At 50.6% G+C, this 135,541-nt stretch overlaps 9 protein-coding genes and 1 non-coding gene across 32 annotated transcripts in view; 3 read left to right on the top strand and 7 right to left on the bottom strand.

The window, feature by feature from the left end:
- Polr2h (RNA polymerase II, I and III subunit H) overlaps positions 1–4,886 on the bottom strand; it is a 5,554-nt gene extending 668 nt beyond the window's left edge. Inside the window, exons 1-4 of one of the 2 annotated variants that reach the window (XM_036203956.1) lie at positions 3,636–4,886; positions 2,608–2,691; positions 2,431–2,524; positions 950–1,033 (exon numbers count right to left, since the gene is read on the bottom strand). In XM_036203956.1, coding sequence (XP_036059849.1) covers positions 950–1,033; positions 2,431–2,524; positions 2,608–2,691; positions 3,636–3,708 — 335 coding nt within the window. In that variant the 5' untranslated portion in view covers positions 3,709–4,886. Of the gene's footprint in view, positions 1–949; positions 1,034–2,430; positions 2,525–2,607; positions 2,692–2,822; positions 3,054–3,635 lie in introns of those variants that run through there. The other variant, XM_036203957.1, reaches the window with a different exon arrangement.
- A 424-nt stretch (positions 4,887–5,310) lies between these two features.
- On the top strand, positions 5,311–18,752 carry Clcn2 (chloride voltage-gated channel 2). Of its 2 annotated transcripts, XM_036203951.1 has the most exons (24): positions 5,313–5,752; positions 7,869–8,025; positions 8,178–8,309; positions 8,626–8,754; positions 8,842–8,975; positions 9,080–9,157; positions 9,235–9,313; positions 9,424–9,549; positions 9,638–9,722; positions 9,809–9,910; positions 10,871–10,955; positions 11,118–11,273; positions 11,592–11,661; positions 11,896–12,006; positions 12,273–12,486; positions 12,793–12,926; positions 13,158–13,330; positions 13,423–13,537; positions 13,690–13,763; positions 13,937–13,996; positions 14,115–14,153; positions 14,284–14,388; positions 18,028–18,114; positions 18,216–18,752. In XM_036203951.1, exons 1-24 carry the CDS (start codon positions 5,672–5,674, stop codon positions 18,408–18,410), a joined length of 2,721 nt encoding a protein of 906 aa, XP_036059844.1. In that variant the 5' UTR covers positions 5,313–5,671; the 3' UTR covers positions 18,411–18,752. The 2 variants fall into 2 exon arrangements, with proteins under 2 accessions (XP_036059846.1, XP_036059844.1); XM_036203953.1 differs by lacking the exon at positions 13,937–13,996 and having other exon boundaries at positions 5,311–5,752.
- A 443-nt stretch (positions 18,753–19,195) lies between these two features.
- On the bottom strand, positions 19,196–27,208 carry Fam131a (family with sequence similarity 131 member A). 2 transcript variants are annotated; one of them, XM_036203955.1, is made up of 6 exons: positions 27,151–27,208; positions 26,113–26,255; positions 22,587–22,680; positions 21,772–21,954; positions 21,513–21,629; positions 19,196–20,222 (listed from the first exon to the last, which is right to left on the bottom strand). In XM_036203955.1, the coding sequence occupies exons 3-6, from the start codon at positions 22,654–22,656 to the stop codon at positions 19,750–19,752; spliced, it is 843 nt and encodes a 280-aa protein (XP_036059848.1). In that variant the 5' UTR covers positions 22,657–22,680; positions 26,113–26,255; positions 27,151–27,208; the 3' UTR covers positions 19,196–19,749. The 2 variants fall into 2 exon arrangements, with proteins under 2 accessions (XP_036059848.1, XP_036059847.1); XM_036203954.1 differs by lacking the exon at positions 27,151–27,208 and adding an exon at positions 26,796–27,079.
- A 1,764-nt stretch (positions 27,209–28,972) lies between these two features.
- On the bottom strand, positions 28,973–48,254 carry Eif4g1 (eukaryotic translation initiation factor 4 gamma 1). 7 transcript variants are annotated; one of them, XM_036203384.1, is made up of 34 exons: positions 48,106–48,244; positions 47,322–47,378; positions 47,016–47,109; positions 46,663–46,749; positions 46,270–46,290; positions 45,541–45,717; positions 45,218–45,317; positions 42,912–43,024; positions 42,017–42,109; positions 41,759–41,828; positions 40,666–41,475; positions 40,008–40,096; positions 39,727–39,913; positions 39,486–39,619; positions 39,224–39,382; positions 38,902–39,090; positions 38,518–38,715; positions 38,009–38,155; positions 37,273–37,509; positions 37,021–37,125; positions 36,777–36,936; positions 36,436–36,536; positions 35,891–35,993; positions 35,520–35,622; positions 35,094–35,320; positions 34,842–34,960; positions 34,558–34,730; positions 34,155–34,280; positions 33,946–34,027; positions 32,421–32,519; positions 32,184–32,318; positions 32,009–32,090; positions 31,760–31,900; positions 28,973–29,602 (listed from the first exon to the last, which is right to left on the bottom strand). In XM_036203384.1, the coding sequence occupies exons 3-34, from the start codon at positions 47,073–47,075 to the stop codon at positions 29,418–29,420; spliced, it is 4,812 nt and encodes a 1,603-aa protein (XP_036059277.1). In that variant the 5' UTR covers positions 47,076–47,109; positions 47,322–47,378; positions 48,106–48,244; the 3' UTR covers positions 28,973–29,417. The 7 variants fall into 7 exon arrangements, with proteins under 7 accessions (XP_036059277.1, XP_036059280.1, XP_036059284.1 ...); XM_036203387.1 differs by having other exon boundaries at positions 38,902–39,087; XM_036203391.1 differs by having other exon boundaries at positions 45,218–45,287.
- LOC118594384 lies at positions 36,638–36,712 on the bottom strand. Its single transcript, XR_004946372.1, has one exon. It is a non-coding gene; the product is annotated as a small nucleolar RNA SNORD66 (small nucleolar RNA).
- Positions 48,255–54,766: 6,512 nt separating the features above from the next.
- On the bottom strand, positions 54,767–65,066 carry Psmd2 (proteasome 26S subunit, non-ATPase 2). The gene is made up of 21 exons (XM_036203699.1): positions 64,848–65,066; positions 64,396–64,452; positions 63,921–64,085; positions 63,029–63,150; positions 62,658–62,882; positions 62,231–62,389; positions 61,937–62,081; positions 61,706–61,766; positions 61,160–61,306; positions 60,929–61,035; positions 60,158–60,285; positions 59,830–59,917; positions 58,349–58,511; positions 58,136–58,237; positions 57,816–57,961; positions 57,501–57,584; positions 56,204–56,372; positions 56,029–56,123; positions 55,788–55,914; positions 55,269–55,387; positions 54,767–55,107 (listed from the first exon to the last, which is right to left on the bottom strand). Exons 1-21 carry the CDS (start codon positions 64,980–64,982, stop codon positions 54,925–54,927), a joined length of 2,727 nt encoding a protein of 908 aa, XP_036059592.1. The 5' UTR covers positions 64,983–65,066; the 3' UTR covers positions 54,767–54,924.
- A 7,219-nt stretch (positions 65,067–72,285) lies between these two features.
- On the bottom strand, positions 72,286–106,658 carry LOC118593700 (endothelin-converting enzyme 2). Of its 6 annotated transcripts, none has more exons than XM_036203158.1 (20): positions 106,375–106,603; positions 101,249–101,532; positions 87,581–87,658; positions 87,102–87,237; positions 86,703–86,918; positions 85,651–85,775; positions 85,403–85,549; positions 85,188–85,253; positions 80,855–81,043; positions 79,762–79,904; positions 79,283–79,397; positions 77,964–78,074; positions 75,984–76,082; positions 75,807–75,884; positions 74,788–74,891; positions 74,507–74,617; positions 74,317–74,384; positions 73,962–74,152; positions 73,778–73,873; positions 72,286–73,158 (listed from the first exon to the last, which is right to left on the bottom strand). In XM_036203158.1, exons 1-20 carry the CDS (start codon positions 106,568–106,570, stop codon positions 72,982–72,984), a joined length of 2,730 nt encoding a protein of 909 aa, XP_036059051.1. In that variant the 5' UTR covers positions 106,571–106,603; the 3' UTR covers positions 72,286–72,981. The 6 variants fall into 6 exon arrangements, with proteins under 6 accessions (XP_036059051.1, XP_036059048.1, XP_036059049.1 ...); XM_036203155.1 differs by lacking the exons at positions 101,249–101,532; positions 106,375–106,603 and adding exons at positions 89,195–89,325; positions 91,545–91,873; XM_036203156.1 differs by lacking the exons at positions 101,249–101,532; positions 106,375–106,603 and adding an exon at positions 88,454–88,564.
- Positions 97,673–99,928, top strand: Camk2n2 (calcium/calmodulin dependent protein kinase II inhibitor 2). The gene is made up of 2 exons (XM_036203161.1): positions 97,673–98,118; positions 98,904–99,928. The coding sequence occupies exons 1-2, from the start codon at positions 97,950–97,952 to the stop codon at positions 98,972–98,974; spliced, it is 240 nt and encodes a 79-aa protein (XP_036059054.1). The 5' UTR covers positions 97,673–97,949; the 3' UTR covers positions 98,975–99,928.
- Positions 106,659–107,373: 715 nt separating the features above from the next.
- Positions 107,374–112,588, top strand: Alg3 (ALG3 alpha-1,3- mannosyltransferase). 2 transcript variants are annotated; one of them, XM_036203159.1, is made up of 9 exons: positions 107,374–107,603; positions 109,459–109,558; positions 109,655–109,802; positions 109,893–110,053; positions 110,501–110,621; positions 111,139–111,344; positions 111,485–111,561; positions 112,073–112,217; positions 112,345–112,588. In XM_036203159.1, the coding sequence occupies exons 1-9, from the start codon at positions 107,408–107,410 to the stop codon at positions 112,505–112,507; spliced, it is 1,317 nt and encodes a 438-aa protein (XP_036059052.1). In that variant the 5' UTR covers positions 107,374–107,407; the 3' UTR covers positions 112,508–112,588. The 2 variants fall into 2 exon arrangements, with proteins under 2 accessions (XP_036059052.1, XP_036059053.1); XM_036203160.1 differs by having other exon boundaries at positions 107,383–107,566.
- Positions 112,589–112,682: 94 nt separating this feature from the next.
- Vwa5b2 (von Willebrand factor A domain containing 5B2) lies at positions 112,683–130,233 on the bottom strand. Of its 8 annotated transcripts, XM_036203145.1 has the most exons (23): positions 129,915–130,233; positions 129,575–129,703; positions 129,307–129,395; positions 128,693–128,924; positions 128,330–128,478; positions 128,080–128,250; positions 125,388–125,619; positions 125,076–125,233; positions 124,132–124,263; positions 123,636–123,760; positions 123,126–123,281; positions 122,147–122,257; positions 121,859–122,067; positions 121,665–121,776; positions 121,042–121,227; positions 116,994–117,165; positions 116,597–116,910; positions 116,074–116,263; positions 115,624–115,977; positions 114,043–114,180; positions 113,886–113,966; positions 113,592–113,797; positions 112,683–113,506 (listed from the first exon to the last, which is right to left on the bottom strand). In XM_036203145.1, exons 5-23 carry the CDS (start codon positions 128,466–128,468, stop codon positions 112,958–112,960), a joined length of 3,735 nt encoding a protein of 1,244 aa, XP_036059038.1. In that variant the 5' UTR covers positions 128,469–128,478; positions 128,693–128,924; positions 129,307–129,395; positions 129,575–129,703; positions 129,915–130,233; the 3' UTR covers positions 112,683–112,957. The 8 variants fall into 8 exon arrangements, with proteins under 8 accessions (XP_036059038.1, XP_036059039.1, XP_036059037.1 ...); XM_036203146.1 differs by lacking the exon at positions 129,575–129,703; XM_036203144.1 differs by lacking the exons at positions 129,575–129,703; positions 129,915–130,233 and having other exon boundaries at positions 129,307–129,489.
- Between the last annotated feature and the right edge of the window lie 5,308 nt (positions 130,234–135,541).

Here is a 135,541-nt window from a genome sequence, read left to right as displayed (position 1 = left end):
AAGGTGTCCAATGCCCCTTTTTGACCTCGGTGGTCTCATGCCTGCACATGGTACACATACAAACACCCAGGTGCATGCACACACGTGCATGCACATACACACACACACACACACACACACACACACACACACACACAAATAAACAAATACTTTTTTGAAAATACTAAGGAATCAGGAGGGTAGCACATGCCTTTAATCCCATCAGCAAGAGGCAGTAAGGTAGAGATCCCTGAGTTCAACACCAGTCTGGGTCTACATACTAAGTTTCTATGTAGTCCAGGCTACATAGAGAGAGAGGGAGAGTTTTCAACTAACAAGGGGAAACATGTTAAACAAAAAAAGAAGAAAACATTGTAAAGGAACTTAAAGGGAAAGTAAACAAAGAAAAAAATAAACTAGACCACTCAAACTCTTGCTTGTTTTTATTTTCTCAAAACAAGATCTCACTATGCAGCCCTGGCTGTCCTGGATCTCACTCTGCAGACCAGATTAACCTGATCACAGAGATCCACCTGCCTCTGCCTCCCAAGTCCCAGGACTAAAGGGGTGCACCACCATACCAGCTCTTCAAACTGTATGTAAAAAACGTTCTCCTGGGTGACTTCTGTTCTTTTTCACATTACTTCTCTGCTTCGAGTCTCTAACAACCATATTGTTTTAACAGAACTTTAAATTTCTCTCTCTCTCTCTCTCTCTATCTATCTATATATGTAGAGCTGAGGATCGAACCCAGGGTCTTGCGCTTGCTAGGCGAGTGCTCTACCACTGAGCTAAATCCCTAACCTCCAGAACTTAAATTTAAAAAAAAAAAAAGACAAATTCTTCTGCCTAGGTATGGAATACAGAAAAAAAAAAAAAAAAAAAAAAAAAAATGGACCCAAGGCAGAAGTAGAAGCATGGCCCAGTTTCAGAACAGGGAGGGGAGGGTTTCCCAGACAATGCTACTTACAGACGAGTGGCTGCTTCCGTTGAGGTCTCATCCCCCTCGATTCTGTACACTTTCCCATACATTACATACTCAAACTGGTCAGCCCTACAAACAATAGGCAAAGTTATTCTTCACAGTGACCAATAGCATAAGAGACCTTTAAAAACAGAAGCCAAAATCAGGCAGTGGTAGTGACCGCCTTTAAGCCCAGGAGGCAGAGCCAGGTGGATCTCTGTGAGTTCAAAGCCAGCCTGGGCTACAGAGCGAGTTTCAGAACAGAGAAACCTTGTCTCGAAAAATTAAAAAAAAAGGAAAAACAGAAACCGGGCCGGGCAGTGGTGGCGCACACTTTTAAGCCCAGCAACTCAGGAGGCAGAGGAAGATGGATCTCTATGAGTTTGGGGCCAGCCTGGTCTACAGAGCGAGATTCAGGACAGCCAGGGCTACACAAAGAAATCCTGTCTCAAAAAACCAAAAATGGGGCTGGAGAGATGGCTCAGAGGTTAAGAACACTGGCTGTTCTTCCAGAGGTCCTGAGTTCAATTCCCAGCAACCACATGGTGACTCACAACCATCTGTAATGAGATCTGGCTCCCTCTTCTGGCCTGCAGGGGTACATGCAAACAGAACACTGTATACATAATAAATAAACCAATCTTTTAAAAAAAAAAAAGCAAAAAGATAAAAATTAAAATAATAATTAAAATGGAAACTGATAACAAGAAATGCCATAGAAGCGAGACCTTATTTGGCTCTCACATCAATTCAATGAGCAAGACCATCTGTATTTTATTGATGAAGAAATGGAGGCTGAAAGTAGTGGAGCTGAGAAGTGAAAATTCAGTATGGCTGTCCTAACTGGCTCTGTAGACCAGGCTGGCCTCAAACTCACAGAGCTCCTGCCTCTGTCTCCCAATGGCTGGGATTAAGTGTGTGCACCACAGGCCGGCTACTCCATAGTCCTTCTGTCACACGAAGCTCCCTCCCAAAAATCTAGATTACTATGGAATCATTTTCTCAGCCTTAAAAAGGCTCCAACTGCAGGGGGTGGTGGCATACACCTTTAATTCCAACACTGAGGAGGCAGAGGAGGTAGATGTCCTCTGTGAGTTCCAGGCCAGCGTGTGGTCTACATAGTCCAAGCCAACCAGGACTACAAAGTGAGTCCCTGTCTCCACTAAATAAATAACTGCAGCTCACAAGCTCACACTGCTCTTAGTAAGTAATAAGGCTGACTGCTTGGAATTTTTTTCAAATTTTTTAGAGACACGGTCTCTTGGAGTCTAGATTGGCGTTAGACTTATATGAAGCCAAAGATGTTCTTGAACCCCTGATCCTCCTGCCTCATCTCCCAAGTCCTGGAATTACAGACACAAAGCATCGCACCCAGTTCCTGTTGTCTGAATTCTAAGTGCAACCATGTCTTTTCCTAGAATTACAGAGAGGTCTTTCTGTATACTACTTATCTATTCGGTCCCTCCTTTCCTACTCTACTGCCTCACCTGGAAGGCCTGTCATCTGTGGGATTGTATTCACCGTCATCCAAGGTACCATCTTCATACAAAGTGCTAGCTATGACCAATCGGAACTTGTCACCTGAAAAGACCATCAATATCAAGAGTGAAGGAGCAGAAGCTAAAGACCTAGAACCTCTTTTATTGCCTGTGCTTGACACTTACCTAAGTCTACGGGGTAAATCTGAATGTTTACGTCCAAGATGAGGTCCATCTTGAAAGATTCACTCTCACAGTGCAGCCGAGATACTGGGAAAGAGTGGCAGACATAATTACAGAGGCCACTTTGTGAGTCAAATGCAAGAGAACAAACCACCCAACAGGTCCGCACCCACCAGCCTTGCTCTGCACCACCAAAGCAAAAGTGCAAAGTTGAAAACCTCAGAAGGTGACAGGATCCCAAGAAAGAAGCAAAACTCCTCCGGCAGCAACCCGGCTCTAAGCATGCCTAGATGGTTTGGACTAAACTTCACTCTGAACAAGACAGTTACTTGTCCAGAGATTCCTTCTTCCTGGTAGGCACTCTGCCGAGGGAATCTGCCGGGTGTGTTGAGAACTGACACCTGTCTTTAAAAAAAAATAATAATAATGCTGGGCAGCGGTGGCGCACGCCCCTAATCCCAGCACTCGGGAGGCAGAGGCAGGTGGATCTCTGGGAGTTCGAGGCCAGCCTGGTCTCCAAAGCGAGTTCCAGGACAGCCAGAGCGACACAGAGAGACTCAGAGAGGGGGCAGGGGACGGACTGTCGCCAGGCAAAGTGACACCAAGAAGAAACAACTTCCGGATCACTGGGAAAATACATCAAGCGATCGGCTGAATTGAGAAAAGAAGACTTCGAAAAGAGCTGACAATTCCACAAAACCACGGGTTCGGAAGACAGGCAGGTAACTCGCTGCACAGCCCGAAGTAACAAAACAGGTAAGGCCCCCTCTGCCTGCTCCCAGAACAGTTAAGTGGGAGAGGCGCGCGGCACAGCACCTAATACTCCACAGGGAGCTGGAAAAGTGCCCAGGGGTTTCCGGCAGCAAAGCCTCGGGCCACCCAGGCACAAGACACCGCAGATATAATGGGAAAAGCTGTCTCAAGTTTCATTATGAAAAAAGCTGTTTCCTGAGGGAGGTACCGAGAGGGTGGGACGGGCCACTTGGGTGGGCATGGTGGCCTCTTCCTTCAGCCCTCCCCCTACACCTTACCTCGGTCAAATTTCTTGCCTTCTGGGTCAATGTCTTTCACGTCAAAAATATCCTCGAACAGGATGCCCGCCATCGTAAGGGGCACGAGAGCTGCAGAGGTGCGGAGCGCGCGGCCGCCACGGGGAATTCGCGCACCCCCTCACGTGGAGGAGAGACGGCAGGGCGGAGCACCGCCCCCAAAGCGGCCACCGGGCAGAGGGCGCATGCGCACAGGCTGCACTCACGCAGCCACTTCCGCTGCCTCCCCCTCGGGGCTTCTTAACTTCCGCCGGGAAAGGCCACCTCGGAGCAGCTCGGGCCTTGTGGGCGAGTCCCCAAGCGCAGTGACTCCGCCCAAGGCGGGGACAGACTAAAGCCCCACCCCCGGCGGGTACCGCGCTGCGCCCAGCTCTACGGCGCCCTCTCCAGACCCCGGATCCCGACGCTCGGGAAAGCTTGGGGGCCTAACCCAGCCAGGAACCTTGATCCTTGGCCCAGAGAAGCCCGGCCCTCGCCCTTCCCTGCGGTCCGCGTGCCGGCCGAGGGCACAGTCCGTGCCGCAGGCGGGTGGAGGAGAACCCCGCCCGCAGAGCGCCCGCCCAGCGGGACGTAGTGCCCAGCCCCTCGGACCTCGGATTGCCACCAAGGTCCCCCACGCTGGTCCGAGCTGGCTCGGACTAGCTAGACGTCACCCGAGCCGGGTCCGTCCGGTTTGGGAATTTGCCATGATGTCACTCTCAGGGAGAGGAAAGCCCGCATTGTGCTCTCCCCGGGGCTTCACCTCCTCGGCACTCCCGTCTTCCCTTGGCCCGGCTTAGCACTAACCTCACACTCTGATCCCCTGCAACACTGCCAATTGAACTTGGTACTGCCTGTCACCCCACTATACTACCCTCTTCTGGACACTGATCTAGTGCGCCTTCACCCAACATCAGCCTTTCTCTGGGAGGCGACAGCTCGTAGTGCCCTCTTTCTAGGTGCTACCTCCTTTCATTGTAGCCCCGGTACTGGGCACCGTACCCTCCCCCCTTGAGCACCCTGTTTCCTGAATGAGTCTTCGTCCTGGTACTACTGTTCTACACAGATTTCTGGACACCGTCCTCTCCAGTGGCACCAACCTAACACTGACCATCTCTTTTGTGCCCACGCCACACTGTTCTCATCCCTCCCAGGACCCTGAAAGACAGTGTGGAGCCCCAGCAAGCCGCTCCCTCGAGACGTCAGCAGCTACTCAAGCTCCCCCTCTAAGCGATGCCTGGGAGGAGCGACCTCTGCTCCCCCACACCCGCCTCCCAGGAACGGCCTCCCCCGCGCCAATAGCTCCCTTCCCTCGGGCCTCACCCCTTCCCGTCCCCTCCCACCTCCACCTCCGCCCCCTCTCTCCAGGCCTAGCAATGCCAGGTGCACCTTCCCGGGGGAACCCAGAGGAAAAGAAGGAGAAAGGGAGGCGATAAGGAAGAAGGCTCTCAGGAGGGATCTTCGCAGATCCATCTGGGCCGCCTGCAAGCGCGAAGCACAGGCTGCCCCAGTCGGGTCTGGCCTGGAGAGCCCGAATTGGCCTTTTCAGCAGCCCCCTGCCCCAGCCCTAGAGTCACTCCATCCTCAGCCCCTCCCGCACGACGCTGCTGCGGCCCAGGAGCCCGGCCCCTCCACGTGCCAGCGGACCCGCCCCCGCCCGGCCCCCAGCACCCTCTCCGGGCTGGGTCAGCCTCCCGCCTCCCGGGCGGAGGGGTGCGAGACCGCATTGCAAGCGCCCCCTGCCGCCTCTCCGGAGACCAGGAGGCGGCTCCCGTGCAGACCCCAGCCGGACCCGGACGCCCCTGCAGATGGGCCAGGGCGGAGCAGCTAGCAGGGCACCGCCCTCGGCCCGCCCGCCGAGGAGGGCACGCTAGCGGGAGGCTGTGCCTGCGGCGCGCGCCCGGGGACCCGTCGCACTCTGCGCTCGGCCGCCGGGGCTGAGGGGACGGGACGGGTGAGGGCGCGGGCTCAGCGGGCCGGGAGCTGAGTCAAGGCCAGAGGCCGAGAAGCCAAGGGAAGCAAGAGGACAGTGCGCCGAGATGGCGGCCTCGGCGGCTGCAGCGGCGGCGGCGGCGGGGGAAGGGATGGAGCCTCGGGCGCTGCAGTATGAGCAGACCCTGGTAAGTGAAACCTAAGGGGTGCGCTATGGCACCACTGCTGCAGGTTGCCCTAGGAAGTGTGAGGACAGGCGGCCTACCATAGCCCGGCCTCAGCCTTCCTCAGCTGTGGAAACTGAGGTTCGGGACCCGACAGGCTGTAGGTTCAGGTTCGGAGTGTTGGAAACCTGCTTGCTGGTTTCTGGCTGAGGCTGGTGGCCTGCAGAGGACAATGACACCAGGTGCTTGGCCCAGGTGTCCTTCCCCTTACTCGCTTCACACACGTTTTTGTTTTTCCCAGTTACCACTCGAGCCCAAAGTTACAGCACCCCAGTACCCTTTCTAAGTACCATCCATACCTCTGAACTTTGTCCACACGCCTGTCCACATTCAACACCCTCCCTGCGTCCCTACTATGGCATGGCCCTAAGCTGGGCACAAAGACTGTTGTAGGCAAGTGATCAGATCAAACCCACCCCTGCCTTTAAAGGCTCAAAGTCCAGCGTTGACAAGAACCCCTCAGTTGAACTTTTGGGAAAGGTGGCTTCTCACCTGAAGCTTTAGGGTTGACGCAGGAAGTAGGAATGGGCGTGAGAAATGGAACCTTTGTTCGGGCTGGATCTAGGCAGGTACCCCACCACCAGCACCCACGCCCATGGAGTGTCCCTTGACCTCGTAAGAAGCAGGGGTCCTGAGCTTTGAGATGATTCATAGCCACCACTATGGGGAAGACATTCACCTTCATGTCACTAGGGTGGGGGGCCCAAGGCCTGCAGGAAGAAACGGGCCCTCTGGCTCCTTTTTATCAGCTTAGGCTGGAATTTGCCCAGGAAGGTGGCAGGGAGGAACCTCTTTTAGAGAGGACTGTAACTGAGTCAGGGAGGTGCCCAATTACCAGAGACTGTCTGAAACAGGATAACTGGGAGAGGTGGTAGCTTAAGTAGCTTGACGCTCGCTCATGGAGGCAAGCCCTTTTGTTGGTGATGGTCAGGGAGAGGGACATTTGGCCATGGGAGCCAGGCACTTAACCTCTGAAATGGCATCTCTTTTGCACCAGCCGCCGCCGCCGCTTCTCCCTGTGTCTCTGAAGTGAGTTCTCAGGGTCAAGCTTTCCGGGCTCTGGCCTCTCCCACTTCCCTCCTACCCTTTTGTCTTGCCCTCACCTCCTCCCACCTGCTCCAGTCTCTTCCGCCTCCCAGCTCCCGCTCTTCTTTCCTATGTATTCCCTCTCCCCTCTGCTTCTCCCTGCCCTCTGTCTCACTCTGTGTCTCTATCATCCCTCCCCCCCCCACCACCACAAACCCCAACCCCAACAGGAGCCCTTTGTGTCCTGAAGCTGGGCGGGTGGCAGCCAGAATCTACTCCTCCCCACCCCCCAACACACGCCCAGCTTGGCAGGTCCAGCCATAACTCTGTCCCTTCCCATCAGCCTCGTGTCCACAGTCACAGCCTTGCCATCCACAGCCTCTGCTGTCTCCCAGGGTCTGTCACTTGTCCCAAGTGCAGTTCCAGAGGAGGACTGAAACCACCCAGCACTGCCTTACACACCCAAAGAGGCTTTCCACTTTCAGCTGACGGGTTCACTGGGGTTTGGGAGTGGAGAATGAGGGCAAGGGATTAGGGTGGGTGGGAAGGGTGCCGCTGAGTTGGTCACAGGCCAACGGCCCAGCGGGAACGTGATAAGGATTGGGGCTGGGACCTCCTAGGCCCAGCTCGGCTGCCCTCAGCTCCACCAGCCTCTTATTGTTGCTCATACATACGCCCTTGACCATCCCTTGTTCTCTGACCTTCCCGCCTCCCACTTTCTCACTGTGCCTTAGGTTTTTCCATCTTTCCCTGCTCTGGACCCTTCCTCTCCTCCCCAGTGCCCTCACCCCTGGCTCGATAGAAGAGGGGACTGATTATTCTACCACCCCCAGAGTTGTGTCCCTGTACCTTGCCTGTCCCCATCACTCTGGCCAAGACAGCCCCCGCAGTCTACAATGTACATTGTTCCCACACTCCGAGCTGAGTGAAAACTGGATTCAAGATGGGGTACACAGTGTGGGAGCTGAGCAAAGGGGAGTCAAAACCCAGGAACCCTCCCCATACCCCCACTTCAGCCACACATGCTAATGCCGCATTTTGTCTATCGCTCCAGATGTATGGCCGGTACACTCAGGAACTTGGGGCCTTTGCCAAAGAGGAAGCTGCTCGGATTCGCCTGGGAGGGCCTGAGCCCTGGAAGGGGTCCCCTTCTGCCCGGGCTCCCCCAGAGCTCCTGGAATATGGACAGAGCCGATGTGCCAGATGCCGCAGTGAGATCTGGATAGGGGGCAGGGACCTGGCTGTTCTATCCTGGGGAAGGCAAAGACCGTTAGAGCTGCTCGTGGGGGGTGGGGAGAGACAGAGAAGAGTAGGATCACTCTGGTACCAGTTTCTCTATGGATCTTCCCTTCCCTGCTTCCAGTTTGTTCTGTACGCTGCCACAAGTTCCTAGTGTCCCGGGTTGGTGAAGACTGGATCTTCCTGGTCCTGTTGGGGCTCCTCATGGCATTGGTCAGTTGGGCCATGGACTATGCCATCGCTGTCTGTCTACAGGGTGAGGGTCAAGGCTGGGAACAGCCAACCTGTTTCCTCCATGCCACAGTTGTTTAAGTAACTTGGCTACTGGCCACTTTGTCTGGCCAGGCTGACTGCCCATCTCCAGGCATAGTGCCTGCTACTCGCATAGACCACACCTTCCTGCCTGCCCTCCGTCTTATCTATGATGGGCTTTGTCCCAGTGAATGCCTCCTAGGGCCTCCCCATCTCTCTGTGCCCCAGCTCTGTGCCCTTGTCCTATCAGTGTGTCCCAGTGTCAGGCAAGGTGTGGATATGTGTACTGGAAGTCCACCAAGCATGTCCTGTGCCCACAGCTCAGCAGTGGATGTCCCGGGGCTTAAACACCAACATCTTACTCCAGTACCTGGCTTGGGTTACCTACCCCGTCGTCCTCATCACTTTCTCTGCTGGATTCACCCAGATCCTGGCCCCCCAGGCTGTCGGTAGGATAGGGTGGCTTGGGAGGAGGGGCGGCCAAGCTTCCTGAATGAGGCCCATCAGACAGCTTTCCTGGACATGTCCGTCCGCAGGGTCTGGCATCCCCGAGATGAAAACCATCCTTCGCGGAGTGGTACTAAAAGAATACCTCACCCTCAAGACCTTTGTAGCCAAGGTCATTGGGCTAACCTGTGCCCTGGGCAGTGGGATGCCCCTGGGCAAAGAGGTAATCGCAGGTCGGGGAGTGAAGGAGTCCCTCCCATTGGAAGAAAAGGTCAGGCCAAGGTGCGGAAGGCCCCATCCCGACTCACAACCCACCCCTACCTCCAGGGACCCTTCGTGCACATCGCCAGCATGTGTGCTGCCCTTCTTAGCAAGTTCCTCTCCCTCTTTGGGGGTATCTACGAGGTAAGAGGAGAACCCTAAGATCTGGGGGACAGGGGCTGCTGAGCCCCAACTGACACCGTGTCCCCAACCCTTGCCAGAATGAATCCCGGAACACGGAGATGCTGGCCGCCGCATGCGCAGTAGGAGTGGGCTGCTGCTTTGCAGCACCCATCGGAGGTAGGCACGGCTCCGCTCAGCATAGCATAGCCCCACAGTGGGCCCCTCCCCCTCGGCCCCTCTTCGCCTGGGAGTAAGTCCACAGGCCGATGTCCTCTGCCCCCTTGCAGGGGTCCTATTCAGCATTGAGGTCACCTCCACCTTCTTCGCTGTTAGGAACTACTGGCGGGGCTTCTTTGCGGCCACCTTCAGCGCCTTCATCTTTCGGGTCTTGGCAGTCTGGAACCGTGATGAAGGTGGGGATGTTGGTGGCAGCGAGGGCATCTGGGGTAGTTCAAGTGCGACACAAGTTTACCTGCCACCGCCTCTGCTTCTTCCCCTCAGAAACCATCACTGCTCTCTTCAAAACTCGGTTCCGACTCGACTTCCCCTTTGACCTGCAGGAGCTGCCAGCCTTTGCTGTCATTGGGTCAGGAGCTTCCGGGAGGGGGTGGGGCTGGAGGGGGTCTCCACCAGAAGACCTCCCCTCTACCTTGGTGCTTCTTTCTTCTCCAGTATTGCCAGTGGCTTCGGGGGAGCCCTGTTTGTCTACCTGAACCGGAAGATCGTCCAGGTGATGCGGAAGCAAAAGACCATCAACCGCTTCCTCATGAGGAAGTACGTTGGCCACAGACTCTTTTCCAGGCTGTTCTGGGCTGTCTAAGGGAGAGAGGGGGCCACTGAGGGTTTGAAGTAGAGGCCCAGTCAAAATGAGACAAGAGCCAGGCGCAGGGCCACACACCTATCTATACAATCCGGGCACTCCAGAGGCTGAGGCAGGATTGTGGCAAGTTCTGAGCCAGCCATGGCTCCAGTGTAACGCTGGGTCTGTCAGATGAAAAGGTAAAAGACAGCTACGCTAGGGAAATCCGCTGGTGTTTCCAGGCTGATGCTGACTTGCACACATGGGAACCACCTGGGATCTGTTACTTTTGAATCGAAGTCAGTGGCAGAAGCACTTGGGATAAAAGACCAAGGTTTGCTTGGGTTTTCAGGCCTGGTCCAGGTAGCAGACCGTGTTTGTACCTCAGTTTACCCCATGGCCAGCGTGGATGGCTATTTTTTTGATCTCAGAACTGAGAATGGGAAGGCACGTGGGACAGAAGTGCTTTCTGCAGAACTCCTTCCACGCTACCATCGCTGTTTTTTTGAGACAAAGTCTCACTCTGTGGCCCAGGCTGGCCTTGAACTCTGTGTGCCGGGCTCACACTGCTCTCACTTAAGTCACAGTGGCAGAGGCTTCTTTAAATCTTCACACTACTAGCCCCTCAGCTGGGCTTTTGAGAGCCGAGGCGGTCACAGCTCAGACTCGTCCAAGAAAGGGCTAGAGATGGGTTTGCTGTTGCTGCACGCTCAGAGAAGGACCCTGTACTCAGTTCTTAGAATAATCCCAGTCCACCGTCACCCTTGGAGCTGCGGCGTCAAACGCAGTAAGAAGGGCCTGCTCTCAGGCTCTGTGCCTTGATATATAAGCCCTGCTCTGATGTTAGCCCCGAGGTATGTAAGGGCGCCTGGCCTGTGATCAGCCCCTGGGAGGTATGTCCCTTTTATCTGATGATGTCAAACGTCTGCCTCTAGACGGCTGCTCTTCCCGGCACTAGTGACTCTGCTCATCTCCACTCTGACCTTCCCCCCTGGCTTTGGACAGTTCATGGCTGGACAGGTAGCCCTATCCCAGAAATGTGACCCCCACCCCACATACCCAGATGCATTCCTTTCCAAAGCCAAGAGTCCCAGCATGCCCAGGATGCCTTGTACCCGTGGACCCCTACGGGCCTCTTCCTGGGGTCCTGTGCCCCAGCCTACAGCGTTCTCTTCACTCCAGCTCTCACAGAAAGAAACCCTAGTCACGCTGTTTGACAACCGGACATGGGTCCGCCAGGGCCTGGTAGAGGATCTAGAACTCCCGAGCACATCGCAGGCCTGGAGCCCACCACGTGCCAATGTCTTCCTCACTCTGGTTATCTTCATTCTCATGAAGGTGAGACTCCCACCACGGCTAGAATCCACCAATGTCTACCCAGGCCACTAGGTGCAGGGGCTATCCCAAGCACTTACCGTGTATTCAGAACATTATGAGAAAGGTACCCTTACCCCTGTCTTAAAGATGGGAGTCAAAACACGAAGTAACTGCCAAAGCAGTTAGTTGGGTGAGAGGATTTGAACCCGAGCCTTCTGGTTCCAGAGTCCTGTCTTTTCCCTTCACCTCTGGGGATTCTGGGTTAGCTGGGAAGATTGTGCCTGGTAGATGGGCAAGGCCTTCCCTGAGGCCTCTGGTTTGAACCCATCCTGCCTACAGTTCTGGATGTCTGCACTGGCCACCACCATCCCAGTGCCCTGTGGGGCCTTCATGCCTGTCTTTGTCATTGGTGAGTCTGCAGCTGCCTGCCTTCCAGCCTGCACCCTTCATAGCCCCTGTCTGTTCCTTGTGGATCCCTTCTCTGCCAGGAGTGTGTGTTGACCCAGCTCTAGCCCAAACCCCCCACTCCCATGGGATCGCCCCCTATACTAAATCGCCCACTGGCCCCTCCCCCACCCTCTGACCCTCTCTCTTCCTAGTGTTCCCCCACTACCTCTTTCTCTTCCTAAAACCCTCCCTGAAGGAGCAGCATTTGGGCGGCTGGTGGGTGAGAGCATGGCCGCCTGGTTCCCAGACGGGATCCACACAGATAGCAGTGTCTACCGGATTGTACCTGGAGGCTATGCCGTGGTTGGTGAGCACCCAGTTCGGTTTGCCTTGTGGTGCTGGGGAGCAGACCCAGGGGATTGCACAGCTGTGCACGTATTTCCAGTCCAGCAGTGCCTCAAGTCTGCCTCTGCATTGGAAGACCCCTGGCCCAGGCAGACTCTGAGGCTCTGGTGCCCCCTGCTGGCAGGGCCGTAGGCCCAAGCACTCTATGGGGCCACCCTGAGGGACTCTAAGCAACCCTTGCCCTGGGGAAGGGAAAGTCTCCTGGGGACTGAGCATGGCTGTCCCCAGGGGCAGCCGCACTTGCCGGAGCAGTGACACACACGGTATCCACGGCTGTGATCGTCTTCGAGCTCACGGGCCAGATCGCCCACATTCTGCCTGTCATGATCGCGGTCATCCTGGCTAACGCTGTCGCCCAGAGTCTGCAGCCCTCCCTCTATGACAGCATCATCCGCATCAAGAAGCTGCCCTACCTGCCTGAGCTGGGCTGGGGCCGCCACCAGTATGAAGGGCCCAGTGCAAAGAGGGTGGGAGTTAGGGGTAGGCCTCCCGGGACCCTTCCCCCCCTCCAGCAAGATCCCAAACTAGTAAGGCTGAGATCCCAGCTGTTGTGCTCTGGGTCAGAGATGCCCTCACCTGGGAGATCTGTAGCTGGCCTGTACTGACCCAAAGGGAGGGTGGAGAACAGCCTGGGCCCTCCACTCCTGTCCCCTGTGGTTCTCCAGCCTTCCTCATGACTCGGGGATGGTGGTACTCTGGGCCAGTCTTCCATGCTGAGCGCACACTGAATGCCTGACTCTATCCCCAGGCAGTACCGGGTGCGAGTAGAGGACATCATGGTACGGGATGTGCCCTATGTAGCTCTCAGCTGCACCTTCCGAGACCTGCGCTTGGCACTGCACAGGACCAAGGGCCGGGTGTTGGCTCTAGTGGAGTCCCCTGGTGAGGCCAAGAGGGGTCCCAGGTGTTACGAGCGTCTCCTAGGGCCTCAGCTCAGGAAGAGATAGGGAGCCCAGAACCAGTCTCCTTGTTCTGTATCAGTCAAGACTCAGGCAGGGTTTTCCTTTAGATGTGCCGTGTGTGTCCGGGGCCCCAGCTTGGGTTTGGGAAGAAGGTCGAAAGTAGGAGCTAGCTCCCTCTCCACCCCTGAGCCTCCGCCCTTGTTCTGCCCAGAGTCCATGATCCTGCTGGGCTCCATCGAACGCTCACAGGTAGTAGCATTACTGGGGGCCCAGCTGAGCCCAGCACGCCGAAGGCAGCACATGCAAAAGCTAAGAAAATCCCAAACGTCTCCACCATCAGATCAGGAGAGCCCCCCCAGTTCGGAGACGTCCGTCCGCTTCCAGGTAAAGGAAAATGTTCCACGACCACACAGATTTTGAAGTGTCATATCGGGAGGTTCTGAAGCACACCCCCGGCCCCTTCCTGTTCTGTGCAGGTGAACACAGAGGACTCAGCCTTCTCTGGATCCCATGGGCAGACCCACAAGCCCCTGAAGCCTGCTTTAAAGAGAGGGCCCAGCAACAGCACAAGCCTCCAGGAAAGTACTGCAGGTGAGCCATTTCTATCCCACCTCAGACAAAGCCTGAGCCCACCATGCATGGATGGGGCTGCCCCGGGGGATAGGGTGGAGCTGGAAAGGCCTCCCCCTTGCCTTCTGCACCTTCCCCCTAACCAACTTGCCCCTGCTGGCTTTGGAACACAGGCAACATGGAGTCAGCAGGCATTGCCCTCAGAAGCCTCTTCTGTGGCAGCCCGCCTCTGGAGGCTGCTTCAGAAGTGAGTAGGCCGGACACCCCCTCCTGCCTGCCCAGCCCCCTTCTGACTCTCCCACTCTGCCTGCCTCTGCCCTCCTGTCAGCTCTGCCCCTGCAGTGTGCCCTTCTTCCTGGCTTCTGTCTCGCCCGTCACACCCCCTCTCCCCATAACCTCTCTGCTTTGGCTCTGACAAAGTTGGAAAAGTCAGAATCCTGTGACAAGCGCAAGCTGAAGCGTGTCCGAATCTCCCTGGCGGTACGTGTGCCCCTCTCCCTGCAGCGCAGGAGCATCAGGCAGGGAGGGCCGGGGTCCAGGTGGGACAAACCTCCCAGAACCAGGGCTACATCCACCTCCCTTCCTGCCTTCCTCTTAGAGTGACTCGGACCTGGAAGGCGAGATGAGTCCCGAGGAGGTAAGGTGGCGGTAGACGAGATGATTTCCTTCCTGGGTGTGTTGTCGTCCTGGCTCAAGGATCACAGGGAGGAAAAAGGGCTGAGAGGAGCGTCAGACTCCCTCTCCCTGATCCTCAGTCTCGCCGTCAGATCTTAGAGTGGGAAGAAGAGCAACTAGATGAACCTGTCAACTTCAGCGACTGCAAAATCGACCCTGCGCCCTTCCAGCTGGTAGAGCGGACCTCTCTGCACAAGGTAGGGCAGGGTAGGTCTGGACCAGTGTGATAGTATGCAAGGGAGGCATGAGAGACTTGATGCCGTCCTTTAAAACATCCTGCTTTAGGCCATGAGCGCCTGGGAGCCAGGACTCCTCAGCCCTGTCCTGCTCCTTGGTGGAGCCAGGCATCATTTTTCCTCTGCTCAGACTTACCCCAGGGAATTCTGGACCAAAGCAGCAACAAAGACACAGTTTGAACTGGGTGGAAGCCAGGAGGCCAGGCCAGGGTCAGAGCTAGGCAGGAGGTTGGCAGAACCCAGCAAGGCTGACACACACCCACGCTGGAAAAAAAAGGGGTGGGGGGGTGGTGAGAAACAGGCCAGATAAGAAAATCTAATAAACAGACTAACAAACAGTTGAGAAGGGTGAGGCCACTTCAGGGAAGAGATAAACAAACATGAGAGACGTCGGTAGGGGGCTTGGAATGTCAGACCCCGAGAGTCTGACTTCAGGCATGTCAAAGGAAAACTGGTGGAGCAGACTCAGAAAGGCTGTTCCTCCACAAAGGGGGCAGGAGCAGGACGAGTAAGTACAGGTGGATGGAGGTAGGCAGGGGCTCCCAAGAGTGGGGTAGCTGGCACCACTGGGTTCCTGAAAGCTGCCCTGTAAAGGCAGGGAATGCAGGCTTCCCAGCCAAAGCCAAGGGGTATTTTTTTAACAGACTTTTTGTGTGTGTGTGACCTGAGGATTGAACCCAGGGCCTTGCGCTTGCTAGGCAAACACTCTACCACTGAGCTAAATCCCCAACCCCTTAACAGACTTAATGTGTAAGCCTCCATTGGCAGGTACAGGCCAAAGTGACAGGTGTGGGTCAGTGGTCCCCAGCTTGGGTGGCTAGCTTAGATACAGACTGTTGCTAAAAAGTCAGCATAGCACGTACAAGCAGAGCCCATGATGGGAAGGAGAGGAGACAAAAGAAAGACAGTACAGCAAAAAATAAAGGAACTTAGACCCTTTTAAATAAAGGCCTTAGATCAAGATGGGGGAACTGCGGTACTGTGGCGAAGGAAAAGGAGATCGGCCAGACCAGACTACAAGCTGCCTTTCTTCCCCAGGCACCAGCCATCTCCTTTTTCCTTTAGTGAGACAGGATCTCACATAGCCCAAGTAGGCCTCGAACGCTTGACAATCTTCCCGCCTTGGTGTCTCTGGAGATTTCAGGCACATGCCATCATACCCAGCTGTGACACCCTTGTTTCTGTCATCCATAATTTTGATGATAAGAACACTGGCATGCCTTGACTGCTTGCTGTGTGCTGGGCACCATGCTAAGATCTTCACACACGCGTAATTGAATTCTCACTCTAGCCCGTGGGAAGTAGCCGAGCTGGCCCCGACCAGAAACAGTCTAACCCAAAAGCCTGCCTTAACTAAGTGATTCGGTGAGAAAATCCATTGTCTGCATCAGTTTAGCAGAGTCAGGCCCAGGGCACAGATCTGGCCCTGCTCTCAGAATTCAGAAGGCCACGCTGTCCTTTCCTTGTCAGTGCAATTCACTGTTCCCAGGCCTAAGAAATTTGGGCCCTCCAAAGGGCTCCCTGGTGTCCAATTAAATTAAAATGAAAAAGAACAAAGTAGGTGTTTGTTACAAACTTAAACTGTCACAGGAGGGGGAAGAAGCCGCTGAAGAACCACTAACAAAAGTACAAAGAACTGGAGTGATAACATACAAGATTAGAATTCTAGAGATTAGAGTCTAAATTAGAATCTACTTATTAAGAGAGCAGGAAGCAGTAACCCACTTAGGTTCTGGAGGGGGACTTTCAGAGGGTCAGAATCCATGAGACTAGTTAGGAACCCCTCGGTGGCAGCTAGCTACAGTGGATAGAGAGGAAGCCAGAGTGCCAGGATGACGGCAAGACTGGCTAACCCAAATCCTCTCCCTGCTGCTTACAAGCTCACTCGGCTGTAGAAGTTAAGCAAGTTAGTTAGCCTGTCTGGGTTTCCTTACCTATGTAGAGGTGGCATAAACTGAGTATGGTGGTGTATGCTGGCACTCAGGAGGTAGAGGATCAGATAGTCGTCTAGGAACTATATAGCAAGTTCAGTCATCCTGAGATATGTGAGACCTTACTTCAAAACAGAAAAGTTGGCCAGGCAGTGGTAGCACATGCCATTAACCCTAGCATTTGGGAGGCAAAGGCAGGCGGATCTCTGTGAGTTCGAGGCCAGCCTGGTCTGTGGGGTGAGTTCCTGGACAGCCAGAGCTGTTATACAGAGAAACCCTGTCTTGAAAAACAAACAAACAAAATCAAGACATGTAAAGCCTGGAAACGAGGTGCAGCAGAATGGCAGGCTGGCGTGGGCCATTCTAGGGGGTCCTGGGTGACGCTCAAGTTTTAAAAAAAGCCATAGAATGCAGATCCCCGCCGGTGAGCGGGGAGGCAGGAAGCAGGGAAGCTCATTCTGCTGCTGCCTCAGCGCTGGTGAGGACCACCGTGAGGCATGACTAGGGAGGATGGCACAGACGTAGAGCAGTCAGCCTGGCGGCGGCTGCCAGACACACATTGTTCACAGACCTACAGAAGCACATTGGCTGCTTGGTCATCACTGTGGTTGGGAAGAAGGTATAAGAGAACTGTTTAACAGGGTCCTTGGAGAAGGTGAGCTGGATTATATGACCAGAGGCTAAGATTACAGTAACATACCTTATAGGAACAGACCTTCTCCCAAGGATCCTGGTAAGGCTAAATTAAGGCTAATCTGTAGCATGTAGGGTTTAAGTTATATAACAAGAGATTGCTAACTGTAGGTTTTGAAGAAACATGACTTCTTCAAAAAATGAGTTGCTTTTTTTTCTTTTTCTTTTTTCGGTTTTTCAAGACAGCATCTCTCTGTGCAGCCCTGGCTGTCCTGGAACTGGCTCTGTAGACCAGGCTGGCCTTGAACTAAGGTGTGCGCCACCAAAAAACTGAATTTCTAAGATGGGTGTGGTACCACACACCTATAATCCAGTACTTAGGAGGCTGGGGCAAGAGCAGACTATGAGTTCAAGGCCAGCCTGGGCTAAACTAGTGAGACCTTCCAAAAGAAGCAAAACTGAACTTAATAGTGGAGCCACAGCTTGGTGGGGTAGGAGACCTCCCCAGCATGGATGGTAGAGCTCTGGCTTTGATCCCCAGAACCAGCAAACACGGAGACCATTGCTTCTTTATAAGTATGTTCATATTCCAGATGGAGGAAATGGGGAAAATTCCTAAGCCCCTTCCCATAAGTTAGTGTGAGAAAACATTTAAGACAAGACATGAGGTGCTGAGGAAGCCGTTAGTGCTGCGCATCTTGGTTCACCTGTTATGTCAAGAGGTTCACAAGTCCACCCAGAACAGCAGATAACAAATTCCAGGAAATGCTGCCAGCTCTTTGCAAGACAGCAAATGGAAAATGCTGATAATGTGAAGGTGGTCACATCTGATCGCTGGGGAAGAAACAACACAAGCAGCCTCGAGGCTTTGGGTTCTGAGCTTTGGGATGCAGGACCTTCTCATGGCACCTCCCTCCGTCAGTGCCTCCCACAGTTCTATTCCACACACCCCCATTTTGACCTGGACCCCTTTGCCTGTGCTTCCGAGCTGCCCCTTTGAATGTCAAGTTCGGTGTTTCCTCTCCCTGCTCTGCAGACCCACACCATATTCTCACTGCTGGGAGTGGACCATGCTTACGTCACCAGCATCGGCAGACTCATTGGAATCGTGACCCTAAAGGAGGTGAGATGACAGAGCCAAGGCCACTTCCACATGGCTCCCCCAGGGGAGGTGCCGGAGGGGTCTGAGGAGGGAGCAGATGCCCGACTCTCTTACCTTTCCAGCTCCGGAAGGCTATTGAGGGCTCTGTCACAGCACAGGGTGTAAAAGTCAGGCCACCCCTTGCCAGTTTCCGGGACAGCGCCACCAGCAGCAGCGACACAGAGACCACTGAAGTACATGTGCTCTGGGGGCCGAGATCCCGCCACGGCCTCCCACGTGAGGGCAGTCCCTCTGATAGTGATGACAAGTGCCAGTGAACCCCTCACTGGATGGCCCATATTCCTTCTGCAAGCAGCAGCAACCAGAAGCTGGAACTCAAGTCCACTCTAGCTGTGGGCTGCCAGCTCCTCCGTCCTCCAGCGGGCCTACCTGGAATGTAACTCAACCTGCCTGCTGGAGGATCAGCAGTGCCCTCCCTGGTAGGATGAGGTACGGTCATGTGGCCCTTGCCCACTCTTTGAGAAAAGGGCAGAACTAAAAATGGGTTTATACTGGAACTTCCAATGACAAGATGTATATAGAAATTTACAAAGATTTTTATATTAATTTAATAAACAATAGAATAAAGTAAACACCTAATTAGCCACTCATGTATAGAACACTTGTGCTATTGGCTCATGTTTTCATCTTGGATCCTCTTACCTGCCCAAGCGTATGAGACTCATGCCCGAGGGCTCCACTGCCTGACCAGCAACACCTGCCTGTGACACCCCCTAACACTGGCTACAGCCTTCCATTCCCCCAAGAAGAGCACTGCCTTCTTTCCCAAGGACAGCTACCCCGTCATGACTGTCCATTCGTTGGCACAAACCTTCCTGCTGCCCAGGTGGCCCCCTTGTGGTCCTCTCTGAGAGAACATGGCACTCCTTTTTCCAGTTCCGCCCTACTGAGGACTCTGTAGGCGCCCACACGGACCCTGCCATGCTGGGAAAGGGCCAGGGCTGAGGGGACGGAGGGGCAGGGAAGGGGGAGAGGGCACACCCTTTCATCATTCCAGTGCCTCCCAGAGAAGATCGGCTCAAAGAACAGACCAGAAACCCCCTGTCTTTAGGAAAAAAAGGTTTAGAGACTGGAGAGGAAGCACAGCAGCGCCCAGCTGGGCAAGGGGACCCTTCGGGGATGGCTCCATCTGTAGACTCCAGGAGGGCAGGAGCCAGCCCCATGGGTGCAGGTGGTTCAGTCAAACGTGTGGACTCAGTGAACAGAGAAGCAGAAGAGAAGGGCCCAAGGGAGGGTGGAGGTGGTGGCCAGGCTTCCTCCATCCCCACCCTCCCAGCCCAGCCACACGACCCCCTCAGGTTCACGTCCCAGGAGGAAATGTGACGTTTTGGATTCAAGAAACATGAACGTCACTGTCTGCCACAACTGTAGCCATGCCCCAGGGGTCCCGGGCAATCCCCGGCAAACCCCAAGAGTGGAAGCAGTACATGCGCCCTTAAACCTGGCCCCTGCCTCCTCTCCAAACACTTTCATGCAAAACACACAATGGAGAAGTGAGCGCTCCCAGAAGCCCTTGGAGCTCCAGAGCTTGTGGCCGCAGAGGCTCTGCCCCAGGCAGCAGCCAGGGGAAACATGCCACCACTGGGCATGTCTGAGTCACTGGTCCTCAGCCTCCACCTCATCCTCATCTAAGGATGTGACCCCAGAGGAGGCCACGTCAGAGACTTGCTGCTGCTGCTGCCTTTCCCAGCTGCCTACAGGCAGTGGGCAGAGCAGCCGGCAGTCCTTGCAAGAATCCTCCTCCTCGGCAGGGGAAAGGCAGGACTCCGTGAGTGATGAATTGTAAAGCGAGTCCTGGGCCTCCAATGGACCCAGGCTGCGGAAGGCACTTTCCCGGCTGGGGGGCAGTCTGGCAAGGAGCAGCTCTTCACCCAACATCTGGGAGGTCATCCTGGCCGGGGAGCCCAGCAACCCATCCTCCAGGCTGCACAGACTGGAGCACAGGGTGTCTGGGGACACGGTCTGGGAACAGTCGCTCTCTGGCTCCACAGAGCCCTGGCGCACTGGCCGGGAGAATCGACGACCTGTGAGGAGGTCCTGGAGGTGGGGCCCCAGAGACCCAGTCAAGTCTGTGAAGGGAAGAAAAAAGAAAAAGAAAACACAGCTTTGCCAACCTCATTTCAGTCGGAAGTCACATGGCCACAGACTTCCCACCCCCTCCCCCACCATCATAGCTGTGGGGGCAGGGGTCAACAGGAGTGTCCATAGGAACTGGATAACCCGAACAAGCCTGAATTTTTGATGCCTTCGTTCCTTTCATGGTGGATTAGAAATTCTAATATTTACTTTATAGTGTTAGAACAAGAGTTTGAGACAGAGGAGATAAATGCAGGCCTGCTGTGTGATCACACAGGTTGCTCAAAACAGTGAAGCTTGCTGAATTGCCTGGTTCTGCTCCCTAAGTAGGGCATCCAAAGCATGGGACTGTGCCCACCAGAAAAAGCTATGCACTTTTAAAAATTTGCTCAAAGATTCCACACACACTTTCAAAGTTAGCCTGGGCTACATACTAAAGTAGCCTGAGGCCCTTGCTCAAAAACAAAATTTTAAAAAAGACAAAAAAAAAAAAAAAAAGAATCAGAAAATACTTGTGGAGTTCCACCTTGGCCTTAAGCATTCAAATCAGTCCCCTCTGGACCACAGTGCTTTAAATGCAGGTTTTGGCCTTGAAAACCTTGTTAATTATCTAGAGGAGCAGGAACTAATAGGTGATCTTCAAAGACAAAGGGTTGGGGTTGCAGGTAGGGGTCCTGTGAAGCCAGACACCAGAGCTGCAGGGAAAGCTAGCCACAGAGTCCCAGATCGAAGAAGAAAGGAGGACTGCACAGCCCCCAGGGTTGCAAGCACTGGCCCAAAGCAAGACCCACAGGCTAGAACACAAAGATGCTGAGCTGAAGCCAGAATCCTGCCGACCAGGCCCAGCATGCCTTCCTGTTTGCTTGGGATCACTGCCCTGGGAGGTGCTGGGTACTGTACTCATCTGTCCTGCCACGGCCAACCAAAGCCACCTCAAAGAGGTAAAGGCAAGGGTACCACAGATCCTTCTGGAAACATGACTGTACTAGGGGGGCGGGAAGAGGCCCCAGGTTCTCTGGGCTTCTTTATTCTGAGAACTATAGGGCTCACTACACATAGGGAGAGAAGAAAGATGGTTCAGCCTGTAGAAAAGAGCTGTTCCATTTCCAAACTGCTAGTTTCCCAGTGACCTTTGGCCTTGGAGTGTCAAGGTCAGCCTAGGCAGTCTATTTCCTCCTCCTATCTGGAAGGCAAATGGTGCCTCTGGGAGGCTTAGAGTGAGTCACCACACCTACCAGGCATGCCCACCCCAAGTGGAAGCAGCAGTACAAAGTGGTCCTCACCTGAGTCAGTTCCCCCAGTGAAGTCTTCATCATAAGAGTCGTCGGTGGAATCATCCCCATCCACCGAAGACCATGCTCGGAGCTTAGCCTCTGCAATAGCGAACTGCTCGGCCACTCCTGTCAGAGAGACACAGCATTCACTGGCACAGGAGCTGAGCTAAGACAGGAGATGTCCCTGAGGGAAAACTCCAGCCCCCATGCCAGATCCAGTGAGCTCAGAGGCAGCAGCCCTGTGACTAATTCCTTCGCCGCTACCCACCTGCTGCAAAGCGAGCTTCTTGTTCACCCTCGCTGAGGTCTGAATAGGAGGAAAAGGCGGATTCCAAAGCTGCAGGGGAGTCGCTGGGCTTGCTCCAGCCCTTCCATTCGATCAGGTGAGCCACACGGCCCTGGGCCATGGCTGTGGGCTTAGTCACGTGGTCCTTCACCACCTGGGAAATCCCTGGAGGTGGGACGGAGAAGTTGGGTTAAGGGGGAGGACTAGGGAATAGCTGCAGGGAAGTAGGTGAAGAGTGTTAGAATGTCTCTCCTTTGGGCAGGAAGAAGGGCTGGGATTGGTTGGGGGTTTTCCTTTAATAATCTATTTCTATTTTGTGTGCATTGGTGTTTTGCCTGCATGTATGTCTGTGTGAGGGTGTTGGACCCTAGAGTTATAGACAGTTGTGAGCTGCCATATGAGTGCTGGGAATTGAACCCAGGTCCTCTAGAAGAACAGTCAGTGCTCTTAACCACTGAGCCATCTCTCCAGCACCAAAGAATCTCTCTCTCTCTCTCTCTTTCTCTCTCTCTCTCTCTCTCTCTCTCTCTCTCTCTCTCTCTCTCCTTTTTTTTTTGGGGGGGGTTCTTTGAGACAGGGTTTCTTTGTGTAGTCCTGGCTGTCCTAGAACTCACTCTGTAGACCAGGCTGGCCTCAAGATCTGCCTGCCTCTGCATCCCCAGTGCTGGGATTAAAGGCATGCACCACCACTGCCTGGCTGGGCTAGGATTGATTTGCAAATTCCCACAGGAATCAGTCCCACAAGACATGAGGAAAGAAAGACAAAGTGGGCAGAAGAACGGAAGTGGGGTGCATACCATGCAGGGAAGATCTGGCCAGCGCAGCAATCTCCTGGATGGTTAGGGCTCTCCGGGACTTGGGCAGCATGGCGACTGTGTCTCCAACATTCACCTTGAATAACACCATCAGAAGGTAAGTGCCCCTCAGACAGAAATGACCTTCTTCCCAACATGCTCCTCCCTATCACAAGGTATCAGCGGGAGCTGGGAGCTGGAAGAATGCCAGGACGACAACACACAGGCCCTAGTGGCTACTGGCATGCAGAAAAGGCTAAGAAGCTGGAGTCTATGAACTGTCCTCCTAGGGAGCAAGGGAGACTCAGGCCCAAGGGACAGAACTGCAGCTGAGCCTCCAGTTCCCCAGCTCCCAGCAGGGGAGGAGACAGCTGAAGAAGTGAAGATCTGTGGAACAGAACCTCTGAAGACAGAGAAAGGTTGGGCGGTGGTGCTGGCGGTGGTGGTGGTGCTGGTGGTGGTGCTGGTGGTGGTGCTGGTGGTGGTGCTGGTGGTGGTGGTGCTGGTGGTGCTGGTGGTGGTGCACGCCTTTAATCCCAGCACTCAGGAGGCAGAGACAGGCGGAACTGAGTTCAAGGCCAGCCTGGCCTACAGAGGGAGTTCCAGGACAGTCAGGGCTACCCAGAGAAACTCTGTCTAGAAGAAAACAAATCAAGACAGGAAAGGAAAGGAGACAGAGACAGCTAAGGTAAAGACTCAAGCTTCTCCCTCTACTGTCATTAGATACATGTCCCAGCTCTTTCTAGGCTGCCTATCAGAACCACACGTTCAGCATAACCAAAGCTAAACCATTCTCTCCCTCACATGTGGCTTTCCAACTTCCTTTTTATCAACCACCGTTCTCCATTTCACTGGGGTCCCTACCTCAGAATTACCATCCACTCTCCCCCTAAGCTTTGCCTGTGTGTATCTGATCTTAAAACCTAGTGAGGGGCTAGGATGTAGCTCAGTTGGCACAACGCTTGCCTATCATTCAGGAAGCATTGTGTTTGGTCTCTTGCAGCTGTGGTACATAATGCCAGCACCTGGGAGTTGAAGGCAGGAGGATCAGGAGATTAAGGTCAACCTCGGCTACCTAGCAAGTCAAGGCCAGCCTGAGCTACATAAGACCAAATAAATAAATAAATAAATAAATAAATAAATAAATAAATAAATCCAAACAACTACCACCCCCATAACAGATAATCCTTATTGATGATGCCTCCAAGCCTTCCCCGACCCCGTTTCCTGTCTGTCTGTTCTGTCCCCACTGCCACTGCCCTTAAAACCTCTGTGCCCCTCCCCAGGTTGGCACAGGTCATTGATCCCTAACCATCCAAGCTACTTTTTTAGCCTAGAAGTTTGTGGATATGATCTTTCATGCTTCAGCACTTCCCATAAGCTGGCTTTCCCAACTTCCCAATTTTAACTGAAACGTCACCCCTCAGAGGAGCCTTCCTAGATCCTCTGTCCTCTCACTGGACTCTCCAGTTAATCACTATTTTCTATCATTGCACCATTAATGGAGCCAGCTTGCCAGGTGTAAATATGGCTCCCTCTGTTGGTCTTTATCTCTTTAAAGAATTCTGTCTGTTATGGTTACTGCTCCAACCCAGGGTTTAAACAGTGCCTGGTAATAAGTAAACATATGGCCTGAATGAACAAGACAAGATATATATATATATAGTGTGTGTGTGTGTGTGTGTGTGTAAAATGTGTGTTACAGCTTCCCAAAAATACAATGAATCAAAATGTCATTTCAAATTTTGTACAATGATGCATATACATGAAATGTCATAATGAAAACCATTATTTTGTATGCTCACTAAAATTTAATCTTAAAAAATTGGTTTTTGCCCGGGCAGTGGTGGCGCACGCCTTTAATCCCAGCACTCAGGAGGCAGAGCCAGGTGGATCTCTATGAGTTCAAGGCCAGCCTGGTCTACAAATCGAGTTCCAGAAAGGTGCAAAACTACACAGAGAAACCCTATCTTGGGGGAAAAAAAAATTGTTTTTTTTTTTGGCGTGTATGTGTGTGTATTTGGTTTTTCGAGACAGGGTTTCTTTGTATAGTTTTGGAGCCTGTCTTGGAACTCATTCTGTAGCCCAGGCTGGCCTCAAACTCAGAGATCTGCCTGCCTCTGCCTCCTGAGTGCTGGGGTTAAAGGCCTGCGCCTCCACCGCCCAGCGGGGAAAAAAACTTTTTAGAGAGATGGAGAAAAGGCTCAGTGGTTAAGAGCATTTGCTGCTCTTACAAAGGACCCAAGTTTGGTTCCCAGCTCCCACATCAGGTGGCTCACAACCTCCTGCTGGTAATCCAGCTCCAGGAGATCCAACACCTCTGGGCTCCATGGGCAAACCCACAAACAGATGCATACACTTAATTAATTTTTTTTTTTTTTTTTTTTTTTTTTTTTAGCTGAGGATTGAACCCAGGGCCTTGTGCTTGCTAGGCAAGTGCTCTACCACTGAGCTAAATCCCCAATCCTTAAATTTAAATTTTTTAAAAAAGAAATCATATCGTCTTTCCTAGGCTCTCCCTCTGTTGTTCGGGCTCTTAAGGACTCCATAAGGAGCGCTGTGCCAGTCCCTGGCCCTCCTTGAAGTCATTTCTGCCCAGTGCTATCCAGCTCCCCCACCTTGCCTGTCAACAAGCAGCCTGCCTGCCTCCAGGGAAGGAACCAGCTTTTTAGGCCAAGAGGGCCATCCTTGCCTCATGAAATGTAACAACTGTCACTTCGTAATAGACTTACTCCTTTCGTTTGCCTCTCCACCCCTCGGGCATGCGTGCCGCTCTGCTCCATACTGCCTTGTGTCACTCCCGAGGGAGCAGGAGAAGGTAGGGTCAGAGTTCTCATCCATCTGGGCTCCTAACTCCATCCTGTACCTGACTTAATGCTCCTTGACAAGCCCCAGCAAATGTTTTCCTTGGCTGAACATAATTGATGCACACACCCCCTTCCCAGCATTACCTAATTCTCCTCCATCATGGTTGGTTCCACCTGGCACAAGAGGCCTCCACCTGCCCCTTGACCTCAGGCCCATCAGTCCGTCCCTCTCCTTCAGTACCTGGCTGACAGGGCCTCCAGATTGGCGCCGATAGCCTCTGGCCAGGCCTGTGGGAAGGAGAACCTGCCGGGTGTTTCCTGGCTCGCTCTCCCTCCCTCCCCTCGCTTCCCCTAGCCGCTGCCATCCATGAAGGGGCGACGCTCCGCGCAGCTGCGGCCCTGGCCCAGAGAAAAGGTGTATATCTCCGTGGCAACCCATCACCATGCAACAGGGTCTCCCGGGATACGGCCTGGGATGCGCTGACGTCAGCACCGAAGGCGCTAGCAAGCCAGCCTGCTGGCAGCAAGCCGAGCTGAGCAGACCGGCGCGGGGGCGGCCTGCCGGATAGCGCCTCCGCTTGCAGGAAAAAGAGTCCGAAGCAGGATGGTGAGGCAGGAACAGGGAGGGGTTACACGAACCCTAAATGTGAACACCCCCCCCCCAACACACACACACACGCGCACACACACACACACAAACATGCACAGAAAAGGCCCAGCACCTCTGGCAAGTCCTGGCTGTCTACAGAAGAAGGACGCGGGGACCGGCTCCAGCCTCGGAGAGTCCGAGCAGATCCCAAAGAAGACAGAGAAAGACCACGAGGGAGTTCGATCCACTCCACAGCCCAGGCAGGGTCCGAAGCCACTGAAGAGTAGGAGGAAAAGGGGTTCGTCTGGATCCCTACTTCTACCAAGATTCCCATTTTCATCATGTTGCCATGTCATTTTTTTATTACCCTTCCCCCATCTCTCAGACAATCTGAGACCACCACGTACTCTCCCGTACCCTGAAACCCCCATCCTACATTTCTGCCCTTTTGTGGCATCTTCCTCTACAAATATTTTGCCATCAAAACGTAAGGTGAAGCCCAAAGGTGGGTAAATTCTGCCTTCCCCAGTTTCTCAGCCCTTGGAAAGTACATGAAAGTCTTCCACTAATACTGCCGCCATCTCCCGCTTTCCCTCTCCTCCCTCTCCAATCTCAACTGGTCTAGGACTCTATTCTTTTCCAGCAAACCCATGGTTGTTTTTTAAGTTTTCGCCCTTCTAAGTCATTCCCTAATAGCCCCAGCCTGGGTCTGGTTCCAGTATCTACACCACAGTGATTTTCCTCTCGGTATCTGGTGTGCCTTCCTCCTCAGCTTCCCATCACCTCCCAGATCACATCCATGGTCTCTGGTCTCACCTCTGCGACTTGTCTGACAAGTCCATCTTCCTCCAGGCCCTTCACGCTGCCACAGAAACATTTTGCCCAGCACAGAAATCATAGGCATGCTGGCTGTGTCGATGCAGAGAACCCAAAGCTCGAACTGCTTCAGGCTCAGCTCCCAGTTCTATTCTTGTTTTGGCTCCGGATGCTGAGCTAGTCCCCTCCCCACTTGGAACTTGTGCCTAGTCACATAAGGAGAACACTCCTCCTGTCTCATAGCTTTGAGGAAGTGGGAGTGCCAGGGGCCTAGCCAAGTTCTCTGGGGCTTATGGAGCTGCAGCTCAGTCCTTAGCTTACACAGTGCCAACTGGCCATGTACAGAACAACTAACCTTTTAGCTGGAGCAGCCGGCTCTGTCCCTGAGCCTCAGCCAGGTGGTGGTCCCCAGAAATGCTACCAACCAGAAAGAAGACAGGTTACTGGCTATCCTTGCCCCCCCCCCCCCCTCCCCGCTGGTACCTCGGGACTCTCAAGGCTAGCGCTAGGTCAGCCAAAGTCTTTCCTAACTACAGAAAGGGCTGGCTTTCTGAACTCCAAGCAGACCAGGGAAATTACAGCACCCTGCTGCTTCTCAAATTCATAACCCATGAGGTTAATCCGGGGACTACAAGTCCCAGAATTCATCAAGGGAAGTAAAAATCTCAGCCAGAATTTAGTTGTAGAACACCTCAAATATCAACCACACTGCTGTTTTATGTGACTGACCACCTGCTTGGAAAGCCTAGGACCCATTCCAAATCCATTCCTTGACATAGAAGCAAGGTAAGCTGGCAGACCTCAGATGGCCAAAGCTAAGGCAGTGTGCCCCCACGTGTCTACAGGGAGACTAAGGCCTGAGCAGGGGTCAGTTTCTTTAGGAAGACCTGGTGGCCTGTCTGGACTTTTTCCCCCAGAGTAAGGGTGATTTGGGGTGGGGTGGGGTGTTATTGGAATAAAATGTCTGTGAGCATGAGAGACTTATCAGTTTGCTCACAGATGCTCCACATGGGGCTTCAGTCCCTTTAATCAACCAGCTGGTTCTGAAGCCGGGAGCAAGTGTTAGGCAAAAACTCCGTGGTAGGGTCCTTGGCCAGTTTTTCCAGGCTGACTCCTGAGGATGACAGCATCCAGCTGGGAGAGGCAGGATCACAGCAAAGGGTCCCTCCTAAGACAGCGAGATGAGAAGTAGGTGTAGGCAGAAAGGAGTATGTAGATACAAAAGGCTAGTTGCCAGGAGCCAGGAAGGTGGAGGCCGCAGGTTGCCAAGCGGATCCCAGGCTGTGCCCCTGCAGCCACCCTCAGCAGCAGGAACACAGACAGAAGGCGAGTATACCACGGAAAAACCCAGCGGAAGGCAGGCCACAGAAACAAGCCAGAGTGGATTAGATTAGCCCCCTCCCGGTTCGCTCATCTGGCCCGACCCGCCTCCCTGGCGCAGGCTCCTCCCTCTCCTTATACCAGCCCCCTCCTCACCGCCCCTACCACCCACGGCCCCACCGGGCAGCTGTGTAGCCCGACTCCCTATCCATGCTCCGGCCTCCGCCTCTTACCCTGACCGGCCGAGCGCCGAGAGCCAATACAGCCCATGGCAGGGAACCCAGGCACGCTAGCCCGCGCTTGGGACCCGGGCCATCGCCTTGCAGAGGGTCGGGCCGCGGTCACCACCGGGGAGGGGACAGCCTGAGAAAAGGGGAGGGGGTGGGAGCAGCGCGTCTGCTGCCGCTCCCGGGAGAGGGGAACAGGGCCGGTGACGTAAGCGCGGGGCCGTGCCCACCCAGAGCAGGCGGGGCAAGTCTACGTCACAGCCACTCAGTAACAGCCTAGGTCTTCAAACAGCCTGCACCTCCAGTCCACTGCGGAGCCACTGAAGACAGAAGCCGCGCGGTCATTTTACACAGGACAGCCCTTTAGTGGCTTCTATAGCTTTAAGGGTCTTAAACCCCAGGGCCTGCCTGGATCAGTCTGATAGGAGCAAAAAGTCCTAAGTACCCTACTGCACTAATATCCCACACGTCCAGAGAGCCCAACCCTCCAGAAAGCCAATTCCCTCTGGGTTTGCCCAAAAATCACAGCTAATGAGAGGCATGTATCAACATGGCTAGTGTCAAGTCTAGAAAGGAAGATGTCCACCCATCCACACTCCTTCAATGGAGGCCAGTAAAGAGGCAGTGAACTTAATTGAATTCATGTTTAATAATTACAGGCACCGTGCCCCCCCCTTCCCCCTGCCCAGGCAGCAGCAGGGGTGGTGCAGGGGCTGGGGCATATGCCCCCAGCAGCGAGGACGGCAGTCCCAAGAGTGATTTCAGAAAATAAAAAAGGACCCTAGAGGCAGGCGGTAGTGCCCCTCCCCCCGCAAAGACACACCAAATTTCAAGACTTTATATATATCTCTGTGCCCCGGGGGGAGGAGAGGGACACTTGGCAGCATCCTGGAGGGGGGGCCCCAGGCAGCCCCAAGCCATCCTGCCTCATCAGCCACTTTATTAGCTCAGACACATCGCACTACAGGCACCCACTGCCACTGCCGCCGCTGCCGCCGCCCCCCTGCAGTCCAGGCGGCTGGCTGGCTGGGCCATCCACGTGTCCATGGCTCCAAGTCCCCGGCCCCACCCGCCATCAGTTGTGATCAGACTCCTCCTCCTCAGCCTCACGAAGCCAATTGAAGAAGGCTGTGACAGATTTGAGGGCCACACCCTTGCCCTGCTGCTCAGCAGGGTCTTTGCTGCTCTCCCAGCTGTAGAAAGCGTCTTCCTTCACCACGTCCTCATCATACAGAGCATCAAAGAACATCCGAAGCAGGTCTGCAAGCCACAAGGACATCAATTAGGTGACTAGTCTGTACTAGAAATCCCTCATAAGAGACTCTGTAAACCTAAAGCCCTGACCTACCATCCTGGTATTCAGAGTGTCTTTGACAGAATGCTATCTCATGACATAGGAGAGAGACTACCAGCCTAAGAATGAGTTACTTGGCCATTAGCAATCCTTAGAAACAGGCATGTAACACCAAATATTTGGGAGGCTGAGGCAGAAAGATAAGGATCAAAAGTTCGGGGCCAGTTCTGGTAGCTTAGCAAAACTGTCCGAAAAAAAGAGAAAAAACTAGGCCAAGCGTGGCGGCACACACCTCCAATTCCAGCACTCGGGAGGCAGAGGCAAGCAGGTTGTTCCAGGCCAGCCTGGGCTACACAGTGAGACTATGAAGGGGAAAGAAGAATCAATTGTCCACTTTGGGGCTAACATCAAATGTAGAGTCAAAGGAGAGAAAGGAAAGGAAAGTTGTTAACACTGTGGTCCACAACTGTAACCCCATTACTTGGAATACAGTTCCAATGTTAAGGCAAGCTTAAACTACTTAACTAGTTTGAGGTCAGCCCAGACTACTTAAGATTGGATCCCAGACATCCGAGTTCACCCTGAGTCCAGCAATGGAGAACCAGGCACGGATCCTGACAAACACACTTGAACCCTCTCTGGCTTCTAGAGCGCTACACTCTTAGGCAGAGTTCCTCAGGTCCTGTCTGTCCCACTCGGCACCAACTACAGCAGCTGAATGAAGCCCAAGGACCTAGGCCTAGTTGTAAGGTGAAATCAGTAACGGCTCACCAAAGGGAAGTTCAAGGCACGACATACCTCTGGGCACCCCACCTGTGTGGGGGCACAACTCACCCCCGACTTACCCCACATGTGTCCTCTAACCCCCCCCCCCAGAGTGAGGACCCTATATAACTGCTTATCTACCTTGCCCTACACATTTAAGCCCACATTTATCCAATTTAAACATAAAAGCTATCTTTCAATTACCCTACAGTTAAACAAGATTTTTATATCGTTTTCTTCCTGTCTTAGCCAACTATCTCAATTTTTCCATTTCAGAATTTGACCCCTACTCTACCAAATACTGTATTTTACTAAGAAGATCTCAATGTTTTAATCCAAAGTCTTTCTTATTCCTCTTTCTGTAACATGTTGGAGAAGGTGAGAGGCCCAGCAGGACCTTTCCCAGCAAGAAGCCTGTCTTCCCCACTGTAAAATGGAAGTAAACAGCTAATTAATAACATTTTAAAGGTAGTTATGCTTCAAGTGCTGTTTTGGATTTTGTTTTGGTGTCTGTAGCCCTGGCTGTCTTGAACTCAAGAGATCTACCGTCCTGTCTCCAGAGTGTCACCAAGACCAGCTAGGGGTTAGAGTGGAGATTCTCTGAAACGGTCTAATCAGCATAGGTGGGCACCTGGTGTGAGGATCCCAGGGTGTGGGCACCATGCTCAACGCAAAATCTTTGTTTATAATCCCACAAAAGCCTCATTCCACCCAAAGCAAAGCCCCTGCCACTACTTACATGGCCTAAGAAGCTGCCCCCGGCCGGCCCCGTCCACTTCTCTACTTCCCTCTCCTGACTACTGTAATCTTCCTTCACAGCAGCTCTTTTCATGTCTTCATTCCAACTCAGGGCCTGCCTTGCTTGCTCTGTCAGTCAACCAATTCCTACCCATCACCTCTCAGACTGTCACTGACTCCAGGCCGGCACAGAGCTGTGCTCTCTTTCTGTTACCTACAGACCTGAGCATACCCATGTGCTGAATTTGTAAACCTCAGTCTTCCAGTATGGAAAAAGGAGATAAACCCACAACGGTTATGATAAGAAAGAAGGCAAGGCAGGCCAAGCATTTCAGCCTGTGCCACACATGCCCCGTCTGAAAGGCACTGCTGCTCATCACCTCTGTGTTGCTGTCACCTACTGGCCAAGCACAAAGCCGGCAGGAAGTCAACCCTCAAGGCTTAGATTAGCCCATTCCACTGTAGTCAAGACAACATGCACTGAGCAGGTAAGGCACTGATCAAGCCGTCAGGGCATTATGTTCTTCACCCATCTTTCCTGGGTTGAGTACCTTCCAGGACCACCCTCTTGTATCTGGCAGGCAGTCCCTCTGGCCCACCCCCCCTGCAGCCTGGCTTACTGGCAGGCTGCTCTAAGGTCACTACGAGGGCCTGGAGGGCGTAGAGTGCTTGCAGCTCCTTCTGCTCATCACTCAAGTACTTCTGTAGCAGTCTCGCTCGCACTTTCAACACTGAGACATCCACTCGGAGGGGGTTCTCAACTACGGGAGAAGACAGGGACACACGGAATGCAGACTCCACCTGGCTTAGCCAGCCCCAGAGGGCCAAGACCAAACCCCTCTCCTCCATTTGTCTCCCTGGCTGCTTACAGATAATTGCAGAATAACAGACCGTTGTCATGAGGGCTCGAACTAACGTACTGGATGCTATCTGCTGCTCACTCAGGTTGGCCTGTGCAGAGGAACAACGGCCCTTAAGTTATAAAGTACTCCTCTAAGTACCCACTCGTGTAACCTCCCCACCCCCACCGTGGGAGGGAGGCACCTCTATCCAGTCCGACACCCGCTGGTTGCTGCTGCCCTCCTTGAACAGCTTCTCCAGCTGCCTTCGCAGCTCATCGAAGGCAAGCGCCCTCTGGCCAGGAGCTTCAGACTCTTCTCCCAAGGTATACTCCACCTTCTAGAAGCAAATGAGCCACACACAGCCAAGGTCAAGACTACAGTGTCAAAAGCTGAGATCAGCCAGCACCAAATGCAGAGTAACAAAACTCAAGTCTCAAACCTGTTCAGCCACAAATGAGCCAACGTCTTGGCCTTCTGCTAGAAACTCCCTCCAGCTCAGCCCAGCCTCTCGCCACAGCATCCCCACCTTTTTGGGACCCTGGAAAACAAAAGACCAATTCAGCATCTCATTATCTCTCTACCCATGGCTTCTAGCTCTCAGGACTCAATAGTTCTGCAACAGTCATCTAAGTGTACCACATAGATACCACCCTTCCATGTCTAAATCAAACGAACATCCCAAGCAAGGGAACTCACCCACCACCACAGTGGTGTGACATTAGGAGAGGTCAAAGCCTCCAGGAAAAACATCAATTAGCATTTGTAGGACTCTACATCTGTAGCATATGTATTTCACCTACATTTCTTTTCCAAAGCAGCTTTGTTGAGATTTGTTTTTGTTTTTTCTTTTTGTTGTTTATACTTATTATTGTTTGGCAGGCCTGGGAAGATGGCTCCACAGTCACACTTGTGTGGGTCCCAGCACCCACACGGTGGTTTCACAACTACCCATAAGGCAGTTCCAGGGGAGCTGACATACTCTTCTCACTCAATTCTGCAGGTACACGGCATACACGTGATCATGCACACACATACAGTAAGAAAACAAAAAACTCGCTGGGCGGTGGTGGCGCATGCCTTTAATCCCAGCACTCGGGAGGCAGAGCCAGGCGGATCTCTGTGAGTTCGAGGCCAGCCTGGGCTACCAAGTGAGTTCCAGGAAAGGCGCAAAGCTACGCAGGAAAACCCTGTCTCAAAAAAAATCAAAACAAAACAAAAAACCCTCATACACACAAAACAAAAAGAAATAAATCTAAGATTTTTAAAATGTACTTCTCCCTCTTAACCACTAAGCTCTTTCATTATCCCAAGTAAACAAATGTCAGCTTTAAAAAAAGATAACTGCCAGGTGGAGGTAGCACACCAGAACAGCCATGGGTACAAGAGAAACCTTGTCTCAAAGACAACAATAAACCAAAGAGAGAACAGATACGCCAATTGGTTTCCTAAGTTCAGAAAGTCTTAGCAGCAACAACACCCCTAGCACCCTCACACAAAGTCCCCTTGAGTCCCTTTCAATCTTGTCTTCTCTCTCCAAGTTCTAGAAACCCAAACTACACACCCCAACTTCTTACCACCACGGGCACCACTCCCAACCTGCTTTTCAAGGCTTTATATTCTAGTCACTTCCATTAACTTTTGATATATCTCACTCAAGATGCTGAAGCTGCCATCTCTTGCTTTCTCTGTACCAAGCTGGAGTTCATACTGTTTAATCACTGTAACCCCAGGGGCACAGTACTTCGTGAATGGTAAAAGAAACACTGATCAAATGAATAATAAATGAATTAACCACAGGCCTAGGGTCTTTGCCAATCTTCCTTCAGCCCAGGCAGAAGTCATGACAGAAACTACTTTACCAATGGCTATCAATGGACCAAGAAGCTCTCCATGGTCACCAGAGGCAGCCAAAGCCACCTGAGTCCCTGAATATATATACATCCCCTCCGAAAGGCCAAACTCACCATGCTCTTGCATAAGAGACCCAGGATCTCCAGCAACAAAGAAGTAGCTTTGCCCATGGGTCTCAGAGGCTTCGTAATTTCCCTGGAAGAGAAATCCGTCTCAATGGCCTCCACAGCCTCAGTATTACTCCATCCCTTGGCAGACACAGGTGTCCCACTTGTCTCACTCCGTTACCTCTTGCATCCAGAGTGAGACAGGGAGGACTTACCTGAAGAGCTCTCCCATGGGCACCCCATCTTCCTGGAGAATGGGTGTTATCAGTTCTGCCAGGTAAAGCCACACATGAGGGATGTCAATTTCCATGTCCTCAGCCAATTCTAGTGTTTCATACAGCCTGAAAAGGGAAGAAGTCAGGGCATTTGGGGAGATGGACTACATTAACCTGCCTTCCAGGGAAATATAGCATAACTAAGAATCAAATATGGAAGCCCTACAGAAACATTTTCCAGACATGAGACCATCTCAAGTGAAAGCTACCTTCACCCCTCACAAAAGCTAACTGGAATGGTTGGCCTACACACTTAATGCAAAGTTCCAGGAATTCCACAGGAGAGAAGGAAGTGGTGTGGGTATGTGGACATACATGGAAGGCCCACAGAAATTCATCATACCCTTGATAGTACTGGGCAGTAGAGAGGTGCCCTGCGCAGAGCAGCTGGTGCAGCAGTCGCCCCATATGCTCACGAGCAATGGTGCTCCGCTCCAGCGTGGACTCAATGCCATGCCGCACAAAGATGAAGAGCAAGGAGGGTGAAGCCAGCTCCTGGACACACTGAACTGCCTCCTTAGGGGGGCAAAGCATACAAGGGAGAAAACCATCATTGCCTGGCCAAGTGGCATAGCTCCTCCCCTCCCCTCCCTTCCCAGCAATCACTAGTCCTTTCCCAGTGCCAACCTTCATGTCATTGAGATGGAGATATTCCTCAATGATGGCCTTAGATTTCTTCTCCACCTCATCCTCAGAGAGTGCGGCCTTTGGAGGGCTCACTGGAGGTAGAGTGGCTTCCCGCTTCACTACGGGAGAAGAACATTTCAGTTACTCATCGTGACAGTCTAGAGCGCCCAAAGGAAATTGGGGAGCACTCAGTCCCACATTGGCTAGTAGCCTTCTCCTCCATTCCTCTGCCAGCCTTCCCTTCCTTCTCACCAGGATCCCGGCCGCGATCTTCTGTGAGGCTAGCTGCCTTGCGCAGTCCCTCGGGCTGGGAAGGCCGCTCTCTACTCCGCTCCTCCACTTCCTTGCTAAAACTTCGCTTGGTGGCTGGTGTTCTGGCACGATCAAGTCGGTCCCCACGGTCACCTCCCCGCTCACTCCGCTCTAGTCGGTCTCCCCGGTCCCCAGCCTTCTCACCTCGTTCCCGGCTTAAGCTACTCCTGGAAGAGATACATTGTTTCTCATCTGCATTAGTTCAAGCACTTCCACCTGACTATTCAATACACAGGGCAGCTACTGGGTCTCATTCTTGGCATCGAGGACATGTCCAAGCAATACAGGTATGAGAAATCCCTGCGCTTTGACAACCAAAGTCTAATCACAGTATTCTGTGAGAGCAATCCCCCCACAAACTCTCACCTCTGTACAACACGCCTGTTCTCTGTGTTCTCTGTGGGTAATGCTTGTTGAAGAGCAGAAAACCGATTCAAGGTACTCGGAGCTGGACGAGTAGCCTCCGATGCTAAGGAGACAAGAAAGTGCATGAACCCACTTCCGCCTTCCAGGAGCTGGCTTACGGGAGCGCACCACCATGCCCCACTCACTCCTACTTTATGCAACCCCTCCACCGTGTAGGACTCTTGGTTGTTGAGAGGAATTAAGTCACCCCGATATGCATATGCCTCCTGTATTCGTTCCTAATTACTTACTCTGAGTTTCCTGTAGAGGCAAGACTATACCGAGGGAACTGAGAACAGCAACTGCCCAGTTCCCTACAGTGGCCTCCATACCTGTGTCCGAGGGCTTGGCTCCTGAGCCCCCACTGCTGCCCTTGCCCCAACTCAGTCGGCCTCCAGGTGCAAAGAGCTGGTTGTTAGAATCGATGGAGCCAGGCTACAGAGGGAAGATAGCAGACTCGCACGTCTGACCGAGCTAATCCTTTAGCTGACACCACCACACATAGCCACACTGGTCAAGAGCGGCCCAACTGAGGGGGAGGCAAGCTTTTACTATGGTCAGACAGGAACTGGTTGAGGGCTTTACAGTAGCCCAGTCTACTACTCACTCACTCTGCCACTGCAGTGTGAGACAGTCTGATACATGAGGAACAACTCGTTATTAACTAGTAGTTACTCACAGACTAAAGTGTCAAACTGTTCTTGGCTGGATTCTGGTGTTCCTGTCAGTTACTAAGACCAATGTAAACACACACTACTGCTGGTACCACTTCATCCAACCAGTCTAACAAGTCCAGGTATCACCACCGTGGGGTTAACTAATGCATGGCTCATCTCTCTTCACCCTCCACCTCATCCACTCCAGAATACAAGCCTACCTTTGTGATCTTGGTGAGCCGTGAGGTGTCAATGGGGCGGCTGCCTTTGCTAATGGGGACTGTATTCCAGCCACCATCATCCACAAGTGGAAGGCCACGGCCTGAGACAAAAGGGGGGGGGGACGGGGGAGGGAGAGGGAGAGGGGGTATGTGTTGAAATTACAAGTCATAACAACCCTTCCTGCGCCACCCTCATCCTCTCTTCCTCAGATCCTCAATCCCATCATGTGGTCTCAGTGGCCCAGACACGTGGCACTAAGGGAAGTCATCAGTGGAAAGCATGGCACCCTCATACCCTCCAGGAGCCTTACTGTCTCCTCCTTAGCCCTAGCCTCACTCACTGATAGGCGGGCCTGGAGGGCCACCCCGACGCTTGTCGCTGCCCTTGGCCATGAGCTGCTGCACTTTGATATGTTCTCGATGCTCCTCCATCTCAGCCTCCTTGTGGATCTGATCAATAGTCTTGGGACCCTGATCCCCTCGGCGTGGCACCCAATTGCTCTGGGAACAAAACGAACACAGCAGTTATTTGGGGTGACAGTGTCAGGACCTGGAGCAGCAGGTGAAGTGGAGAAAGAGACACACCTGCCGCAGGTCCAGTACATCCTGCAGCATAAAACGGATTCGAGATGAGGTCTTCTTTTCTTTAATGATTTTCTCCATTTGGTTGAAATACTGATCCATTCGAGGCTAGGAAGCAAAAAAAGGATCAAGTCAATCACCTCTCATACCTCACCTCTGACACTGCCTAAGCAGCCCTGACCCCTCAGCTTGTATGTTCTCAGCAAACAGGAGGCCCATATGCTTTACCCACTCCTCCTATCCTAGGACCTCTACCTTGGCTTTTGCAAAGTCCAGGTCTTTGCCAATAGTGGTGAGGAGGCGGCAGAGGCATTCCAGGGACTCTTCATCATGGTTCTTAAGTAGTTTGACTACACAGTCATGCATTATCGCTTCTGTTAACATCTTCAGCTTGAATAACTCTCCGATGAACTTAATATTCCCTAAAGAGCGCCGCCGAGCTATGTCCCGGGCCTCTTCGAGCTCCTCTTTCAGGCGTCCCCGTTCTTCTGCCTGTCAGTCATAGGACAAAGATTATGTCAAAAGACAACCTGGGGGCTGGAGAGATGGGTCGGTGGTTAAGAACACTTGCTGCTCTTGTAGAAGACCTGGATTCAGTGCCTAACACATGGTAACTCACAGCCGTCTATAACTCCAGTTCCAGGGTATCCAGTGCCCGCTTCTGGCCTCCTCTGGCACCAGACACGCACACTGTACACATACACACATGCTGGCAAAACACATACAAAAATAACAAAACACAAAACCAAAGTTACTTGGCAGGTTGGGGATTTAGCTCAGTGGTAGAGCGCTTGCCTAGCAAGCGCAAGGCCCTGGGTTCGATCCTCAGCTCCACAAAAAAGTTACTTGGCTAAAACCCCCTTTTCTCTCTTCATCTAGACAGCCAGCCTTGTGTTCTAAGGTCAAAGAGCCTTTCTTGAGACCTCTAAAGTCAAGGTCTAAGTGGTGGGGAGGGTGTGAGCAGAGTGAAACTGGCAGTATGTCTCCTCACCGTAGCAGCTTCATCCATCTCTTTCTGCTTTTTTTCAAAAACTTCATCATCATCTTTGTCTTTCTCAAATTCCTTCTGGCATCGATTTAACAATAGTTTTCGAAAATTCACAGTCACTGTTGGCTTTTCTGTAGTGGGCACTTTCAGCTGTTGGCCAAAGAGAATAAATATCACACTAAAATCAGCCTTTGACCCTGAACGCCTATACTGTACCACACTTAGCTGCCGCCTTAGGACAAGGGGGCACCAAGGACAGCTGGACTCCAGGATCCCCAAGAAGATGTAAGAAGCTACACAGCAAGATTGAGAAAACTGGGCTAGCAAGAGTGAGTGAAGAAGCCTGCCATGCAAGCTTGCTAGTCTTAACCTTCAGATTCCAAATCCTGACTGCCAAATGAGCACTGTGGCAAACATGCAACCATATATACATTGGCACATAAAATGAAATGTTAAATAAATAAAAGCATGAGAAAAAAATCCCTAAGAAAGACTTAACAGTGGAAACTAACCGCCATGAGGCAGCGGCACATGTTGGCATAAGCCACAGAGAAGTTGGGCTCTGAAATGGCTTTCTCAAAGATGAGGTCAATGACTCCTTTGAGGCGTTCCTCGGTGTCGATGGCCAGCTGTGTCACTTGCTTCATCAGCTGCTGGAACATCTGGGGTGTCAGCTTATTCAGGATGGAGCGCACCCTGCGGAACAAGTCCTGTGGGGAAGAGAGGACAGCAGACAGAATCTAGTTTAGTACTCAAGATAAACACAGGCTGCTGAAACAGGACACAATGGTAAGGACTGAGCCCAGACACTGGTCCTAGGTGTGGTGGACTCAGGAGAGGCTCAGAAGGCAGACCTTGAAGAGCAGGATGGAGACCAAAGGCAAGATGTCCAGTACCTGGGTTTTGCTTCCATCCGCATCCTCTTCCCCTCGATCCTTATCAGCAGCTGTCCGTTTGCTGCTGGGTTTCCAAGCCTTCTCCGCTTTGTTCAGTTTTATGTCCTCAGTCATGATCACTGAGGAAATGATCTTGCGTGTTTCCTTTCGTGGGCCCTGTTGAGATCGCCTGGGTCCCAGGCCAGCCTGCTGGACACGGGAGGAGGACAAAGGAAGGCAGAATAGCGAGTACAGTGTGGGACCCCATTACCACACAGGCTCAAGACAGACTGAAGATCCCACCCTGTTGTTACCCATCTGCCCCACAGCCAGCCCCACTCACCGGCCCTCGGGTCAGCTCCCCACCTGGCCCACCCCTTGGGGGCCCACGGTTGTTTAGGGCTGGTCTGCCAAGGTTCGCAAAGGATGGGGTGAAATCTGGGCCACAGTTTATGCCAGGTAGTCTGGAGGGATCCAGCGCCCGAAGTGGTGTTTTATTGGCCTGCAGAGAAGGCGTATGTCTTAGAAATGGGTTAGGGTTACCGACTTTTCCTTGTGGGCTTCAGGCACTTCCAGATCAAACAAACCTTTCTCAAAACACCAACCTTGTCCAGCACCACATCGGTAATATGAGGCAATCCTTCTGGTTTCTGCATACTGGCAAAGATGAACTGAAAGCCCAGCAGGAATTCCCTGTCATAACGCTTCTTCTCTTCAAGGTTCAGAGGCTTCCACTGATCTGCATGACAGGATGCATCAGTCACATTCCTATGTCCTGCCATAGGGCAACATTTCTCACAGAAACAGACAATATTGCTTAACCACTCAATTCTTCCTTAAACACACCTGACTTGTACTCATACTTCTGTTCCCCAGGCTGGATATTCTCAGCATTGTGAATTTTGTCTTCCTTAGAGTCCCAAGTTTCATCTGCTTCCTCAGGCTGTGGGGGCACAGTGCTGCCCTCAGACTCTGGGCTTGGGTTGCTGCTTGTGGGAGGCTGATTCTCTACCTCTGGTACTGCTGGGTCCACCTTCAAACATAGATGAACAGCCAGGTTCAGTTGCATGGATAGTCACTGTCCCCAAACTGTGCCATCTCCTCTCAACTAATTCTTGCTCCCTTACCTCCTTGAAGGCATCTAGAAGGTCACCCACAGCCTCCTTCTTATTTAGCTCTTTAATTTTCCGCCTCCTCTTTGGCACAGATACTGCCACTAAAAGAAAAGGAGGTAGATGAGGACCAAGGTGTGAATGATTTAATAAGTATCCAACTATCCCTAACACAGAGAGGAAAACAAAAAGCAAAAATAAATATAGATAGAGAGATAGATAAATAAATAAAAATAAATAAATAAAACCAGCCACAGCATTCCCTCTACCCACAACTCCCTCCCACTTTAGGCTCTAAAATCCTCACTGTAAGCCAGGCATTGTGGCACGTTACTGTAATCTCAGAATTGGGAGACAGAACATAAGGATCAGTCTGGGCTACATAAGACCTTGTCTCAAAAAACTTACTTCTTAGGGCCTATCACAGGCCCCAAAATGGGAACCCATTTTTTTGGAGGCTATGCACAAAAAGGTGGTGCACGCCTTGAATTCTAGCACTGAGAACTCTTGAGCTTGAAGCCAGCCTGTTCTGCATAGCAAGTTCCTGGACAGTCAAGCTACATAGATACCCTGTCTCAAAACAAAACACAAGAGCTACCAAAGGTGCCAAAGGGGAGGTCAAGGAAGAGAATACCCCCAAATGGGCAACATCAATCATCTAGCTACATCTTACCTTGGGTGGCTGCTGCCACCTCTAAATTCTGAGACAACTGGGCTGGAACAGGAGTACTGTCGAGGGGGAGGTCCTCTGCTCCCTTCTCACTCTCGGCTTCCCCGCCTTCCCCACCCTCTTCTTCTTCCTCCATTTCTTCCTCCTGAGCAGAAGTATCTGAAGGAGCCACAGGTGGAGTGGCAGAGGGAATAGTGGCTGGTGCCACGGATGAAACCTCCTTGGCCTGTTCCTCTGGCTCACTGACCGGGCTTAAGTCCACAGCTGGTGGCGAGGGAGCTCCATTCAGCAGTTCCTCAGGTTGGGCAGTTGGAGCAATGGGCACAGGTGATTCTGAAGCACAAGCTGAAAGAGGGGGAGAAGCTGGCTCCGTGCTTGACTCCACCTCTGGTTCCAGATCCTCAGATGGGACCATGCCATTGGGCTCATGAGTTTCTGCCCTGTGAGGCGGCAGGGATGTGGAAAGCTGGAGAGGACTGGAAGAGAACTCAGACTCTGGAATGGGTTTGCTGAGTGTCACCTCTACTTCCAGGATGGGTTCAGCAAGAGTGGGTTCTGGAGAGAGGCAATATGGCTCCCCGGTTTCACAAGAGATGGGGGTGGATTCTTCTACAGACATCTGTATCATCCCCGTTGTCATAGTGTCCCCAGGAATAGAGAGGACTCCAAGGTTAGACTCAGACCCCGGCTCCAAAATCGGGGGTGGTGATGGGGTTGGAGAAGGCGATGAAGGCTGAGATTCTGTGCCAGGGCTGTGCTCTGGGCCAGGCAGTCCTGGCCGCCCCCCAATGGCTGCTCCCTGTGACCGGTCATCTGTACAAGGAAGAATGAGAAGTCACAACAGCAAGTCCTTCTTCACAGCAACAGTGTTCTTCCTCCTGGCCAAGGTTACTTCCAATTTAATACTCTCACCCCACATCCTAATCTTCTCCCACTAAGGCTGTTTCCCTTCTCTTCCAAACAGTCTAGTTTCCAACCCACTATGGAACCCAGCTCATTCTTCTCTGGTACTCAGTTCACATCACTCCACCTCCTTCCACAAGTTTAAACACTCCCCATCCTCTCCCCATCAAAGTGGTGCCACTGCTCTCCTTACCTGGCCGGATAATGACAGCAACCTGAGGCAATGACTCCCCATTAGGCTGAGGCTCCAGACCGCCTGCCGTCTGCGGGACACAAAGCGTTAGAGGTCTGCACTGCAGAGTCCCACCCCACTTTACTAGAGTCATTTCTACTTTAGCTCCGCCTACAGTCCAGGAGAGCAGGGAAGTGAGCCTTAGGCCGTTTGGGAATCCAGGGCAGAAAAGCTGTCCAGGCCAAGGTATCAAGGTATCACTCCAAGAGTTGACAGTACCTGGGGAGGAGTGGGTGTGGAGGCAGTACGGGCCCCAGACATGATCTCCTCTGTGATGTCCTTCCCTCCTTGGTTTGGGTCTCGAATTCGGATCTGGGGAAAAAATGCTACAGGATGAGTGGGAAGCAGGAGGAGCCCACCTCTCCACCCTGTCCCACTCCTAAGACTCTGGGCCAACCTCCCACCCCTACTGGGAAGCAGGTGGGTGGGTGCCAGAAACCCCATGAGTTCTACTGTCAACCCATCCGGCTGCTCTTGTAGTCACTGCCCTAGCCCCCACCCCTAAGACTCTTGACCTCACAGAGCAGCCCTGTACATCACAATGCCCCTCCCCTCTACCCACCGGCAATCCCTAAGTCAATGGCCGCACACCCTGGGGCTCAAGCCCCCTATCTAGCATCTAGCTAGCTCACTTGTGGCTAGGCGGCCTGATCTCTAGGGGTAGGGCCCAGATGCAGTGGGTGGAGCCAGGGTGACTCAGCGGCTTCCCCAGCCCTGGCACCCTATTCTGGGCACCATGCCCAGGGCTTGAGGACTGAGCAGAGGCGGAGGCCTCCAGAGCTTCCAGGACTAGGGGGTAAGGAGCACAAAACAAACCATTTCCAAAGCTAACCACCAGCAACCCCAAACCAATCACAGGTCTTATGAACCTTCTCAAGTCCAGGTCTCTTAGGAATCTCCCTGCTGCTGCTCACTTGAGTCTTGTCAGGAGTTCCTTCTACGCTGCAACCACCTCACAAGGAATCTTTGTACTCTACAGACCCTGATTTCTGCTTAAACTCAGATGAAGGTCTATGAAGTTTTGCACCCACAGGCACGATATCACAACATCCCAAGGACTCCATGCCATGAGTTTCCCTTCCCAGATATCCCAGAGCCCCTTGCTGCTACTCACGGTTTTCCGCTCTCTCTTAGGAGCAATCTGGGGTGGCTGGTTCATCAGAACTGGGGCAGGAGCCACGCTAGCAGGAAACTGCTGTACACCTTGGGCTGGATAATAGGCACCAGCTTGAGGGAAGGACAGAAAGGAAGATTCGTGACAGCATCAGGACCCAAACATATACTAATGTCTGCCTGACTGAACGCCTCCCACTGCAGAACCTCTCATCACACATAGCCGGCCCCTTGCCCTGCCCTGCCCGCCTCCCTAGGGAATTAGGTGTCTGTCAAAGCAGGGGAACCAGTTTGAACTGCATTTACAAGAATTCCTCACATAGACACACACACCTTGTAGGCAGGAACTCCTTCCTCTCTTTGCTACAAGGTACCTGTTTTATCCCACAAGGCACTCTTATGTATGTAACCAACCTAAGCAACACGCATGTACACTCTCAACTTGAGACACAATCAGCTCCTTAGCAGGGAATGAAAAAGGTTTTCAAACCATTCCACTCAAGCTGACTCCAATTCCCAATCCAGCCCTTTGCAAGGGGTAAAGTAACACAAAGTAACACTGGGCCCAAGAAAAAGAAGAATCCTCTAAAGCAATTGTTTCCAAAGTGAGGTACACTTATAATTCATTCTTAATTCCCACTTGTTCCTTTTGAAAACACCCATGGCATTATCTGTTTGAATCATACATATATATACATATATACAACTATAAATTATTAAATGTACATACTTCCATCTTCCCAATGGAAAATATTTTAGATCCTGCTGTAAGCTAGCATGGTGGTACACACTTGTAATTCCAGCAATCAGAGGCAGGGGGATCACGACAACTTTGAGGCTAGCCTGATTTACAGAGCAAGTTCCAGGCCAAGCTAGAACTACATAATTCAAGACCCTGTTTCAAAAACAAAATCAACTGCTCTATAGAACATAACAATCCTCTCATTGAACATAATGAAAGGTCATGAAAACCACTCAAAACCATGTCCTTGCTTTCCAACTATGAAAGAAACAGCAAGAAGTCCACTAACTCCGCTTTCAAACCCGAGCCTGTATTTCTTCAGTTTATGCTGATGTGTGCCCGTGGGGGGCTATGCATATGCCTGTAGGTACCCAAAAGGGCCAGAGACTTGGATCCTCCAGGCATCGAAAGTTACAGACAGTCGTGAGCTACCTGACATGGGTGTTGGTAGGAACTTGGGCTTTATGCAAGAGCGATTCCCTCTTAGCCACTGAGCTCTCTGTCTCTAGCCCCTTTCTTTTTCAAAGGACTTGTTTGTTCATTCCCTCAGTGTATGCGTGCCTGGCGTCGTGGTTTATGAGTGGAGGTGAGAGAACAACTATGGGAGTGTAGACGAACGGTCTAATGAGAAACAGCCAAGTGCAGAGCTCAAAGCCAAGACGTCAGAGCAGTAGCTGAGAGCTGAGACCAAAACTGCTTTCTTACCCTTCCTGCCGCTACAGTCCTTCCCCTCAGCGAGACCTACTTCCTGTATGTCTGTCTTTTTATTGACTTTCTGTTCTGCCTTCTCATTGGTTGTAAACCCAACCACATGACCTCCTCGTCACTGCCTGTCTATACAGACCTCCAGGTCTCTATGGTTGGTATTGAGTTCAAAGGCGTGTGTCCATGCTGGCTGTATCTTTGAACACACAGAGATCTGCCTGTCATGTGATCTAGACTAAAGGTGTGCACCCTACCACCACCTGGCTTCTGCTATGGCTTGCTATTAACTCTGACCCCCAGGCAACTTTATTTATTAACATACAAATAAAATCACATTTCAGTACAAATAAAATATCACCACAGGGAGTCACTTCTCACCTCAGCCAGCCCAGGTCCCAGTCTAGAGGTGACATATGTCATAATGTCATCAGGCTTGGGGGCAAATGCCTTTAACCACAGAGCCATCTTGAATTGAAGGCCCTGGTCCTGTGTTTCTTTTATGTTTTTTTAAGACAGGGTCTTAACACGTAGCCCTGCCTGTCCTGGAACTTACTATGTAGATCAGGCTGGTTTCAAACTTACAGAGATCCTCCTGCCTTGGCCTTCTGAGTGCTGGTTGGGATTAAAGGCTGGTGCCACCACATCTTGATCCTATATTTCTTCAAGTGGAGAAGATTCCAACCCTCTTAGCAAAGAGTCAAAGCTTCCTTCCCTTACCAACAGTTAAATATTAGGCACCAATCCCTATCATCTATTAATCCTATGATTTTAAAAATAAAAAGCATGCCTAGGGAAGGTCTTAGAAAGCAGACCACTTAAATGTTCCCTCACTCTCACCACTGACTCCTTCCCCTGCTTACCGTAGGTCCCAAACTCGGTAGGGCTCGCACCCGGGTAGAAGCCTGGGGCTCCTGGCTGCACAGGGTACTGCTGTGTTGGGACAACATATGTGGAACGCCCCTGATGGGGGTTGGGGAGAGAGGAGGGAAAAGACGGAGATGAGGAAAGCTACGAACAGCACATCTGGTTGTGAAGTAGGGTAAGCCAAGCGTGGGCAATGGCTATAAGTCCACCTCTCCAAGAGCATCTAGAAGAGGATCTAGATGTCCAAGCATCCAGAAGGCCAGGTGGGAGAGGTGGAGGATAAGCATAAGGTCACCTGACTTCCAGCCCCCAGCCTCACCTGTCCAGGGATATAGTAGGCTCCTTGGGAGGCTGAATAGGAGATCTGGGAAGGGATCATCATTACTTGGGATCCAGCAGGGTAGACATGGGCAGCTGGGCCAGGACGGGCAGGGGCTGCACTCTGCACTCGGGAGGCTGCACTGCTCGGGGGCTGGGCCCGGCTAGGGTAGAAGTGCTATTAGGAAGGAGGAAGCAGTGGGAGTCAAGAAGGGGAGGGAGTGACAGCAAAATCAGCACTCCACGATGTCTATACAATCTCAAGAGTACTGTAACTTTGGAGCATGGAGACCAATCCTTCCACAACCCACATGATCAACTGATGGCTAGCAGCCTCTAGTACTAACACTTGCCTCCAAACTTAAATGAATACTTTGTATCCTGTACTCTCACTGCCATGCACACTGTCACCTCTAGACTAACCCTCCAGAGTCTTCCTAACATCAAGATGCATCATGCCTAAGTAAGGCCCTTGAGAGCAACATACTCCCCAGCATGCACTATTCCACCTCGTGTACTGAGATTAACTGCTACGTGCAACAATTTTCCTGTTCCGGGGTACTTGCTCTTCAACAGTTAACCTCTAACATGCAGTTTTTGGGCTCAAACTGAAGACCTAAACAGCAAACAAGGCCCCACCCTGAATACCCCATCTGTATCTAGCTATGGACTAGGGTAGGGGATGGGGGTGACACCAAGAGATGGTTCAGGATTAGGAAAGGGGTATTACCTGCAGAGACCTGAATCCTCCCTGAGAGCACATGGGGACAGGAAAGACGACAATTATCCCCAAGGTGATGGAGGGGTTTAGGGGGAGTGGAGTAGGTAGGAAAAAGAATTCTTCCACTTGGGAAGGACTTGGAGAACAGAACAAATGAAAGCACAGCTGGAATGTTTATCTCATCATAGTTCAAAGAGAAAGTGAAAAGGGGTGATGGCAGCAGGGCCCACAGCACTGCCCCCAATGCCACTCTCACAGACGACAAGTTTCACAAAGGTGAGCCACCACTGTAACTAACACAGCATGAAAGAACACAGCCCCCATAGTTCCCATATCCCAAACCAGCAGCACATTTTCCCAGTTCCCACCCAGCGACCTCCTTATCCACAGCCCCTCCCTCACCTGGCGGGGCTGAGAAGGCGTGTTCATTTGTGTCGCTTGTGGCGTGCTAAACACCACCGGTGCAGTCTGCCCCGGGGGAAACGCTGGCTGAAGGGGAGAGACCAGAGTTCAGCAAGAGGGGAAGCCTGGGTGGGGCTGCAACCCAAGCCGGTGAAATAAGGGGAGCAGACCAGCCGCAACGGCCTCAGTAGTCCACATGCTCCCTCCCTGTGACAGCCCCAGGGACAGCCAGGGGCCCTATCTCAATTTGGCAGCAGGCAGCTGCACTTTGCCCTGACACAGAGGGGGGTGGGAAAACCGAGAGCTGCATGACCTCCACCCCACCGGAGTCCTGCTCATTTCGCCTGGATTACCTGTGGGAGTCCAGGGGACCTGGCGGGTGGGGGGCCTGTGGGCTGAGGAGCTTTGTTCATTTCATTTGGTGCCACATCAGGGTCCCCCCAGCACCTGTTGGAAAGAGCAGAGCTCAGAACAGGGAAAGAACTCAAGCTTATGGCAAATGGGCTGGGGGAAAGGTTGTATCAAGAGCTAGGACTAACACGGATCAAGGGAGGTGCCAAGGGAATGCAGAAAACAGAAATGATCCAGACTGTGGACCCCACCAACACAGCGAAACACCCGACCCCACCCTTGTCTGCTCAAACAGCCCCCACACTCACCCCCTCGGTTAAGAATAAGTCCACAGTGCGGCCTACAGGTTCTGGGCATCCGAAGGCCTGGGGTTGGGAGGTGAGGGGTATCAACCTGGCTCCACGGGGCCCAAGACCAACCAGACCGGAAATTCCAGGTCTCGCTGGCACCAGGCTCCCGGATCACAAATGAAGCCGGCTGCTTCGGCCGTGGTGTCCCCACCCCCCACCCGGGGACGCCGGGTTCGGAGCCTGCCGCGGGGCACTCGCACGGGGCCGGAGAGGCCTGAGACCGCCCGGGAACACAAGCCAGGAAGGGCGCGAGTCTGGCTACACCAGCAGGGCGGGCGGCGACGGCCGCAGAGCCGGCTCGGGGCAGGCGAGGGTCGGCCGCCGGGCGGGGCTGGGGGCTCCTCCCTGCCCGCCGCCGCCTCCCTGCCCTGCGCAACGCGGCCAGTGCCAAAGAACAACGTGTCACTTCCCGGCGGCCGCCCGGGCCCCGCAGGGGGAGGGGGCGGCGGGTCTGCGCCGTGGAGCCTGCGCCGGGCCGCGGCCCTGGCCCAGCGGAGGTGGCTGTCGCGCCGCCGCCCCAGCGCCCTCCCTGCCCGGGCCGGCCGGGCCCTGCTCCCCACCCCCACCCGGGCCCGGCCCGGCACACGTGGGCCGGGGATCGGCCTGGCGACTAGGGCCTGGGCGCGGGCGCGGGGCCGGGGCGCCGGGGCGGCGGCGCAGGGTGGCGGGCCCCGGCCCGGATGGCGGCGGATGCGGGGGGAGGGGTGGGGGGCCGGGTCGGGCCCGGACATGGCGGCTTTACCTTCAGTCTCCTTCAGTCCGCGCGGCCGAGCCCCACGCAGCCGCACAGACGTAGTCCACAACCATTTCCGGCTCCCCGCACAGATCCCGCTCGGCGGCCACCGCTTCTCCGCAGGCGCAGCCGGCGCCCCACGTGACCGGCGCAGAGGGTGGAGCCGCGCTGGCGCTGGGGAAGCACATGGGATTTGCTCCGCCCCGTCACGTGACGCCCACTGCCCGCCCTCGTGTCCCCTCCCGAACTTTGGAACTCCCAGGCCGACCCCCTCTGAGGCTCTGGCGGTTCTTTAGTTCATTCATACTTTGCGCAAGCTTTTATTGAGCGCGTGAGTGCTATGCGAATTGACGGCCGGGAGCTGAGAGTGCTGAATTTAAACGCAGTCCTGCCCTAGTAAATGGTACACTACAAATTATGTAGCCTCTGAAAATACTTTAGATTTTAATCTTTGATAGGACTTTTAACAAAGGAAATTGAATGTTGCACCAAAATAACTGACTCATTCTAACTAAAAACGCAATTTTACATTCGCTGTTTAAAGAAAAAAAATCACTGGATCCTAGGAAAAGGCAAAAGTCAATCATGAAAATTTGGCAATAATGGAAGAAGTAATCTCAGCCTAGTGTACAGACAGGTGCAAATCTGTGATCCCTAGAAATTTATGGCTAAGGCAGGGAGACTGGCACGGTGGTTCATTGGTTAGAGAACTGGCTGCTCTTCAAGAGGACCTAAGTTTAATTCCCATTACCCATATGGCAGCTCAGAACTGTCTGTAACCCTAATTCTACATGATCATGTTGTCTTTTTGGCCTCTTAAGCACCAGGGGTGCATGTGGTACACAGACATACATGCAAGCAAAACATTCATACAAATAAATAACTAGGAAGATTTGCCTGGTGGTGGTGCTCAAGCCTTTGATCCCAGCACTCAGATCTCTGTGAGTTCAAAGCCAGCCTGGTCTACAGAGTGAGTTCCAGGACAGCCTGGGCTACAGAGAAACCTTATCTCAAAAAACAAACAAAAAACAAAAAAGGGAAGGTTTGAAACCAGCCTAGCTCAAGTTTGAGCTTTTAACCATCATATTTTTTTTTCAAGATTGTTTTTTGCTGGGTGTGGTGGACATGCCTTTAATCTCAGTACTTGGGAGGTAGAGGCAAGTGGATCTCTGAGTTCAAGGCCAGTCTGGTCTACAGTACAAGTTTCAGATAGTACAAGTTTCAGATAGCCAGGGCTACACAGAAACCTTGTCTGGGGGGGGGGGGAGATATCCTGCAATCTAAGCTATGGTAGTACACACTTTTTGTTTTGTTTTGTCTTGTTTTTTTAAATTTATTTATTTATTATGTATACAGCCTATATGACTGCAGGTCAGAAGAGGGCACCAGATCTCATTACAGATGGCTGTGAGCCACCATGTGGTTGCTGGGAATTGAACTCAGGACCTCTGGAAGAGCAGTCAGTGCTCTTAACCTCTGAGCCATCTCTCCAGCCCCTTGTTTTGTTTTTTAAGACAGGGTTTCTCTGTAGTTTTGGTGCCTGTCCTGGACCTTGCTCTGTAGACCAGACTGGCCTTACAGAGATCTGTCTGGCTCTGCCTCCCGAGTGCTGGGATTAAAGGTTTGTGCTACCACGGTCGGCTCTGTTCCCTAGTGTGGCCTGGAGCAGAGACCCAGCCTGATAAGTGATCAGATTAAGGATGTGTGCTGCCTGACTTTTTTGTTTACTTAAAATGGCTAGCCTTTCTCCCCTGATCTCTGGGCAAGCTTTATTAAACCACAAATAAAATATCACAATTACTGTATGAGGAGGTGTAGATTAGGAGGGGAGAAGAGGAGGAGAGGAACTGGGGGAGAGGAGGGAGGGAAACTTTGCTTGGGATGTAAAAACAAATAGAACTATTACCGTATACCTGATGACTCTCAGCCCATTACCAACCAGAAAGCACCCTTGAACTCCTTTGAACAAAGTACTATCTAAAAACATTCACATCGGCTGGGGTTTAGCTCAGTGATTAGAGGGCTCGCCTAGCAAGGGCAAGGCCCTGGCTTCGGTCCTCAGCTCCATTTAAAAAAAAAAATCACATCCTAACACCCACAGGCATATACCCAGAATGAATGTCATTGGTCCCTTACCAATGGAGACTCCAACTTCACCCCAAACACTTAGTTGTTCACTGTGGTGGTTTGAAATGAGAATGGCCCCCATTGGCTCATATATTTGAATACTTCATCCTAGTTCCAGAGGATCCAAACTCCTCTTCTGACTTAAGCAGGTATCAGGCACGCACATAGCGCACATACAGACGTGCAGGCAAAACACTCACATGCACCGGGCAGTGGTGGCACATGCCTTTAATCCCAACACTCGGAGGCAGAGCCAGAAGGATCTCTGTGAGTTCGAGGCTAGCATGGGCTACCAAGTGAGTTACAGGAAAGGTGCAAAGCTACACAGAGAAACCCTGTCTCAAAAAACCAAAACCAAAACCAAACAACAAAAAAAAAATTCTCATACACACAAAAATAAAATAAACCTTTAACAAAAATCAAGGCCTACTGATCTTATCTGAAAACATAACCAGGGCTGGTGACATGGCTGTGTATACTTACCCATGCAAACCGGGAGACCTGAGTTCAAGCCCTGGAACTGACTTAGTAGGATTAAAATTTTTAGAGCCTACCAAACTTCCTCTCCCCTTCCCCTCCCACTTCTACTGCTCCAGCTCTGGCTGCATGTCCAATTCCTTATCAACCTGCTCTGAAAACCAGAGCTTCACCCAGACACATCCTCTCACCTACTCTCATTCAAAGTCCTTAGGAAGAGCAAAACTCAGCTTTTAAACCTGGCCGGGACCTGTATTTCTTTGCTTCTTCCCTTTTTGTTATTGTCTTGCTTTTTTGATATAGGGTTTCTCTATATAGCTCTGACTGTTCTGGAACTCACTCTGTAGACGAGGGTGGCCTTGAACCCAGAGATCTGCATGTGTACCACCTGACCTGAGCATGAATTTCTAGCTTAATTTCCTTCCCTACATTTCCCTGGACTCTATACAAGCAAAATTAAGCATGGTCTCTGGAAACAATGAACTGTTCTCCTGTTTGCCTTTGCTACTCCAAGCCACATCCTACTGTCTTTGCCTCTGTATGTTCATGTTTCTTCTGACCTCAGACTCTCCTATCTGATCCAGGTACTTACACACTTTTTTGTTTGTTTTTTGGTTTTTCGAGACAGGGTTTCTCTGTGTAGCTTTGCGCCTTTCCTGGATCTCCCTCTGTAGCCCAGGCTGGCCTCAAACTCACAGAGATCCGCCTGGCTCTGCCTCCCGAGTGCTGGGATTAAAGGCTTGTGCCACCACCGCTGGCCCACACTTTCTTTTTTGGGGGTGGAGGGGGTGGGGGGTGGAGGCATTATTGGGCACTGGAACATATAATGCCTTATACATTCAAAGGCAAACACTCCATTAAGCTATATCCCCAGTTCTCTTTTTGTTTTTTGAGACAAGGCCTCACTATGTTGTCCAGGGTAATTTTAAAACTCATTATGTAGCTCAGGCCAGCAGTGAACCTTCTATCAGACTCACAAGTACCTGTGGTTACAGGTCTATAAGCACCTGGCTCAGGCCTCAGGCCATCTCAATGGTACCAAGTACCTCTGTTCACATTCCAGTACAATACTGATCACAACACAAACACACAATTGCTTTCATGTGACTTTTCATTGCATAATTCAGTGAGGCTGTTGGACAAGATTTCACTCTGTAGACCAGACTGGCCTTGAAACCTTGAAAATCCTTATGCCTCAGCTTTGAGTCCTGTGATTACAGATGTGAGCCAGCACACCTGGTTTACATCTTTTTTTTTTTTTTTTTAAGCTGAGGACCGAACCCAGGGTCTTGTACTTGCTAGGCAAGTGCTCTACCACTGAGCTAAATCCCCAACCCTACATTTGTTTTATACTTTTTAAAATACATTGTGTGTGTGTGTGTGTGTGTGTGTGTGTGTGTGTGTGTGTGTGTAGGAGTGGGGAGGTTGCATGTGCCAGTCAACAACAAACTGCTAATAGTTGGTTCTCTTTCTACCATGTAGGTCCAGATATCATATCAAGTTCAGGTCATCAGGTTTGGTGCAAGTAAGTGTCTTTACCCACTGAACCACCTTGCTGGCCCTGATTTTGTTTTTTTGAGACAGGGTCTCATGTATGTAGCTGGAGAGCTTCTCTCAGGACCTGCCAAGTCCCCGTAGCCCACTTATAAACACACAGACGCTTATATTACTTAAACCTTTTGGCCTAATGGCTCAGGCTTCTTGCTAACTGTTCTTATATCTTAAATGAATCCATTTCTATTCATCTATAAGTTGCCACGTGGCTCGTGGCTTACCAGTATCTTAACATCTCGTGGCCGCTGGCAGCGTCTCTCCCTCTCAGCCTTCCACTTCCCAGAATTCTCTTCTCTGCTTGTCCCGCCTATACTTCCTGCCTGGCTACTGGCTAATCATCATTTTATTTATACAGAGCAATATCCACAGCACATGTAGCTCAGGCTAGTCTCAAGCCAAGGATGACTGCTTCAATGCACCACCTCACCCAATTTATGCAATGCTGGAGATTAAACCTAGGGTTCTATGCATGAAAGGCAAGCACTCTACTACCAACTAGATAACACCACTAGCCCACATTAAACTTTTTTTTTTTTTTGTGCCAGAGCTGAGGTCCAAACCCAGGGTCTTGTGCTTGCTAGGCAAGCGCTCTACCACTGAGCTAAATCCCCAACCCCAACATTAAACTTTTTTTTTTTTTGGAAGGTCTCAATATGCAAACCAGGCTGGTCTGGAACTCACAGAGATCACCCAGTCTCTAAGTGCCCTAACTTACCTTATTGTCACTACATCTAGAAACCAGGGAAGGCAATTAATTGTATCACTATTAGGCAATAACCGGCTCCTTCAGTCAGCAGTCACATTGAAAGGGCACAATAGCAGGCTTGCTGACATCCAAGATTAAACCTTTCACACAGCTGTCAACGAGAGCAAGATGATGACTATGGAGGCCTAAAGTTACTGTTGCTTCCCCAGCTAAGATCCTGAGTTACTGGGGCACTGGCTCAGTGGTGAAAAGCACTGGCTGCTCTTCCAGAGGACCTGGGTTTGATTCCCAGTACATGGCAGCTTAGAACCATCTGTAACTCTAGTCCCAGGAGATCTGATGCCCTCTGTAGCCACTTTACACATATCTGAGCACAACACCCCTACACATAAAAATTTAAAAAGTCAAGCCAAGTGTGGTGGTGCACACCTTTAATCTCAGCACTCAAGAGACAGGTAGATGCCCTCTGAGAGTCTGAGGCCAGTCTGGTCTACATAAAGAGTTCCAGGACAGGGCTATAGAGAGAGACTTTGCCTCAAAAAAAAAAAAAAAAAAAGAAAAAGGAAAAATAAAAATGGTGGGGTTTGGCTGGGCAGTGGTGGCACATGCCTTTAATCTAAGCACTGGGGGGCAGAACCAGGTGGATCTCTGTGAGTTCGAGGCTAGCCTGATCTACAAAGCAAGTTCCAGGAAAGGTGCAAAGCTGTCTTGAAAAACCAAAAAAAAAAAAAAAAAAGGGTGGGGTTTGTTTTGAAAACCAAGGAGACCCTAAGACTCAAATCCCAGAGTCATATTACCATAGTAACTAAGGCATGAGCTGTATTTCAGATCCCAATCCTTGTCTCTACCTCTCATGTGACAGTGAGCAAGTTATCAACCCCTTGGGAAAATATAGGTCTATACTCACCTCTGAAATTGCTGCGGTCTCCAAAACACAGTTATTCTCCCAACATTGACAGTACCTACTTAGTACTAGCTACTATCCAGAGATTAAGTCAAGGCAAGTGCTGCCAGGACACCTTTCCATCTGAGCTGCAATGCTTACAAACACTACCTGTGATTATTTGGTAGGACCGTATGCTACTCCCACTGCCAGACACATACATCCACAGAGACTAGGCCCCAGAGTAGTGGATTATACTTGTACCAGCCACACCCAGAATGAGTGCTGCCATCAATAGGGACTACTTTCCCAGGAAGAGGCTGTTCCTCTTTCCTATGATTCCATGTGGCCAGTCTAATTTCTCCAATAACCCAGAGATGCTATCATGACCAGATCACTCAAGCAGGAGCCTCCTAAGAGGAACACAGGGTGGATCACAGGAGACACACAAATCAAGATAGAAAAGAGTGGGACTGTGCATTCTTGGGCATCTTTACCCCAAAGTCAGAAAAAGACGGACTTGAAGGGAGGAGTGCACAAAATCCAGAGTCCTTTGAAGGCGGGCTGTAAGAGTTTACACACAAAAAATGTACAGAAGAATCTTCTACAAGATTCTTTAAAGCTGGGTGTAGTGATGCACGTCTGTACTCTTAGCATCCTCAGAGGTGAAGGCAGAAGTACCAAGATTTCAAGGCCAGACTTAAGACATTAAAGACAGAACCTGGATGCAGAGGCAGGCTGTTCCCTTGAGTTTGAAGCAAATGTTGTCTACATAGGAGACAACATAAAATTCCATCCAATCTATCAACTTCTAAGGGACTCATGAGCTTAGTCTCTTTTAGGCTCAGTGTTACTCTTTCCCATGTCCTCTCCACTCTCCAGTCTAACCCCAGGCCATGACACCCAGTAAATAGACAGCGACCTTGGGGATAAAGGTCTTTATTCAACAAAGTCATCTCACTTACAGTAACAAAACAATAAGAGGTAACAATCCCCCCAAAGATCTGGAACAGTATCCACCCATGGCAGGCAGTATGGCCTGCAAAAAAATCATCTGCAGCCCAGGGTCTCTAGTGGCCACTTAAAGGTCATAGTTGGGGTTCTTCCGGAGGATAACAAAACCTTCCAGAATGGGGGTAACAGGAAGAAACTCCTCAGTGGCCAACTCTGCCCGTTCCCCATGGGCCAACAACACTGGAGTTGTGTGTGTCTGGAACCCTGTGATGGTTTTAGGCTTCCCAGCCTGGCCCACCACATCCACTGCCTGTGGGATGAAAAAATTGAAGTAAAGGGTTTCCAGTAAGGGGAGAGAAGCAATATCCCCAACTCCCCTCACCGTCCACACCAGCATGTCAGAAAGGATTACATATACACTATCCAACTTCTACAGTACACTGAGAACCCCTTTTCTACCCACTGCCTTACCTGACCCACACGGACAGAAGCTGGCAACGGCCGCAGCTCCTCGTCAAATGTGACCAGCATCCGGGGCTGCATGGCAGCCACCAGCCCATACAGCACATAGTGGGATTTGCCTAGAATGACTGAGGGAAAGAAGTACAAAGAACAAAGACTTGTCGGCACTGCAGCAAGCCTGGCCTGAACTTTAGGCATCTATCCCAGCCCTAACCCACTAACCTACTAAGAGCAAACTTTGTTCCTTGTACCCCCCACCACTAACCCAAGATGCCTCTACCCTTTTTTGCTCACATCCCTAACCATGAAAATCACTGTTCCTAGTTACTAAGGAGTAGATTCACCTTGAAATCTTTTTGGCCAGATCAAAAGTGTGAGAAGTTAAGGTCTCATGAGGCCTCCCACAAGCCCAATGAACCTAGAAAAACAGAGCTAACTTGGGATCTTGATCCTGACTAACAAGTTGGCCCTGTACAGGACAGACACAAGGCACATGTGCACCATGCCCGGTTTCCAACAGGAACTCACTGTTTCGGACATCCAAGAAGGAAACAAGCACAGTGAGGAGACCAGCCACAGCTACTTGACTCATGAGCTGCCGATCACTGTGGTAGGGGCAAAGGGTCAATGTGCCCTTCCCTAAATGTGTCAGGCCCTGCAAAACACACAGAGAAATCATAGCTGAGAAGACACATTCCTTCCCAGGCCTTCCAGCATCACCACAGGTACGGCTGCCGCCACACTAGAAAAGAAGACTCCGACTTTTTACCTGTGCCAAGCGCACCATGAAGAGGTTATTGGGGTCCTTGGCATGGTACTGGGCTAACTGGCGCAGCATAGCAGCCAGACGAGCATTATTGGTACCTAGAAATAAGAAACATTATAACAACTTACAAAAAGAAACTTGAATCTTCTAGCCTGTTCAAGATTTTTCCAGTACTCACCACTGCCTACCATGCCCATGGCAAAAATGGAGTTATAGGAAACTTCTGGATCAGCATCATGAGAGAATTTGCTTAGAGTATCCAGGATGTTGAGTCGTGGGTTTGAAACAGAGATTAGTGCCAGTGCTAAGGGCACAGCCCTCCGGAGGGTCGGTTCCCCATACCTCAGCTGGTGATAAAAAGAAACAAAATTACAGCATGGGAAAAACAAGTTCAGGGCTGAGACAATTCCATGGTTTAAACTGCCTGCATGAAGCCTGAGTTTAAACTCCTAAAACTAAAAAACAACAACAACCAGACTAGCAGTGCGGACATCTGCAGTCCCAACGCTAAGAGAAAACAGAGCAGCACAGACAGAGACTCTCTGGAAGCTCTTGGACTCTAGCCTGGTGTACTCAGAGGAGAAATGTTAAGAGACTGTGGTGGTTTGAATAGAAATGGCCCCCACAGGCTCATTCATATATTTGAGGGCCTGGTCATTAGGGAGTGGCACGACTCAACAGATTAGGAGGTGTGGCCTTGTGGGAGGAGGTGTGTTCTTGGGGGGTGGGCTTTGGGGTTTCAAAAGCCTAAGCCAGGCCCAGTGTCTCTCTGCCTGCTGCCTGCGGATCCAGATGTGGAACTCCCAGCTAATCTCTAAGCGATTCTCAACCTGTGCGTCGCAAGCCCTTTGGGGCTGAAGGACCCTTTCACAGCGTCACCTAAGACCATCGTAAAACAGGTATTTACACATTACAATTCATAACAATAGGCAAAATTTGTTAAGAAGTAGCAACGAAAAGAATTTTTTACAGTTGGGGTCACCATAACATGAGGAACTGTATTAAAGGGTTGCAGCATTAAGAGTGTTGAGAATTACTGCGCTAGCACCACGTTTGCCTGCAGGCCACCATTCTTCCCACCACGCTGATAATGCACTAAACCTATGAACTGTAAGCAAGACCCAATTAAGTGGATTTTGCTCTGTAAGAATTGCCACGGTCGTGGTGTCTCTTCACAGCAACAGAACACTGACTAAGACAAACACCCAGTCTCAGACAAGGTCTAGGCACCTGTTGGCATTTACACATGTGTATGTGTAGCAAATCAAGTTCAATTATAGGAATAGGATAATGGGTCAAAAGAGACTTGCTTCTTCACCAAGGAACTCTGAACCACCAACATTACAATTAGCCAGGGCTAAGGTGTAGCATGGCAGTAAATCACACCCATGTGTGCTTAAAGCCTTGGATTTAATCCCCAGTAAAACACATACACATGCACACATGCATAGTCTAGTCTACTCTGTGCTACTCACCAAGTGACCAAAGGTTCGCAGTGCCATCTCTGCACCAATCTCTTCCCCCATAGCAATAAGTGCAATCCCCAGGACAGCTACTCCCTGCAATTCCAGAGGCACAAGAACCAGTAAATTCCAGAAACAAAAACCAAGTCATCCAACTTGACCTGTGGAGATATCCTGTGGGGAACACCTCCATGGACAGAACTCAGTTCTGCTATTCTGTCAGGTAGCAGTACCTGGGGGAAGAAGCAGAGGCCAAAACAAAGCTAACTCTGCTCCACCTCTCCTATCCACACTTGTCTTTTCTCAGAGTGCCTGCTGGCCCCACACCTGATGTGCTCCCATGTCAGCAGGAGCTTCCTTCTTGTCCTTGTCCTTCTTCTCCTTCTTGTCCTTGTCCTCCTCCTTGTCCTTGGAGTCAAAGTGCTCACTACAGATGTGGAGGAGCTGCTGCACCTTCAGCACATTCCCAGAGCCTTCAGGGGGCAGTGAAGGAAGAGATAAAATGAGAGGACAGCAAGCAAAAGTGTACTCTGTAAATACAAGAAGCCTTAAGTGATCTAAGGAGCAGAAAGAAAGGCAAAAGGGAAACAGCCTGAGAAGAAAAGGACAAGAGAGAAGTGGAGCTGCTGGGAGACTGAGGCACAGACCTGCATAGGCACATACATCCACCAGAGTGTTGGCGAAACTGCGGAATGGTTCTGACACAACTTCCAGTGCAGCCAGGATCGCCTCGATAGCTTCACCCTTCCCTACAGGAGTCAAAGGGTCCAAGGACACTGGCTTGTATCCAGCTCAGTCTGATGCAGAGACCCTCCAACTGTGTTTAATTACTGTCAGCTCTTTGATAAACATTCTCTCACCCAAGTGATTGAGGCCCAGGCCAAGAGGAAGCCAACGAGCATAGGTGTCCTTGAGCTCAGTCTCAGATTTCTCCATGATGGTCTGAAGGATGGTGGAAGTGACATCTCCATTGCAGGACCCCACTGCTATCATCCCACAAGCTAGAGCTGTCACACCTGCTACCTAGAATAAGAAACCAGCATTATACACAGTAAAGTCACCTTTCCTTTGCTTTGTGTGAAACAGGGGCTCACTATGTAGACTAGGATAGCCTAGAAACCCAGAGATCTCCTTGTCTTTGCCAATGTATACTGGATTCAAGGTGTATACCACTATACCCAACCACAGTAAGATATTAAAATGCTTGCTTATGTGTCTTTAATCAAAACCTACTTCTTCTGGTCCACTATAAGTTATTCTCCCTAACCACACTAGGTAACTGATTTCTGTAAATCAGGAAACACTGACATGTCAGACATTGTGCCAGCCCATTTGCATACTCTTGTTTGATTGCATTTACTTATTTAGCATCTGCATACACACAGTATACATGTGAGGTCAGAGGACGATTTGCAAGTCAGTTCTCTTTCCACCATGCAGTCATCAGGCTTGACTGCAACCCTAACAACCTTAGCTTTGCACACCCCACACACTTGGTCCTTCCTTGTAGCTTCTGCTTGGAAGATCCAAAGATTGGGATTATTTTACTCTAAAATCTCTGTTTTTGGCAATCATACAATATTTATCACTAAAATGACTGTGTAAGCAAGAAAACTTAAGGTTAGCTAATGACTAGATGTGAGAATCACTGCCGTGGCTTACATCTAGAACGCCCCCCAAACCACATGCAAGAAGGCCTGGACTGCTTACAAACAAACATAAGGTGGTGGCACTCTTGGAGATCTTGGGAAGTGGTAGAAACTAAGGGGTGTGGCTCATTAGGAAGCCTTTAAATCATTAGGGGATTCCCTTGAAGGGGACAGTAGGGAAAGGGAGGGGATGGGGGGGAAAGGACCCTGGCTCCTTCCTCTCTTTGCTTCCTGGGCTGCTGCTAAAGTGAACAGCTTGGTTCTACCGTGTTTGTCACCATGATGTGTTGCTTTGTTCCAGGGACGGAAAGCTGGCCAGCGCAGTCATCAACCCTTAACTTCATCAAGTTTCTCTTCCTTATAGACGAAGTGCTTTGACTGGGGTTTCAGAGGCTGGAGCTCAATACAACACGCCAAGCTTCATTAGGGCTTTAAATTCCAGTCTGCTTTTCTCCCCTTTCAGGGGGATGGGGAGTGAGGTAAGAGTAACAGGGTGCTTGATACACAATTTTATTCTGCAGCCCAGGCTGGCCTGGAACTCACGGAAAATTTCCTGCCTCAATCCCCCAAGCACTGAGATAACAGACATGAGCCATCACACACAGCTTGAAATTGCAGTTCTAAGAGATTTTACTGAAGTGTCCTCCAACCCCAACACACCTCCCTACCTTTTCCACTAGGAAATGACTCACCTCCATGCTGGACTTGGAATCTCCCATCACAGGTAGCAGCAGTGTTAGAACATCTTCCCGATTGGAGCCAGCATAGGCCAAGCCTAACCTACAAAGTCAGCAGAGAAAGTCCCCAACATATACTCAGGGACACAGCAAAAAGAACAAAAATAGAACTGGTCACCAACACATTCACCAGAGCTAGATACTCAACGGCACATGGCAGTCTTAGCACTATCTTCTCTAGAATTTAAACTGAGCACTAACAGAAATGGAAGCAAGCAGTCTCAGAAACCTAAGCACTTAAAAATAAGTAAATAAACAAGGAAGGGGCAGCAACAAACCTTACCCAAAGATGGAGCCAAGTCTCATGGTATTGCTGTTATGGAGAACATAGTCTGAAAGCAGTGCCAGGGCAGGGTCACACTCATTCCGGACCCCAGAGTTCACAATACCACAAGCAAGGAGAGCTCCTGACTGCAAAGAGCAAAACAGACTTTACTTCAGCTGCTGCCCTCTTAACTACAAAGTGTGCAGCATGGCCTCTGTGACACCTGCATTACCTGGAGTGAAACACTGGGCCTGCCTAGGCGGTGGTTTGAATTGAGCACGGTCCCCATAGACTCAACATTTGAATGCATGGTCCCTAGTTGGTCTAATTGTTCTGGGCAGGACTAGGAGGTATGGCCTTCATGGAGGAGGTGTGCCACTGGGGGTGGGCTCTGACAGGCCAGCATCTCTCTTTGCTTCCAACTTGTAGATAAGACCTAAGTTCTTAACTACTTCTCCGGCACCATTCCCGCCTGCCTGATGCCATGTTCCCCACAATATTGGTCATGGACTGACCCTCTGTAACTATAAGCAAGCCCCCAACTACTTTTTTGGTTTTTAGAAACAGGGTTTCTCTGTGTAGCCTTGGCTGTCCTGGAACCCACTCTGTAGAACAGACTGGCCGTGAACTCACAAAGATCTGCCTGCCTCTGGTCTACAGAGCAAGTTCCTGAGTACTGGGATTAAAGGCATGTACCACCATCGCCCAGCTAAAATACTGTCTTTAAAAAGGAAGCACTAGAACATAAGAAGAAAAAGTCCCCAGTGAATAAGCTTTGACCAGACTAACCTTGATATAGTCCTCAGAGGAGTACAGATACTTGTCAATCTGGGTGAGGCCACCATCCACATCCCACAGCAGAATCATGCCAAGGGAAGCAGCAGCACTTAACATCCCTGTGACAAGGAAGACTGTCAGCTTTAGAAGGGCTAAACAAACTTTTAAAGGGCTCCCCTGGGAAGTAACTGTGGATCCTTCTCAAGTGACACCTGACCATACGACAAGAAGAGAAAATTATACCATGGTCCTTGTTCTTGTAAAGCCATTTGTTGCCATCATCAGTCAGCAGCTTATCTTGACCAAAGGCTGCATTCACAAAGCCATTCACAAAAGAGGAGGCCAGGTTCATTCGCGCAGAATCCACCTGAGAGCCACTGCCACCAAACCCTGGACAAGGGAGAAAGGAGAGGCGGTTTAGCATAGGACCTGAAAGGAACAATGCCTGGCAGACAGTCCCTGATTTTTGTTGGTGTTTTTGTTTTCGAGACAGGGTTTCTCTGAGTATCCTTGGCTGTTCTGGAACTTGCTCTGTAAACCAGGCTGGCCTTAAAATCAGAGACATGCTTGCCTCTGCCTCCCAAGTGCTGGAATCAAAGGCATTCGCCACCACCACCTAGCTTCAGTCTCTGACTTTAAGTTAGTCCCTTAGTCTATGTCTCCAATAATGACCTGGACACAAAGCTCATGGGAATATGAAGTTCTCTATAAGTGAGTTAGCCAAGATGTTATTCCCAATACAACAGGAACAATTAACAGTCCATCCAATCCCCACCCAGAGCTACTCACGGTTATTCTCTAGGTGGGTTTTGTAGATGTCGTCAGGCACCTTGGGCTCCATGATGTCCAGCTAAAGAGAAGCCAGAGGGTCACAACTGCCTCCCCAGTGTTCCCAGCTACCCCTTCTGCTATCCAACCGAACAGCAACTTTAACCAGGAGTCTAGTGAAAAGTAGGAAGGAGGCAGCATGACAGGTAGAATTTTAACAAAAAGCTTTAGGGCAAGAGCAGAGAATCTCACCTCCCGAGCTAAGGCCAAGAAGTTGCTGTTGAGTTGTACATTGGACATGATTTCTGTGAGGTCTTCGTACTCCTCCACATCTTCACTCAGCTCCAGGAACACCCCATGCCGACCCAACATGAATGCCATCTGCTTCTGCACCACCCTGCAGGGAAAGCCATCACACCTGCTCATATCCACCTACTATGGGACAGAGAAGCACCTTACGCTCTGACCAGAAACTGTCAAGTCTCTGATTTCCACACAAATATTCATGCACAAACTTATCTCTTCCTTTACAACTTCTCTACATACACATCCTTGCAGGAGGTGAAAATGTCTTCTACCAGTTCCATGTCATTGAGCATCAATGCCAATCTCAGAGCTTCAGGGTAGCGACTGAACTTTCGGAACACACCCAAGGCACAGCGCAGTAGGGCAGAGTTCTCAGGCTCTGGTACATAATTCACACAACTGCAAAGGCAAAAGTAGTAGAAATTCAGAAAGTGCATTTAACTTACTTAATTCCTTTACCCAAATATATACTACATGCCTATTATGTACAAGGCAGTGCACTACGTTCCAAGATAGCTAAGGAGACAAAGTTTCTGTTCTCAAGAAATTCATGGCATCAAGTAACTAGAGCCTAAGGTGACCCTATGATCCCCTGGGAGAAGAGGCAAAAATGAGACTAGCACCGAAGAAGACAAGCCTGCTATCCTCCTCAGCCATGCTCACTCACCTGGTGAGATAGAGGCAGACCTTTGAGTATGCATTCTCATCTATGTCCTTTTCCAGCATATCTACCTGCTCAATTTCCATGAGCAGGTCACAAGCCTCATGCTCTGCATTATGAGCCATATTGTAGGGAACAATTTCCTTCACCAAGGTAAGCAATGGTTCCCGCTGGGCTTTCTCTGCGTCATCCAGCTCCTGCCACTCCTTAGCCACTTCTCCTGCCAGATGTCTATGGACAGACACCATCATTAGGGAAGCAGTCCCCAGAAGTCAAGGTATTCAGTGTCTGGGGAATCCAATACATTGATATTTTCCCAAGCCAAGAGAATTATGCTTCCAAGTTCCTTCACATTCCCAAGAAAGAAAATATCTTACCTGACATACTCATGACCCCATGATGCCAATTCCTCCTGGGAGCCCACTAGCCTGTATTTGAGGCATTCACGCTCACCACTCATGGTCATGGCCAAAACCGATATGATGTCAGCAGCAAAACACTGTAAGGAAACCAATCTTTTAAGGTCAAACCCAACAGTCCAAGGAAAACAGTATGTGACATTAGAGAATCAAGATCAGGCCGGGCGTTGGTGGCGTACGTCTTTAATCCCAGCACTCGGGAGGCAGAGGCAAGCAGATCTCTGTGAGTTCGAGGCCAGCCTGGTCTATATATAAATCGAGTTCCAGAAAAGGTGCAAAGCTACACAGAGAAACCCTGCCTCAAAAAAAACAAAAAACAAAACAAAAAAAAGAATCAAGATCAGTGTCACCAAAATTCACCAAATTCAGTGAATACTAGTTTATGCACTGAAAGTTTTCATGGCTCTAAGCTAGGCCTCACAGAAAACCTAAAGTTGGTATTGCCAGCTCCCTCTGACGCCAGCCTAACTGAAGGCGACAAGCAATGGGGAGTCGGAGAAAGAAAAAGGCTCCTGGGCTTGAGTTGATGGAGACGGTGGTTCTTATTACATTGCCTAGTTTGACTTCAAGAGATGCTGAGTGGCTGGGATTATAAGTACCCACCATAACCAGCATAAGTTTTAATGGTAATAGTAAATTATTTAAAAGGTTTTAATAAGCCGAGTGGTGGTGGCGGCGGCGGCATGTGCTTTTAATCCCAGCACTCAGGAGGCAGAGGCTGGCAGATCTCTGAGTTTGGTCTACAGAGTGAGTTCCAGGACAGCCAGGGCTGCAGAGAACCCCTGTTGGGGGGGGAAATGAAATTCTTCAAATGGACAGCCCCCCCACACACCATATATATCTGAATTACCTTATTCTCCCCAGGGGCCATGTTCTCATAAATTTCCTTCAGTTTGCCATAGTGTGGACGCAGAAATTTGAGAGGCTTGGGTACTGAAGTCATGGAAGTTGTCGAAGAACGAATCTGTCTTCTCAGTTCCTCCAGAGCTGGTCGGTATAGGGATGTATCCTTCTCCTGGTCAGGGGATGTTAGGGTTCAGACAGAAAGGAGTCACATTCCTCCACATCATAACCCAGACAGAATGAATCAACTAACACTTTGCTCAAAGACATAACCGGCTCCTATTTCATGATTCCTCAACTCCTGTAAACTGCCTGAGACACAAGACCTCATTCAGACACCCTTTGACACCTTTTCCCTCGAATTATCATAATATCTACTATGTGATGTCCAGTTGTCGCCTCAAAATGAGATAGAGCAAACAAGTGGGAAATGTGGGAAACATCCAAATACACTCCCCCGTCAGGTTAACATCCTGACTCACCCCGAGTCGCTCCACGAGCATCTCCAGTTCATCTTGAAGTTGTTTGTCCTCCTCAGACTGAAGGGTTGGGGGAAGAAGTTCATTAAACGAAGGATCCCCAACCATATTCTCCTCCCATTCACCCGGGGACAGGTGGAAAGGGCAAGTGTATCCTCAGGAGGGACCAGGCGGACAAGAAATGGAAGCGGGGTGAGAAGCAGCCTTGCTGGAAAGGCAATCCAGCCAGACAGGCTCTGCATGGAAGCCGGTCTAGAAAATTATGTCAACGACCCACAAAACGGTGGTGAGGGCCGCGGGGGGTGGCAGTGCGTAATGAGGGGGCATAAAGGCAAGGTGTCCCCACTCTGCGTCTCCCGGGTGTGGTGGGCCGTACGGAGCCGGGCCCGCGGCCTTCAAGCCGGCAGTGACTCAGCCCCAGGCCTCCTCCCCGGGCTCCCGAGGCTGCGCCTCACCAGCTCCTGCTCTTTGTCTTTGTCCCCGGCATCCCGCCGCTCCTTGCCGCTCGACTTCTCGTCGGCGCCGGCGGGGGCCGTCGCCGAGGGCTGTTGGGACTGCACAGGCGTCTTGTCTCGGCCACCCTCCTCCATCTCCGCCACCACTGCCGGCCCGCTGCGCGCGCACCTGCTCGCGCCGCCCCTTTTCCCAGACGGCCTCGCGCGGCGTCCTCCAGACCGGAAACGCCCCGCGGATGCCAGGCCCCGCCCCCTGAGGCACGCCGGGAGTCACAGTTTCTGCCTCCGGCGCGGGCGGCTACTGTGGCTTTACGGTGTCTCTGACCGTGCTCAGTTTAGATGCCTAGCTCTCCTCTCCCGTGGTTTCGCCACAGCTGGGTGCGCGGTGCGGCAAACGGACAAGACACATGAACTCTTGACTGAGATCTGTGTGACGGCAGTGTAATTATGTCTAGCCTCAACCAATGTGGAATAGTAACCGCAGAACCTTCCCCCCATGAGAATTAGTGCTACTACTACCTGAAGCTTACTTCTTAGTACAGGCTAGCCTCAAGCTCGCTAAAGCAGAGAATGACTTTAAACATCATGGTCCTGCCTCTGCCTCGGGAGTGCTGGGATTACAGGCATGAGCCACCACCCCTGCTACTGCTCATTTTTTAAACCTATCACTTTTGCACTCAGGGCTGGATTCTAGGTATAACTATCCATTTCCACTGCCAACGACTTCTCCAGCCTTTCGACAGAAACTGGACAGCTGGAAGCTGCTCTGCTGTTCTGTCTTAGGATGTCCATACATTTGCACGCTTGCTTTAGTTCTATCATAGATCTCAGAATACACACATGCATGTGCACACACACACACACACAGACACAGACACACACACACAGACACACAAAACAATAGATAGATAGATAGATAGATAGATAGATAGATAGATAGATAGATAGATGAAATCAGTCAGTCACATAGCAATCAGCACATTGGAGAGGAATTGGATGTTGTGCCATAAAAGTTTATCAAACAGCTGATGAGTCCAGATGAAGATTATATGAAAAGTTGTTGGGATATATTACTTTTTTTTGTAGGTTTAATTGTTCTGAAATAAAAACTTGGAAAAATGGGGGAACTCAAACTTTAGAAACATATGATATTAAATCCAAATTCTGCCAGGTACCAGCTGTGTTGTTGGGTTAAGCTACCTAAACTCAGCCTGTTTTCACCTATGTGAAATACAAAAAGTTTCTCCTGTAAGAATGCAACGAGTTGATATATAAAGGTGCCTAAACCAGGCATGGTGGCTCACACTTCTAATCCCAACATTTGGGATTAAATTAGGAGGCAAAGGCAGACAGATCTCTTTGTGTTCAAGGCCAGCCTGGTTTTCATAGTGAGTTATAAACCAGCCAGGAACTACACAGTGAGACCCTGTTGAAAATTTAAAGAAAGTGTCTAACAGTTACACCACTTGGAATGATAATTCTCCCCCCAAATTCCATAGACTGTCTAACAAAAATCCCGGTGCCAGGCATAGGAAACCTTCTTCAGGGTTGTTGGTCGGGGGAGTCCAGAAGACTCCTAAAACAATGTAAGCTATCGCTGTGGCTCTGGGTTGCCTCCCAGAACTTGAAGGTAAGACTTTGTTACTGAGGACACCACACACTTCACAGGACTTGGAGCAACTGAATGGAACTGACCTGGAAGCCTTCTCTCTAGGGACTAGCTCTCATAGTGTCTGAAGATGCTATGCAAGCTGCCAAGGAGAAGAGCAATCGATAAAGCTATAAAGTGTATGAACCGCAATGGCCAGCTCAGTGTGCTATTCCCCAGGGTGCAATAGTGGCACTTATATTTTGGGGATAACCAACAACCACCTAATTGGACTTGAGGACTGCTCAGTAGGAGGGAATTTATGCCAAGTACTGTAAACCTAGCCAACAAGGATTACCACTAGGACTACACAGTGAGATTGTGCTGCCATTTTCTGTATGGGATATTTTTTCAAAAGCCAAAGGTTTTGTGGAGGTTTTTACCGTTAACTTTAGAAATGACAGCAGATGTTTCATTCACTCTATTACTTCTACCCAGGTGGAAACTATATTACAGTCCCTTTCATGAATACTCTGATCATCCTAAACATTTCGCATTTCTGAATATTCTCCACTCCTCCAAGCTGATTGCCTTTTAAAGAAGTCATTCCATTTGTAAGGGTGCCCTTCAATGTTTGGTTGGTAAATTCTACCATCCTCTGAGCTCCAGTTCAGTGTTACCTTCTAGGATACTTTTCCTTCCTTGCCTCTTGGATTATGCATCTCTTCCTGAGTTCCTGCTGTACTTGACACATATCTCTCACACCTTGTCCTGGAGGGCAAGGAACTCTGGTTAATCTTTGTGTTCCTTGTACCCACCTAATTCCTGGTTTGAGGCAGGTCTTATCAAATACTTAACAGATGACTGAATGGTTTTGCATTGGTCTTTAAGTCATTTTTGTATATAATAAGAATGTGGGGTTTCTCTCTGGAGCCTAGACCAATGAATTGGAAAACTGTCAGGATTCTCTACTAGTGAACCACAAGAGGCCATTTGAAATTGTGCTTATTTTTATCGAGTACTCTCTTCTAGCCTGGTATTTCTAGAGTTTTATCAAGGGTAAAATCATGTGTCTTGGCAGGCTTCATTAATTTGTTTGGGAATGAGTAACCCAGTGGGATAGCATGGAGGTCTAGTAGTGCTCATTTCTCTTCTGCCTCAACACAACAGAACGTTTAACAGAAGCATCATTCACCAACTTGACAGGGCTATTAAGGGTAACGATCACATCTACTACCCGAGGTTCACTTTGTCTTACCTGTGGAACCAGGTCCCTGCAGAGTGCCCCCCAAAGACATACTCCCTGCTTTAACTTTGGTTCACTGTGTATAACTTTCCCATAACTACCTGCTCGTACAGGTGCCTGGACTGGGAAATAAACCTGTTGCTGGGGATGGTCTCCCTCAGCCTTAATGAAGACATATGTCTGCATTTGACTTACAAGATTAACTGCCAGTGATTAAGAGCATCCCAAATGTGTTTTTAGTACACTCTGTCTTGCCTGATATTGGCAGTCCTGGAGTCCTTTCCCATTTTCCCTGATCATGAAACAGAGGCAGTGGTATTGTAGGGACCTCAGATTTTTCTTTTTGTCAGACAGGGCTGACCTCAAGTTCTTATCTGTAGCTGAGGATGATCTTGAACTTCTGACCCTTCTTTGTCTACCTTATGAGCTATTATGTGAAGGCATGCTAAAGTGCACATCTGTGTGGAGTCAGTTCTCTTTTGCCCATATGTGGGTTCTCGGGCTCAAACTCAGGTTAACCACTGGGCCAGCTCACTGGCCCAATCAGGGTTTTAGTCTTGTTTTGTTTAGACAAAGTCTCAACATGTAGCCAGACTGAAATCACACACACACACACACACACACACACACACACACACACACACACACAACCTGCTTCTGCCCACTCCCAAGTGCTGAGATTACAGGTGTGTGATACCATGCTTGGCCTGGTTCAGGTATAAAAGGAAAGCAAAGCTTTATCCTGCTAAGCATCTTGTGAGGTCAATATGCTCTAACATTGTTAGTCTTACCCTCTACTCAACAGCTAAGCTCCACACATTACTAGTATCTCTTTGGATTCTGGAACTTACAGAGCCCAAACATTCATTCTTTCCCAGTATGTGAATGAACCTAGGACCTCATTCATGCTAGGCAGGCTGTCTACCACTTCCTTAGGCCTTTTACATCATTTTGAGACAGGGCCTCACTATGTTATTCAGAATGGCCTCTGACATATGACCCTCCTGCCTCAGCCTCCCAAATAGATGGGATTAAAGGCATGTATCATTATGCCTGGGTAGAATTTCCCTTTCAAGACTTTGAAGCTGAATGGTCTCAGAAATTATCTTACCCAATCCACTTATTCTACAAACTGCCGAGACGCCAAGGCCTGAAGAAAGGATGAGCCCCACCTTGGGGTCAGGCACTAGTGGGTGACCAAAGCTGGCACCGGAACTAGTTCTCCAGAAACAAAAGCTTCCCAATACACTTTGCCATCGATCCTGTAGGTGAGCCTAGAGATTCAGACCTAGCAGTGTGGGTCAGTGGTTCAAACAACATCTTGTTCCTTCTGGGAGTGTAACTGCCCTCCTTCAGTAAGCAGCTAGCACGTCAAGGGTAACATGACATGGCTCCATAGGGGACAGTTGGGTCCACTGAAAAACTGGGGTAGGACACAGGTTATGGGGTACATATACAGAGACCAAAGACACCAGAGGCAGTTATAACAAGCCCTCACTCTGTTCTTTGCAAACCTGACAAACTCACCCCTACTTGCACTGAAAGGACCAAGCAGACCCCATAACAGGCTGTTAGTCTTCTCTCAGAGATTAGGCCTCAATTTCAGTTTCCTGAGACTTGAGCAAGCAGTTTCTGGGAGGGCCATAAACAAAAGACACAGTCCTTGCAGTAGCTCCCTTTCTGCACATACTCTGACTGCTCAAGGTTCAGCCAGTTGTTTACTGTCTGGAACACCTCACCAACTTAGAGCTAGGTGCATGGGTCAATGAGAACGTGCGAGGCCAGCCAGCTTCCATGACAGCTCAAGGACAGAGGCTTGGCCATTGAGTCAGCCCCCACAGTCAGTACCTGCAAGGCCAGCCAGCCCCCATCGCAGCTCAAGGGCAAAGCCTGGGACTTGTCCAGGCCTGCCCCCAAAACGATAACTGTAATCCCCAACCAGTAAATTCAAAGTTTACACATCCTCATCCAATCATATGACACCAAGGCTTGTACCACCCTGTTTGCGGTTTTTCCCTTTAAAAACCCCTCACCCTGGGAGCTCAGGGCCATCCTCCTCCACCTGGCTAGCCAGTGTGTTGGTCTCGGACCAAGCCTGGGCTTGTAATAAACCCCTGTGTGTTTTGCATCAGATATCTGCTCTGTGGTGGTCTTGCCACACAGCCACGAGAGCATCTCCAGAAGTGCTCTGTGACTGACTCTTGCATTGCTTTGCTGTCACTCACGTTTTCCAGAAGAAGAGAGGAAGGCTCCCAGGGCTTAGGTCATAACCATCACAGCTCAGTTTCAATCCCCATTTCTTTGGCTGTAGTAAAGTGGTTAGGGCTAGATATGTATCATGGGAGCAGAGCACTGGGAGAATATCATGGCTGTGGGGACTGAATGAGCTTGTGAGGGTAAAAATGAAACAGCAGAAGCCCCCAAAGGACAGACCACTTTATCCTCCATGCCTGAGACATAAATTACTGGTGGGTAGCCAATATGTCATTCAAAAGTAAATCTAAAGAACAATAAAAGTTGGGTGTGATGGCAAACACTTTTAATCCCAGCGGTTTGGAGGCAGAGGCAGGTAGAGCATTGAGTTCAAAGCTAGCCTGATCTACATAGTGAGATCCAAGCCAGCCAGGGCTATATAGTGAGACCCTGTCTCAAAAACATAAACACCAGCCCTGCAGTAGTGGTGCATGCCTTTAGTCCCAGCACTCGGGAGGCAAGATCCAGAACGGGCACCAAAACTACATAGAGAAAACTTGTCTCAAAAAAAACAAACAAACAAACAAAAACCAAAACCCAAGCTGATCTGACCACCTACTCTCCAGATTCAGTGACAGGCTGGCCACGGGGCAGTGGCCTGCAAACCCTTCCAGCTGTGGAGAATGTACCATGACCAAACAGACCCAGCTGTGCCACTCTCTTCATCTTTGTCCCTTTGGGCTTCAAATCTCGGGTCAGTATCTAAAGAATGTTATTGTGGTAGTTTGAATGCAATTGGCCCTCATAAACTCATAGGGAGTGGTACTATCAGGAGGTATGGCTTTGTTGAAGGAAGTGTGTCACTGTGGGGGCAGGCTTTGAGGTTTCATATATGCTCAAACCACCCCCAGTGTCTAGGTTCACTTCAGATTAAGATGTAGGATTCTCCCATCTCTCCCAAGACCCAGCTATAGCACTCTTGGGCATATACCCAAGGAATGCTCAATCATACCACAAGGGCATTTGCTCAGCTATGTTCGTATCAGCTTTGTTTGTAATAGCCAGAACCTGGAAACAACCTAGATGCCCTTCAACTGAAGAATGGATAAAGAAAATATGGTGCATATACACAATGGAGTACTACTCAGCAGAGAAAAACAATGACATCATGAGGTTTGCAGACAAATGGATGGATCTAGAAAAAATCATCCTGAGTGAGGTAACCCAGACTCAGAAGGACAAACACGGTATGTACTCACTCATAGGAGGATACTAGATGTAAAACAAAGATGACTAGACTGCTACACAACTCCAGGGAGGCTACCTAGAAAACGGGACCCTAGGAAAGACACAGGGATCACCCAATGACAGAGAAATGGATGAGATCTACATGAACAACCTGGATGACAGTGGGAGTAATGAAGGGCAAGATTTGAGGGAAAGAAAGCTTAGGGGAGCAGGAGATCCCAGCTGGATCAAGAACAGAAAGGGAGAATGAGGAATAACAGACCATGATAAATGAAGACCACATGAGAACAGGAATAGGCAGAGTGTTGGAGAGGTCCCCAGAAATCCACAATGATATATCCTCTGTAGTCTGCTGGCAATGGTCAAGAGAAAGTCTGATCTGACCTAGTCTGGTTATCAGATGACTAAATACTCTAACAGTCGTCTTGGAACTCTCATCCAATAACTGATGGAAGTGGATGCAGAGATCCTCAGCCAGGCCCCAGATGGAGCTCCAGGTATCCAACTGTCGAGAAAGAGGAGGGTCTGCAAGAGCGTGAATTGTTGAATCCAAGACTGCAAAAAGCACAGGGACAAATAGCCAAACGAATGGAAGCACATGAATTATGAACCAAAGGCTGTGGAGCCCCCAGCTGGATCAGGCCCTCTGGATAAGTGAGACCATTGAATAGCTTGATCTGTTTGGGAGGCTCCCAGTCTGTGGGACCAGGATCTGTCGTTAGTGTATGAGCTGGCTGTTTGGAACCTTGGGCTTACACAGGGACACATGCTCAGCCTGGAAGGAGGTGACAGGACCTGCCTGTACTGAATCCACCAGGTTTAAATGAATCCCCAGGGGTGCCTTGATCCTGGAGGACAGGGGAACCCATGGCTGATGTATAAAATTTAAAACACATAATAATAAAGAAAAAAAAAAAAGATGTAGGATTCTCAGCTCCTTCTCCAGCACCAGGTCTGCCTGCACCCTGCCATATCCCTCCATGATGATAACAGACTAAACTTCTGAAACTGTAAGCAAGTCCCAATTAAATGTTTTCCATCATAGGTGTTACCAGGGTCATGGTGTCTCTTTACAGCAACAGAAACCCAAACTAAGACACCTGTAGTTGCTCAAATATTGACCGGATAAGAGGATGAATAAGGAAAAGAAGACTGGAGGGAGAGACAGGGTGACTGATGTGGATCTATTTATTAGCAAAGGGTCCTATAAAGCCAAGACCACACCCTCCCCACCCTCTTCCCTGCAAAAATAAACTCTTCCCTTTTCTCTCCTAGATCTGCTTTTCTGTTTGGCCCAGGGACAATCGGCCATCCCTAAGACTCACGCCCTGAAACACGGAACCAGCACAAACTATACATACACATGTCTCCTCTCACCCGAGAGAGCCCTTGGCCTTCCACTTGAGTTCAGTTGCTCTGTCCTTGAGGGGAGCAGCAGTACTAGGAGGAGCAGAAGGAACAGGTGGGGGAAGCCCGAGGGTGGGGCTGAAGGGACTTGAGCTCATTTCCATATAGTACTGAATATTCCTGGGGAGAGATGGGCATGGCCCCCAGGCATATCCTCTTGGCCCCCAAATGGAGTAAGCTTGGAGCCAAAAGAGACAGAATCCTCTCTGTAGGAACTGGCACTTCTGCCTAGACTTCCTCCAGGGACACATTTGAAAGGATGTCACAGTGAATGGTGGCATCTCTGCTAGAGGCACAGACACCCCCAAAGCAGAGGCACGGTGTGGTGGTGGAGACTAGATTTGTGTCACGTGTGGTGTGGAGAGACAACCACACCAGCTGATCATCACTTTCTCCTAACTTGGAAGCCCCAGTCCCTGGCCACAGTGGCCCATTTCTCTCCCAACCCAGGTCTACCACACCTCGCAAAGCTGCCCTGGGTTCATGGGGGAGCCGACAGGGCAGCCGAAGTGCCGAAGGAAGTCACGGGAGTTGGAGAGAGTGCCCAGCACTCGGAAACGGGCAGGGCTGTGGGGGTCGGTCACCAGCCCCTCGTGAGAGCTCTCTGGTGTGCGGACCGAGCACCACACCTGCGGGCCAGGACAGACATGGGGACACATGGTGTCTAGTGTGGAGCTGAATTAGGCCATAGCTTCAGCTACAGCAGAGCCATCTTGGTCATGAACCACCACTGTCCAGCTGGTGAGGTCAGGAGCTGTCAGGGCCACTGCAGGAGGATTGGCCAGCTCCAAGGGAGGGGAACATGCCCCCTCAGTTCCTTGAAGCCTCTAAAGAGCACCTGGACACCAGGTAAGCCAGCGTGGGCGTGGCTGTGGGGAAAGGCTGAGCCCTTTAAGACTGCTTACTGTGGTGCAATGTACTTGAAAGAGGCCCTGCCTGGGTGCTGACTCTGCTTATTTTATTCCCAAGCTACAGTTTCTTTTGCCACATTCTCCCACAACAACAGGAGGAGATCAGTGCTTCCCCTGTCCTTTCCACTGAAGCTAACAGCCCTTCCCTTTCAAATAAGGTCCTACCAAAGATTTCTCTCTCTTCAAGTTACTTTCATGGACTCTGGACACCAGGCTTTCTCTCAATGCACTTCCCACATGGCAACTGTGGCCCCATTTCCCAGCACCTTTCCTGCATGACCCCAACTTCTTCTAATGGCATCCTTTGGACACACCCAGTTCTCCCACGGGGCCATACCTGGGCAAATCCCACAAAGAACAGCTGGTGATTGGTGAGCCCCACAGCAGGCAGCTGCTGCTCCTCCCCATGTGTCCTCAACCATGCTTGGTAAGCCTAGGGGAATAAGAAGAAACAAGTCCACCAGCACCTGCCCACTTCCCCAAGCACCCTCCACACAGCCTGGGACATCTCGGCCACTCACATTGTACGCAGCCTTAAGGCCCCCGTTATCGGCAATGTTCTCCCCCAGCGTCTGGAGTCCATTGAGCCTCTCTCCATTGACCTGGTACTGGTGGTACTGTTCTTCCATGCAGGCTGTATGATTCTGGAAAGCTGTCAGTGACTCATTCTGCCACCACGGACGCAGATTCCCCTCTTTGTCATACTCACGCCCTGAGGAGAAATTGTCTTGGCATCCCACCAATAGGACAACTCTCCCCCAGGAGAACAAGTCCCCCAAGCAACCTTGATCAGAGAGACACCGGGATCCCTAAGGCTTGCCCCCAACACCCCAAATCCCTGCAGTAGTCACTGGGAATTCTAGACTGGGCCCCTACCTTGGTCATCAAAGGCATGTGTCAACTCATGGCCCATCACCACGCCGATGCCCCCAAAGTTCAAGGCCCTAGTAGACGAGAAATGCTGAATAAGGACAGGGCACGAACATTTCCTGATTCCCCTCGGCTCTTCTCCAGTTCAACCCCATGGCCAGACCCCAGCACCCAGACCCTCCTGCCTCAAACACACTTTGGGTGGTTGTGAGCGTAGAAGGGGGCCTGCAAGATGCCAGCAGGGAAGACGATTTCGTTCTTGGTTGGAAGGTAGTAGGCGTTCACAGTCTGAGGCGTCATACTCCACCTGTGGGAGGAAGATAGCGGCTGGGGCTCCTCACTGTCCTCACGCGCCTCAGCCCAATAGCCCAGGCTTGCCCTGCCTGCCTCCTGCCAGGGCCTTGGACCGCTCCTCACCCAGCCCCAGAAGCCCTGGTCTACCTCTCCAGCTGCCCCGTGTCTCCCTCCCGTTCTCACTGGTCTCGGCTGGGAGGTTTGCGGAGCTGGTCAGCCATCACCTTAGCAGAGAAGTTGTACAGATTCAGCATGTTTTGGAAAAAAGAATCTTCAGAGACTTCGTACTACGGGAATAGCGGAAGGGAGAAAGCAAGTGACATGTTGGAGACATGTCCCAGAAGGATCTTTCCAAGCAAGCCTCAGTCTCCCCCACTGTAAAATGGAAGTAAACAGCTAACTGACAATATTTTAAAGGTACTTATGCTTCAAGTGCTGTTTTGGATTTTTGTTGCTTTTTTTTTTTTTGAGACAGAGTCTCACTGTTAGAACCTACTATGAGGACCAGGCTGGCTTTGAACTCACAGAGATAGATCCACCTGCCTCTACTTCCTGAGTGCTGCTGAGATTAAAAGCATGGGCCACCACCATGCCCAGCTTCTCCCCCTCCCTCCCCCCACTTCCCATACAGGGTTTCTCTGTGTAGCCCTGGCTGTCTTGGAACTTGCTCTATAGACCAGGCTGGCCTGGAAGCCACCACTGCCTGACATTTTGTTTTTGTTTTTGTTTCTTTTTTTGGTTTTTCGAGACAGGGTTTCTCTGTGTAGCATTGTGCCTTTTCTGGAACTCACTTGGTAGCCCAGGCTGGCCTCGAACTCACAGAGATCCGCCTGGCTCTGCCTCCCAAGTGCTGGGATTAAAGGCATGCGCCACCACCGCTCGGCGACATTTTTTTTTAAAGACACATTCTTTTGTTCTTATCACCCTGTGAGGTGAATATTAGTAAAGCCCCATATTACAGATGAAACTGAGGCCTAAAGACATCCTGTCCAAGATTACAGAGTAAGAACATGATCCAGTTAGTCTGAGCTCCAAATCCCTGCACTCATTAACGCTGTATCCTACTACCATCTGGCCCGCATCCGGCCAGAACCCGTACTTAAGCAGTCTAATTACTGAGGAGTGCTTGAACTTCGATTACTGCGGCCGGGGGACAACGGCCCATGATTCTGAAGGTTAGTGCTGTGGACAGAAGTACTCACCCCATCATAAACATCATCCAGCTCTTTGGGCTCCAAGATGAAGTCAGGGAAACCAATCATATCATAGATGGCATCTGCCTGAAGAGACCGCGTTAAGGGTTTCCCTCCCTGTGCCCAGCAAAACTGTATCCTCCACTACCACCTCAAGATGGCGCCCCAAACACAGCCATGGCTCACTTTCTCCTTGGCGGCCAGCCGGGTCTTCTCATCCATCCAAACCAGCTCTCCCAGGGTCTCCTCAAAAGCAGACCGGATCTCGCTGATCATGCCCTCGGCCTGGGGGAGAAGGTCACAGGTCAGCCTCCCCCGCTTTCCTCCACCCTCAGGCGTCGTCTGGGTCTATAGTCATAGTCATGGGACTATGAAGACTCCTGAAGAAAGGCTGCCCAGCAGGGAGGTGACACTACTGGGGACAGTAGTGGTATTGTCATGGTAGGTAGGCTTTTTTCTTTTCTTTTTCTTTTTTTGTTTGTTTGTTTGGTTTTGGTTTTTCAAGACAGGGTTTCTCTGTGTAGTTTTGGTGCCTGTCCTGTAGACCAGGCTGGCCTCGAACTCACAGAGATTACCCCTGCCTCTGTCGTCTCTCCCCTCCCCTCCCCCCAGTGCTGGGATTAAAGTCGTGTGCCACCACCACCCAGCCACTTTTTTCTAATTAATTAAATAAACATTCGAATTGGCAGTTAAGCAAGTTAATATCATAGCTTAAGATACTACATTGATCTTTATCTGGTTCTGAAAAAAATGCATGAACACCATTTGTACTGAAAAAAGAAGCCAGGTGGTGGTGGTGGCGGCGGCGGCGGCAGCGGCAGCACATGCCTGTAATCCCAGCACTCAGCAGAGCCAGGTGGATCTCTGAGTTCGAGGCCAGCCTGGTCCACAAAGCTAGTCCAGGACAGGCTCCAAAGCTACAGAGAAACCCTGTCTTGAAAAACCAAAAAAAGAAAAAGAAAAGAAAATAGAAGAAAATCAAACATTTGTAATCTCATCACACAGCTGCTAGCCCAGAAAGTAATACAAAATATGGAGCTGTGTTATGCAATCTGTATATATTTTTTACATTCTACTTTTGTCCTGCTTTAAAATGTATCACTACACCAGGTGTGGGAAGCAGAGGCAGAAGGACCTGTCACAAGTCTGAGGCTAGCCTGGTCTACAATAGTGCATATCAGGCCAGCCTCAGCTCATGGTTGGGTTTCTAGCTTGAGGTAACAAACTTGTCAAGCATGTTAAGGGCTCCAGACACAGTACTGGCATCCCATTTTTTTTTTTTAACCAAAAAAAGAAAGCCAGACATAGTTGTTTAGTTTAAAAAATAAATTCTAGTTGGGTGGTGGTGGTGCCTGCCTTTAATCCCAGCACTCAGGTGGGGGGTGGGGGGGGGGGGGGCAGAGGCAGGTGGATCTCTGAGTTCATGGCCAGCCTGATCTATAGAGTGAGTTTCAGGACAGTCAGAGCTACACAAAGAAACCCTGTCTCAAAAAACAAAAACAAACAAACAAATATATATATATATATTTTTTTGAGCTGAGGATCGAACCCAGGGCCTTGCGCTCTACCCCTGAGCTAAATCCCCAACCCTATAAATAAATAATCTATCTTCAGTTTAAAAGTGGAATCATAGGGCTGGGTTGATGGCTCAGTGGTTGGGAGCACTGGCTACTCATCTAGGGGACCCAGGTTCAATTCCCAGCACCCACATGGCAGCTAACAACTGTCTGTAACTCCAGGATCTGACACTCTCACACAGACATACATTCAGGCAAACCACTAATTCATATAAAAAAATTAATTAATTAAAAAATAAAATAAAAGTGGAATCATATTCCATCCTATCATTTATTTTCTTTTACTCCATGATTGGACATTAAAGCTTGTTCCATTTCTTCCTACAAACAACTCTCCCATAAACATCTAATATTAAAGCATATCTATTATTATCTCTTAATATTTTTTTTGATAATTATATAGGTAACATAAACCCAGTATAATAATGTGTACAATTACAGAAAACTTTAAGGAACCCAATGCCCCATAATCCCACCACCCAATTTGCTGATTAGTGAACTCCCTTCCCAGTTTTTGTATGCATGCACACATACGACCAGCAGATTTTTAAACAAATCAAAGGGTAATTTTAGAAGCCTGAAGACTCACGATTTCCTTGCTTCGTCGGTCAAATGTGGCCTTCACAAAGAGCGAGCCCAGAGCAAAGCCAAGGGCATCATCTGTGTTGGAGATACAGGTCTGCCACCTTGGCGTACAGGACTGTAAAGGGACAAAGAGTAAGATCTCCAGAGAGAGCACTGACCTCTAGTCTGAAGGCTTCTCTCCTTCTCTGGGGCTAAGCCTCTCAACTGGGCAACAGATACTTGGGCTTGGGGTACCATTTCTCCTTCAGACTCCAGAGACAGGTAAGGCAATATCTCAAACTACGCCGACCTGGCAAAGCTCCAGCAGAAAATAGGCATGCCGTCCACTCCATTCCCAGTTCTCACTCTACTGTGTTCCTAATAGTCTCTCTAGGGTTTTAGACGTTTCTTTTTTATGTTTACTTATTTGGAATGGGAGACATTCTGGCCTACCATGGTCCAAGTGTGAAGGTCAGAAAACGACCTAAAGGAGCCACCATGTAGGACTTGGGGTTTCTCCGTGTAGTTTAGGTGCCTGTCCTGGATCTCACTCTGTAGCCTAGGCTGGCCTCGAACTCACAGAGATCTACCTGGCTCTGCCTCCCGAGTGCTGGGATTAAAGGTGTGCGCCATTGCCGCCCGGGCATAGTCAGACTTCTTAACATAACTGCCATGGACGTCCCATGCCCACCTTACCAAACTCAGTCTGCAGCCCTGTTCTCAAGCTCCTACTAGAACCCCTGAAAACACACTAAGCTCCTCCGGGCCTCTGCGGATTTGCATGTATATTTCTTATGCCTGGAACGCCCTTCTCCCATGCTTTCTCAGGAGTTTATTCCTCACAGGGCATCTTCTGAGAAAATTGTCCTGTTACCTTACCCATTGTCCCGCACATAGAGTGTGCCTGTCCCAGTTTCAGCTTTATAGTACAAAGGTTCTTCACTCATTGTGAACAATTAATACTTTCAAAATATATGCATTTGATAGCAGGTTTACTCCCTATACTTAAGGAGGCCTCTTGAAATGAAGAACACACTTGATCATCTCCATCCTCATCATCAAAGCTGAATGCCTATCTACATACACCACGTGCGGATATTGACTTAAGCCAGCCTTGAAACTTATTCCTGTAACAGATGAGGAAACGGAGCCAGAGCAATGTGCTCACATACCCAAGGTGCCATAGGCTAAAATATGAAGGAACTAAGATCGGAAATTATGACAGCTTGATTCCGATCTGTGTTCCATACCATGTGCTCATCATGTACCAAGAAGAAAATGTTCCTGACACACTGTGGACAGGTAGCACCAGCTAGGTTTGTTCAGAAAGGAAGCAGAGCCCACCTTCTTGGTGCCGTAGAGGGTCTCCAGCAGCTTCTCCTGCGCAGACTCAAAGCGCTGGTCAAGGCTTGAGGTTGTCTTCTGCACCAGGTTCCAAATTAGATAATTGTTGAGGATGCTATTTCCATACCAGAAAATAAGGAAAGACATGTGTGGAACCCTTCCCCCTCCCCAACCAGTCCCCAGGACCATGCAGGCTCAAGGAGTCCTGAGAGGTGTGTGACCCCAAAGGCTTTCTCTGGGACACAAATGCCTGCAGAAATCAGCTTGGAGCAAGGTGTGGGAACAGAGGTCACAAATGGACACCCTGAAACTGCCCAGGGGAAGAGTCCACAGACGTTCTGATAAGTTTGGAAGGTTCAGGCCTTATCACTCAGTCTGTGTGCCAATTCACTGGGATTGGCCCTTCCAGAAATTTCCAGAGCCCCGAGTCTCCTCCACCACTGGTACCTCCCCCGCCCCCTCCCGTTCCCCAGTCACACCTTGGTTCTGTGCGGTTGATGAGCTCGGACACCTGTTGTAAATACTCAGTCCCATACACCACCACGGGCTCGGAGTCACCCAACTCGAGTGGTGATAACAAGAAAGAAAGGAACTCCAGCCAGTCCATGGAGGGCGCTAGAGTCTGGAAGCAGAAACTCCTCAGGCTCCCTGCCTTCCCACTGAGCTCCCAACAGACTCTTTCCCCATTGATTTGTTATAGCCTGGACATCTTTCCCATTGCCACAGTAACAGTTACTGGCTGCTTGGGGACCCCCCAATAAATGATTTTCCAGGCCTGTCTGGGAGCCTAACCACTTATACAAGGAAAGCCACTATGTGTGATATGCAGCTTGGGCACAGAAATTCAAATATTGATAAAACACCACTTCCCCAACATGTCCCACATACCTGGTCTCTCTAGAATCCCCTTCCCCTAGTCTTTCCATAATTCAACCAAAAGGGGGCTGGCACAGGAGGCGCATTAGGAGATATTTCCGTACACATTCTGATTATTTTGTAGATATCTCATCAATTTGTTTTTCCATTTTCTTGCTTACTTGAGATGGGGTCTCACACCTGTAGCCTAGGTTGGCCTGGAACTCACAGAAATCCTCCTGTCTCAGTCTCCCAAGTGTTGGGGTTACAGATGTGAACTGCCACATCTGGCTAAACATTTTAAATACAATCTCTTTATGTAGTCCTGGTCAACAAAAAAAAAAGACTAGGCCGGGCGGTGGTGGTGCACGCCTTTAATCCCAGCACTCAGGAGGAAGAGGCAGGCAGATCTCTGTGAGTTCCAGGCCAGCCTGGGCTACCAAGTGAGTTCCAGGAAACGCGCAAAGCTACACAGGGAAACCCTGTCTCGAAAAACCAAAAAAAGAAAAAAGAAAAGAAAAAGACTAAAGGGTGGCCTAGAGAGAGATGGCTTAAAATGTGGACCATTTTTCTTTCCAGGATAGCGACACACATCTGGAAAGCTCACAAAAGCAGGAAGCAGGGAAAGCACTGGCTGCCTCAGGAGATAAGGAGATGGGGTGGTCTTTATCAAGGGCTAGCCTCTCCCTAACGTCTCTAGTCCCCCGCCTACCCCACCTGCAGCTCCGAGATGCTCATCTTATGATAGATCTTCTCTTCATCACGCCGCTGGTCCTGGGGCACAGTGATGTTAGCCAGTTGTGTCTCCAGCTCCAGAACTTGCTGCATCTGCTCCCGGGTAGAGGCTGGCTGTCCACCCAGCAGCATGCCTAGCTCTTCCATGTAGTCCAGGTAGGCAGTAAGCACCTGTGAAGGCCCATCATCCTCAAAGCCAGGAACAAGTCCTGCCCAAAGCTAAGATCCGCTCAGGCCCTTCCCTCTTCCCACCATTCCTTTGGCTTGACATGCTTTATGGAAGTCTTGGTGGCTCTGTTTAATTCCTGGTCCATTGCTGACCACTGTCTGCTTTGCCTTATTTAATTACCTGTGCACGGATCATCTATTTCCCTCAGTGGACACTGTTCAAATTTTGTCAGCTGTTCGCCACTGGATCCCAAGAGCCTGGATCAGGGCCAAGCACAGAACTGGCCCCTGTAAATGTTTACCCAACCGATGGACTCCCATAGTTCTTTGCCTTCTCATTTCCTATCGCCCTTCTAATTACCCAGTCTGTCAGGAGCCATGCCCTTTTCCTTGAACAGCTGCATGGACCCTGTGGGGGGTCTGCCCTTCACCTCCCTTTTACCTCTCATCCTAACAGGCCTCAGATGTGCTTTTCTCATCCTCCCTTGTATCCAGGGGGAGAGAAAGCACAGAGAAAAACAAAGCACTGGACATTATGTATCCACTGACCAGATGGCTAAGGGATTTACATATAATGCATCTTGCCCCACACCCTCATAGCAACTCCATAAAATCCATATTAGTTCCAATTTCCATAGAGGGAACAAGCCTGAGGAGATGAGGTAAGGACTCCCATCACAAACTACCCCTGACAGGGTCAGAATGTGGAAGCCTGGGCACTACCTGGGCCTGCCTCAGGCCAGGCTGGCACCATCAGGACAAAGCTTGTTTGCTTGTTCGCCACTGGAATCTTGGGTTCAAGTACAATGTCTTCCCTATGATAGTTCACTAAGTATTTGTGGAGGAAAGGGGGAAAAAATGGAGATAGATGGTCACCTCTAGCCAGCAACCACCTCTGTGGTTCCCCTCCCATCCCCTTTTTAAGACAAGACCTCACTATGTAGCCCAGAGTGGTATGAACTCACGACTCTCCTACCTCTGCTTTCAAGTGTTAGAATTACAGGTGTATACCACCACCATGCTGACTTTCCTTCCTACTCCAGAATTGAAGTCCCCCCTGGGCTCATTTAATGCTAAAGGCCATCTTTTTTCTTCACTGAAAAGTTTTTGGTCCCTTGATATTCATTCTTTTGTTGTTATTGTTGTTTTGACCTTTTGAGACAAGGTTTCACTGTGTAACCCTGGCTGTCCTAGAACTCACTCTGTAGCCCAGGCTGGCCTCGAACTCTCAGAGATCCGCTTCCCTCTGCCTCCCGAGTGCTGGAATTAAGGGCATGCGCCACCTCCACCCCAACACACACCCCACGATATTCGTTCTCTATACTACAAACTTTCTCCTTTTCTCCACTCTGTTGTTCCTGGTGTCAGAAGAGTATCACTCCGTCCCCCATCCTAGCTGCTGGGGGGGGGGGGGCGGGGACGGGACACAGTTAGCCCAGTCACGGACCTGGCACGTGTGTGTACTTTTCTCTCCCCACCTCCTTGTCCTCAGCTTAAGACTTAGTTCTGAGACTTTCTTGAATTCTCCCACCCTAGTTTTCATCCTGTCTCAGCCAGTGCAAGAGGCTTTCCACTTAAGGAACCCAATGCTGCAGTAAGAATCAAACGTGAGGCCTTTCCAAAGCGATGGCCTACATGGCTCTTCCCTGCACTCTGCACACACACACACACACACACACACACACACACACACACACACAAGCATGTATGCAGGCATGGCCTGCTACTCAAGTCAGGGGAGAGGATAGCTCCTGAGAGTTGGTTCTCTCATGCCATCTTGTGGGACCCGGGAGTCGAAACCTGTATCTGCCGGGTCATCTTTCCAGGGACCCACTTCTCTTCTTTTGGGATAAAGCCTAAATTTGCCACTACAGGTAATGTGTGAGTGTGTGGTCCTAGCACTCAGGAGGCTGGGGCAATAAAATCACTAAAGTCCAGGAGTTAAGACCAGCATGGAATACTATAAGATCTTAGCTCAAAAAAAAGGTTCCTAAATTCTAAATTAGACCTACATATTTGTCCAGAAGACGGGATCACCTTCCCCCACTTCATTTCCTCATTCCTTCAGTCTGTCAACAAGCTGTCCACCTTCCGTCCTGAGAACCTGTCTGAAGTGCTTCCTCTGTGGGCCCCTCCTCAGTCTCAGCCTACCTTCCCCCTCATCCAGGGCTAGTTTCCAGTTGGAATCAAGTTGAGGGCCTTGAGTATCTTCTCTGTGGTTGTCCTAATAATGCCTGTGACCAAAACAGCATCATGCGAGGCTGCCTATTCTCTCCGCCCTGAGGGGAGAGCGGCAGTCTTACCCACACATGTCTAGAGCAGGGTCTGACTGAGAAGTCCAGGCAATGTGAACAAAGGCATGGCGGAGGGACAAGGACTCTCCAGCTGGTCACCCTTTCTTCCACAGCACTTGACACCCAAGCATTGCCTCCTTTCTCCCTATGTTAAAGGAGAAGCCCTGAGCTTCTGGCTCCCTTCACACTGTCCTCTCCAGCGCTCCACCAACTTCCGTAGCTGCCTACGGACCTCTCTCACAGAGGGTGCCCACGTTCCTCAAACTCATAGGTCTAAAATGGGAGACTCCCCCATGCTCTCTGTTCCACACAGGAGCATCGGCTGGTACCCCACACCTCGAACCTATGCTTCCCTTTTTACAGACAAGAAACCAGCCTCAGAGACACCAATCAATTACAACAAGCAGGAGAGTTGAACTTGAAATCCAGGTCTGATTTCAAAGTCGCTCCCTGTCCTGTGACATCACACTGTCTCCTGGTCCCCAAGTTGTCCAGGCTGATTCTTCTACAGATACCACTGATCCCTAAGCCCTACTCCATTCCACTATCACTCAGCCTTATAACTGCAATCATCTTTACTTCTTTCCTCTTCTGACATCAGGTAAATAGCATGCCATGGTTCTAGCGTGATACGTCTTGCAATCTCAGCTCAGCACTTACTCTGCCCCTCCGGCACCTGGGCCGTCACTGACTCAAAGTCCAGGTACTGCAGAGACTCTCATCTCTGGGCTCCAGGCTCCCTCCCCTGCATCTTCTTCTTACCTCCAGACAAACTGGCTTTCCAAGGCACTGCTAACCTCATCCCTCTATCCCTGTTCTGGAACCTAGAAGTGACCCTTGGGCTGCAGAATAAATCTTGACGCATTCAAATCCTTCTCCATAACCAGTCACCGACCTCCTTCTAGCCTCCTGTGTGCTCAGCGGCACATCTCACCAAACCATACTTCTTGTCACATTCCAAACACATCTGGCCTCTGTGGCTTCAACATTTTGTTCAACACATCCTCTCTATGCAGAAGGTCCTCTGTTGCTCCCTGGACCCTTACTCATGGTCCAAACACACTAAGCCTTCTTCCTTCGAACACCTGTGTAACCTATCTCTACATAGGATGACCTCTGATGAGCCTTTGTAGTCTTTTTCCAAAATTACATCTAGTTATTTATTTGTGGTGTGTGTGTGTGTGTGTGCGCGTGCGTGTGTTTGCATGAGTGTAGAGGTAAAAGGAAATCTTAGAGAAGACAGTCCTCTCCTTCCATCATGGGTCCTGGGGATTGAACTCACATCATCTGGCTTGACAGCAAGTGCCTTTACCTGCTGAGCCATGGTGCTGGCCCACTTCTTTGCTTTTATAGGGGCCTGACTCAAATGTGATCTCATAAGGGAACTCCTGGATGCCTGCCTCTGGCCTAAGTCCTAGAGACCTTTTGAACCTTGTTCTCAGACCCTTAGATCCACAAACCTATTGATACCAAAAAACTTCCTGTAGCAGTGACTCTGAAACTGACATCTCCAGAGATTCTGGCATATAGTAGGGACCCATGAAATGTCTTCCCAGGGCTGGGGATGTAGCTCAATGGTAGAGTGCTTGCCTAGCATGTGTGAGGCCCTGGGTTTGATTCCCAGCACCACAAAAAGAAAGAAAAAACATTTCTTGGAAGAATAATAGGAAGAAAGGAAGGGAGGAATGAAGAGACGGAGGAAGAGAATTGAAGAAAGGAGAGAAGAGACGAATAAAGGATAGCCTGCTTGCCAGGTTCGCCTTCCCCACTCTGAGCCTAGGCAGAGAGGAAGGTGTGTAGGGATTAGCCAGCTCAGCAAGGGGTGGGGATAGAAGTTCTAGGTGGTGCCTTACTTTCTCATTGGCAGTTCTATTTAGGTAGTAATCTCGAGAGGGCAGGAAAAGCCCAGACTGGTCCACCTGCAACAGCAACAGGTAAAAGTTAGTCTCTCCCACTTTAAACTCCTGGGCATGGGGGATGGGTATTCAGCCCGCCTGTCGGAGGAGAGGGGAGTCTTGGCTTGCTTGGCAAAGGTTCCATGAGTCCCCACCCTTTCCCAGCTAGGCACCTGGATGACATTGCTGTTGGAACTCTTTGAATCGGCACTGACATAGACGGTGAAGAAGGGGGTGGCTCTGTAGGTTCCGGCTACTGCCTTTAGCACTTCCATGAAGTTGTCCTCATCCCAAGGCCCTGTGATGCTCCAGCCACCGATCTGAGTAGAGAGCATACATGAAATCTCGGGTCCAGGGATTCTCAGAGCTTCCTTGGACCACGTCCTGCCCTTCCTGCCCAAAGCCCACCCAGGGCCCCTGCCTTGTCAATGAGGTCTCGAAGTGGCTGGGCTCCTAGCTTCTCAATGCGCTCCAGCTGGAGGCAGGACAGGTAGAAGCGCCGTGTCTTCCACTCAGCTTCACTGCTGGAATTGAAAGTGGTATTCTCTGCAGTGGGCAGAACACAGGACAGGATCCAGCGAGCAGTTAGATTAATTGTTGCGGGGGAGCCTCTGGCCTTCATTCCTCTCCTTGCCCTCCCGTGTGGGGTGTGTGTGTGTGTGTGTGTGTGTGTGTGTGTGTGTATTTTGTGGCACTGGGGATTGAATTTAGGACCTTTCACATGCCAGGCATGTGTTCTCCCACTGAGCTATAATCCCAGTCCTCTTTCTATTTTTGGTAAAGTCAAAGATAGGGTCGCCAGGCGGCGGCGCACGCCTTTAAATCCCAGCACTGGGGGGGGGGAATGCGTGGGGGCGCGCAGAGGCAGGCGGATTTCTGTGAGTGAGATCCAGGAAAGGAGCAAAGCTACACAGAGAAACCCTGTCTCGAAAAACAAAAAACAAACAAACAAACCAAAAAGAATAGGGTCTTAATAAGTTGCCCAGGCTGGCCTTGACCTTCCAATCTCCCTGCCTCAGTCTCCTGAGTAACTGGAATTATTGGCATTGGCATACATTAGCAAGCCAGGTTCTTCTCTCTCTCTCTCTGTCTGGAAGTAGTCTCACTATATAGTCCTGATTGGCCTGGAACTTACTACATAGACCAGGCTGGCCTTAAACTCAGAGATCTGCCTGCCTCTGCCTCCCGTGCTGGGATTAAGGGTGTGCAGCACCCATGAAGACTGAGAGTTATTCGGGGCTTTCCCTCCTCTGCTTGTGGAGACCCTCAAAGAAGCCTCTGTTATTCTTAGAGGTCTGCCCCCATGTAACCCATCTCCAGTTATCGAGAGCTCCTGCCCTCTGCATACTCTCCCTCAGGAGCACCACAGAATGATCCACCTAGTTCTTCACTTGTGGATATTTATTGAGTACCCACTGAGTGCTAGACCATGAAGCCTAAGACGGGCACAGCACTCCTGAAGGCATCACTCACCAAGTAGGTGCTTCAGTATGGCCTGGTTCTGGTCCCAGAGGCTGTTGAAGGTGTTCCATCGAGAACGCCCATTGGGCAGAGGGTTTCTTCTGATCCAGCCTCCACAGGAGAACTGATAAAAGTCCTGACAAGGGCTCACCCCACGGTCCAGAGACTCCAGGATTTTCCCAGCCACTCGAATGCAGGCTTCTGTGAGGCAGGTGCTGTGGGCTGGGTCTGTGGCAGGGGACATGGTGGAAGATAGGAGACTGTCAATCAGGATGGAAGAAGAAAACGTTTTGAGAAGGCAAGGACTTCAGGAAGTTGGGAAATCTAGCCCCAACCAGAAAAATATTTAGAGGCTCTTCCATTTCTAGCCTCCACAACTATGAGGACTCCAACAGGCCCAGACCCACCTACCTCTGTGGTACTGCACCCACAGAGCCACGAGGCAGCCCAAAAGAAGGGCAGCCAGCACTAGAGAGAGGCCTGCCAAGACCAGCTCCAGCTGTGTGTGTGAACCAAAGAGTCTTCTTGTCCTCTTCTGGATCCCCACCTGGGCAACACAGGACAGGGAGCAACTGAGCTGCATTGCAGGGACTCAAGATCACAGAAGTCCTTCTATCAAATCAAGGTATGAAGGTACAACCCGTTTCTAGAGTCATGGAACAAACAGCTAGTGGGGTTAACTTGGGGGTCCATGAGCAAAGAAGTAAGGGCAGCCTGATTTGTGCAACGTCATGGCTTTGAATCACCTCACCCTAGTCCTGGCGCAGAGGCCAGAGATGGAATGGAAACTGGGGCAGATGACCCACCAGAAGAGCCCAGAGCAGCACATGGTTATGACAGGCGCCACCAGGGGTAAGGCCTGAGGAGAAAGGGGGAACCCCCTTGCCCACCTCCAATGAGTCCTGGGTGGCCCTGCCTTCTACCGGAGTCTCCGGTGCTTCTTCATCCCGAAGCTTAGCAAACACCATCTGTAAACAGTTCAGGAGCGCCAACTGAGGTCAGGCAGCTAGGCCTTTTGCCCAAGGCCTTGCCCGGCTGTCCGTCGCTGGGCCAGCTTCCTCCTACCTGCAGGGAGGGCCCTTCCCAGGTGCCCGGCTCTCAGGCTGGGGTCCCCTCTGACATCATCCCTCTCTAACCCGCCTATGAAGCCCCCATCCTCCGCAAGCCGGAGTCCCTGCCAGGTGCTGCCAGCTCACTCACACCCTCCCCTCCACACTTCGTGCCCTCTCCACCCGGGCCCTCTCCCCTGGAGCCCAGGGCCACCACTCACACTGCCTCCGCCACCCAGCTCATGCAGCGCGACGTTCATGGTGGCGTGGAGCAGGGCCCGGCGGCGCCTTAGGGCTGGGCGAGGTTGACCCGCCCAGGAACTACGGCCCAGGCCACCCGCTGAGCCCCGGCGCAGCCCTCCATCACAGCCACTGCTGCAGCCCCTGGCTTGGCCGCCGCGGCCCCGGCTTTCTCAAGTCTCCCCCACCCAGCGGCGCGCCCGGGGGTGGGAGCGAGGGGGAGGGGCGGAGCGCGCGCGGCTCCCCGCCAGCTGCGGCGCCGGGACCGATGGTGTGGATGTTGCCTTCCCCGCACCCGCCGCTCTCCAGCAAGCAAGCCCGAGAGCCCCTCCGGCAGGCCACCCGTAATTTGCTTTCCTTTGGTTGAGGCCCAATCTCTGCTAATATTCTTTACCCAACTCTCCAAATTGCAGGCCTTCTCCGACACTTTTAAACATCATAGAGGAATCATGCCCTGGCGAAGAGCCTCTTTACCTACTAGTCTGTGTGCGGGGTCTTTTGACAGCCGGCACACATAGACAGACGCCACTGGCAGTTCACGCCTTTACAGGTGTCCACAGGCTGTACAGCAGCGCACAGACTCCAAGCACAAGTGTACACAGAGACACTCAGCAGCAACAGCACTGAAGATTCACAATGCATATATGCAAAAGCCCAGTGTCGCTGGGGACACACACGAGCACACACCAAGTGTTAGGGCAGCATGCACTATACACAGAGCTCACACTAAAGTCACTCTCACACATTGCTTCAAGATGGCACTTTTACTCTCCAAGAGAATTGCTGTCATCAGATCATCTCATAAAGCGAGGGTTACAGATGGTGACAAATTGGCAGGGAAAAAAACAGCCATGCACAGATATTTAAAGAAAAGACATGCTAACACTTCTAACTCAGGAAGGCAAGCGATTTTATTTGGGAGGTTTACAAGAAAGAAGAAAAAAAAATAACACCAAGCAATATTTAACTGAAACGCAACAGTGTGGCATCCATGCATCTGCCATCTGCCTTCCATATTGTCATTCCTTAAACAGGCAGGGGAGGGTGACAGTCTGTTGTACCAAGGAGTGCCTCATGTTTTTTACAGTGCTGGGGAGGGAACTGGGGCACTGAGTCACCGCCTCATCTTCTCCCTAACCTCACCAAGAGAATACAAGAATTTGATCTGAGGAAGCTTTACGTCGTGGCAGTGGTTAATCATTTATTGATTCCCACCTCAGTTCTCAGACATCTTGTTGCAAGAGGTTCCAGCGTGGAATATTCTTGTGGCTGAGAAAGGATGCATGATGAATGGGTTCAGCTGAGAACTGCTGGGCTACTTTCTGAGGCACATTTTCATCCCCAAACTGCATGTTCTCAAACAAGACAAAAACAGTGTTGCTGTTAGGATGAACAATTCTGGATTCAGACCAGCTTCCCCATCTGTAAAATGGAAGAGTAGGATCTACCTCAAAGTGTGTTTCTAGAATCAAATGAAACAGTGCATGGTATATTAAGAGTATATTATGACTCAGTCTGGTTTTTTCAGGCACTGAAAAAGGACCCTGTATCTGCTAATAGGTAATCTACCTCCATATTATTTGAGGACTTTAAAGGATTATTTTTGAGGCTGGATTGATGGCTCAGCAGTTAAGAGCACTGGCTACTCTTCTAGAAGACCCGAGTTCAATTCCCAGCAGCCACATAAAGGCTCACACCCCTCAGTAATTTAAGTTCCAAGTGACCCAACACTCTCTTCTGGCCTCCACAGGCATTGCAAGCACATGTTGCACAGACATACATGCAGACAAAACATCCATGTACATAAAATATAAGTAAATAAACAAATAAAAATTTTAAGTGAAATAAAAGTTCAATAATGTTTTGGGGGATGAGGTGTTTAAAATAAAGGCTATTATTTTTGGCTGAGTATGGTGATGCACGCCTTTAATGCCAGCACTCCGGAGGCAGACGTAGGTGTATCTATGTGAACTTAAGGCAGTCTAGTCTACATATTGAATTCCAGGCCATCCAGGGCTACATAATGACTGAGTCTGTCTTTTAAAAAATTACTATTTTCATTTTAAGGGAAAATTTCACTAAATTGTCTAAGCTGACTATAAGCTTTCAATTCCTCTGCTTCAGTCTCCCCAGTAGCTGAATTTAACAGACCTGGCTGATTTTTATTTATTTATGTATGTATGTATGTATGTATGTATGTATGTATGTATGATGTCTATTTTGAGACAGGGTCTCACTAGGCAGCCAGGGCTGGTCTACAGCTTTCAGTGATCTTCCTGCCTCTGCCTCCTGAGTACTGGATCTAAGTGCGCACCACTATGCCCTGGTATTTTAATTATTATTATTATCATTTAAGCCCTATAACTAGAGTAAGTAGGACTAGTTAGCCTGAAGGTAGCATGCTCTATTTCTCTGATGGTGGAGCAGGCTAGGTTAGTCAGGGGTTCCCTAAGCAACAAGTTTTCACATCTTGCCATACTGCAGTCTGAAGCAGCGATCTACTTGGGACAAGTCTTTAGCTTGTTCAGGCTCACTCTAACAATTTATTTGTTTTTATTTTATGTGAATTTGTGTTTTGCCTACATGTATGTACATCTGTATGAAGGTGCCAGATCCCCTGGAACTGGAATTACAGACAGTTGTGAGCTGCCATGTGGGTGCTGGGAGTTGAACCTGGGTCCTCTGGAAAACAGCCAGTGCTCTTAACCTCTGAGCCATCTCTCCAGCCCCTCAGGCTCACTCTAATGGTGACATGGCATCACAACATTCACTGCTCTATCTCCCTTCCAAAACCAGATGAAAGAAAACTCAGCACTAAAAAATCAGGTGGGGGTTGGGGACTTAGCTCAGTGGTAGAGCACTTGTCCAGCAAGCGCAAGGCCCTGGGTTCGATCCTCAGCTAAAAAAAAAAAAAAAAAAAAATCAGGTGAGGTGGCATATGCCTATGCCTGGAAGGTGGAAGCAGGAAGACTATTCATTCAAGGACATCCTCAGTTATACAGTGAGTTTGTGGCCAGGCTAGGATATATGAGACCCAGAAGAAAAGGAAAGGAAGAAGGAGAAACAAAAACAGAATGAGTCAGACCTGGTGGTACAGGTCTGCAGTCCCAGCTACTCAGAACCAGAAGGATAACAAATATATAATGGCCTGCCTGAGCACCCTGAGCAACTTGGTAAGACCCTTGTTACAACCAAAAGGAGAAAGATGACTGGGGATACAGTTCAGTTGTGGAGCACTTGCTAGCATGTGTAAGGCCCTGGGTTCAATTCCCAGCAACTGAAAAACAAGGAAGGGACGGGAAACCCAAACCATCGGGTATATACAGCGCTTCAGTTTGCATTGGTTTGAACGGAGTGGCCCTCATGGGTTCATATGTTTGAATACTTGGTCCATTCCAATTGGTGGAATTGCTGGGGAAGGAGCAGGAGGCGTGGCTCTGTGGGAGGAGGTGTGTCACTGGGGGTGGGCTTTGAGGTTTCAAAAGCCCACACCAATCCCAGTTAGCTCTCTCTCCGCCTCCTGCTTGTGGACTGTAATCTCTCAGTTACTGTTGCAGTGCCATACCTGCACACCTGTTGCCATGCTTCACCATGGTGGTCACAGATTCACCCTCTGAAACTGCAAGCTCTCATCATTTTCTTCTGCAGGCTGTCTTGGTCATGGTGTCTCTTCACAGCGATAGAAAAGTGACTAAGTCAGCTGTTCTAGGTATGTTACATACACAAATTCCTGCATCCTTGCGACACAGCTTCTAATTGGCTGAACCAGGATTCAAATTCAGGGCTTCTGATTCCTTTCTGGAAAGCAAGTTGGAAATGTGTCTCGAATGAAAACCAGGTTTCTTCAATGCTATTGCTGCTCTTTTACCGTATCTCCTCCAAGAAGAATAAGAAGAAACACATCTGTTTTGGAACCAGGCTAACTTGGATTCAAATCTAGGCTCCCTTTCTTATTAGCTAACATCTTCATTAAGTCACTGGACAGCACTAAATTTTCCATGCTGTAAAACAAAAACAACTATCCCTATCTCAGAGACTAAATGCAATCACCCGGGTACACACGAGGATGTAATACGTTGACAGTGTTCTCGGGTTCACAAAGACTGCACCTGAATGTTTTGTTTCACGTCTCCTTCATGATCAAAATCAGTCTTTCAGCCCATAACTGCTCCTGTCTACATTTCTTATTAGAAACTTGAAGATACCTCTGTTCTCTAATTGTATTATCTTCCCTTTGTGTTTACCATCCATTTCCCCCTATTCTACGGTGTCCTCCTTCCCTATGTATCATTCATTTATTTGTTTGTAACAGGGTCTTAGGATGTTTTCTAGACTGTCCTCAAACTTTCTAGCCTCCTGTCTCAGTGTCCAGGGTGTTTAGTTCAGTAGAAATATACCACCAAGCCTGGCTTTCCTACCACCCTTCAGTCTTCCTTCCCTCTAATGATTTGAATGAAGGGAGAATGGGCAGACACTGTTCTCCTAAATGTACAAGGACAGTGTAGTCATGATGATAGGAAACACTAATGGTCAATATTGACAAAGATGGGGAATATGGTTACCTCCATACACTACAGTTAGCTTATAAATCCATATATTCTTTGTACTATGAGAGATGCAGGGTTGGGGATTCAGCTCAGTGGTAGCAAGCGCATGGCCCTGGGTTTGATCTTCAGCTCAAGAGAGAGAGAGAGAGAGAGAGAGAGAGAGAGAGAGAGAGAGAGAGGGATGCAAATGAGTGTATGCTCTGATACAGAAAGTCTACTTCTAGAAAATTGTGTCAGGAAATGTTATCCAAAAGATGTCTTTATTAAATAGCTTTTGTTCCATAACAAGCCACACCAAATTTAATGGGTTAAAGTAAGAACTAAACCGGGCAGTGGTGGTGCACACCTTTGATCCCAGCACTTGGGAGGCAGAGGCAGGCTTGGTCAATAGCCCAGGACAACCAGAGCTACACAGAGAAACTCTGTCTCGAAAAACCAAAATAAACAAAGTAAGAACTACTTTTCATGTTCAGTGATTTGTTTGGATGGCTCTTCAGGGTCTAGATAGTTTACAGTACTTAGATGGCCTCATTTGTTTTATGGGCTTCGGTTGGGATGACCAAATCCTATCTATGTAGTTAACTCTTCTTCCAATAACCAATAACCAAAAAGAAAGAAAGAAAGATTGAGCTAATGTTATTCATCATTAGCACTCTCATCAACAACAACAACAAAAACAGGATCATGCTCCAGTACACAGCCACTTCTTGGACCTTTGCTTCATAACATTTAGTAGTGTCCCCACAGAGCAAGCAAGTCCTGTGGTCAAAGTCAGACTTAGGGATGGAGAAACAGGCTCTACTTCTGTATTGGAAGAGCTATAAAACGTTGGTTTTTTTTCTACATGTGTTCATCACAGCAGTATTTACAATAACCCCCCCAAATAGGGAGGAAATAATGTATAAATATAGAGGGCGGGATTGAGGATTTAGCTCACTGGTAGAGCACTTGCTTAGCAAGTGCAAGGCCCTGGGTTCGATCCTCAGCTCAAAAAAAAAAAAAAAAAATAGAGGGCTTGTGGAATAACCCAAACATCCATACACTGGAACATTATGCAACACGTGCAAATAATAGAAGAGGCATAGCCAGGCGGTGATGGCACACGCCTTTAATTCCAGCACTCAGGAGGCAGAGGCAGGAGGACATCTGTGAGTTCAAGGCCAGCCTGGTATCCAAGGCGAGTTCCAGGAAAGGCACAAACTACACAGAGAAACCCTGTCTCAAAAAAAAAACAAACAAACAAACAAACAAACAAAAACAAAAGAAGAAGAAGGAGGAGGAGGAGAGGAACAATAAATAGGAGAAATTGCCATATAAAATTAAGAGAGGAAGGGTTTTTTATTTCATTTTTATAAAGCAAAATAAACAAATACATACATGCAAGCACAGGTTAAAAAACATCAAAAGGGGAGCTGGAGAGATGGCTCAGAGGTTAAGAGTACTGGCTGCTCTTCCAAAGGTCCTGAGTTCAATTCCCAGCAACCACATGGTGGCTCACAACCATCTGTAATGAGATATGGTGCTCTCTTCTGGCCTGCAGACATACACGCACATAGAATATTATATAAACACAATAGATAAAACTTTTTAAAAAACATTGAAAGGATGTAAACAAAATGTTTAGATGAATGTGCCCAATGATGATGTTACTTCCTTTTTTTTACACTTATTTATTCATTATATGTATGTTTGCACATGCCATAGCATACATGTAGGGGTCAGAAGGACAACCTGTGGGCGTCTCTCCTTCCATCATGGGGACTGAAATCAGGTCGTCAGTCTTGACAGCACGGATCTTTACTTACTGAGCCATTGAACAAGCCTGATGTCACTTTCAAGCTTTGTGTTTGTATAACAACAGCTACAATTTCTATGCACTTTACTTGTTAATTTAATCTTTATAGTCTAATAAAATATATCCCACTAATATAATTTCCCTGTCTTATAGATGAGAAACCCAAGATACTGGGAAACTTAACAACTTGCCTCAAATCAAATAGTAAATATAAGGCAGGATTCTGATCTAAACTTCATACTCATTAATCGCTACACTAGTCTATCGGAGTCAACTGATGTGTCTGGGGCTCCAGTGTGGTCTTTGGTAAATGGATTCTATCATCAGCGGGGATTCGTTGTTGCTGACTTTCCATGCTGGGGAACCAACCCACAGTCTTATGCATACTGTGCAAGCTGGTCGATCACTGAGCTTCATCCCCAGCCCTTGCTTTTTCTGAGACAAGTTCTCAATGTAGTCCAGGCTGGCCTTGAACTCATTCTGTATCCCAGGCTGCTTGAGATCTTCCTTCTTTAGCCTTCTGAGTGCTGGGTACAAGAGTGTGCTACTATGCCCCAGGGTTTTCAACTTAAAAAAAAAAAAAATTCAAAGTGCTATTACAATATCCCAAATTTTTTCTCAGCAGGGATGAAGAACATCAGACTTTTGAGTAGGGGATCAGAATACAAGGACTTTCCCTCACACTTCGATAACTTAAGTAGAACTTATGTATGTTCACTATTTCACAGTCTTTATAGTTCTGCACTTGGATCTTTTGCTTAGCTATGACCTAGCATGCTCAGGGAGACAAGAATAGATGATTTAAGATTATTATTTAAGGTTTGGGAGGTTCAAGGCTAGCCTGGTCTCTACAACAAGTTCCAGGCCAGTCAAGGCTACATAGTGAGACCTTGTCTCAAACAAAACAAAACAGAAGAATCTAACCAGCTGAGTGTGGATGCACACCCATGTACTCCTAGAAACATTGGAGGCTGAGGCTAGGGGGCTTACCTGAGCTAGAGAACAAGTTTTTCAGGCTAGCTTGGGCTACACAGCAAGATCTCCTCTAAAAAAAATGAGTGAACGAATTCCAGGTTAAATTTTTATCCTTAGCTCTCTCATTCTAGAGAAAAGAGATTTGCTTCTGTTCCCATACAGTATCACCCTTGGCAAGAACCCCAGAGCTCCTCCAGCAATTTGGGTGAGGGGCTTCTTAGATCCTGAAACAAAGGAGTTTAGCTCAGGACCATTTCATCCACAAAACTGGCCTTACTGGGTAAGCTGTTTTCTCTGTATAAACTAGTGCACCAGCATGGGAGAGGTGCCCACGACACATGCTCATTGGGGAAGACAAAGGATACAGCCAAGGTCTTGTGTGGTTTTCTTTATTTTTCTAAAGCTATGCAAATAGAAATGATTTTTTTCTTTCCTTCCCCCTTCCTTCCTCCCTTCTTTCTTTCTTCCTTCCTTTCTTTTTTTTTTTTTTTTTTTTTTTTTTACTGGAGCTGAGGACCGAACTCAGGGCCTTGTGCTTGCTAGGCAAGCGCTCTATCACTGAGCTAAATCCCCAACCCTCTTCCTCCTCCTCCTCCTCCTCCTCCTCCTCCTCCTCCTCCTCCTCCTCCTCTCTTCTTCTTCTTCTTCTTCTTCTTTGTAAGGACAGGGTCTCACTGTGTAGCCCTGGCTAGCCCAGAACTCACGATGTAGACTCAGCTAGCCTCAGACTCATAGGAATCAGCCCGGGTGAGTTCTGGATGAAAGGCCAGCGCCACCAGGACCAGCCTAAATGGTTTTAAAAAATAACATGATTATTGGGCCTTCAATTCAAGGTCATTCAGAAAATGGCAGATTATGGATTGAGAATCATTGTTGTGCAACTTCCAAGGGAGGGAGATATTCTGGGTTCTCTAGTCACCCAGAGTTAGATGTCAGGGACCTTCTCGCCACAGGGCCCAGCTGGTGGCCCCCCTCCCAGCCACGAGGACAGAGTACAGGATTGTTAGAAGGAACTTCTGGTCAGGCTGAGACCCAAAGGTAACACCGACGCAGGCTTGCACATCTCCTCCCTACCTCACAGGCCCCATTCTGACAGCAGCTATCTTTGCAATTAACACCTGACTAAGTGGTGTTGAAGAAAAGAAAACCAGCAATCTCACTAGCTGTATGATTTGGCGGGACTAAAGGGAAGACGTCTCGCTTGGGGCATGGACAGAACTAACAGCGTCATTATTATTTTTACCAGCCCTTCACTGTGCGTGAATGAGACACACCCTCCCTCCCAAGGCCAGTGATTGCGACAGAGCCCTCTCGCGCCAGAGAGCTGGTGACGCGGCCACTGACTGCTAGCAGGGCAGAGGCGGGGTTTGGGGGGCGGTAAGAGGTACAGGCAAGTGTGCGTGTTCTGATCTGTGGTGGTGGGAGGTGGGGGAACTCTACCCCGGGCCCCAGCAACAAGGGCGGGGGACACCCTGTCCCTCCCGACGCTTACTAGCGCGCGCCTTGTGCTCAGGCACTCCGGGCTTCCCTGCGTCATCCGCATCCAGGGCGCCCGCCGCGATGCTGCCATTCATTTCTCCCACACTGCCAGCTAGAGCGAGCCTCCAGGGCTGAGGGAACCGCGTGCAGCGACTGGCACTTTGAGTCTGGATTTTGGCGCCAACAGCGGGGCTAGGGTTTGTGGGGAGTCTACTCTGCTGCGCGCTACGGTTGCGGTGTTAAGATCCTTCTGAAAGGCCGCATCGTAGTGTCTGGGGGGGAGACCCAACGGGACTCATACACGGGCCAGGTATGGGGGCAGATACGGACAGTCCAAACCCGACACACAGAGGCCAGATCAGACGCACAGTCGTAGACTGACAGACGCAGAGACAGTCGGACACACACTGACCAACTGCAGGAGACCCGCGAGCATCTAGGATACAGGGACGCGCTAACCACGGTGGCACCACCCCCAGGCCCGAGCTCTTCCCGCGCTCCGGTCGGCTGGCCCCTTGCCCTCTCTTCACGCGCATTCCACCCTGTCGAGGCACCTTTCAGAGTCCGGGCCGTGCCCACTGCCAGCCTGCCCGCCGCCTGCCGAGGCCCCGCCGCGCCCCCCAGCTTTTGGCGCCGGGTTCCCAGGCGCTCTCCCCTAGCCGCGGCGTCCGACCCTCCCCTCTCTCCCCTAAGCACTAGGCTACCCGCTCTCGGCTAGCCCTCCTCTGCACCGGCCGCTGCGGTTCCCCCGGGCCCACGTGGCGGCCATTCCGGGCCACATCGCGGGAACCTCCCACGGCGGCTCGCTCCACTCCAGGGATCACCGGGCTCGCTCGGACCGCCGGGCCCCGCCTCTTTCCGCTGGCCGGTGCCCGCCCCGCCTCCACCGCGCCCCGCCTGCCGTGCTCTGCCGCAGTCGGGCGCTCATCGTCATTCCGTTCTCGCCGCCGCCGCCGCCCCCGCCCCGCCCCCGCCCGGTCCCCGCCGCTGCCGCCGCCGCCTGCCCAGCGGCCCGGGAGGCGGAGGCGCGGGGGAGGAGGCCCCGCTCGGCTCCGCAGTCCCGGATGCTGTATGACTTCATCCTTCCGCCGGCTCCCCTGCTGAGCTAGGGCCGGTCCGGCAGCTAGCCTCTGCCCGTGCCCCGCCGCAGTCCCTCGCCCGCCCGGTGCCCGCCATGTCCGAGATCCTACCCTACGGCGAGGACAAGATGGGCCGCTTCGGCGCAGACCCCGAGGGCTCCGACCTCTCTTTCAGCTGCCGCCTGCAGGACACCAACTCCTTCTTCGCCGGCAACCAGGCCAAGCGGCCCCCCAAGCTGGGCCAGATCGGCCGAGCCAAGAGAGGTACGCGGCCCGGGCCCGGAGTCGCCGCCTGACCCAGAAACCCTTCGCTCGGCGTCCTCAGGCTGCCGTTCCCCGTCAAGTGGCAGCTGCTCTTGCCGCAGACCAGCGCAGCCAGCTGCGCACCCGCCCGGGGTGGGGAGGGTCCCTGCTGTGGAGTTGTCCCATTCTTTCCCTCTCCCGGGAATACAGTGTCCCGGATTCGAAGCTCGCCACTTCTGGAAAAAAGAGCCCCGGCTCCTGGTCGAGGGGGAGGGGCCGCCTAGGGTATTGGGGGCCGCTTGGCACTGGGAACGCAGGATGGTGGGCCGATTCCTTGGGCTGAGATGAGTAGGTGGATGTTACTGGAGGGCAGGGAGGCCGAGGGTTCGGTTGTCTTGATCGTTTGCCCGGGGAGGGGACTCCGGGTGCCAGTCTCAGAACGGGGATTCAGGTGGAGGAGAGGGTTACACCAGGCGGCGGTTTCATCCGAGCCCAGTTTGAGGAGGGGTCTCTGTCGAAGGGAGAGGTTTCCGATCAGTGCAGCTGGAGGACGGCTCAGGTGACGGGAGGGCTCGCACTGGGAGTCTTTGGAAGAGGGGTGTTCCCACACAGGGAGGAGGAGGAGGAGGTTTGGTAGCGGGTAGCAGGGTCCGCAGGAGAGTTCGGGTGGGGAGGGCATGGGTTTTCGAGTGGTGTCGCGGGAACATAGGCGGTAGAGTAGATCTGCGCGGGGCGTGAGGACACGGGCCCCGCTCTCGCCGCCGCCCCCCGAGACCACGCGGCTGATGCGCTTTCTCCCTGCGCAGTGGTGATCGAGGATGACCGGATAGACGACGTGCTGAAGGGGATGGGGGAGAAGCCTCCGTCCGGAGTGTAGACGCGCCGGCTCTGGCGGCGGGCTCCGGGCCCAGCCCCGCAGCGGCCAGGAGCACGGGCCGGCGATGCGGCTGCCGGCGCACCCCCGCCCGGGCCGAGGTGCCTGCGGGCGGGGGCTGCAGGGCCACGCCGCCGCGGGGTCGGTGTTGCTACCGCCGCTGCCAGGCGCTCCGGAGCTGTCCGCTTCAGCACCACGGCGGCGGCGGTAGTGGTGGTGCGGACCAGCCCGGAGCCCGCCGACGCACTCATGCACTTTAGAACCTCGGGCCGCAGCTCCACCCCGCACACCGGAACCGACACAGAGACCCACGGCCCCCAGCCCGCCCCCTCCCGCACGGCTCCCCTGCCCCGCCCCTCCTCCGATCAATCTGGTCTGCAGCCCGGGCAGCTGCGGCGTCAGGACTGCGCGGCCAGGGCGGTTTGCTGCATATTTGCATGAGCTTCCTACCCACCACAGCCTGGCCCTCCGGGCCTTTCCTCAACTGTACCCCTGTCTGGCGTGACCCCAGCCTCTTTCTAAGGGACTTCCTCAGCACATTTGTATTTTTATATCCGATTCTTTGTTTACTGGCTCCTCTCATGGTTTGTGCCCTTCCCCCACAGCCTCCGCCATGCTCTTCTGCGCCTGGCAGATGGGACGGGTGTTGAGACTGGGATGGGACAAGCCCCCAACATGGTAACTAACCACATGGCCAGTCCGCCCAAACCTGACCCCAGGAGGCTCAATGGGAGACTCCTTCCTCCCAAGGTATCACCTTTTAAGGGCCCAGATCTGATTTTACCTTGGACCCCTTCATGCTATCCCTGGGAACCCAAATGGGGACTGCTCAGTACCTTTGGATGACACCTGTGGACCTGAAGACGTTCTCAACCCAGGGTTGTCCTTTGTAAAAATGTTTCTCCATCCTCAATGTAACAGGAGTGTGTGAATAAACACAGACCTCCGTGTGTGTGAGTGTGTGTGCGTGTGTGTCTGCTACTTCAGTCTGCTGGGAGACAGGTGTGGACAATCCTGGGTGCAAGTTCCTGGTGGGGAAGGGTCACCGAGTGAGCACTAGCTGGGCACCCTTGTGTGGGAACATCTTAACTATATGGCCTCCTTAAATACACGTATAGCCTAAGCAGGGCAGGTCGCCAGTGTTGGGGCTGGACTGGGATCAGAAGCATAAGCAATCTAAATTCAAGATCCTTAGCCTCTTAAGGATAAATCCAAGTTGGATGGGAACACCCAAGGCCTGCTGGTTTGCAGAGGAGCCGTGTTGAATTTTACCCCAAAGATAAATCATAGGTCACTCAGTATGTTGGAGGTGGGAGAAGCCTGTAGAAATAAGAAACCTGGAAGCCAGAACCCTGGGATCTGGGGCTTAGTTGGACTCATACTGTATTGGTTGACATGGGCTTGATCCTACCAACACTGTTTTACACATGAGATCTCTGAAAATTGAGAACCCGGTAACCAATTCCTCGGCCCTAATTTGGGAATTCCAACTCCCTAGGAGCCTAATGCACAAAGCCAGAGAGGCTCGGAGACCGTGCTTCCAATCTCACAGATGAATGGCATTGAGGAAGTCCTCATTATCTGAGTCTTGGAGGAAGCAGGGTGAGGCAGGAGGACTCGGGGGTGACAAGATCTGGGCCCCCAGGCCCAGCTGGGTCACACTGAGCTCTCTGCCCTTATGCATGACGTAAAAGTGGAAATGAAAACCACTGCCATAGGTTGTATGCCTCAGTGACCAGCCATAACGGGATTGAGCGTAGTGTCTGGTCCTGAAGTGGGGACCCGCAGAAGTCATGGAGATGAACCGGCCTCCAGGAACCAGCACCCGGCTCACCTGCAAGGCAGACAGAGAAGCCATCAGTGTGGAATTATCTCCAGGTTCTCAAAGGTCAGTACTACCCACAATGACCTCCTAATCAAACCTTAGATACCACTCTCTATCCAGTAGCTCAGGCTTTCTGTGGCAGAGTAAGCCACTCTCAGCCTTTGGTTGTTCTATATGGGGCTCAGTTCTGGACAGGGAGGAGCATGGTCATGCAGGAGGTATTGCTTTCCTGTCAGCCACTCACTTTCCCATCTGTGACACCTGCCTAGAACCTGGCTACTTGCTACCTCTTCCCTGTGTCAAACCAGTACCCATCCTTTGTGAGTCTGGTCATGCCAGTCCCATCTGTTCTTCAGAAAACCATACTTCTGAAGTTTCTGATATTTGAGTTCTTCCGATCTAAGGTTCCATCCCCGTCCCCAGCATCTTGATCTGCTGTCTTGCTTCCTCACCTCACTCAGCACCTGGTCCACAGTGTGGATCCCTTCAGAAGATACGTTCCAGGGATCCCGCTCCCCAGCCAGCAGGGCATCCAGGGTGCCCTTCTCAAGTACAACATCAAAGGAATCACTAGGGAAGCCCAGTGCTCGAACATCCATGGTCTCCCAGCGCAGACTGGGCACGTGGGCATAGCGAGCTTGCATGGCTGCTACCACTACTGGAGAGTAATCCACACTGGTCACGCGAGGGAAACCTCCGAGGAATAACTCGTAGCTCAGGGCACTGTTCCCGCAACCTGCCATGGGGTGGGGTGGGTAGCAAAAGGGCTACGTTAGCTTTGGTTCTCATGTTCCACGGTTATTTAATCACTATTGGCCCCATTTTCTCTCCATTCACCCCCTGACCCCACACCAAGTCTTTAAAGCGACAGGGTATAGAAGACTGTTGAGCTTTGGAATCCCAGAGACTTGGGCACAAACTGTCTCTCCTTCTCACCTATGTGGACTAGGGTAAGTTGCTTCAGTACCAAGAACTTGGAATTTCCATTTAAGAGAATGACAAGAACAGTCAGTAGCTAGCCTACCCACAGATGCAATGCACTAAACTTAAGAGCTGAAATCATCTGTGGAGTTGCTGAAGGAGCTTGGAACTCAAGAGTTCAAAGATTTGGATACTAAGAATTCAAAGATGTCTCAGTTACAAAGTCACAGAAAAGCATTTGATTCTGGGGCTCCAGTTCCCTCAAATTCAGAATGTGTACAATATTGGCATCATTAGGACCATAATACTACTATCCTAATGATATCTCTAACCTCTTAGAGGCTCTTGGAAGATAACAACCCCTGGAAGATGTCACGTTAGGGATTATAATCTTACAGTGATGTTCAAGGCAGAATTAATAAACTCAGGGAAAACAAGGTGGAGAGAAGTATGCTGCCAAGAACTTCAGATACTGACTACAGCCTCTCCTCAGAAGAGCTGAAAAGCAAGCAGTGTCTTGGGGGATGGGGTGGGGAGCAGGGGGGTCTGGGGTAAAGTGTCTATAATGCAGTCTCTAAGCTAAGCATGGTGGCACACACCTTTAATCTCAGCACTTGGGAGGCAGAGACAGGTGGACTCTGAATTGGAGGTCAGCTTGGGCTAAAGTGAGACCCTGTCTCAAAAAAACAAAACCACTGCTGGGTGGTGGCAGCACACACTTTTAATCCTAGCACTTGGGAGGCAGATCTCTGTGAGTTCAAAGCCAGCCTGGGCTACAGAGTCAGTTCCAAGACAGGCTCCAAAATACCCTGTCTTTGAAAAACCAACCAACCAAACAAACAAAAAACCCACCACCACCAATAACAAAAGAACGCAGTCTCTAAGAAGGCAGGGATAAGGAGGGGGGTGGATATTATGAAAATAGATGCACAGCCCAGTCGGCACACCTGCTTGAAAGATGCAGTGGTCTCCTCGGCCAGTCTTAGGCTAAGAATGGGGTTAGACAGCAGGTCTTGGCAGGTCCCATACACAATCTCTCCTTCTTGGGACCCAGACTGCTTTGAATCCTTTTGTATCTGTGCCATAGAATCCTGAGATTAGGAATTCAAGGCCAGCTTCATCTACATAATAAGTTCCAGGCCAGCCTATGTTATATAACACCATGCCTCAAAAATCAAAAACAAGCTGGGCTTTGTGGCACACACCTTCAATCCCAGCACTGGGGGGACAGAGGCAGGTGGATCTCTGAGTTCCAGGCCAACCTGGGCTACAGAGTGAGATTTGCTTTAAAAAAAAAAAAAAAAAAAAGACTACATTTTTAAAAGTACTTTCTTTTTAGATAGGGTGGCTATATAGTTGAGAATGATCTTGAATTTCTGATCTTACATCTATCTCTGGAACCCTGGGATTTCCGATGTGTCCTGCCATTCCCAATTTATGTGACTCTAGGGAACTGAACCCAGAGCTTCCTGAATGCTAGGCGAGCACTGGACCAACCAGCCCTCCCCACCAAATAATTACAGTTAATAGTCACTGAACACTCAGTATGATGCTTATTTGTAAGAATTATCTGTTTATTTTCAATACAGATTCATGCAGAACTAGTATTTTATCATTTCCAGTTTTTACATACAGAAATTGAGGAAAATAGATAAGGAACTTTCCAAGGCTGCAGAGTCAGAGATGGAGCTAGAATTTAGGGCTACACCTGTTTCACTCCAAGCCAGAGCTTTTAAACACCATACTCAACTGCCTTTTAGTTTTCCAGAGGCCCACTCCAGTCCAGTGGTGACCCTCCCAGCTTGTGTTACGTTATATGACCAGTAGGCTGTAATTCACCATGAAGTCATTTGGAAGTTCTCATTGCCTCTCCCTGTCTGCTGTATGGCAAGACAGCAGAACGAGAAACTCTGAAGTCAGAGAGCATCCTGTTTCCTCACATGTCACATGACAGCAGCAGATACTGTCTGTGTTCCCCCCAGACCCCAGTGGCCTTTTGTAAGTTTTGGTATGTCCCCAGGTTTTGGTATGTATTTACTTCTAATGGTTTTCATCTGTGATGCTTCAGGCTGAAATTATTCTTGGGGAAATTCTACCTGAGATCACAATTTTGTTTATCTTCTTGCCTTTCCCCGTCCTTACCAGTTCCTCCTGGAAGCTACTACTGGAAGAATGATATGAATATGAATATGATATGAATCTCCTTCTCGGGATTCTTTCTGGGGAACTCAACCTAAAACAATGACTCACAGTAGAATCACTATCTCTTTTTATAAATAAGGTTTGGGGCAGTTACAGTGACTCATACCTGTCATCTCAGTACCTAGGAGGTAAAGGCAGACAGATCTCTGTGAGTTTGAAGCCAGACTCGTCTACTAGTGAGTTTCAGGCCAGCTAGGACTACATGAGACTGTTGCAAACAGAAGTTTTATTAGAGAGCATCAATTCTTTTTTTTTTATGTACTGTTTATAGTTGTGTGTCTAATTGGCATAGCAGAACTGAGTATCTGTGACAGAGATTGTGTAACCTAAAACATTTATTATCTGGTCATGTTTAGAAAGGTTTATAGACCCCCTAATGTTCAGTAACTCTCAATACTTGTTACTCAGCTTTAGAAATTGATTAAAATAAGTTAGAAGGGCCCAGCATTGCCATGTGCTCTACTCATATTTACGATGAATGTAATAGAGGTGACTCCCCAAATTCCGAGTCCTGTTTTTAGATATTGAAGATCTAAACTTTCTGAGAACCTTAACTTTTACATTTGGACTTTTCATTCCCTCCTATCCAGAAAAGGGACACCTCCCAGTCAAGAAGATTTTAATTCAGTGTCCTGCCCACCAGCAGCAAGACAATCAGCTGTGGAGACTGCTGGAAGCAGAGTCCTGAAGCCGGCTGGCTGGTGCCCATCAACAATCCCGACACTTGGGAGGTAGAGGTGGAAAATGGTCGCAAGTTCAGGGTTAGTCTGTCCTAATTAGTAAACCTTAGGCCTGTCAGTCTCCATAACAAGGCCCCATTTCAACAAAAGGAAAAAAAAACCCTACAATCCATCTTAGACTTCCCTGGAGTTGGAGTCTTGGTATGGTACCTAGCTTGCCAGTTAACTTTGAAAGGCACTAAAGTTTGATAAACAGAGCTCTATGGCAAATCTACAAATAAACACAATACTATGTAACTACAAATTCAAGAAACTGTTTACTTCTAGTGTGGAGAAGTTATGGGAAAAGTACAAGGAAACTCTGAAAACACATGAAGCTTTTTGCCAGGTATTGGTCTAGATAGTCACTAAAAGAATCTTATATGAAAGTCGGGCAGTGGTGGTGCACACCTTTAATCCCAGCATTCAGAGACAGGTGGTTCAATGTCCAGAACAGCCAGAGCAGTTACACAGAGAAACCCTGTCATGAAAAACACCCCCCTCCCCGCCAATAAAACCTGATATGTAAGTTTTCATTTCCTTATTTATGTTATGTTTTGTTTTGTTGAAACAAGGTTTCTCTATGTGGCTGTAGCTGTACTGGAACTTGCTGGATAGACCAGACTGGCCTCGAATTCACAGAGGTTTGCCTGCCTCCCACCTCCCAGTGCTTGAGATTAAAGGTGTGAGCCACCACACCCAGCTAAGTTTTCATTTTCTTTCTTTCTTTTTTTTTTTAAGCTGAGGATCGAACCCAGGATCTTGCTAGGCAAGCGCTCTACCACTGAGCTAAATCCCCAACCCCTAAGTTTTCAGTTTCTTAAAGCATGGAAATAGAGGCACAGAAATTTAAAGATTTTGTGCAAGATTCCAATACCAGCTAAGCCAAGTTTCTTACATTACCTGATCCCAGAGTCCAAATTCTTAGCCACTAGGTTATACTTTCTGGTCCTGGTCATGTTCTACTCCCAAACTGAGTAGGGCAGACACACACATTATATTATTTGTACTTTACATATATGCTGTATGTATAAGAGATATCTTTTTATCTTTATCAAGCATTTCACTTAAATGTATACAGGCTTTAGAGTTTCCAGCAGCAGACAGTGGGAGACACACCGAACGGTACAGCTGCACCTCGCAGAGATCTGCTTTGCTTTGTAGCATCTCTTTTTTTGAGAAACGACACCTACCCTCAGCAGCAATTCCCCATCACACTCAGAGGGTGTTATTCTACCCTATCAGTGTTTAGAACCAAGTTTCAGCGAGGGCTCAGAGAAGTGGTAACTCCTTTTACCTGACAATAGCTCCAGGTACCCACTGGTGAGAAAAGAAAACTAGATGTGATGCTCAAGATGCCTGCACACGCCTTACTCCAGAAAAATTCGCAATCCCATTTCTAGACAAGGAAACGGAAGCATGGATTCATGACTTGTCCTAGGTTACACAGCCAGTTATGTTGGGACTTGAAGTAGGTCCACAGAGAGATGAGCTCTCCGGTGTGCTAGGCTGCCTCCAGTGTCTGGGACAGGGTAATGCCCCTCTCTGGGACACTGAAGGGCTGTCTTTTTCCAGAGTACTGACGATCTCTTATTTCTGTTTGCCCTGATGGATTCTGAAGGTACTGAGTCTTGACTCCGAAACGGAGTGTCCTCGTACAGGAGAAAGCAGAAGGGAAGAAAGCGGTTGAGGTCTGGCCAGTGATCCCTGGCTGGGACAGCACCCGGACTACCCACCTAGCACGAGGATACGGTCCTCAGGACACAGCTCCGGCTCTAAGAGGGCACGGAAGGAAGCGAAGTCCCCGAACCACTCGTAGGGTCCAGAGTCGGCCGCATCTTTGTAGCGCTGGTCCCAGTATTGGACTTGGCAGTACTGGAAGTTCCTCTCGGGTAACTCCGGAGGGGACACTGGAGTCCGCCGAGAGGCCATGCTCCGGGCTGCGCCGCAGCCAGGGCGGGGCTTAGGAGCCCAATCGCGGAGGGAAGAGGTGGGAGGAGGGGCCTGTGGCTCCGCCCTCCCCTGCAGTTGCTCTCCGCGAACACGTGGAACTTCCGGCGTCTGCTAAGCTGTTTTGAAAATCTTCCGGCTGGGAAGCCGAATTGTCTGGCGTCTTAACGTACTGCCACTCTCAACTCGACACCACTTTCTCGTGTCAGGCTCACCCAGGCTCGTCACTGCGTCCTCTCGTGGTAGGTTTCAACAACTCTTTCCATTGAGAAGCCTGATTAATGAGAGATTCCTTTCCGAAGACGTTTGGATCGCCCGAAGGAAGGCGAGAGGAACGCCGAAAGCAGCTTTGCCGGCTACCGTAAACACAATGACTCGACATAGGCCAAGTGGAAAATTGGGCTTGGAGAACAGAGGCCTGAACTGCTATTTTCTAGGCAAAGGTTCTGATATATTAGCGTTTATGTGCTGTGTACGGTACATACACGGAGAAGTGTGTGGATACTCTTATTACGACAGCGTGTAGTCCTTCAAAGGAGATGCCTTCTAACCACATATCTAGATTAGAAATATTTCTCACCACTACATGTTATAAGCACCAAATGTGTATGCAGTGAATCATTTTTAGCTGGAAACCCTGGCGCCCTAAGCCAGATTAGAAGAAATAAACTGCAGTGGAATAAAAAAAAAAAAAAAAAGAATCTTGTTAACTCGGATCAGCGTTTAGTTCCAGAGGACGCGCGGGGCGGGGAGCGGAACCTAGTGTCTTAGGGTTGCTTTTTCCTGGTGGTGGGACCGCAAGAGCGGCGCACCGTCAAGATGGCTGCTGGACTGCGGAAACGCGGCCCGCCGGGTCCTGTAGCCCAGCCGGCGGGACTCTGGAAACAATGGCTACAGCGGGCCTGGCAAGAATGCTGCCTTCTGTTGCGAGAGCCGCGCTACACACTGCTGGTGGCCTCCTGCCTTTGCCTAGCAGAGGTGGGCATCACCTTCTGGGTCATTCACAGGGTGGCATGTGAGTTCACTAAAGGGGAGAGAACTGGAGGGAGGGAGGGAGACCCGGAGCTTCGACACAAACAAGATTACAGAGCACTCACTCATCGTTCAAACCCTACCCTTAACCCAAGCCCGCTTTCCAGAAAAGTGATCATAATCTCTCTCCCAGAAGGAAGGGAGGTGATCCTAGAGATCGCCCTCCGCGTTCAAAATCCAACCTGCCAAGCCTGCTAAGAAAGCATAAGCTGCCTGGGAGTCAGTTCTGGCCAGAATTAAAGTGCTGTTGCTGCTACTTGTCTGTACCCTTAGACAGTCACTTCCCTCCCAGATGTGTCTTTTCATGCATTTCATTCTTGTGTCTTGAAAGTCCCTTTGAAGAATGAAGAATTTTGTGACCACTTGAGTTCAATAGGTACTACTGGTGTCCGAGATCAGTCTACTTTTTTTTTTTTTTTTTTGTAAGGGTCTCATTGTGTAGTCCTAACTGGCCTGGGACTTGCTGTGTAGACTAGGGTGGCCTTAAACTCACAGAGATCTGTCTGCTTCAGGCTCCCAAGTGTTGAGATTAAAGGTGGGCACCATAACTGGCTTCATAAAGACCCTGTTTTTTGTTTGTTTGTTTGTTTGTTTGTTTTCTTAATGAGTAAGGAGCATTCAAGAAAGTTACCATTAACTTCTAGCCTCATGTTCACATATATGCATACATACCCACCCTCATGTGCACCCACACATGTGCCCATGCACACACAAAAGACAGAAAGAGAGCAAGCATTTTTCTGAGTTCTGAATTCTGTTTAGGAACTGAAAAGGAGGGCCGGAGAGCACTGACTGCTGTTCCAGAGGAACCGGGTTCAATTCCCAACACCAATCTTCCTAGCTCACAACTGAAACTCCAGCTCCAGAGAATCTGATACCCTTGCACAGAAATACAGCAGGCAAAACACCAATGCATATAACATAACATAAAATAAAATAAAATAAAACAAAACAATTGGAAAGGAAGCTAGGCAATGGTATCGCACGCCTAATCCTAGCTCCTGGGAGACAGATCTCTAAGTTCGAGGCCAGCCTGGTCTATAGAGTGAGTTCCAGGACAGCCAGCCAGGGAAAACAACCCCCCCCCCCCCCCCAAAAAAAAAAAAACCTGAAAAGGAGAGAAGTGTATGACAATATGGTACCCGGCTTGTGGTACTATTTAAGGAACCCAGGAAGGAGAGTAAATTTGGAGTAGGAAGAAAGATCATAAATTCATTTCTAGATGCTGAGTCTAAGATACCTGGATTCATGGGACTAAGGGGATGGCTTAGCAGGTAGTGTTTGCCATGCAAGTGTGAAAAACAGTTCAGATCCCCAGTGCCCTACATCAGTGCCAGGCAGGCATAGTGGCCCACCTGTGATCCCAGCACTGGAGAGGCAGGACAAGGGCATCCTTGGAGCAGATTGACTAGCTAGTCTCTGATGTACCGTGTATCAGTGCTTGTGTACACATACACACATGGTAGAAAGTGATGGAGGAAGACACCAAACGTCAACCCTTGGCCTTCAGACAGACAGACACACACACACAAACACACACACACACACACACACACACACACACACACACACACAGTACCTGGGATCACCCACAGAATGTACTCTGTGCAGTTAGATAAGGGGTGATGATGGAAGAAACCCTGGGAATAAGAACCCTGTTCTAGGGTTGGGGATTTAGCTCAGTGGTAGAGCGCACTTGCCTAGCAAGCACAGGCTGTGGGTTCGATCCTCAGCTCCAAAAAAAAAAAAGAACCCTGTGTTTTTGTGGTCTGAAGACATGGGGGTTAGAGGCAGGCAAGTCCTGGACTCAGAAGTAACTGGACCATGTCATCTTCCAGACACAGAGATCGACTGGAAAGCCTACATGGCCCAAGTGGAGGGTGTCATCAATGGCACATACGACTACACACAGCTGCAGGGTGACACTGGCCCCCTTGTGTGAGTGCGGATAGGGATTTGAGGAGACTGTGATGGGCTGGGAGGGCACCAGGTTGATTGCCCTGGCCAAGGCTCACGCTCCCTTTCATCTCCCAGCTACCCAGCTGGTTTTGTGTACATCTTTATGGTGCTGTACTATGCGACTGGCCGGGGCACGGACATCTCCATGGCCCAGAACATCTTTGCTCTGCTCTACCTGGTCACCTTGCTACTTGTTTTCTTGATATACCACCAGACCTCCAAGGTGAGTCTATGCCACGGGACCAGCTGGCCCTGGCTGAAGTGGGGACGGGATGACTCAGGTTTGGGGAGCTGACCTTGGTGCCCCCTCTAGGTGCCCCCCTTCGTCTTTTTCTTCATGTGTTGCGCCTCTTACCGCGTCCACTCCATCTTTGTGCTGCGGCTCTTCAATGACCCAGTGGCTATGGCATTGCTCTTCCTAAGCATCAACCTCTTCCTGGCAAACTCCTGGGGCTGGGGCTGCTGCTGTTTCAGGTCAGTGCCTCGCCCTTCTGGCCCCCTCTGTCACCATGGGCATTTCCATTTCTCCCCAGTGTTCTGCAGCAGAGGCCATAAAGAGTCATTAGATAGTGTTCATCACTCGGAGCCTCCCGGAACAAGCACCTTTGTAGAAAGTCCCTCTCCTACCCCCCCCCCCCCCCGTTTTCTTCCCATGGCATCCATTGTTGGAGTTGGCCCTTGAACACGGTAAATGTGTTACTCAGTTTGGGTTAGTTAGTCTGGACACAGGGACGAGGCGTTACTCCCTTCCTCTCAGCCTCCTCTCTGGCCATCTTATGCCCTATAGCAGTTCTGGATGGGAACCACATCCTGGTGCTAGCTGGCCTAGGGAGGGACATCTATGGGGAGGTGGGTATGTCTTTGCATGGGGCACATAGTCCTGGAGCTGATCCTCCACCATCCCTTCCATTATCCTTTCAGCCTGGCCGTCTCTGTGAAGATGAATGTGCTGCTCTTCGCCCCTGGGTTGCTGTTCCTTCTCCTGACTCAGTTTGGCTTCCGTGGTGCCCTGCCCAAGCTGGCCATCTGTGCTGCTGTTCAGGTGCCTCTCCATCCTCCCCTTAGTGATGAGAAAGAGCCACTTTAAGGTCCTCCTCAAAAGCCAGCAGACAGTTTGGAGTTGCTTCTGAGCTGGGCAGCCACTGGCTCCGGGCTTTAGTTTCCATGGCTACTGAATTTGGCAGGCATCTGAGAGGCTTCCTAGAGCTGCTGCTTAAGACCTGGCGAATCAGCTGGGCATGGTGGAATGCATCCTTAACTCTAGCACTTGGGAGACAGAGGCAGGTGGATCTGAGTTCAAGGCCAGTCTGGTCTACATAGCAAATGCCAGGCCAGGCAGAACATTCAGGGAGACTCTTGAGGAAGGTAGTGTGATCACTTCCTTCCAGTGCTGCCGCCATGGTGTCTGGCTCTGGCAGGGGGCGGAGGGAGGGGGCGCTTCCTGCTACTCCTGGTGGGATACGGCGTTTCTGGGGCTTCCATCCCACTGGGTGCTCCTAATGATTACCCTGAAGGCTGGATGAGCCTTAGCAGCTCTGCTGCCACACACCCGTCCTCAGGTGGTACTAGGACTGCCCTTCCTGCTGGAGAACCCCATTGGCTACCTATCCCGCTCCTTTGACCTTGGCCGTCAGTTTCTCTTCCAATGGACAGTGAACTGGCGCTTCCTTCCTGAGGCCGTCTTCCTGCACCGTGCTTTCCATCTGGCCCTGTTGGCTGCCCATCTTACCCTCCTCCTGCTGTTCGCCCTCTGTAGGTGGCACAGGTAAGGAATCAGGGCGACTCTTGATTCAGGGAAGGGAGTGAAGAGCTTAGGCCTTGGGAGCTACTTGGGGGAGATATAAGTTCATGGTGAATTTGGCACACACTTGGGGCTTGCTAAATCTCTCACTAACTTCTTTTCAGAACAGGGGAAAGTATTCTTTTGTTGCTGAAGGTTCCTTCCAAGAGGAAAGTTCCACCCCAACCCCTCACACCTAACCATATCCTTTAAATCATGGAAAAGTAAGTTTTGATCTGTCCAAATGCAGATAGAGGCTTAGTCTGTTGGCCTCAGGTTCCAGAGCTGGCTGTCTTGAGAAGAGGCAGGAGCCCATTCATAGAGCCTGTCCTCTGCAGCAAACACTGCCCTGAGCACCTTACCCATCCCAGCACAGTTTATTCTGAATTATACTTATGGGGCCAGCACTGGGGGCGTGTCCTCTTTGTATTGACCTAAGATTCCACACGTCCTGACGTGTAAAATCCACCTGAGTTGGGGAGGTACTTGCATTAATTTTACAGAGGAAGAGTCAAACTTTAGGCTTTACAGTCCCAAACATTCCTGTCACCCTACTAAACTGAGGAACAGATCCAGAGAGGCTTGTCCGGGGCATGCATGTGGGAGTGGCCGAGCCAGGGCAGGGTGCATTTTTGACCCCAGAACTTTGCCCCTCTTTTTGAATCCTTATCCTCCCCCCGCATCCCTGCCCAGAGCCTTAACTATCATATTACAGATTGTCTCTACCCTCTTCACCTCCAACTTCATCGGCATCTGCTTCAGTCGCTCCCTCCACTACCAGTTCTATGTCTGGTATTTCCACACACTGCCCTACCTCCTGTGGGCCATGCCTGCACGCTGGCTCACACACCTGCTCAGGTACTGGCTGGGACAACCTGGGAGAGGGGGCGAAGGCCCCTAGAAGGGGGTGGTGGGCGGGTCTAGGGCATGAGAAGGCCAAGAGCTGCAGACCTGGAGATGGCTAAAATCCACTTCTCACTTCCAGGCTGCTGGTGCTGGGGTTCATAGAGCTTTCATGGAACACATACCCATCCACATCCTTCAGCTCTGCCTCCCTGCACATCTGCCATGCTGTCATCCTGCTGCAGCTCTGGACGTCCCCTCGGTCTTTCCCCAAGAGCATCCAGCCTAGCAAGAAAACTCACTGAAATCCACTTCATCCTTCTAGGACCCGCCCAGGATCATGGGTGGAATGGACTCTGTGTTTAGAATAAACCTTGCCAAGTCCACCTTTGTGCAGCCTACATAAAGGTGGTTCATGCCTCGGCCATCTTGTGCCTAGATGCCACAAGGGGCATCTTCCCAACAGAGAGAAACTCATCGGGCAGTCTCACGAGGCACTTTATTGCATAGGATTTGGGGCTGTGGCTCTCTCCTCTTCCGTTGTCCTGTAGAGAGCTCAGAGCGCATGGGTGGGGGGGATGGTGTGGGAGGAGAGAGCACAGGCAGGCACTTTCTGTGGTGGCAAGGGTGTTCGGGGAGGGGATGAAGCGGTGGAGGACTGCAGACTCCAACTTATTCTTTCCCAGCACCAACAGACTGGCCCTGGGTGGCAGTGACTTCATGTTAGGGGTCGCTAGCCAGAGCTGCAGGCAGCCTTACACATTTGCAGGGCTGTAACACAGCAAGTGTAGCTGCAGATTCTGGTCCCAGTGTCGCAGTAACAAAAAGAGCCCCCGAGCGGCAGCTTTGAGAGCAGTCAGATCAAGGCCATCAGGCAGGTGTTGGGCCCTCAGCCAGCGGTCAGCTTTGGATGCTGTCAGTTCCCACTCGCCAAAGGCAGCTGCACAGCGGTGCTCCAGCCATGCCAGGGCCACTGCTGTGGCCCAGGTGCGCCCCCGCAGATCAGAGCTACCCTGCCTTTCCATTCCTTCTGAGACCTCAGTATCTGAACCCCGTCCACTGTCTACTTGGCCTGGACCCTCAGAGCCTGAGCTGGGGGACTGGCTGCAGGAGGCTGTGGCGCTGTCACCCTGGCCCATACCAGGGCCCAGCAGTGCCCAAGGAGATGAGGCTGAGGTGGGGCTGAGGCTGGCACGGTGTGCAGCAAAGGGTGAGGCTCTGCACAGGCGCTCTTGCGGAATGCACACGGCGGCACAGAAGGGCTCGTCCAGGCGGAAGGAGCCTGGTGCCTCTTGCAGTCGTACCTGAGGAGAGAAGAGGTGGGGGGAGAGGGGAGCTGAGACAGAGCCCTGGCTCCGGCATGCCACCCTCCACCTCCCCAGTCCTCACCAAAGGCAGGTAGTCATGGTTGCTGCTGTCTCTGTCGCTCTCCCTCATCTGGCCCTTATTGGAGCTGCAGAGTCTGCGATGACGACCCAGGCTGAGCCTGGGAGAGGCTGAAGGCTGGCAGGGCAAGCCACGATGACCTCCAGTAGGAGACAGGGGCTCCCCCAATGCTGACTTGGAGTTATCATCTAGGTTCAGGTCCCAGGCACCTGCAGAAGAGCCTCCCTGATGTCCTACAGTAGGGTCACCCAATACCTAAAGGCCACTTGTGCCCAACCCACTGCATTTGAGCCATACCTTTAGAGTGGTCTGCTGCCGGCAGAGGGGCTGCAGCTAGATGTTCTTGAGAGGCAGAAGTGCCCCAGAGCTCAGCTGGATCTACAAGAATCCAGGAGTCAGGCCCACTGGGTAGCCAGCAAGGTGAGAGTCACACCCTCGGTCCCCAGGACCGTACCTGAACTCCACACCTGCAGGGCACCAGGCAAGACCTCCCTAGTGGAAGCATCTACAGCAACAGGGCAGGTAAAGTGGGATGGGGCAGAGCTGGCCTTGCTTGTCTGAACAGCTCGGAGACGGGACCTTCTGACTCGGCCTGTGAATCAAAGCAGCAGCATGCTCAACTCCCACCATCTGTAGAAAGCTGCATAAAGTCACCGGAATGCCAAAGGTGGCTTTGATCCCAGCACTCGGGGAGGCCAAGGCAAGTTGATCTCTGTGAGTTCCAGGCCAGCCAGGGCTACAGGGTGAGAGCCTGTCTCAAATACAACTAGAGTGTTGCCCACGGCTCCTGTTCCCCTTTGAACATAGAGGATGGCCAAAGACGATCCAGAACCAGCGCTTCCCGACTTTGACAATAGGCTGAATCTCCAACCCACAGTAGGACCAGGACCCCTGCCAGAGCCCAGAATTTTGGTAATCTAGAGTGATCCTCCTGCCTTTGCCCTCAGTGCTGAGACTAAAGGTATGTACACCACACTCACATCCAGCTTTTCTTCTTGTTTGTATGATTCAAATGTAGGGAGGAGGTGGGCATAGGCAAGCCGTAGAGTACCCAAGGGTATTGGATAAACCACCACAGGGCTTCAGGGAGGCTCTTTATTTTTGACCAGGTCTTATGTAACCTAGGTTGGCCCAGAACTCTCAATCTTCTTGCCTTAGCCTGCCGACTGCTAGGATTTCACAAGTGCCCTGACCCCTAGCACTAGTACTGCCCACCACTCCATGTGTTCAGAGAGAGCCACTGAAGGGGTGGGCGGAACCACAGGCTCCTCCTCCCAGTTCTACATGCATGATCCAACCTGGTAGTCATTAATGTCATGTGACACAGTGTGGCCAGGGACAGTGAGGAACTAAAGTTTTAACTTGGATTTTTTTTTCCTCTTTTTTTTTTTTTTTTTTTTTGAGCTGAGGGTCGAACCCAGGGCCTTGTGTTTGCTAGGCTAAATCCCCAATCCTTAACTTGGATTTTAATAGTCCCCTTGAATGGAAGATTTATTTTCCTGTTACATTCACTTTATTACAAGATCATGCTGCCTTCCATTTTGGCTGCTAGGAAGTGTCCCAGTTTGGGGTCCTATGCTTGTAAGAGTATATAACTTAAAGTTGTGTATCTTGTAATACACCTTTATGTTTCCTTGTATCATTTATTATTGTTTTATGTGTGTGGGTGTTTTGCCTGCGTGTGTGTCTTCGCATTACATACATGCCTGGTGTGCATAGAAGCCAGAAGAAGGTGTTGGATCTCCTGGAACTGGAGTTACAGATGGTTGTGAGCTGCTGTGTGGGTGCTGGGGATTGAACCTGGGTCCTCTGGGAGAGCAGCCAGTGCTCTAACCACTAAGCCATCTCTCCAGCCCGAGTTTCCTTTACTTTCACTTTTTCTCATTACACTGCAAAATTTCTTCCCTTGTCAGTGTGGTGAGTCCCCTCAAATCTTCATGACCGAGTGAGGAACAGTGATTTAACACACAGAACCACACTTCCACTCGTCTCTGCTCCAAGCTTTGTGCCTGAGCTGTGCCTACTGGCCACTTACCTTGCTCGGCTGTGGTTTCGGCTCTTCCACGGAGAGCCAGCTGCTCATTGTCCCGGACCACAGAGGCTGCGGTTAGCCTGTGGAGTGCCTGATCCCACGCTGCTTCTCTTACGGGAAGTGATGTAGGCTGTGAGCCATCCCCAGCATCCCAGAGCTCCTCCAGCCCTACACCCACCTCCCAGCACACTGGCTGGTCCCCACACAGGGCCCGGATCACCACATGACAACGTGGAGCCTGGGGAGGCAGAGGCTCTGCCGGAGGGGCTGAATCCCCATTGGGTGGCACAGCCTTGAATAAGAAAGATGGTTCCATCAGCATATCCCAGTCCAGGGGAACTGGGGAGAGCAAGTTTCCTGGGGAGAGATGTTGGGTATAGGCGACATGGTGCACAGTGCTCCATGTCCCCACAGCCTTGGTATCAGAAACCCAGTTTCCCATCCAACCCTTACCTGAATCATCCAGGCCCTGACCTAGCTGTTGTCTTGGCTCAGGGCCTGTTCCATCTGCTATTGCATCTAGAGAGGGGTGCCGGGGTCTACCAGGGACTGGGTTTGCCTGGCCTGAGGGAGACGAGAGACTTCGGCCAGCCAGAGCTGCTCTGTGCCGACGGCCCAGCACCTCAGCACTCAAGGCTCCCACCTGTGGGTGAGATGTAAAGGTCACTAGTCGAGGAATTCAGTTTCTGGCCATCATAAACTGGGCTGCTGCCCGTAATTCTATGTCATCTAACAGTATTTCCCACTTCAGATTGTTTCTTGACTCTTTATATACGTGTAAGAATTGCTTCTCGGCATACTTGTTTTTCTAACTCCCTCCCATACCATGTCCCTCTCTGCTCATTGCTGGTTGTGACATCACAGAGGTAGATTACTCGTCTATCTCTCTAGTTAGACAGTAATAAACATTGCACACGGAAGATGGTAAATAAATGTTTGCTGGATACATGATGGATGAATGTGTGCTAGATCTCACCTTGAATGGAGCTGGTGGGGGTACAGGCAGGGGGCAAGAGCGGGAGCCCGCAGGTTCTACCCAGGCCAGGCTTCGGCAGCCCTGCTGAGAAGGGGGATCCAGGGGAAGACTACCATTGGGGGAGCCAGGGTCCTGAGATCCTGGGGACTCGCTGCTGCAAGTTGAGCCTGGGCCTGGCTCAGGGCTGGCAGAGCAGTGGGTAAGCACATACTGCTCCCGGATGTATGAGGACTGGAAGATTCGACGCCATATAGCTGTGTCAGATGAGGGATTGGGTCCAGGGTCCGTGACTGGGACTGTCCCTTCGATGCCTGCTGGAAAGTGGGAGAATAAGCCCAGCCCTGACCCCTGCCCTGTCCAACACAGTTGCAAACATATGCCAGGGTGCTCTGCTCACTCTGCTCCGAGTCTCCTACAGCCCAGGGGCTCGACAGCTCTGCTGACACCGTGCTTGTTCCTAGTGGCTCTGAGGTGTGTGTGGGCTCAGTGCCGGGGCTGGTGACAGAGAATGCCTCCTCAGGAGATGGGAACACTGAACCGCCCAAGCTCTGCCAACCAGGCTCTTGGCCCTGGGGAAAATGGTATTGAGGAAAATTTAAACTAATTAATACCTTTTCCCAAGCATATATATATCTATAAATTTTGGGGTGTTTTTGTTTTTGTTTTTCTGAGACAGAGTCTCACTATATAGCTCTGGATGTCCTGGATCTCACTCTGTAGCCCAGGCTGGCCCCAAACTCACAGAGATCCACTGCCTCTGCCTCCCGAGTGCTGGGATTAAAGGCTGCACCACCACATCCAGCTCCAAGCATAATTTTAAGTCACAGCAAGTAAAAGCTAACAAGTAAGAAACAAGGACCAGCAAAATGGCTCGGTGGGTAAAGGCCCTTGCTGTGCAAACCTGACCACTTATGCTTGACCCTGGAACCAACCGTAGAAAGACAAACTGAGAGCGTACACAGTTGCCCTCTGACCTCCACATGGGTGTTAGGGTCTGTGTACACCTACACACGCAAGTAAACAAAAATGTAATAAGGGTTATTTGTTGTTTGTTTGTTTTTTCAAGACAGGGTTTCTCTGTGTAACTTTGGAGCCTTTCCTGGATCTCACTCTGTAGCCCAGGCTAGCCTCAAACTCACAGAGATCCGCCTGCCTCTGCCTCCCAAGTGCTGGGATTAAAGGCGTGCGCCACCACCGCCCGGCGTAATGAGGTTTTAAAAGCCTTTTATTGACTATTATTAGGGATGTGTTTGTGTGTGCGTGCAAGCCACAGCTCACTTGTGGAGGTCAGAGGACAACTTGCAGGAGCTGGTCCTCTCCTACCAAGTGGGTCCTGGGATTGAACTCAGGTCATCAGGCTTGGCAGCAAGTGCCTTACCACACTGAGCCATTGCCCAAGCCCAAATGGTATTTTAGAAATTAAAAATCTGCTGTAGCCGGGCAGCAGTGGCATACACTTAATTCCAGCACTTGGGAGGCAGAGCCAGGTGGATCTCTATGAGTTCAAGGCCAGCCTGGTCTACAGAGCGAGAGCCAGGACAAAAATACACAGAGAAACCCTGTCTCAAAAAAACAACAAAACAAAAACAAAAACAAAAAATCTGCTGTAAGATTGTATCTTCTAGAAATGACAGGAAAGCTAGACCCATGCATGATACCTCAACATGGCTGCCTAAACAGCCTAACAATGTTGCTTCTTATTGCCAATGCTGCTAACGCAGAAGGGAGAAACCATGCTGTTTCCGCTCCTAGAGGAAGAACTATCGGCAACTAATAATTGCTGTGAGAGGAAAGACCAGTCTCTACCAGGGATGAGTCCCCTAATTAAGTGCTCAGCCCTGAAATCATAAACACACAAGCAACTTTTAGACAAATTGAGCAGTGTGTGTGTATGTGTATAAAACAATAACAGAGATAAGGTCATCAATTTGAGAGGGAGTGGGGGGACATTAGAGTTGGAGAGAGGAAATAGAAGGGGAGAAGTGATATAATTAGATTTTAATTAAAAATTTTAAATATGCCAGGCGGTGGTGGCACACACCTGTAATCCCAGCACTCTGGAGGCAGAGGCAGGTGGATCTCTGTGAGTTCAAGGCCAGCCTGGTCTGTAGAGTGAGATCCAGGACTTACACAGAGAAACTCTGTCTTGAAAAACAAACAAAAAGCCAAAAAAAATTTTAAATATAAAAAAATGTAAAGAGAAAACAGGAGGCTGGAGAGTTGGCTCTGTGGTTAAGCGCACTTACTGGTCTTATGGAGGACCCAAATTTGATTCCCAGCACCCACATGGTGGCTCAACCATATGTAACCCCAATCCCAGGGGAACAGACACCCTTTTCGACGTCCACAGGCACCAGGCTCACACATGGTGCACATACACCAGTGTGAGAACATTCATGTATATAAAAATTTAATAGCACTAGCTGCCCTTCCAGAAGATCCAGGTTCAATTCCCAGCACCCACATGGCAGCTTACAACTGTCTGTAACTCCAGTTCCAAAGGATCCAACACCCTTACCCAGCATACATGCAGGCAAAACACCAATGCACATTAAATAAAAGTAAAAATGAATGAATGAATGAATGAATGAATGAATGAATAAATAAATAAATAAATAAAATGAAGACAACATGTTGACCTTGCCAGTAATAAAGCTGCTGTAAAGCTGAGCTGCAGAACTGGCCTGAGCTGGCCACCTGGCAAGGGCGAACAGTCTGTTCTGTGGCCTCATAATCAAAAGGAAGAAAGCATGTGTAGTTCCTCTAGAGAAAGACTTTCAAAAAATAAATAAATAACAGCTACATCTCAAAGGCCTACTGTGTGCTAAGTATCCTGCCAAGAGCACTCAAGTTCTGCTTCCCGGCAGCCCATGACACACAGTATCTGTGGCCAGAGAGATGGCTCAGAGGTTAAGGGCACTTGTTCCTGTACAAGACCCAGGTTTAGTTCCCAGCACCCACACGACAGCTTACAACCATCTGTAACTCCAGTTCCAGGGGATCTGATGCCCTCCTTTGACCTCCAAGGGCACCAGGCACACATGGGGGGGGGGCACACGCAAACACTCATAAGATAAATTAATTCAAAACACTACAAAAAGCCGCACTATTTCCCTAGGAGGCAGTGGGCTCAGAGAGGCTAAGTGACTTGCTGACATCAACTAGCCAGAACGTGGCAGGGCTGGGCCAGGAGCAGCACAGACATGAGCTCTCCTATCAGCAAATGTTACCAGAATGGCCAGCCGGTGCTTGCTTGCTTTAAAAAGACTTTTAAGTTGTATTTTTTTTAAAAGATTTATGTATTTATTATGTATACAGTGTTCTGCCTGCATGTATGACTGCAGGCCAGAAGAGGAGGGCACCAGATCTCATTACAGATGGTTGTGAGCCACCATGTGGTTGCTGGGAATTGAACTCAGGACCTCTGGAAGAACAGCCAGTGGTCTTAACCTCTGAGCCATCTCTCCAGCTCCTGTGTTTTTTGTATATGGGTGTTTTGCTTGCATTATGCCTATGCACCATGTGTGAGCCTAGTGCCCAGGGTCACAAGAGGGGGTCAGATCCCCTAGATCTGGAGTGATGGATGGTTGTGAACCACCATGTGGGTGCTAGAAACTGAACCTGGGTCTTCTAAAAGAACAAGTGCTCTTAACAGGTACGCCATCTCTCCAACCCAGATGGTGCCTTCTAAAAGGTACTGTGTGGAGTTTTAGGTTCTTGCCACCAAGCCTGAGTTCAAGCTCCATGGCCCACATGGTAGGTGGAAAGAAGAAACTCCCACAAGTTGTCCTCTGACCTCCAAATTACACACCATTTTGAGTACACACAGGCAGGCATGTGTACACTCACACACACAAAAACAAGTAAGTGTAATTTTTTAAAATTCTAAAAAGAATGAAGCCAGGTGGTGGTGGAGCACACCTTTAATCCCAGGACTCTGAAGGCAGAGGCAGGTGGATCTCCGTGAGTTTGAGGCCAGCCTGGTCCACAGATGGAGTTCCAGGACAGCCAGGGCTACACAGAAGCCCTGTCTCAGGGCTGGAGAGGTGGCTCAGTAGTTAAGAGCACGGGCTGTCCTACCAGAGGACCGGGGTTCAATTCCCAGCACCCACAGGGTTATAACCTTGGTTCCAGGACATCTGACACCATCATACAGATATACATGCAGGCAAAACACCAATGTACATAAGTTTTTTTTTAAGCATTAAAAGAAAGAAAGAAGGAAGGAAGGAAGGAAGGAAGGAAGGAAGGAAGGAAGGAAGGAAGGAAGGAAGGAAGGAAGGAAGGAAGGAAGGAAGGAAAGAAGGAAGGAAAGAAACAAAGAAACAAGAAAGAGAAACTTTGTCTCAAAAGCCCCAAAAGAAAGGAAGGACCACAGGGAAGGAGATACTCGGACTTCAGCCCCTGCAAGCCCACCTAGCATACTGTAGCCTGCCCAGTCCTACCCCCAGAGCACGGGACCGGAAGCCATCCACCCTGAAAAGTGAGCAGTAGCCAAGCAGCTGGTCCCCAGGGTAGAGTGCTGGAATCTCCCGGGGTGTCAGCAGCGCCTCCACAGCATCAGGCACAAACCAGTCCACAGAGATGTCACTCAAAGCAGGCTCCAGTGCCTTCCGCAGAGCCTGCACCAGCTGGAAGGAATGCCAAAGGACATGGGGAGGGGATGTCACAGACAGACAGACAGAGCTGGCAGGCTGCCCTTCCCCAATGTCCTCTGCCCAGCCCTGTGCTGATGGGGAGCATAATCAGGCTGTGGTCAGGAGAAGGAGCTGGGGTATACTCAAGCAAAGGAACCAAGTACGCAGTCTCGGGGCTTGGTCTATTCCCTGGGAGGGACAGATTTGAAGATGAGGCTCCCTTCAGGCCCTACCTACCTCTGGCCCTCCACAGCCTCCTCCTAGTAGCATCAATAGTTCTAGTTGGTTTCTTGGGGAGAGAGACTGACTAGAAAGAAGTCTGGTAAGAGTGCCAATATTACAGGGCCTGACCAGGCTCTGTTTCAGATTCCATGTGTAGCTCTGGAGAAAGCCCTCCAGAAGCAGGTAAGCCAGCACAGGCTCACACTCACCTTAGGCTGCAGTCTCTCCCCAGGCCTCAGGAAGTAGGCCTGCCCCCTGCTGAGGACAGACAAGCCTTGGAGCAGCTGATGGCAGGCAGGTGCCAATGCAAAAGAGAAGCACCTGGCAGGGAAGGGAAGCAGCTGTGGCATTCAGGAGTATCTTAGGGGTGTCGACCTCAGAGTTACACCTGCCCACTCCATACCTGGCTGCCCCTCTGTGCCACCTCATGAACTCCAGGGCTTGGTGAGAAGTGGCAGCCGTTGGTGAGGCGGCAGTGATCAGGAACAGCTGTCGAGGATGGGCCCTGTGCTGGGGTTGCCCTAAGGCCCAATCCAATACAGCCAGCACATCAGGGGGCCCACTCACAGCCTGCAGAGTCTCCACGCTCTCACAGATCAGCTGCACTGTGTCCTGGAGAGAAAAGGCTTGGGCTGGGCTGGGCTAGACTGAAACATCTCCATGAAGCCCCCAAAGCCTGGCCCATACTCACATCCCTGCAAGGCCGGCTCTCTGGGAAGAGTGGCTGTACCAATGTCCCAAACGTGGCTAGGTTGACAAGCGTCTGAGCTGGGAGGGATTTTACAGCCAGAACAATGGCATCCTGGGGAAAGCCAGGATGAAAAGCATGAGAGGCCCCATTGGTACCAGTGGAGAGCAAGGATCAGCAGGGGGTTTGTCTTCTCCAGGCTATAATTAAACAGGAGCTGGCTGATGTCATGTGAGAGGAGCCCCGATCATATGAAGAAGTGGGTCCCTGGGAACATAAGGGAGCCTCGAAGTGTATGAGAGACATTTGGGTATGAGACTCTCTAGTGGAGTACAGGTGTGCGTGCGTGTGTGTGCGCGTGTGTGTGTGTGTGCGCGTGTGTGTGTGCGCGCGCGTGTGTGTGTGTGCGCGTGCGTGTGTGTGCGTGCGCGCGTGTGTGTGCGTGCGTGTGTGTGTGCGCGCGTGTGTGTGTGTGTGCGTGCGTGCGTGCGTGTGTGTGTGCGCGCGCGTGTGTGTGCGTGCGCGCGTGTGTGTGCGTGCGTGTGTGTGTGCGCGCGTGCGTGTGTGTGTGCGTGCGTGCGTGCGTGTGTGTGTGCGCGCGCGTGTGTGTGTGCGCGCGCGTGTGTGTGTGCGCGTGTGTGTGTGCGTGCGTGTGTGTGTGTGTGTGTGCGCGTACGTGTGTGCGTGCGTGCGTGCGTGTGTGCATGCGTGTGCGTGTGTGTGTGTGTGTGTGTGTGCGCGCGTGTGTGCGTGTGTGAAGTTTTTGTCTTTGTGCTTGGTTTGCAGAGAGTGTGAGCACCAGGGGTGGTGATGCACACCTCTAATCCCAGTACTTGGGAGGCAGAGGCAGGCGGATCTCTACCCACAGGTGTAGGCATGAAAGAGGAGGCGGTGGAGTTGGGCCCCTCTTTGGTAGATAGTATGGTAAGCAATCTCTGCTGCCAACCCCCACCCCCATGCCCACACCCTGAGCCCCACAGGCCTTGTGTGCTGCACTGCTGCCATCCAACAGGAAGAGGAGCTCCCGAGTGGCTGTACTCAGGTGTCCAGGTGTGGAGCTCAGGTCTGGGCAGAAGCTCAGCACCAGCACAGGGTTCAGCAAGATGTCCTTATGGAACCGCCGCTGCAGGAACCACACCTGAGCACAGGAGCCAGAGTTAGCCTTAAGCCAGATGCAGTGCAGCTATGTCTGGGTGGGGCAGGGGGCTTTTTTCTAGCAGATTCACCTAAAGGAGGCTCTTTTTTGTAGCAATTGAATGACATCCTGGCTGTTGTCTGCCTACCCTATGTTAGACCTGCCTCCACCCTCAGAGACCTATGTCAGAGGGATTCATGCAGGGCTCCTGGGACTATTGGCTACCCTCTGTGATGGCAGGGCACTACTGAGAGAACGTACTGAGAACAGAGGTCCCACTCGTCCTGAGATGGGTCCATCTGCCTGCTTCTCGTGTGCAGTTTTAGCTAGCTCCAAAGCCTGGTCTCATAGCCATACCTGCCGTTCTCCATCACTGTCTCTTCGCTGCACCCTCTGAAAGTCATGACGAGCCCTCACTTGGGCCTCATACTCTGCTGAGCTCAAGCTACCAGCCTCCAGCATCAAGTGTGGCTGATGGGGCTCTGAAAAGAAGAGACACAACTCTGTCAGGTAGTCCCTGCCTCTGAACCCCAACTGCCCAGCCCTCTGTCTTCAGAGGACCCCTGCAGGTTCAGCCTCTTTGCCTCATGAGTTCTAAACCGTAATTGAAAACTGCTTCTCAGGCATGCCATTCTTGTAATTTTTTTTTTTTTTTAAGACAGGATTTCTCTGTGTAGCTTTAGAGCCTGTCCTGGATCTCACTTTGTAGATCAGATTGGACTCAAACTCACAGAGATCCGCCTGGCTCTGCCTCCTGAGTGCTGGGATTAAAGGTGTGCGCCACCACTGCCTGGCTAGGGCATGCCATTCATAAGCATATCAGAGCCAGTCCACTGTGTGCCCCATCTCTCACCACTGGGGTAAAGGAGGATCTCCAAGGCCCGGTCACATTGATGGCCCTCTGCCAGTGTGACACAGATAGTGGTTGCAGAGCTGGCATGAGGGAGGGCATCCGCACGCAGGGCATGAGAGGGGCTCTCCAGGCCTGAGGGACAAAGGGGTGAAGATGGGTCATTCATGTCACCCCAGGCCCCAAGACACTGGTACTGGCCTCCCAGATAACGGTGGCGATGGGCAGGGACAGTGGCTATGTTCCAAGTCTGATCTTCAGGCCTACATAGAGAAGGAAGGATACACCTGCTAACAAGGGCTAGGCTGTGGGCTCCCAGTTCTGTGCTCGAGCATCCTCCCTCCAGCTCTTGCACACAGAAAAATCTACTTCGTTACTTGGACCACTGCCACTGTTAAGTATCGCTCCTGACACAATGAGCAGAGTAGTGTGTACATGAATTACAGAGATAAAAACAGTGTGGGAGCCAGTCTGGTGCAGTCTGTAGACAGAGGCAGGAGGATCAGGGGTACAAGGTCGCTTTTAGCTTCCCAACAAATTTGAGGCTAGCCTGGACTATATGAAACCCTGTCTCAAACAAACAAGCAAAAACAAAAATACTAATTAGAGGTTCCTAAGACCAGTCTCTGCCTTCTTTTTACCCCTGTTTTCTTTTTTCTTTTCTTTCTTTTTTTTTTTTAAAGGTTTATTTATTTATTGTACATACAGTGTTCTGTCCGCATGTGTCCTTGCAGGCCAGAAGAGGGCACCAGATCTCATTACAGATGGTTGTGAGCCACCATGTGGGTGCTGGGAATTGAACTCAGGACCTCTGGAAGAGCAGTCAGTGCTCTTAACCACTGAGCCATCTCTCCAGCCCTTTACCCGTTTTCTTGTCTATGAGCTGAGAATTATTTCCCAGCCTGCCACACTGAGTAGGGTGGGTAGGCTAGACTAGATACACCTACCTGCCAACAGACATGGCCCAGTCACCAGCATCTCAAAGGAGAAGGTATATGGAGCTGGACAGTGGGCAGGTCCTGAGAACACGTCCGGAGGGGCAGTTGGTTGCTCCCAGGTCAGTCCTTCCTCCTCAGGGCTGCCTACCCCAAAGCAGCTAGTGGGGCTAGAAGGGAGCATGAGGAAGGTTGTTGGGCTACTGGGAAGGCCACTAGCCCTTCTGGCTGACCCACCCACACCCTTCTTCACTCTGTCCATCCCTAGGGCCCCCTCACCCTCACTAGACCCAGAGAAGTGGAGGGAGGGATGAAGAGAATCACCATAGGCCCAACCTGTCGTCACAGAGCCCCGGAGACCTGGGGGACCCTGGCAGGCCTGGCTGGGCCAGCGGGGTGAACACAGTGGGCAGGGCCACATGCATCACCCCATCAGGCCTGGAGGACAACTCCCGGCTGCTGCACAGGGTCACTGTCATGGTACCAGCCGCAGCAACGAGGCCAGTGGGCAACACCAGCGTGGACCGGGCTTGGGCCAGATCCAAGACAAGATGACCTACGGTAAGTAAGAAAAAGGGTCAGAGAATACTAGAAGCAGGGAGGATGCGGGAAGATAGTGTGTGTGGGTGGGTGGGAAAACTGAGTCACCACAAAGTCTGGAAAAGCAGGACTTTGTGTAGTTGGCAAGACACATGAGATGGGGTGCCACGTGAAGGATAGTGAGAGAGGCAAGCTGACGGGGGATCAACAGGCAGGAGCACATCCACATCACAGCTGATGGAGCCCCGGGGGAGGGGCACACCCATTCCCCAGGCCCTGTTCAACCTCTGTTTACAATCACCCTCAACAGCCTCTCGTGTGTGGACGGACACCTCCTCCTAGACTGGGACCTGATATGTTCACAAACTCTCTGCTCACAAAAGGTCCAGGGCCCCCCAGTGCCCACTAGGGTGGCTCCTGAAGTTTCTCCCTTTTCAGAGAGGATAGGGGCAGCAATGTGCTTAGAAGCAGTTTGGAGGACACAGAACAGCGTTCACACACAAAGGACAGAATCTACTAAGAATGTAGACTTCTTTGAGGACTGGTCGGGTTGAGTCACCATTGCTGCTGGATGTGAGTACCATCTACCCAGTCCGGCCTCAGTTTACCTTTACAGCCCCACTTTGCCTCCTCTCATAACAATCATTTGTTCATCCTTTCCAGAAGTACTTGCTGAATATGTCAAAGGAATAAAAAGATAAAAAAAAAGAAGGAAGGTAAATTTTTTAAAAAGTAGGTGAGGGCTGGAGAGATGGCTCAGAGGTTAAGAGCACCGACTGCTCCTCCAGAGGTCCTGAGTTCAGTTCCCAGCAACCACATGGTGGCTCACAACCATCTGTAATGAGATCTGGCGCCCTCTTCTATATACATAATAAATAAATAAATCTTTAAAGAAAAAAAAAGCAGCTGAGAGAGAGAGCCCAGCATGATGGATGGCTCACAGCTTTGGGAGCACTTAGGAGGCAGAGGCAGGTGGATCTCTGAAAGTTTGAGGGCAGCCTGGGCTACAGAGCGAGACCTAGGACAGCCAGAGCTTCTTAGTGAGACCTTGTCTCAAAAACTAAAAACAAACAAACAAACAACAACAAAGTAGGGGCTCCCGTGCAGCCGGCCGATGGCTGACACAGTGCGAAGAACGGTCAGGGTTTGAGCCTGGGCACTGTGACTTGTAATTGACAATCCTCTGGGAACCCTCACTTCCTCTTACATAAAATGGAGAACATAATTATATCCCGAAAATTATGGAGAGGAATAAATGAAATAATGAATGCAAAGCTCCCAAACTTCAAGGGCCATGGCCGCCACTTTCATTACCAATAAGCGGTTGAGGGAAACAGTGCACATTTTACACGTGGTATAGAGTGTGGAACTTCATATAGGATTCATAAGCTGAAAATCACTTGGGGTCCTGTATTGCTATCATTTTTGTCTATGCCATCACCCCTAATCTCCACTTCAACAATTTCTACTCTTCCAGTTAAATGCTGGCTCCTCTTTCTGGAACGTTCCTGGGGTCAGAGCCCAGACCTTAGTCTTGAGTCTACCTGTCTGTGAGGCTTTAATCCAACTCTCAACACCAGTGGATTCTGTCCTTTTTCTTACCTGATAGTCCATATGGGCAAGAATCGAATGAGTATATAAACGAACAAACAAAAGAACAGGGTGCCAACCACAAAACACAGCACAGGGCGGGACTTCCATCCCCTTCAGACTCACTGGGTCCCTTTTCTGTGTCAGATGATAGGGTCTAGAGACCAAAGCACAGCCCTGAACTCAGGAGCTAATGCTTCATGAAGGAGAGACAGACAAGCAGGTGCGGCGACTATTACTCTCCCTCTTAAGTGCTTCGGGCTGAGGAGCAAGGGAAGAGTGCAATCAATTCTTTGTGGAGGATGAGGGAGAGTCTTGTAAGGGGAAGCATTCGAACAGCTCTCAAAGAACAAGCACAAAAGCGCTAGTTAGAACCAGGGGTGGTAGAGCAGGGAGGTATAAAAGGGACTGTTGCGGAAGTTCCGTGGTACCTGGTGCCAGAGGGAGGCTAGCGAGATGGAGCGAGAACCTGGTCTGTTAGGCAGGACTTTGCATTTGATTCAGGAGCTAGTCAGTTCACAGGTTCACAGGGACTAGGCTCAGGGGTGTAGCCTAGGAGATCAGGGACTGGGGAGCGCTCCCTCGGGGAAGAGTGCTCTCTGCCACATCCTAAAGAGACCACGGCCACCTGGACGGTAGGTACAGTGCCTGCTGTGTCTGTCTGCCTGGCTGTGAACCTCAGACTCGGCCTGGGCCACACTCTTCCAGCACCAGGGCCAGGTCAGGTGCCCAGTCTAAGATTGTTGGATGAAGGGATCAATCAATGGATGGAAAATAAAATCTGTGTCTGGAAGAAGAATGAAGACTGGCGGGAGGCATGAGGGTGCAAGAACCCGAGCTGTGGCTGGCATTCGAGGGCGCGGGTCCGGGCGCAGAACTTACTCACCCTGCGCACAGCGGCGGGGTGTAGAGGTCCCGTGTCCGGGGCCCAGAGCGCGGCAGCAGGGGGCCTGGGAGCGGCGCCGGCTCTGAAGCTGGAAGGAGACGCGCCTTCCGGCTGCCTCAGCCTCGAAGCCAGATACCACCTCCGCCTCGGCCAGCGGGTACACGAACACGCCTGCGAGCCAGAGCGGGCAGAGGCGCTGTCGAACCCCGCCTGACTCTTGCCACCTCCCCGCGCCCGCACCAGGCCTCACCGTCCACCGGCTGGGGCTGCGGGTTGTGGTAGGTGAGCCGGGCCCGCAGGCTGAGACAGGGTCCCTTGGCATAGGCCCGGACACACGAGTCGGTGAGCGGCAGCGGCGTCCAGCTGGAGGGGCAGTACAGGCCGGGCATGGTGCCCACCCTGCGCGAACAGGGGCTGGATGAGGGGCGGCCCTCTTTGCGCCCTGAAGGCTAGCTGTGCTACCTGACCCTAACTCGGGCTGGGGACTCAGGAGAGGAGAGGGCGCAAGGCTGAGCCGGGAACCACCCCCCTCCCGCCTCCAGGCAGACAGGTGGTGGGGCAGATAAGAAAGGGGGGTTGTAGGGACGGCAAGATGGGCATCCTCGGCCGTTACCTGGGTAGCTGGAGCGTAGGGCAGCTCTGAGCAGCGGAGAAGTGGAGGGTTAATGGTTAACCCTCCGTCCAGGCGCCCGCCAGTCCCCCTGCGGGTGTGTGTCGGGGGTGTCCACAGATGTTCCTGCACCTTCTTGGGGCCTCGCCGCCACCCCCGTGCCTGCCCCCTTCCGCTGGGTTCCCCACGTCTGCCAGCTGTCGGAAGTGGCGCGTATGGAGAGATGGAAGGTACTCTGGAGAGCAAAGGTTTAAAGGGCCAGCGTCGTCCCAGGCGCCCCTAGCTCCCAAGGGTCCCCAGGGCCCGGGTGAGACAAGGAGCCGAAAGGGCTGCAGTCTTTATCTCTCCTTGCCTTTCGAGACTGGAGTACTGAGAGAGGCTGCAGACTGGCTTGGAAGGTTGCAGTAGGAAGAACAAGAAAGGGACGGGAAAACGCGTCTGGGGAGGTCGGATGTGCAGAGGTGTCGCGGCAGCGGGAGTCCATGTGATCTGTCTAGAGCGCCTCTCCCTGCCCAGGCTGGCCTGAGACTAGATGGCTGCTGAGGTAGCCACGGGGGATGGATGCTACAGGGTGGGTCTTGGGATCACCCCCTCCCTTTAGGCAGCCCAAGCCTCACCGTCACTTCTTGGCGGAGTTGTGGGCGTCGCGACCAGACTAGAGTGGGTGATGCCTCCCCGCGGCTCCAGGCTGCCCTTGTCCGTGCACCTGCAGGGTCCAGTTTAGGAACTACAGCCGAGATGCTGTGAGCCGGGAGACTGTCGCCAGTCTGGCTGCTGGTAGTCCCGCCCGGGATGCAAGGGGCCGCCCCTCCAGCCCGCCCCTGCCCCGCCCGCCCGCCCGCCACTGCGGTGGGGGCTGCGGCTCCCCTCCTTCGGGCACCGTACCGCCTCCGCGTCAGCCCAGGCCGGCGGAGCCAGGCGAGACTCCGCAGTGCAGAGGCAGCACCCCAGCGGCTGCACGACCCCCACCAATGCCAGAGTGAGGCCTCCGAGGCCCCACCTCCCTCCGTCCTCCTGGAGGAGGTGAGGAGTTTCGTGAGCAAACCAGGGCGGCCGAGTCTGCAAACACACCCCCCTTCCCAGCACTGCAGTGGCCCACCCACCACCACCCCGCCCTTGGTGGACTGCCATTCGCTGCAGTGACCCTCCCTCATAACCGCAGCGGAAGCCAGTGTCCCACCATCTAAGCCTCGTCCCCGCAAGAAGCAAAATACTTCGCAGTTACCTAGAAACCTCTCCTTTCGCGGCATGTGCCTCCGTTTTGTGTGCTCACTACCCTCAGTCGGGGCTCCCCATTACCGCCGCATCGTCCCCTCCCGGAAGCAGCCTGCCCAGCCATCACTGCGGTTATTCCCTTCCTCTGCTGGGAGTGGGGAAGACGTGCCCGGGTGGCTTGCTTACTCAAGGAGTAAGCCTGGAGATTGAAGAGCCTTCCAGCTTTCCTAAGGGTGCGGACTGTTCCCGTCACAGCAGCGACCCCCGCCCCCCACCATCAGCATAGCACCGGAGGGAAGAAAACATTGTTGCTTCAAAAACAGGTCCCTTGTTACTGGCAGGATTTTCGCGGGTTTGACCGTGTTCTGTAAGCTTTCCCCCAGGACCTTGAGGGAAGAGTCCAAGAATCTCGGGAAGTGGGAGGGCGTATGTTTGGGGTCACCGATGCAAGCACTCCTAAAGATGCCCTACTCCAGTTCCGCAAAGAGAAGTTCAGGAGGGCTGTGGGTGGAGGCAGCCAGGGAGGAACGGCTTTTTCAGCCAGACCCGGGCGTTTCCACTCCTCTCTAATTAACTCTATCCAGCTAAATCCAGTTTTCATCACTACACAGTCCTAGGAGCAACCCCTGCCTCACCTGAACCCTCAATCCCAACCTTCTCTTTTGTTAGCAAGACAGACACGGTTTGGCCTTTGCCTGCTGAGATTTTCCGGTCCGTCCCCTTTACGGTTTTTGTTTTTGTTTCGTTTTTGGCTTTTGGAGTCAGGGTTTCTCTGTGTAACAGCTCTGGCTGTCCTGGAACTCACTCTGTAGAGTAGCACCTAGCATGGGATGAAAGGCTTAGGCCACCTGAGTCCCTCTTTTTTTTGGGTGGGTGGGGGGAATCGCACACTGTAAACCGTGCTGACCTAAAATCTGTGGCAATTCTCCAATCTTAGCCTCTCCATTACTGGGGTTACAGGCACTGATGGGCCACACTGTAAGTTTTGTTCAGCTGTGAGATTGAAGTAAAGGGCTTTTTGTTTGTTTGCTTTATGTACAGAGTCCAATAGCTCACGCTGTTTGTTAAAAATACTATTTGGAGCTGGGTGGTGGTGGCACATGCCTCTAATCCCAGCACTCATCAGAGCTACCAAAGAAACCTCATCTCGAAAAAAAACCAAACCAACCCAAACCAACCCAAACAAACGGACGTATTTGGGGCTAGCTCAGTGGGTAAAAGTGCTTGCTGGCAAACCTGGCCACCTAAGTTTGATTTCTGGGACACCTCATGGTGGGAAGAGAGCATTTACTCCTACAAGGTATGTGAATGCCCCACCTACATGTCTGCATGTGAATAACATGCATGCTTGGTGCCTAAAGGGGCCAGAAAAGGGCATCAAATGCCCTGACGGCTGTCAGCCATCCTGTAGGTACTGGGAACCCAACCCTGGTTCTTCGACAAGACAAGTGCTTTTAACCCCTTAACCATCTCTCCAGTTCCAAATATATGCAATTTAAAAAATTATTAAATATTATTTTTGGGAGGCAAAGACAGGAGGATCTTGACTTTGAGACCAACTTGGACTATACCAGACCTTATGCTGTGGGATGGTCTTTCTGTATGCTGTAAGTATGTGTTGCTGTCATTGGTTAATAAAGAAGCTGCTTTGGCCTATGGCAAGACAGGTTATGGCCAGACGGGAAATCCTAGCAAAGATACAAGGAGAAGAAAGGCAGGGTCAAGGGCCAGCCCACTGCCCAAGGAGCACCATGCCAGTAGACCAGTAATGCCATGGACACATGGCAAAATATAGGTTAATAGAAATGGGCTAATTTAAGATGTAATAGCTAGCAATAAACCTAAGCCATAGACCAAACAGTTTGTAATTAATATTAAACCTCTGACTGGTTATTTGGGTACCAGTGAGTGTGGAGAAAAACTTTCCGTTACAACTTTATGTTTAAAAAAATAAATAAATAAAAAATAAAATGCTCTCTTTTCCTGTATTGAACTGCTCTTGCATCTGTCAGAAATAAGTCTGTAGGCCTATGGACTAGTGGCTCAGTGGGCTTGCTACCAAGACTGACAACCTGAGTTTTGTCCCCAGAACCCACATGGTAGAAGGATGTGCACTCTGGCATCACATGCCCCCCTCCCACAAATAAATACAGTTTAATTTTAAAACTTTTTAATTAAAAGTCTTCTGGTTATGCTTGTCTAAAGGTAGCTTTTGGTTTTCTTTTAAAATTTTTTTTAATGATTTATTTATTCTTGTTTTACATGCATTGGGTGTTCTGCTTGTATGTATTGTATGTACATCTCCATGAGGGTGTCAGATCCCCTGGAACTGAAGTTACAGACAGTTGTGAACTGCTGTGTGGGTGCTGGGAATTGAACCTGGGTCCTCTGCAAGAGCAGCCAGTGCTCTTAACTACTGAACCATCTCTCCAGCCCCAGCTTTTGGTTTTCTATGATGCTTAGATATTTGTTATTTTGCCCATATCACAATTTTGATTACTGAAGATAAATAAGGCAAGAAGTTGTGTAAAATGTTTCCTCTATTCTTGTTTTTCAAAATAATTTGAATTATTTTAGTTCCTTTGCTTTTCTACATAAATTTTAGAATAATCTTGATGTGCTTTTTGGGAATGGCTTATATATACATTTTAGCACCCCCTCCCCCACTCCATACAGGGCATCTTTACAAAGCTTTAGCTGGCCTGGAACTCTTGATGTAAACCAGGCTGGCCTTGAACTCCTAGAGAAGCATCTGTCTCTGACTCCTGAGTGCTGGGATTAAAGCAAGGTTTTTGCTTTTTGAGACAGTCTTGCTAATATAGTTCAAGCTGTCTTCACACAACATTCTTCCTGGCTCAGCCTGTTCCACAGCTGGCTAATTTATTTGTTTGTTTGTTTGTTTGTTTGTTTGTGACAGAGTTTCTCTGTATACCCTTGGCTGTTTTGGAACTTGCTCTGTAGACCAGGCTAGTCTCAAACTCATAGAGATCCACCTGCCTCTGCCTCCTGAGTGCACTACCACACCAGACCAAGGCTCATCTTATGTATAAAAAAAAAATCTTGCTGGAGGGGCTGGAGAGACGGCTCAGTGGTTAAGAATATTGGCTTAGGAATATTGGAACAGGTCTTCCAGAGGACCTGGGTTCAATTCCCAGCTCCAGGGCTTCTGACACCCTCACACAGACATAAATTCAGGTAAAACATCAATACGCATAAAATAAAAATAAATCATATAAGAAGTTTTGCTGTAATTGGGGGAAAGTTCAGGCTGGACATTTAGCCGACTTGGACTCAAAAGAGAAGAATTATTATACTTCTGGCAGGGATCCTGTGCTCTGCAGCTGAGAGGTCTTCCAGGCTCAGCACAGACCGTGGAATTTCTCATTAGTACAGATCAGATTCATCACCACAAATTTATCAAATCAAGAATTGCAGTGTGTGTGTGGGGGGGGGTCTGTGAGGTGGCTGAGTGGGTAAAGACAGGTGCCACTCAAGACTGGTGACCTGAGTCTGATCCGCATACAGAAAGGAAGGAGAGAACTGACTCCACAAAGCTGTCCTCTGACTTCCACATGTACACTATGGCATGTGGCACACACACACACACACACACACACACACACACACACACACCACACCACAGGCACTGTTAAAAAGGATGACAATAATTCCAGCTAGGGCTGGTGAGGTGGCTCAGAGGCTAAGAGTGCTTGCTTGTTCAGAGGTTGAGAGTTTGATTCCCGGAACCCACATGGAGCAACCAACAACCACAGTCCTCCAGCTCCAGGAAGTCATCACCCTCTTCTGGCCTCCACTGGCACAGGCACACAGACAAATACACATAGATTAAAAGTACATAGATAGATAAAATTATATTTAAAAGTAATTTAATTTTACTACTTTAAAAATTATGTGTGTTTATACAGGTAGAGCTGCTTGGTGTGGATGCTGGGAGTCGAACTCAGATCCTAACCACTTAGCCACCTCTCCAGACCTGTTTGTTTGTTTGTTTTTTAATTATTTTATTTTATGTGTATGGATGAATGTGTATGAATACATGTCTGTGCACCACTTGTATGCCTGGTGCCTGAGGAGCCAAGAGAGGTCATCAGATCCACCAGAACTAGAGTTACAGACAGATGTAAGCTGCCATGTGAATGCTGGGACTTGAATCCCAGTCTCCTAGGAGAGCAGCCAGTTCTCTTAAATGCTGATCCAACTCCAGCCCCAAATTAAATCTAAAAAGAAAGAAAGAAAAGGAAGGAAGGAAGGGAGGGAGAAAGGAAGGGAGGGAGGAAGGAAGGAAGGGAGGAAGGGAGGGAGGAAGGGAGGGAGGGAGGAAGGAAGGAAGGAAGGAAGGAAGATAGAAAGAAAGAACGAAAGAAAGAAAGAAGAAAGAGCAAAGAAAAAGAAAAAAGAAACCTGGTATGGAACAAGCCTTTAATCCCAGCACTCTGGAGGCAGAGGCAGGTGGATCTTTGTGAGTTCCAGGCCAGCCTGGGCTACAGAGTGAGTTCCAGGACAGGCAGAGAAACCTTGTCTTGAAAAACCAGAAAAAAAGAAAAGAAGAATTGAGCCCCTGGGGTGATGAGAGGCATTGCTGCCAAGCCTGAGTTTGGTCTTTTGGTCCACACAGACCTTCACCTAACTTCTGCAAGTCATCTTCTGATCTCTATACATATGCCATGGCATGTGACACCCATATCCACAAAATAAAAGACAAATGTAATGAAAAAATGAAATTATTTTGAAGAATGATTCCATCATTCAGGAGGCAGAGGCAGGTGGATTTCTGTGAGTTACAGTTCAGCCTGGTCTACAAAGCAAATTCCAGGACAGCCAGGGCAACACAGAAAAACCTGTCTGGAAAAAAACAAAGCAAAACAAAAGGTACATGTTTCTATGTAATTATCACAAGAGAATTTGTAGCGGTAGCCCCCACTACCACCACCCCAGCAAGGGGCTGTGGATCAAAAAACAGAGATAAGAGACAGCTGGTCATTCGCCTCAGCAGAATGCAGAATGCTGTTTATTGAAGGAGGGGGGAAACCTTAAATACAGGCTTACAGCACAATGGGGGAACCCCAGAGGGCAGAAGTGATGTTTTACAGTCAGTCTTGCACCTAAGCTGTTAAAGCTTGATATGCAGGATACACAAACAAGGAACTTCCCTTAAGCATTCAGGAAGGAGGAAACCAGCAGGGGATTAGCATAGGGAGGACATCAAGGTCAAGATCAGTAAGCAAGGCAACAGCTACCCAAAACAGGGGCCAGGGCCCTATGGGAATTTGATAGGGAACACAAAACATGTCTGTGGTGGTCTGAATGAGACTCTCTCCCACAGGCTCAGGCATTTAAACACTTGGTCTGAAGTTGGTGGCACTGTTTGAGGAGGCTATGGGGAGGGGCAGCCTGGCCTGAGGAAGTAGAATACTAGGGCAGACTTTGGGAGCACGTTACCCCACCCTACCTCTCAGCTTCCTGCTCTGGCTGCCATGTCTGCAGCCTGCTGCCACACTTTCTCACCACGATGGACTCATTCCTCTGGAACCATAAGCCCAAATAAACTCCTTATATAACTTTTATCACGACAAGATGAAATCAATATAATGCTGTGGAGAGCTGAGACTTAAAAGG

Source organism: Onychomys torridus, chromosome 12 (assembly GCF_903995425.1).
Source record: "Onychomys torridus chromosome 12, mOncTor1.1, whole genome shotgun sequence".
In the NCBI taxonomy this organism is placed as follows: domain Eukaryota; kingdom Metazoa; phylum Chordata; class Mammalia; order Rodentia; family Cricetidae; genus Onychomys; species Onychomys torridus.
The sequence above is the reverse complement of the archived record's forward strand: the minus strand, read 5'-3'. Positions and strand labels throughout refer to the sequence as shown.

What these genes read in the sequence shown, in the direction of transcription:
- Psmd2 (XM_036203699.1), bottom strand. Translation starts at nt 64,982, where the DNA reads ATGGAGGAGGGTGGCCGAGACAAGACGCCTGTGCAGTCCCAACAGCCC. An exon ending in CCTCTGAGGACTATATCAAG is followed by an intron (nt 60,286 to 60,928) that starts GTTAGTCTGGTC and finishes TGCTCTTTGCAG; the next exon opens with TCAGGAGCTCTCCTTGCTTG. An exon ending in TCATGGTGCGCTTGGCACAG is followed by an intron (nt 55,915 to 56,028) that starts GTAAAAAGTCGG and finishes TGTGTTTTGCAG; the next exon opens with GGCCTGACACATTTAGGGAA.
- Eif4g1 (XM_036203384.1), bottom strand. Translation starts at nt 47,075, where the DNA reads ATGAACAAAGCTCCTCAGCCCACAGGCCCCCCACCCGCCAGGTCCCCT. An exon ending in GGGAGCTGACCCGAGGGCCG is followed by an intron (nt 39,091 to 39,223) that starts GTGAGTGGGGCT and finishes TCCCGTGTCCAG; the next exon opens with CAGGCTGGCCTGGGACCCAG. An exon ending in CCCATGGGAGAGCTCTTCAG is followed by an intron (nt 34,028 to 34,154) that starts GTAAGTCCTCCC and finishes TTTCTCTTCCAG; the next exon opens with GGAAATTACGAAGCCTCTGA.
- Alg3 (XM_036203159.1), top strand. Translation starts at nt 107,408, where the DNA reads ATGGCTGCTGGACTGCGGAAACGCGGCCCGCCGGGTCCTGTAGCCCAG. An exon ending in GGTGACACTGGCCCCCTTGT is followed by an intron (nt 109,559 to 109,654) that starts GTGAGTGCGGAT and finishes TTCATCTCCCAG; the next exon opens with CTACCCAGCTGGTTTTGTGT. An exon ending in CCAACCCCTCACACCTAACC is followed by an intron (nt 111,562 to 112,072) that starts ATATCCTTTAAA and finishes CTATCATATTAC; the next exon opens with AGATTGTCTCTACCCTCTTC.
- Clcn2 (XM_036203951.1), top strand. Translation starts at nt 5,672, where the DNA reads ATGGCGGCCTCGGCGGCTGCAGCGGCGGCGGCGGCGGGGGAAGGGATG. An exon ending in TGGAGGCTATGCCGTGGTTG is followed by an intron (nt 12,007 to 12,272) that starts GTGAGCACCCAG and finishes GGCTGTCCCCAG; the next exon opens with GGGCAGCCGCACTTGCCGGA. An exon ending in GTGTCCGAATCTCCCTGGCG is followed by an intron (nt 13,997 to 14,114) that starts GTACGTGTGCCC and finishes CCTTCCTCTTAG; the next exon opens with AGTGACTCGGACCTGGAAGG.
- Vwa5b2 (XM_036203145.1), bottom strand. Translation starts at nt 128,468, where the DNA reads ATGCCCGGCCTGTACTGCCCCTCCAGCTGGACGCCGCTGCCGCTCACC. An exon ending in GACGACAGGTTGGGCCTATG is followed by an intron (nt 125,234 to 125,387) that starts GTGATTCTCTTC and finishes GCTCCCTTCTAG; the next exon opens with CCCCACTAGCTGCTTTGGGG. An exon ending in TGTAGGAGACTCGGAGCAGA is followed by an intron (nt 116,911 to 116,993) that starts GTGAGCAGAGCA and finishes CCCACTTTCCAG; the next exon opens with CAGGCATCGAAGGGACAGTC.
- Fam131a (XM_036203954.1), bottom strand. Translation starts at nt 26,883, where the DNA reads ATGCCTATGATTTCTGTGCTGGGCAAAATGTTTCTGTGGCAGCGTGAA. An exon ending in ACAGCCAGGACTTGCCAGAG is followed by an intron (nt 22,681 to 26,112) that starts GTGCTGGGCCTT and finishes GTGTTATTCAAG; the next exon opens with GTGAATGTTGGAGACACAGT. An exon ending in AGAAGCTCGCTTTGCAGCAG is followed by an intron (nt 21,630 to 21,771) that starts GTGGGTAGCGGC and finishes TCTCTCTGACAG; the next exon opens with GAGTGGCCGAGCAGTTCGCT.
- LOC118593700 (XM_036203158.1), bottom strand. Translation starts at nt 106,570, where the DNA reads ATGGCCTCTCGGCGGACTCCAGTGTCCCCTCCGGAGTTACCCGAGAGG. An exon ending in ATCAACCGCACAGAACCAAG is followed by an intron (nt 79,398 to 79,761) that starts GTGTGACTGGGG and finishes GTATGGAAATAG; the next exon opens with CATCCTCAACAATTATCTAA. An exon ending in ACATGCCTTTGATGACCAAG is followed by an intron (nt 74,153 to 74,316) that starts GTAGGGGCCCAG and finishes ATTTCTCCTCAG; the next exon opens with GGCGTGAGTATGACAAAGAG.
- Camk2n2 (XM_036203161.1), top strand. Translation starts at nt 97,950, where the DNA reads ATGTCCGAGATCCTACCCTACGGCGAGGACAAGATGGGCCGCTTCGGC. An exon ending in GATCGGCCGAGCCAAGAGAG is followed by an intron (nt 98,119 to 98,903) that starts GTACGCGGCCCG and finishes CTCCCTGCGCAG; the next exon opens with TGGTGATCGAGGATGACCGG.